Raw genomic sequence first — 142203 nt, forward strand, 5'->3', positions numbered from 1 at the left:
GGTTTGGGAATGTGCTGTGTGCCCTGATTCAAGTCCCAAAACAGGGAAATTTCAGCAAAGTCCACAGGCCAGACCGTCGGGCTCCGGTACCCAGAAAGGCTTCCCAATGACCTCGGTGGGAGGGGGCACGGCAGCAGCCCAGGGACCACTCAGCTGCAGGTGTCAGGTGTCGGGTGGTGGAGGTAGAGGATCTGGAGTATAACATAGACAAGAAGTGCGCCTTGTGGTCTAGTCCTAAAGGTTACAGCCAGGGAGCAAGGGGAATCAGGAAGTGAGGGGGCCTTCAGTAGGTAAGAATGATACGCGAGAAACGGGAACATTCCTGTGTCACATTCAGGTTTGTCTCTTACACCCCAGATTCACATCCATTTATATATGTGTACGTGTGTATATATGCATGAGGAAACGCTGGTCCTATAAATGGAATGCAGGTCACACAGTAAGACACGTGCCACATGTCAAGTGTCCTGTGGTGCTTTTAGAATAGATCCATGTTATTCTAAGGCAGTGGCTAAGGCAGTGGCTCCTGTGCTCCACCACCTAAGGCATCCACCCCAAGCTCCTGGGTGGGAAGCTGGCAGCTCTTCCCTCCTCCATATGGGATCAGTTATGGGGCCCGATGATGATTTTACGTCTGAAACATTTTGTGGCAGAGTCAGTAGTGTCTGTTGGCCAGACCCGTTTCCTTCCTGCTCTGGGCTCTCAGCTTGACGACACTTTGGAGGCTCTGCCATATGAGGTGGGGCCACAGGCCCGAGTTCTGTGTGGGGCCACCACAGGCCTGGCCCCTAGGCCTCCAGCAGGACCTCTGGCCCTGTATATTCCCTCTCAGGCCGGCACTCTTCAGGGGATGGCAGGGCCCAGGGGAACTGCAGAACTTCTGGATGGAGAAGGCTGGGTCCCTGAATGACTACATGGAGTGGAGCCTCCCTGTCATGGCCAGGCCCCATCACAGACCCACACTGGGCTGGGTGTGAATAAGAAAGGAACTGACTTGGCCATGTGCTGGGACTTTAGGTTGTTCCCTCCAAAAATGATGGCTACTTGCTGAATCTCTCCTCTCCTAGATATTTCTTCTGGAGCTGACGCTGTGCCCATTGCTGTCTGTGTGCCTCTCTCCAAGTCCTCCCCACCTCCACCTCACCTTCAGCCAAGATTTATTTCATTTCCATCACTGTTCCAGCTACCAAGGCAGAGTGAGCCTCTCAAAGCCCAAGTCAGTCCCATCTGCTCCTGGGTGTACACCTTTCTTCCAGGGGCTCCTTATGAGGCTCCAGGGGCACCTCCCAGTGCAGCCTTTGAGTGGTCTCACATGGCACACGGTCTTCCCATGCCTGCTTCGGTCCACACCGCCGGCCTCATGTTGGTTCTCTCGTAGCCACCGCAGGGCCTAGCCACAGGAGCAGCGGGGCCTTTCTGTCCTCAGGGCTGCTTCTCTCACCACCTCCTCCTGGAACCTCCTTCCATCTCTCTACCCTCTACCTCCCTCTGTTGGCTTAATTCTTCCTCATCTTGTAGGATCAGCCTGGCAACACCTCCTCTGTATCCTCCTCACCCCCCCCCCCCAAATAACCTGCCCACCATGCATGCCACTGTGTTTTTGTGTTTTCTGCACCAAGGACACTTGGCACAGAAACAGGGTTGGTTGTCTGTGTGCCTGACACCACAGGGCCTCAACAACTACACATGGGCCCTGACAATAAAAAAGATGTGTCTGGATATCGCCGGACATTCCCCAGGAAACAAAATGGGCCCCATTGAGTGAGAAGTCCTGCTCTAGGGTCATGAAGCAGGCGGAATCATCTGCTAAGCCTCACAAGAAGTCAGAGGGCACCTCACAAGAAGTCATCTTGATGAGGTCACCCTAGTCCGTGTTAACCTGAAACTAGATTTTGTCCAAAGTGGCTCTCAGAAGCAAAGTTGTAGGGACCAAGTTCAGACCAGATTCAGGGCCTACAGGATACCCACCCGCTGCTGCTCCTCTGTGAACAGACTCCACTCTTTTTCAACGTGGCATATGCCCGACACAAGCAGTATCTTGACATTGGCCTAGGCTGTTCTGGATCATTCTGTATCTTAACATCCCAGCCTTTCATGCAGGTAAGGGAAGCCTAATAACCAGTTCCAGTCAAGGAGATACAGGGGCAAGTCTAGTGTGGGAGTTTGACATTTTTGCTTTTCTGAGAGAAAGGGTCACAGGCAGCAGACACCACCCTCCTTCCTTGATGAGGGCATGAGGGTTAGAGCTGGGGCAGCCAGGGAACAAAGGCTGAGGGGCCGGTGGGGTCACAGCGGGGCCAGCGTGGGCCTCCTGGAGCACAAGCCCAGGCCCTCTACTTATTGCAGGAGGACAAGACCTCTTGGCTCTGGCTCTGGGTGGAATCAGCTCACCAGGAAGGGAACGGAGAGCCAGTTGGGAGCACAGCCTGGGGTTTTCATTTCCAGGTGCCCTGCCCTGATGAGAAGGAGAGCAGGGCAGGGGGAAGGTCACTCTGGGGAGAAACAAGGCCATTTCTCCTACTTCCAGGTGGAAACTTCTTTTTTTAATTAGGCTCCAAATATTTACCACTACTTTATTCCTTAATTTTCATCATTGAGACATGGAAAAGGTAGAAGATTTATTGATCTGAAGAGAAACCAGAGTTATCACTGAGACTTTTAAAGTGGAGAATATGCCTAATATTTCATTTATCTCACACTGTGGGGAAACAGGACTTTCTACACAAATTGGTATCACATTTGACAACTGAGACTTATCATTTTCTGTGTTCACAGACTTCCAATATTCTCTGCTTTATACCTATTTAATATTTAATATTAATTTGAAACACTGTCAAATATTTATTTTCTGCTTTTTCAAGTCAATGTTTTTAAATGTGCTGTAACTTATGTAAGAACTTTTTAAAAAATTCAATCTCATTTATATTAATAAAAATTGTATGTATTTAAGGTATACAACAAATATATACAAAATTCCATCTATTTAAGGTACACAACATGGTGATTTGATACACCTCTACACAGCAACACGATGATTACAGTGAATCTAATTAACATATCCACCTCCTCACCTAGTTTACCCCCTCCCTCCCTTTTTTAGGTGGAGCCTTTTGAGGTCCTCCCTGCCCCTCTCCCCCCCCCCCGCCCCCCCGCCGCCCCCCCCCAAGCCGCCCCCCCCCCCGCAATAGAGCTCACTTTCTGGTGAAAGACCATGTGTGCCTACCAGGATGAGGGCGTGCCTCCTTGGACAAAGAGAGTCAAAACATAAGTTGGGGGAACCTTCTTTCTACATTCCCTACAGACCACTCCCCCAATTCTCCCATGTTCCATTGTGTCATATTCCAGGTGACATAACAAAGCTAATTTTTTGTGGGGTCCCATTCGTAGGACTTGTTTTGCTGAGCTGAGCCCCCAGCTCTGGTTGTCCCTATTGGGCCTTGGTTGTGGGCCAGCCTCAGATTCCTCATCTGGAAAGCAAAGAGTCTGAGCTGACCATCTGCAGGGCATCTGCTTCTCAAATTCCGTGAGAGGGGCAGTCCTCGGATCCTGTGTGGTTTGAAGGGGATGTTTCCTACCACAGAAACACTGGAGCAGGGCTTGAGGCAATGCTCATCGAAGGAGCTCACACTCATGTCACCAAAGAGAGCACCAGATGCTGTGAGCCTCAGGAGGGACACAGCAGCACCTCTGCAGTGAGACCGAACACGGATTCAACGGTCAATTTACAAAAAATATAGATGACAGGGAACGTGTTAAATGATACCATAGGGAGACATAATTGGCAAAATCCAAACTGTAGGACAAATGAACCATGTTTTTGAACAACAGTTTACTCCCCCTTCCCCAACAAAAGATGACAGAGAACAGATTAAAAGCATTAGAAGGTACAAATCAATCAGTTGCAATATACAGATCTTTTATTTTGACAAAACCACCAATAAAAGTTTTATAAGGTAATCAAAGACATTTATCATGGATCAGATATTATGATATTAAGTAAGCCATTAGTTAATACTTTGATGTGGTAATGTAGTTATGTTTCAAAACAAATATGCTTACTTACGAAGCATACGGAGTTATTTATGGGTGAAAGGACATATAATCAGGGGTTTGCTTCAAAATCATCGGAGATGGAGAAAGCAGGTGAGGACAATGGTGAACAAATGTGACCTTGAATTGACAGTTCTTGAAGGGGTTCAACACATGTAGTCTCTCCAATGTTTTTGTTTGTTTTTTAGAGATTTTATTTATTTATTCATGAGAGAGAAAGAAAGGCAGAAACACAGGCAGAGGGAGAAGCAGGCTCCATGCTGGGAGCCCAACGTGGGACCCGATCCCAGGTCTCCAGGATCACTCCTGGGCTGAAGGCTGTGCTAAACCGTTGAGCCACCCGGGCTGCCCAGTCTCTCCAATGTTATGTAAGTTTGAAACTTTCCATAGGACCAAAGGAAGATTGTTTTGCAGGAAAACTCACTCCCAGGATTTCCTTTAATTAATTAATTAATTAATTAATTAATTAATTAAATTTATTTATGATAGTCACAGAGAGAGAGAGAGAGAGACAGAAAGAGGCAGAGGGAGAAGCAGGCTCCATGCACCGGGAGCCCGACGTGGGACTTGATCCCGGGTCTCCAGGATCGCGCCCTGGGCCAAAGGCAGGCGCCAAACCGCCGCACCACCCAGGGATCCCCCAGGATTTCTTTAATGAGTGGCACTGGTGCCTGAAACTTTCATAGAGCTCAGCATCCACCCTTGCAGGCAGGAACCTACCTCTCTGAAGAAAACCTTTCTTCATGGCTGAACACAGAACCACTAGGGCATGGTGCAGATGAACCACCACCTGCCCTACCCCATCATATTATTTGCCTTCTGGTGGCCAGAGATTACCCACAAGATAGACATGACTCACCAGGTCTTATAGGCTGCCCTCCACGATATGTTAGCATTTTCTGAATTGGTTGCTGTGTCAAGGTGCTTTCTGCAACAAATGACAGTGTGGCCTGCCCAGAACATGCAGCAACTCGTGAGAGTTTATCACTTTGAATGCTAGGGGCAGGGGGACGGGGTGACGGGGGGCTTGACAGGGGGCTGTGGTGTGGTCAATTCTGCTGCTTGCTGGGGCAGTCTGGGCCATCTTTCCCTCCTCTGGCCTGGTTGCCAGGGTGCTGTCACCTCTCTGGCCTCAAGGGGGCTGCAATGATGCCAGGCATCCTACGCAGATAGAACCATGTCCACTCATGAAGCAGGGAGTGTCCTCTGGCAGTCTCTTCTTCTTCATCTGGAAGATTTTCCCAAGAGTGTCCCAGCAGCCTTCTCCTCTAGAATGGAGGTGTACATTGAGCTTATGTTGGCATTGGCAGAAAGAATGACACCATTGGGAGCGCCAGAGACCCTTTCTGTACACCTGGCCTTGCAAATACTTGAGCAGAACCAGGGCTCTTGGGGCTCCTGGGTGGTGGGGCGAAAGGACTTGTGTGGGCAACCAGCAGCATCGCTTGGAGGTCGACATTTTGAACCAGCAGAATTCAGGCTCATGCCTGCTTGTCTGGGTTCTCATGAGAATGGACACTGCTGACACCTTGGGCAGGTCCTGCATTCCTGCCAGCTGTAGAAGAGTCGCTTTACACCTCTTCACATCAGGCAAGTGCTCTCTTCTCCTGGGTCCTGGCCCCTCCTCATTCAGGTCACACTGGGGTCTCCATTGTCTGCCCCTGGCATCCCACACCCCTTGCCATGTGACTGCAGCCTCTCTGGTTAGGAGGTGAGGGCTATTTCCCCACCTCTTGAATCTTGTCAAGGCCTGGTCACTTGCTTGGGCTCAAAGAATGGTGATGAGGTGCAGGCATGCCAGTCCTTCATACCTGTTGGCTGGCTTTCTTGAAACCCTTTTAGCCACCGTGAGAACAAGCTGGGGCTAGCCTGCTGGATAACGAGAGACACATGGGCCAATCAACCCTGGTCCTGGTGTCCCAGCTGCCAGCCAGCCAACTGCTCACCATGGGAGTGTGGCCATTCTAGACCAGCCAGTCTCAGCCCATCTGCCAACTGACTGCAGCCTCTAAGTGATCTGTAAGCCAAGGTCAGCTGTGTCTGACCCAGATCAGCAGAACCACACAGTTGGGAGTGCCCGGGTGGCTCAGTGGTTGAGTGTCTGCCTTTGGCTCAGGCGGTGATCCCTGTGTCCCAGGATTGAGTCCCCCATCAGGCTCTCCACAGGCAGCCTCCTTTCCTCTCCCTATGTCTCTGTCTCTCATGAATGAATAAATAAAAATTTTTTTGAAAAAAAGAACCATACAATCTGTTGATCTGTAGACTTGTGAGCAATACTAAACATTTACATGCAGCCACTGTGTTTGGAGTGTTTTATTATCCTGTAGTAGCTGACTAATGCACACACACCCGGATTTTTTTTTTTTTTTTCGGTTACTTACATAAACTATTCAGTTTCTGAGAGCTACTGAGTTTGGAAACCCTGAATTAGGCAGAGATTTTCAAACTTCACTGTGCTTAAGAATTGCCCAGGGAATTTACTTAAAATACAGATTCCTGGACCTCACTCTTAGAAAGTTGCAGATTAGGTGAGCCCTTGCTATCTGCATTTTAACCAGCATATCTGATTCTTGCACAGGAAGTCCACGGTAGTCTGTGCTTTGGAAACTATTTGTAAGAATGAATCACTAAAAGCATAGTATAATCTCTCATGCTCCTCCTCTAACATAAAGATAGAGAGAAAAGAGTTGGTTTTGGCCACAGAAGGAAAAAGCTGGGCTTATCTGTGAAAAGTGATAAGCAATGAGAAAGATTTCCCCTGGCCAGAGTCACAGGGATTGCATTTGACTTAGTATTATTTCTTGTTTTACAGAAAGAAACATATTGCTTCTAATTTGCATAAAAACTTATGATGAAATCATATATAAAGAAATCCTGGATCTAATTACAAGAAGCAGACTATGGCTGATGAGCCAAAGTTAGAGGCATTAGCTAGAGACAAACTGCAAACATAGAGCAGGAGGCTGTAGGGCAGAAACAAATTTAAAACGTTAAGAAGTAAACAGTAATCTGGGATAGATCCTGGAAGCCAGGCAAGGCTTTCATTCCCATTGAGTTGTTCAACCAGTCGGTCATTTCACCAATTTCCATCCAGGACCTACCGCATGGCAATCACAGTCCTCAAGCTCACAGATAGCAGGCAAAAGTACAGATAAAAAGCCATCTCCTTGTGGAACTTAGACTCTAATGGGGGGGGGGGGGGGGGGGCGGGGACACAGGATAAGCAAGGTAAATAAAATTCATAAGATGGCACAGGGGATAGAATTGTCCCCCCCCCCCCCCCCCGCCCCTCTCCCAGATGAGCCTCAACTCCTAACCTTGGATACCAGTAGAATGTCAGTCAGCCTTATTTGGAGTTCGGGTCTCTGCAGATAGAATCAAGGTAACACGAGGTTATTAGGGTGAACCCTAATGCAGTACAAATTCTCATAACAAGGAGACATAGACACAGGGAAAACTCTATTCAGTGATGGAGGCAGAGTACGGAGTGAGGCCCCTACAAGCCAAAGAAGGCCAAGGAAATCAGCAGAAGTTAAGAGAAAGCTATGGAGCAGATGGTCCCCTAGAGACCTCGGAGACAGCAAGGCCCTGCCAACACCTTGAGTTCCTGCATTTAGCCTCTAGAACTGTAAGAGAATACATTTGTGTTGTTATAAGCCCCCCAGTTTGTGGTATTTCATTGTTTGTGGCCCTAGGAAGCCAACGGAGATAAATGCTAAGAGAATAATAAAGCAGGGAATGGGAGTGGGAAGTGTTGAGGGTTAGGTTTGTAGTTTAGATAGAACTAAGGTGTGAGAGTGGATAAAGCGTGACCCATGTGGGTAGGTCGGGGAGGAGCATCCAGGGAGACGGAACCTCAAGTGCCTGCTCTGCTATGACTGGAACAGGCTGGGTTAGGGGCAGAGCTGTAAGGTGAATGGGAGAAAGCGGGAGAAGAGCCAGACAATGCAGGGGCTTGCAGGGCAGAGTAAGCAGGAGTTAGAGAAAGAAAGCCACTAGAGAGTTTTGGGCAGGAAAGTGACATAATTTGGCTTTAAATTTTTTTTTTTTTTAAGGATCACTCACAAGCTGCTCTGTGGAGAAACTGCCAAAGAGGGCAAGAAGGGAATGTGGGAAACTAGCAAGGAGACAGTTTCAAGATACCCTAGAAATAGTGGTGGCTTGAAAGGGCTGTAGGTAAGAGATGGAGGGAGGGCGGGGTAGTTGTTGGGTTTAGGATGATTCCTGCAGGTTAGACCCCAGAGAATCTGTGGGTTATGGGCCAGGTAGGCTGGGAAGACTCCAGGGATTTGGGCCCTGGGCCCCGGTGCCAGGGGATCCAGAATAATGGCTGTTTGGTTTGGGTGTGATTTTCTCCAATTTAATGCACATGTTCTAATCCTGGGTTTGTAATTTCCACACACACAATACACAACGCCTGAACCCAAACAGGCATTTATGTTTTTAATACCATTTGCCAAAAAGCCGTAGTGGGCCGTGCACGGATTTTCCCCGTTGTTGCGGCGTCGGGAGGCTCCCAGGGCCCGGTAACCGGGGCCCGGCGCGCACTGCGCAGGGGCCGAGCCGGCTCGGCCCGTCTCCGCGTCGGAGCATCCTCGGGGCCGGGCTCCGGGAGGCGCTCGGCGTCCGTCTCGGGCTGGGCTCGCGGGGCACAGGCTCTTACATAAGGACACCCCGGCGTCTGGGGCGCACTCCCGGAGCGTGCGGCCCCGCCCCGCCCCGCCCCGCCCCGCGCGGGCCCCGGGAGCCCAGCCCAGCCCGGCCCGGCCCCCGGCCCCCGGCCCCCGGCACCCAGGCGCGCGGGCCGCGGCAGCACTGCCAGGGCCGCCCGGGGAATCGCGCCCGTGAGCTAGCGGCAAACTTTGGGCTGCGTTTCCTGCACAAGAAACCGTTTTTAAAAGGGAACAGAAATGCCTGCACCGGGACCGGCCGAGGAGGGCCCGCTCCCCCGGGAGGACGCGGGCGAGCACGTGGGCGGGCGCGGGCACGAGTGACCGCAGGGCGACCGGCCGCACGCGGACCGCTGGCGGCCGGCGGCAGAGCCCGGGGCACGTCTGTCCTTTCTCTGGGACAGCGGCCGCAGCGCGACCCGGCCCGGCCCGGCCCCCCACGGATCGGCGGCGCCTTCTTCCACTTCGCCCGCGGCCGCACAGCCCGACCCCGCCCCGCGGCGCGGAAACTTCCACACGGCGGCGGCGGCGGCGGCGGCGGCGGCTCGTCTGTGCGCACGCGCAGCGCGACCGGGCGGCTGCCGGGGACCCCGGTCCCAGCGCGCATGTCTCCACGCCTCGGCCTGCGCGCCGCGGCGGGAGGTGGGGCCGGCGGAGGCAGCCGGGGCGCGGAAGGGCGGGCGGGCGGGCGGGCGGCGCAGCGGCCTCCTCACTTGTCCCTCGCCCCGCCGCAGCCCAGTCTGGTCTAGAAGGACCTGCGCCGCCGTCGCCGCCCCTCCCAGTCGCGTCTCCTTCCGACGCGGCGCCCTCCCCGCCGCACGGCGGCGCGCCCCAGTGCGCAGGCGCGGTAACCAAGGCGGCGGTGCCTAGTGAGGATTTGAAATCGGCCGCGCGTGCGCACTGACGCCCGGGCCCCGGCGAGGGAGGCCGCGCTTCCTCCCCGCCCCGCTCCCTCCCCGCCCCTCATTGGAGCGGAGGCGGCGGCGCCCCCTCCTTCCCCCGCGCCCTGTCGCCGCCGAGAGTGTCTTTTCGCCGCCGCCGCCGCCGCTGCAGGAGCACGGAGCGAGCGGCGCGAGCGTGACCGAGGGCCCGGCGCTCGGCGGCGGCCCTCCCGCGGGTCCCGGGCCGCGCGGCGCCTGGGCCCGCCCCCTCGGCCCGGCCGCCCGCCCCTCTCCGATGGCCTCTCCGCCCGGCCCGAGTGGAACGCCGCCGCCGCCGCCGCCGCCGCGGCCCCCGCGCCCGCCCCGCGCCGCCTGAAGGCCGCCCGCCAGGCCCGAGCGCGCGCCGCCGCGGCCTGCCCCGGGCCCGACCCCGGCCCCGGCCCGGCCCGGCCCGGCCCGGCCCGACGGGAGCCGCCGCCGCCGCCGCCGCCGCCGCCGCCAGCCGCGGGCACAGCCCCGAGTGCCCGTGCGTCCGTCCGTCCGTCCGTCCGTCGGTCCGTGCGCCGCGAGGCCGGGCTCGGGGCGCGGCGGGGGCGGGGCCGCGGCGGGGCGGGCGGGCGCGCGGGCCCGCGGGGCGGCGCGTGGATGGATCCGCGCGTGGCCTGGATCCAGCCCGAGCAGAAGGGGCCGGCCAATGCCCTGTGGATGCAGATCTGGGAGACGTCGCAGGGCGTGGGCCGCGGCGGCTCGGGCTTCGCGTCCTACTTCTGCCTCAACTCGCCCGCGCTGGACACGGCGGCCGCGGCGGGAGGGGGCGCGGGCGCGGGGGCGGCGGGGCCGGGCGGCGGCGGCGGCGGCGGCGGCGGCGGCCTGGCGGGGCCCGCGCTCCCCGCCGCGTCGCCCCCGCCGCCCGCGCCCGGCCCCGCCGCGCTGCCCCCCGCGCTGCTGACGGCGCTCGGGCCCGCGGCCGAGGGCGCCCGGCGCCTGCACAAGTCGCCGTCGCTGTCGTCGTCGTCGTCGTCGTCGTCCAACGCCGAGTCGGGCACCGAGAGCCCCGGCTGCTCGTCGTCGTCCTCCAGCAGCGCCTCGCTCGGCCGGGCGGGCGGCGGCGGCGGCGGGGGCGGGGGCGGGGGCGGCGGCCGCGGCGGCGCCTTCTTCCACTTCGCCGACGGCCCCCCGAGCGCCCCCGGCGCGGCCAACGGGCACCCCGGGCCGCGCGGCCCCGCGCCCGCCGGCTCCCCGCCGCAGCACCAGTTCCACCCGGGCCGCCGGAAACGCGAGAACAAGGCCAGCACCTACGGCCTCAACTACCTGCTGTCGGGCAGCCGCGCGGCCGCGCTGAGCGGAGGGGGCGGCCCCGGGCCCCAGGCGCCGCGGCCCGGGACGCCGTGGAAGAGCCGCGCCTACAGCCCGGGCATCCAGGGGTGAGTGCCCCGGGGGGGGGGGGGCGGCGGCTGGAGCGCGGCCGGAGTGTCGACTTTTTATCTTTCTGAGAAGAGCCTTTTGGAAAAGGATTCCTTGTGCTTTTTTTTTGTTTGTGTTTGTTTGTTTTCTTCCGGTAGTGATACAGTTTGACCAACAGGGAGTTTAGAAGTGATTTTTTTTTTTTTGGGGGGGGGGATGGCCTTGTGCGTTGGGATTTGATTTTATGCAGAAATTTACATAAAAAGCGTCTTTTGCAGTCTTTGGAAAAAGCGTTTAATAGCACCCAGAAGAAAATAAAAACGTTTGCAGCACGGATTCTTTGGAAGATGCCACCTATGTTTTAAATCTTTGCGTGTTAGTTTACAGGGGATTACAAATCAGATTTAGCTTTAGTGCAATCACAAATGACAAGGACGGTTTGAAAGAGAAAACCAAAAACCTGAAGCAGTTCCAGGTGAGGCTGCGCAGGTGGGAATGCCACTTACCCAGCCCTTTTGCTGCCCTTCTCTCAGCACCTGCACACAAAGCACTTGTCCATAGGTTTTATGTATTTCGAGACTGAAATCATGAACTTGCATCGCAAGTTGCATGCTCTTTGAAGAACTATGTAAGGATTTTCCAGGATTTTAGGGTTTTTACAAATACTAAGAGTTTTATGAATCTGGCAATTGCTACATATTGAAGTTACTTCTTAAAGTAACTTTGTTTTCTTCTAAAACGTTTGTTCAAGTTGGAAGACACTTAAGTTGGTACTATTTTAAAGCATGTGAGATATACCCTCAGAGCTCATGTCCTACAATTTGTTTCACCTGGTTTGAGTTAGAAGTGTTACTTTCTCTAAGTTCCCTGAAGCCCCCAGCTTGCATTTCAGTCCCAAGTGGGAGCCATTCTCCTCCCGCCTCTCTCTCTCTCTCTCTCCAGTACTTACTTGTCAAACTGTCCAAGAAGAGGTGTTGGGGGAACTGATTTCTTGATGTATAGCATTCATACCTGAGTTCCTTGGTTTTGGTGGTGGTTGGGGGGTGGTGGTGCAGGTTTCCAGCTGATCATGTCACCGGAACTGACTGTGTCTTGGCACTAGGAAAATAAGACATGTGGTCTTCACTTGAAGAAGAGCGTTTCGGGGGTCCAGACAGTCCCAAGTCTTGCTTCTTCCATTAGCTACTAGGCAGTGGCAGCATCATGCCCTTCCACAAAAAATTCAGGCCCTGGAAGAAGCTGTTTCCTTGCCTCTGGGCTTCTAGTAAGCTTCAATATATACGTGGCTGTTGCTTTTTTTTTTTTTTTTAAGTAGAGAAAACACGAGCGGCCGGGCTGGGGTAAGGCAGTGGGAGAGAGAGAGAAGCAGTCTCCTGGGGCTTGATCCCAGCACCCTAGGATCTTGACCTGAGCCCAAGGCAGAAGCTTAACTGAATGAACCACCCAGGAGCCCCTGTTGCTTTTATTAGTAAACAAGCCCACCATGTACCACTTCCTTTGCTAGGATCTGAGGCAGTGGTTGGCCTGGAAGAGGATCAAGAATTTCTTGATCCTGACTCTGAACCCTGCCCCTGTCCAGCACACACTAGCACGGTCTGTCCTGTGCAGGTGTGCCGACCTTCGCTCCTCCTGTCTGTCTTTCATCAGATCCTCCATACCTTCTCTTTATCCTCGTGCAGGTTTGTCCCCTCTGGTGGAGATTGCTCCAGTGGCCAGAGGTGGTCATCTTACACGCACTGTTGCTGGTCTCTGGGCCTCTCCCAGAACTGACTGCCAGTGGCATGTTATGGCATGAAAGAGGGCCAGTGAGATAATCTCTTCCATCAGGTTTGGTTAGGTCCTACCCATTTAGAACCCGATGGCACCCCGTGTCCTCTTGAGGTTAAAGACTAAAGCCTGAGACTCTTAGCCTACGTCTAGGGTGCAACTGCCTGGGGGTCTGCTGAGGGGTCCTACCCCGTCAACCCCTGCTGGCCTGTTAGAACTCTGCTCAGAGGCCACGAGGAGGGTTGCAGAGTAGGTTCTGAAGCAGTGGAGGTCCACATTTTAACTTACCTAAGTAGAGGCCCTGCAGTAATGATCTTGGTATTAATGTTCCTTTTTTCTCCCTCTTTTGCTGCCCACCCTTCTTTCCTGTGTCTTTGGGTGCTGTGTACCGCTCCGGGTCTAGCCACTTATTGCCATCTCCGCCTGGAGGAGGAGCCTGCTAGGATTGCCTGCCATGTGTCTAGGAGGGTGGGGTGCCTCCTATTGGTTTGCTACTCTGAATGCTACTAGCAGGCCACCCTTTCAGGAGGGACAGAGCAGAGGAATAGTAAGGCAGAGCAGAACTTGAGCAGTTGAGCTGTGTCTGTAGTCAGAGGTGGGAGATGTTTCTCATGATCTTTCCGTTGAGGTTCGCTGGGCTTATTATGGCAGCTCATTTTTTGGTATCAAGAAATAGCTTAGTCTAGAACTTGCTCCTGGCCACCAGCTTACTCGGAGTGATGGGAAGACCACCACCGAGTGTCTGTAGTTTAGAAGGGGAAAGAACTGTGATGAGAGAGCCCTTAGCCTGGGCAGGAGAAAGGAAGCTTGTTGATGAGCAGCTGCTCAGATTTACCGTGCAGTCTCGGGACAGGCCATTCTGGAAGGACCGTGTCTGCTGTCCTCAAGAAAGGATAAGCAGTTCCCTGACGCTGTGGGAGGTTGAGTAGCATCAGCCAAAGCCAGTTGGGCATTTGCGTGGTACCCCGTGTAGCAACCTGCAGTGTTTCTTCTTTTCTTGGGTGGAGGACTCTGCCCTTAGAAACGTGACCGGTGGTGTGGCTTCAGGAGGCTGCCAGCCGTTTCATCCTTGGCTGAGGTGAACGGAAAACAAGTGGAGGAGAGCAGGGATCAGGATGGGAACCCTCAAAGCAGTGAAGGTGAAGTCTTGCTTTGGAGCCGCTCTAGTGCTCGTTCTGTATTTTGGTTGGACACTCAAACTTTTGTTTTGGGAGCCGTGTGAAATGTGCTCTGTACCTGGGCTTAGAGACGTGGGCAGGTGCAGACTGGCTCCTGGGCCCTGTGCGTCCCAACCTCTGGCCCCTGCCGCTTTCACAGGCCCTCACCTCCACCACCCTGGCCCAGCAGAGTACTGTTACTCCGTCCTGGTCAGTCCTGGCAGCTTCAGAAACCTCAGCTTCAAGGCAGAAGTCCCAGGTGAGGAAGGGTGGGAGACTAGATCCAGCTACATTGCTGCATCCTTACTAGTGCCCCGTAGAGCCCTGGGAAGAGCATAGTGAGATAGAGGAGGCCCCCATGGCCCTGGCCAGGTATCCGAGTGGGCTTTGGCCTTCTGCAGGTTGTCCTCTGGAATGCTGATAGCGTGTAGCAGTCTTGCAGCATCCTTTCTGCAGGTGCCTCAACAGTGTTTTAATTTTTGACATCGTTGTACCCTCAAAGAAAATTCAGTTCTTCCTCTGGTGAGAAATGGACATGTGTCTTTCACAGGATGTGGTTAGCCACACCCCTCAGGACCCCAGGTAGTCTTACCCCATGTGGGTGTGTTCTCTTCACTCTGTTCCAAGAGTCGGAGCCTGGAGGAGGAGTGTCCAAGAACACCACCACTCCTCTCCCCCAACCCCCCCCCCCCCATGCTTCCAGCCTGACTTGGCCCTTCCTCAGGTACTGTGCCTATGCCTCCCTTCCCCAGCATGTCCTCGTGGGGACCCAGTGGGAGGGCGCAGGTGAAAGCCCGGCAGGGCTCGTGGCAGACTACAGCATAGTCACTCCTGTACAGGCCTTGCTCTGTCTCCCACCTCTGCCTGTAAACATCGTGGGACACACAGGAGAGGTTATTGCGAGACCTGCCTCGTGAGGTAGTGGTGGCACACACAGGGTGTTGATTTCTCAGTGTGCATCATTTGCGACCCCATGGGCGTGAGATTGTGGATGGAAACAGCAATGACCACACCGTGCACACGTTAGCTGCTGCACTGACCCCATGAAATTAGCTCCTATTCGGAGGTTCCTCCCGCCCCTTAATAATAGCATTGCTTGTTTCTGCCCAGTCTACCACGGCCTGTCACTGCCAGGTGAAATCGAAAATCTAGCGCAGGATGCTGGTCATGACGAAGTTGGGGAAGGTTGCGCCTAGTCACAGATAAACGTGACCAGGGGCACAGTTAGGACTGCTGACGGGTAAATATGACCAGGGGCACAGTTAGAGCTGCTGACACACTGAAAAGGGGTTGCTGCAGAAGAGGAGGGCAGGATAGATGCTCTGGAACAGGATTGGAATGTTAAACAGGATGGAGGGGATCCTTGGGGAAAATAGAGACCTCAAATTTTTTTTTTTTTTTTTCAGAAAATGGCCTTGTTAATGCTCATGCTGTGGAAGTCAGAGTAGGGTGGAGTGGACCACATCTTGTTGCTGGGGGCTTGTGATGGAGAAGCAGTAAGCAGGGCCGTTTGCTTCTTAGAAATTGTGATCAAGTGCCGTTGAAAATAATCTTTAAGTGAATGTTTTAAAGTATCAATTTTTTATAACTTTAAGATTTGTTTTTCAGGGTAAAGCCTCAGACCTTCTTTAGGTCACTATTTAATACAGAATTTTTGTCTCCCATTGTCAGTGGAGTCCTGTACCTGCGATGGGAGGAGGCATGATAGTTACCCCAGGAAAATGAGGACTTTTTGTGTGTTAGGGTAGGTCGGTATCGTTTAGGATCTGCTTTTTTAGTTATGGCATGAAAGAGGGCTGTAAACAAAACAGAACAAATAGCACACTGTGATGTTGAAGTTGAGAAACCTGCACAAGAACACAGCCTGACAGGTGAGGGGTCACGGTGTCGTGCTCACTGGATCCCGAGGAGATTACTGTTGGCCGTGGCTCTGGAGAGGCTGCTCGGGAGGCTCTGGTCTTGTAAGGCTGCCGAGGGGGTGTGGCACCAGAGTAAAGGCGTAAAGGCAGGTGGGTGATCTTGGTGATTAAGACGGTTGCCCAAGACACCTGCTCTCCACCCCAACCCCGTGCCAGTACGTGTCCCAGGTGAGGTGGTCAGGGGTGTATCTTTCTACAGTGTGGGACTTGCACTGCAAATTAAATGTCTTTCTCTGAGATTTCTGTCCTGCAATGGTAGTTTGTTGCTGTGTGACAAATGAGCACAAATTTAATGGTTTAAACCAGTACTCATTTACTCTTTTGTGGACTCTGCGTATCAGAAGCTGGGATGGCTGGGTTGGCTTCCTGCTCAGGCTCTCACCAGGCTGCAGGCAAGGTGTTGGCTGCTGTGTTCTGGGCTGGAGCTCAGGGTCCTCCTGCAAACTATTCCTGTTGGCAGAATTCAGTTCCTTGCTGTTGTGGGACTTAGGTCCCTGATTCTTTGCTAGCTGCCAGCTGGGGGCCTGTCTCAGTTCCCTAGAGCCATCTCTGCCTTCCTTGACTTATGGTTCCTCCATCTTCACACTAGTAATAGGGCTTTGAATCTCTCTGACCGTGTCCCTGCCAGCTGGAGGAAGCCCTCTGCTTTCAGGGCTTATGTATTTGCCTACCCAGGTCATTGTCTCTCTTAAGGGCATGCTGTAGTACAGCATGATGACAGGAGTGATGTTGATTTTGTCCTAGCCACAGGTTCTGGGGATTGGGGTGTGGAATATCTTCTGGAGGCTTCCTGCCTCGCATGGAGGTGTGCTCCTGTAGGTAATGAGGAGGATGTGGTTTTCTTTTCCAGCAGTTCTCTCCTTTGACTGGACTCCAGCCCATCATGATGACTCTGGTATTGCTGGTCCTGTCCTCTGGTTTTGTCTTCACAACTGAACTCTGGCAACCAGAGTGACTAGCTCCCAGTGCTTTTCTGTGCCTCTCTCATAGGTCATCTAAGAGTGGTTTAGTTGAAAGCCATGTGAATGAAAACATGAGAATGACAGCGATCGAAGAGTCCCATTTGTGAGACACCCTGCATTGGCCAGCTTAGGAAAGCTGTCATTCTTGTGTGTTGGGCAGGTAGGCGGGGATGCCAGGTGATTCATTCCAGTAGCCTCTGGAATTTAGGTGTAAGTACATAGTAGTCTGTCTTGGTTTGCACAAAACCCCACCAGTTGTATGGCAGCCCAAGTTAGTGGGAGAGCCCTGTGCCTCCTGCGGGCAGAGCAAGAACACTGCTCCGCTGCTCCTCCCTGGTCCCTTCCTGTGGAGTGACTGCTACTCTTACACAGGTGACAGCTGACCCTTGTTCTCTCACATCCCCTTAGGGTGAAGGGGCTGTGTCTTTTTGCCTGTACCCAGTGCCAAGCACGAGCTGCTGCTAGCTACCTCTGAGTAAGCGAGGAAGCTTCTGATGAACAGTGAATGAGCAAGCGAAAGGGTCTGCTAGCTTACATGAACACAGGAGGGGTGGCCAAGCTTCATGGTTTAAGTCAAATGCTAGAGGTAACTTTTGTTGTTTGTTTTGGAATTTTTGAAGACTTGATTGCCAACTCTGAAGTTAGTTAAAAGCAGAATGTTAAAATTGATTGCAGTTTATCTGCTTGTTTCTCCCAAGGAGTGCGGTTAAACCAGTTTTATACCTTGCAGTGCAGAACTCAAAAGCAGAAAGCTATCAAAAAATTCTGTATTTGAAAGACATCACCATTTAGATTTAGTTGGTTTCTCTGTTATTATAAAACTAATACCTATCCAGGCAAAGTTAGAAAACTCTGGAAAGTATGAAGATACGTTGCCTATCCTTCAGCCACCTGATGGGTGTCCTGTGATCGATCAATGGAGGCCTGAGCTCCATTTGCCAGAGAAAAGGAGGAGGCACCCAAGCTCCCTCCAGACACACCAGGTGTCTGCACAGAGGTTTGTCTGTTTCCACACGGACAGACGGGGCAGACTCGGTGGGAGCGTCTCTGAGGTTCCCGTTGTCAGAGAATGTCTTTCATTGTCAGCAACATGCCTTTTTATTGTGGGTTTGTGCTCTTTTTTAATTCCCAGATCAGCTGCTCTGCAGAACCATTTAGGCTCTCCTGTGGTTTAAGATTGGAGTTAATTTCCTAAGTGATAACATGTGGGTGTAGGTGGTTTCTGTCTTTCTATATTGGAGAGAGATTTCAGATGATCATCATGTTTCTGGAATTCTGTGGATCTGAAGCAGTGGCTAGGATGCAGGAGTCAAAGGGAAATGAAAAATCAAATCATTTCATTTTTGCTTAGAGCTCTTTGGCTGGCATGTGTCTCCCACCGTTTGGGAGGCATGCCTGTGGCCTTGGGCTTGCTCCGTTAGCCTGCATCCTGCACCCCTGGAGCCTCCTTCACAGGCCCGTTTTTCACTGGTTGCATCATGGGTTCTGGCTTCTGAGGCTCAGCTTCTCCACCCGTGAAGCTAAGTGTCCGTACGACATCCCCCCTGGTAGGACAAGCTACATAAAGGAGACTAGGAAGTGCCGTGTGAATTGTCACGTGGAGGTTTGAGAAGGCCACTCCTTTTCTTCCCCTTTCTCCTCTCTTCTCTGAGGAAATTGAAACCAAAAATTAGGTGGGGCTCATTGCCAACTGGACAGATAAAAGCTTTTTGCTCTGAGTTTGAAAATACAACTTTCCCTCTCAGGCTAGAGCTTTTCTCTGAGAAACTGTTAAAGCCTAAAGTTCCAAGTCTTCAGGGACCAATGCGATGTTGTGAGGATACTTCTCCCTTTGAGTCAAGGCATCCTTTTCTGATTTTGAAAATCTAACCAGTGCCCAAGTAATGTGTTCTGTAGGTTTTAAATACATATCTTTCCAGAGCTTCTTAGGCCCTGCTGTCATATTTCATCAGGTGTGTCATCATGTGTGACTTGTTGAAAGTTGTTGAGGATTTTTTTTTGTTGTTGTCGTTCTGTGCACTTAGTAGGAGTGGATGTTATTTCTCTGAGCCCTTTGCAGCTTCTAACTTCTGTGTACAGCAAAGAAAACAAAAGTAAGGGACAGGGCACTGCAGAGCTAGAGCACGCTGTCTAGCGGCTTGCTCTGTGAAGGTGGAAGAGCTCTGGTTTTGTGCGGTCCAGTACAGAGGCCACTAGGATATGTGGCCATTGAGCACCTGTCATGTGACTAATGCAACTGTGGAATTGAATTTTAATTGCATTTAATTTTAATGAAAACTTAAATAGCCTTATGTTTGGACAGCACCAACCTAGAGTAACTTTAGACTCTTTATTTGAAACACAGTGTTTGATTCAGTAAACTGCTGCCTAAATAAATCCAAATGGGAACAACAGCAAAAGCTGTAGTACTCAGCAAGCCACCACTGGAAAGCTCTAGAACTGGTGTTTCTGAGTTTCTGGCGTATATTCTTTTCAAAGGGCTGCTGTTTCAATAGCACAGGAAGCATAGTCCCGGTTCGGCAGAGGGCAACACGGAACAAGCTCGGTATGGCTCAGAGCATCTAGTCCAGCCTGGAGGTGGTGGCCTGGCGCTCCTGCCTACAGTCTCTTGCCGACCGCTCTTCTCAGGCACACAGTGGCTGCCACAGCTCCCAGGGCAGGGGGCTCTACAGGGCTCTGCTCTCTGCATCACTTTCCTCCCTGTGTTCTTAGAGCAGGCTCAGGAAATGGGTAGCACCACTCCCCTTCAGCAGATAGAAAACAGACGCCTAGCCAGGCTCACAGCCTTCCAGCGCTGATGATGTCTGGGAGCTCCAGCAGTGTTCAGTGAAGGAGACCTCTTCAAGACGTGCGGGAGGGGGGTTAGCAACTCCCAGCCTCAGTGAGTCTATAGAGGGCCCTTTGCTTTTTTGTTTTTCTGAAGAGAGGTCATATTAGGGGAGAGGGAGCACTGAGGTTCTCCTGTAAGGACTTGGACGGTCAAATGACGAAGATGCTGGAGGTGGGGTTGGAGGAGTTTTACGCCAGTCCTACTGCCATAGTATGCTGAAATTCCTGCTTTCTGCAGACACTCCAGGACTGGCCTGGGCGGTGAGGTGGTCCTGAAGGGAGCAGGACTCCTCCTATCTGGATTTTTTTCTTACAAGTTGTTATCTAGGAAAAATGGAGTATTTGATGAGTTGCTATTGTAACTGAAGACTACTGGGAGATGAAAGCAGGACTAGTAAGCGTTTGTTGACTGCCTCCTCCCATTTCTTCTTGTCAGTAGCTCGTTTTAAAGAGAGAGTAAGCTTTTGTAGATAGAACATCTTGCCCAAGGTGCAACCAGAAAATAGGAGAACTGTAGCTTCCCAGCAGGACCAGACAGCAGCTTCCCTGCTGGACCGGACAGCCTGTGCCACCGCTGCCTCCCCACGATGGGAACAGGTGTGCCCGAATCCAGAGCAAGAATCAGGAACATGGAGAACTGGCAGAGATGGGAGCCATGGTGCAACGCAGTAGAGTATTTAGACACCTCTGAATTTAAGCAAAGAAATTTTAAAAATTGAAGGACAACTCTGAAGAGATAGCCAGCATATGTAAAAGAGGATACCTTAGGTGGCCTGTGAAATGTGGAGATCCTAAAGTATTGTGATAAGTTATCTTGTGGAAGGAAATTGATGATGAATCAGTCTAGAGAGAATGTGGCTCCATCAGACACTGACTCACGGGAGACTGATGTACAGTCCTACGTGCAAGCATGATGTAAACAGAACATAGAACGGAGACCAAATTCCAAAGAATGGGAACCTGCAAGAATAGTCACAGGTTAAGGTTTGGAATGAACTGAAGCTTGCAAAATTGTTAAGAGTGAAAATGGCCTTATAGGAGTGCTTTTGGGGTAAGACTGTTGGAAGTAAGAAGTTTATGGTTGGGAAGATGGCACCTTGTTCTCGGCACCTTCCTTTGCAGGTGGGTGCTTCAGCCTTTCCTTTTTTCCTGTCAAGTGAGGGGTTTTCAGCACTTGTCACTGTCATCATCATCACTGGCCTGTTGAGCTCGCACCCCTGCATGCAGCATATTGGGCAGCCCTCCTGGTACGCGGGGGGTGGGGAGCATACTACAGAGCAGAGTGGGCCCACTGCCTCACCCAGCTGGTGGGTGCAGTGCCGGTGTTGGATCCCAGGCAGTCTGATTCCACAGCACAATTTTTTTTTTTTTTTTTTAAGATTTTGTTTTTTCATGAGAGACAGAGGCAGAGACACAAGCAGAGACAGAAGCAGGCTCCATGCAGGGAGCCTGACGTGGAACTCGATCGTGGGTCCTCAGGATCACGCCCTGGGCTGAAGGCGGTGCTAAACCACTGAGCCACCCAGACTGCCCCACAGCACATCTTTTTAACCACTAGACATGTGGAGTAAAGAAGGGATTGTTCAAAGAGGTGTGGTAATAGGGAGAAAATAATTATATGAGTTCTTATCAGGTTGCAGAGAGCATCGTGAAATCATTGGGCTCTAAACAGTGCAGGTACCCCAAAATGGACATCTTTGTCCTGATCTCCCCAAGAGGAGTCTGGACTAGTTTCTCACAAACCAGGCATGAGGCCTGGTGCTTCATCCTATGTTTCCAGAGTGACTTCTTTACGTGGTCAGTGATGCCACTACCCTGTGTGACACCGTGCATCTTATAGTTCTGTGTACTAATTGCTAAGAGTGCTTTCTGTGGATTTCTAAATCATTATTTTCATTAAATGGATTTGTGTGTGTGTGTGTGTGTGTGTGTGTGTTTGTTTGTTTAAAAAAAGAAAGCTTCAAAATCATGAGTCTACCACCCAGAGATCACCAAAGTGCTGTTAGGTGACTGCCGTTGTGGACCTCTCTCTAAGCCCACATGGATGAATCAGCAGGACTTCTTCTGTTACAATTCATGTTCTCTCTAAATACAGCTTGCTAAATTATTAATTTTGCTTGAAAGTGAAGGTAACATGGAACTTCCTAGATGGAAATACTAGTTTCTAGGAGGAATTGCTGAGACCAAGAATGGAAGAAAATGATGAAGGGCACCTGGGTGGGCCAGTCCATCAAGTGTCTGACTCTTGGTTTCAGCTCAGGTCATGATCTCAGGGTTGCGACATTGAGCATGGAGTCAGGCTGGGCTCTGGGGGGTGGAGTCAGCTTGAGACTCTCTCTCTCCCTCTTCCTCGGCCCCTCCCCCTCGGCTTGTGCTCTTGCTTGCTCTTTCTCTCTCTCAAGTGAATAAATTTTTAAAAAATTATTTAAAAAAAAAAAAAAGGCAGCCATCTGCAGGCCAGGAAAGGGGCTCTCGCCGGAACCTGACAGTGCCCAGGCCCTGATCTTGGACTTGCAGCGTCCAGAATTGTGAGAAATAAATGTCTGTTGTTTAAATTGCCTAGTCTGTGGTGTCCTGTTACAGCGGCCTGAGCGGACTAAAATAGCCTTTTACGTCCTGATTTGCGTTACATTATTTGTCACCATGAGTTAAGCGTTTATATTTTGTTCTGTAATTATAATTGCTGCCATTTATTGAGCCTTTCCGGAGTGCCAGGTCCTTTTCTGCATAATCTGTCGGGACTTATTAAATCTTGATGTCAGCACCCAATGGGGCACCATCCGTATATCCTGCTGGGTGTCTGACCCCGGGTGGCCTGGGCTCCTGGTGGCTCTGCAGTCCTGCCTGGACGCAGGAAACCAGTTTGCAGTTGATTAGTCTTGGTTTTGTCTTTACAGAGCCCTCATGCTCACCCCAGGCTCTTCTGGGATGCCATCAGATGTCTGGGTTCCCCGCATGGTCCCTGTTTCTGCTGGGCTTTGTTGAGGGGGCGTCTACCCCGCCAGAGCTCGCGGAGCCATCTCCTTGCCTTTGCGTGCTGCCGTGAGCCTTGCAGGGCGGCCTGTGTGCCGCTCTGGCTGTGACCCCGGCCTCACTCCCCATCCGCTGGCCAGGGCGCCCGGGGCCTGAACCTGGTGGAGCGCCTGGGGCCCCGAATTCCCAGCCCGGGGCTGAGTCACTGGCTCTGCCCCTGGAGGCCTGTGTCAGTGTCTTCCTGTTGTGTGTGTGCGGTCAGGGTTGTAAAGGGAGCTGATGGTGCTGCGCTCCCTGAGGCCCGCCCTGTGCCTAGTACCCGTCTCCCTGGCTGTGAATGTCGTCAGGAATCTGAGTCCCCCGTCGGTGAAGATGGTTCCCGGAGGTTAATTTCTCAGTTGCCTTTCCGAAGCCTTCCTCCTGTCCACGCTGGCCCTGGGAGCAGCGTCTGTCTGTCTCAGCGTGGGCCCCTGATGTCACTCCTGCTCGGAGTGGAGCTGCACCCACAGGGCGGGCTGTGCCTTGGCTTTAGGGAGGCCATCCCCCCGCCCCCAACCGCCCTGCCAACCCATTCTGAGTTGTCTCCCTGTTACTGGCAGCGTGTCTGTCCCTCCAGGGGGACCTCTACCCCTCAGATGACCTGAATCCTTTTCTGTTTCCTCTGCATTCATCTTGTTGAGCTCGGCTCTTGTTGCTCCAGCGCACGGGGCGTGTCCCTGTTCTGCTGCTTGTCATGGGGGGAACCCCGATGTTAGTGACGTGTCTTGACCGAGGTTGCTTTTCTGTTGAATGAGGCCCCATAGCAGGTTTTTCCCAGTTTCAGCTTTTGTGTTCCTTGCTGCTGGGTTTATTGTTTCTGTTGTGTACGGTTCCTTCTCTCTCTCTCTCTCTCTCTCTCTCTCTCTCTTTTTTTTTTTTTGCTGTGGTGTGTTCATGGGGTTGCTGCCAGGGCAGACCTCACAGGCTGCCTTTATGCTGATGTGGCATACGTGTGTTCCTGCTGTGCCCTTTCCACCTCGCTGGGAGATTTCAGCCTGGGCTGCGGGCTTGAAAGGCTGGCTGCATTCTGGGCTGGCCTCTCTGGGACCTGGCAGCCCTATGGGTGGAGAGTATGGTCTTGGGGCAGCTGGCAGGCACCTGTGTCAGGGCCCGAGTCTTTCTTAAGGGCCTTGGCTTTCTCAGGCCTCTTTGGTCCTCTTCTTCCTGGCCACTGGGTTTCTTCCTGGAGCCTGACAGCCTTGTTTGAAGTTGTCCCAGGGTTGCTGCACCCCAGACCCAGGCACCCCTGTTCCTTGGGCCATTGGGCTTCCTCCCAGTTACTGAAGCCTCCGGAGCTCATCTTTGCTGTGGGGGCCTTGGGCTGCTTACCCTTTTGCTGTCCCCCAACCATTGCATGTCTGGCTGCTGCTTGCTCTTCCGTCAAGGCTCCAGTACCAGCTCCTCACCACCCCAGCTGAAGTAACCATGTAGATGGCCGTGGGTCACCATTTGAAGGCTGCATAGTGCACTCTGCTTTTTTTGGTTATCATCTCCCCTCTCCATGCTGCCCTCGGCCCACTCCCAAACTCATAGCAAGGGCCTTACTTACTTTGTTGTGCTTGCTACTCCATAGCCAGTATCAGAATAGTGCTTGCTACATAGTAGGTCTACAGGAAATCACTGTAGAAAGATGAGTCACATTTGCTTTCTGCACTTTCATATTGACTTAAACCTTGGATCCGTTAAGTCCTTTCCCATTCTTATTCCAGTAGTGTTTTCCTTTCTCTTAAAACATTTCCTAGTCATCTTGGTGGGGCCTTGGGAGGTTGGTGAGTGCTGGCCCCCCTCCTGAGACTTTAAGAGGTTGCCATGTCTAGTTTGTGCCCAGGAGAATTGGTGCAGATGACTTGTTTCCTCCTTAAACTGGATGGAAACAATCCTGGCTGATTGAATGAAAAGTAAACACGTGATAGTTAAAAGTTATATTAGTTTTTTCTGACAGTGTAAATTGAATTTTACCTGTACAGATACTGGGTTCAGTGAAGTGAGGTCAGTTCATTGCAGTAGACTTCCCAGATGTTACTGCACTAGTGTGCGGGGCACTGGCTCCCGCTGTGTGCATGTCTGCGGGCCCCATGGAACTGGACATAGGCTCTTCCAGGTGCTCTTCGAGTTTTGGTGACATGGAAGGTGATTGTCATGTCTTCTATCGGGGCGCTGGGACGCCTTGTCCCCTTAGGACGGCATCATCAGTAGTGAGACTGCTCGTGTCTGGCACCTGATATCTCCTGAGTGGTCAAGGCCAGGGAGGGAGCCAGTGGGAACGGAGCAGCTTAGGGAGGTGGAGGCAGAGTGTGGAGATTCCAGAAGCCTGCAGGAGGCAGACAGGGAGTGCGGTTGGTGGGAAATGGAAGCTCCAGGGAGTGCTTTGAGCATCAGGAGCCCACAGTAGAGGTGCTGCCCTGCCTGAGCTCTCTATGCGAGACATGCATCTCTGGAGGTGCTTTAACTACTGAGCCTTCCATAAGGAGGGGTGATGATGGTGCTTCTCAGGACCATGCTCAATGAAGTGTGTTGTGCAGTGCCTGGACAGAGCCAGCAGGTGGTAAATGTCAGCTAATAAGAAGAATATTGATATGATATGATCACCAACAAATGACAGGCTTTTTCCTGTAGAGTCTAAACGTAGCCTCCGAATCTTACTCAGCACAGCTCTTTGGCATTGGTGCTGTGATGAGAGTGGGCCCCTAGGAAGGCCTTAACAGGGAGCTAATGCTCTCCCTGGTGGGATGTAGCCAGAGAGAGTTGGGGTCCTTGAGAGAACACCCCCTTCCTCAGAGAAGTCTTCTCAGGCTCATTCTTCTGCATCTGCAGAGGATTTTCTGGGATTGTGGGGGTGGTGTTTTCAGGAGCCCTGTCTGTTGTGGGGAGTGAATGCTGCAGTCTAGAGTAGCTTCCTGAACTGGTGGCTTGGGTGGCACTAGAACCAGAATTTTAGGGTTGAAGGGGCCTGTAGCTTGCTGGACCTCTATGCTGAGCCATCAGCGGGGTTCCCTGGCCTCCATGGTCCTGGCCTAGCTCACTCGTGGGCTGGGACGGAGCCAGGAGATGCCTCTGCTGGAGTGCCCCTAACATAGAAGCAGGAGACCAGAGACTTACTTAACACAAGCAGAAATGTCTGTCCTGTGACCTTTGGAAGGAAAGTAGTATCAATGAATGAAACCAAAGTGATGCTTTTTTTTTTTTTGGATGGGGGGTTATGATTATAAAAGCAATAATATACTTACTGAAGAAATATAGGAAATATGGAAGAGAAATTACCCATAATTTTCCTGCTAACACTTGAGCATATTTCTTTGTATGGTTTTTAATACTACTCTCAATACATTATACAGGTATCATTTTGTATTTATTTAAATCTAATTCAAGATAAAGTGGTTCCTTCAGTCATCAAATAGCTCTTTTAAACAATTAAATCTTTTTTTTTTTTTTTTTAATTTATTTATGATAGTCACAGAGAGAGAGAGAGGCAGAGACACAGGCAGAGGGAGAAGCAGGCCCCATGCACCGGGAGCCCGATGTGGGATTCGATCCCGGGTCTCCAGGATCGCGCCCTGGGCCAAAGGCAGGCGCTAAACCGCTGTGCCACCCAGGGATCTCTTTTTTAAACAATTAAAAAATATTATACAGATGTACATGATCCTCTAAATAAAGTTATTACATTTATGACTTTTTGCTCTTTATGAAGGGACCCACAGTGAATTTCTGCACATGTTTCTCTGCGCCAGGTCACCTGAGTGTGGCTTCCTAGCTTTGTGGCTAAACACTCAAGTTCCAGAGCTACGCAGCTCTGGATCTGAGTCTTGGCTGCATGATCTTGGGCTGGTTACCATCTGCCTAACGAATACTTGTTTTTTTCATCTGTAAAATGGAGACAGTAGTATTTGCATTGGAGACTATTTGGGGGGCTCTAATGAAAATGCTGGTAATGTGGCTGGTGCTGTGTAGTGTTCCAGAATACTAATGTTTTCAGACTCTTAAACACTAATCTTCCTTACAAGATTATCCCAGTTTGCCTTCCCATTGAGGGTAGGGATCTCTGGAAAGATGACAGATCATACAGCTATTTTCATTTCAAAAATGATGTAGCTACTTGAGCTAGCCAACAAGGCTCAGGCTCTGACTTTTCGACATGGCTGTGTGGTTCCCTCTGAACACCTACAGGTGGCTGCAGTGGTTGGTAATTGTGCTGTGGCTGCCATGCATGGCTTGATGGTAGGTGGCCTGAGCCAGCACAGAAGAAAGCCAGCACAGTGAAGAGCCTTCTGGGCCTCTCCTTGCACCCCAGCTGCTCTCCTGGCTGTGAGCTCCTCCATAGGCTTGAAGGTCCTGGATTGCACTGTGGTCTCTCTAGGGCACCAGTGTCAGGAGACTGAGTCCTTTGGTCATTTTTGCTGCATGATGGGTTGTGGACATGCTAAAAGCAGGTGGTTTTTCTCCAGCTGGTACCTGCGGCATGGGGTGGTTTTGGGGGTTATAATGCAAAAGTGTAGTACTACTAATTCTATCACTGGACTGTCTACTGACTCAGGTTGTGAAATGCCGGGTTAGCTTCATTCTGGTCTGTAGGAAGCTCTCAGGTGCCTCACTGGTTCTCTCTCTAGAAGCCATATCTGAATGTCCTTTCTTCTCTAGCAGTAGATTCATAAGAAATACATGAAGTATTTTTGTCATGGCTTAATGATAAGCTTTTGGTGTCTGAGTTCTTCCTGTTCTGAGGCGAAGAGAAGACTCCTGTGGTTCTCTGGTCCCTGGGCCTTTGCCTGGCACTTGCAGCATCCTTGGGTTTGCTTTGCTAAGGTAGAAGAGTATCATTTCCTTTGCTGGCCTTCAGTTTAGGTTCTGAAAGGCCCCAGACATCTATCTGAACCAGGGCTGAAAGTTACCCAGGAGGGGTTTTGGAGGGAAGGGGATGAAGAGCTCACTTTTACTGGGAGCTAAATGTGCATGGGCCAGAGTTATAGCATTGATGATTCCAAATGCAGAGCCTTACTGACCTGGCTGTTTCGTGAATGCTAGATGATTTTAGCTTTTTCGATCTGGGTTGGCCCTGGGTCATAGCAGCTGTGCCTTCCCAGTCCATCTTGCCTACTCCTACCCCAAAGAGGTACCCTCCTCTTCCTATCTGTTGCTTTCCATCCCCTCCCCTTGTGGCAGCTTCTCCCAAGGGCCTCACTCTTCCACTAACATTTTAAAAGCACTTGCAGGGGTAGCTTTGTTCAAAGCTTGCCTGGAGAAAGATGTGTACACAGGTAGGTCTCCGGAGTAGAGAGATGCTCAAGTGCAGGCCTTTACAAAGCAGCCTGATAGGGCAGCTGCCACATTAACAACATAAGTAGAGGAACGTTCTGGAAACAAACTGGGTTCTAATTGTAGTTTCAGGTGTTTTCATTCCATTTTTGAGCTTGTATTAAAAAAAAAAAAAAACTTTGAAGGCCTTCCTCAAGGTTTTCTGAGTAATTGGTGCAGATATTAATTGCCTTGTCACGTAATTAAAAATAAATAAAAATGATTTGTAATTAGTTCATTAACTGTATCAACACATGGGTAATTTAAAGAAGATCGTTCATGCCTGAAAATAGAAACAGCCATTCCCTCATGGATGTCTGCACTTGCCGCAGGCTCAGCAGTGGGTACTTCCTGATTAGGGTCTGTGCTGCGGGGTGGGCGTTCAGGTCCTCACAGCTCCCGTGGCTAACTCTACTTGGTTTCACTAAGGCATTGTTTGGGGCAACAATCTAGACCATGAGTGTTGTGGAGCTGAGGGGAAGGAGCTCCAGTTTCTGAGAAACCTGGCTTTTTAATGCCTTTGAAAGGCTTTAAGAAGAGTTGGGGGATCAGGGGAGATGGAATCGATTAACAGTTGAAGGTAGTTTCTGGTATTTTCTATTATATTTTGCATTGTGATGGAAAGCTTGATTTTTCCCTGAGCGTGTGAATTGACCAGGTTCGTGGGGGGCGTTAGGAGTTAGCTGACAGCATGGACAGGGACCATGGGGACAGGGGAGCCCCGGGAGCCAGTGGTCATGGTTTAAGGTCTCAGTGAGCTGGTAAAGGTCCAGCGTGGTGACCCTTCACAGCATGGCTTGTATTTAGAGGTTCAGGGACCAAAAGCTGGAGGCCTTGCTGGAGGCCATGCATGTGTTCATCTGCCTTCCCTGTTCCCCTAAAACAATGAAGACTAAAATCTGACCTCTGACCATGGTTTTCTGTAGAAGAAACGCTGGGATTTAAAATCGAGGGGAGCAGGCAAGCATCATTCACTTATAGGGAAAGGTGTGTTTCCTGTGCCCCCCCCCCTTCTTCCCACAGGGTTTTATTTTAAAATACAGTACTTTGTCTTCACTTCAGGCATCTTGTTTACCTGCTGTAGCGTATCTTCCTGTCCTTGGTGGGAACAGAGAAGTCACCTTTGGGCCACTTGCAGGTTGTGCCAGGGCTGGGGTTCGAGGGTTAGGGGGCTGAATGCCCGAGTGCCCCCAGTGAGGGTGCAGAACCAGCCAGCCCTCCCTGGCTCCAATTCAAAGTTAGACAAAATTGAGAGCCATGTAACCCCACCAGCTCAGCTTCTGAAATCAAAAATCCCCCTCTTGCAATGGGTTGTCTGTGTTCATCAATTGCTCTATTAGCTGTGAAGTCAGATAGTTTGGTTTGCTAACTGAATAACATATCTTTCACCTTTTAAATAGCCCATGGAGTTGGGTTTCATAAATATTTATGGCAACCATATACCAGGTGCTCATAAGAGAGACACTAAATCGTTGCTGACCTTCATCATTTGGTACTAAAAGCAGAAATTAATTTGGAAATGTACTAAAAATTGAGCAGTCATTACTCTTTGAATGGAGTTGGAGTCTTATAAGAGAGCAACTGTAGATAAGAAATGTTTTTTTCATTTTTCACAGCACTTTATTTTCTAGTACTTAGTTTAAAAGTGCATTGGAAAATCATGCTTCAGAAGTCTATGATTTTGTGATTAAAACTGAAATTTATGGGATCCCTGGGTGGCTTAGCAGTTTAGCGCCTGCCTTTGGCCCAGGGCAAGATCCTGGAGACTGGGGATCAAGTCCCATATCAGGCTCCTAGCTTGGAGCCTGCGTCTCCCTCTGCCTGTGTCTCTGCCTCTCTCTGTGTGTCTTTTATGAATGAATAAATAAATAAAAATCTTTAAAAAAAAAAAACCCTCCCCCCCCAAAAAAAACCCCTGAAATTTACTGAAAACTGTAATCTTACCATTGCCATATCTTAAAATACCCAGAAAATGAATCCTTTAGGGCTCTATTCACTGTGAGATGTCAATTGAGATTCTTCCAGACGGAGTCTCAGAGTTGCCCCTGATCTGTACAGGCCGTCCCCTCGCTGGAGTGTCGGCATTCTGCTTCTCAGAGAAAGCCACCAGAGGTGTGCTGTATCTGCGCAGCCAGGGCCTGCAGCCCTCGCGTACACAGGGCAGCCGGCCTCCTTTCCCACTGCGCCTGCCCACATTGGTGACCCACTTAGCATGAGGCTGAAGCGCCACCACAAAGCAGCAGAAGTGCCTTCTCTGCCCGGGCCCCAAGCAGCGTGTGCACTTGGCTCCATGGCTTAGTAGGAGGTTTGTGCAGTGCAGGGGTTCGAGAGTTTGTTTTCACAGCTCCCTCCAGCTGAGAGCAGCAGTGCAGGCCTCACATTGCCCTGGTTCTTGCTCTACTCTCGTTGCCTCTCCAAGATGCCCTGTGGTCAGCTTCTGAGGCCATATTTTGTTGAATCCAAGGTGCCATTGCATGCAAAGAGTTGAACCATTTGCAGTTGTTTTTGTGGGTCAGAAATACAAACTTCCTATAGACAACTTCCTGTAGAGATCAACTGACCTAAAAGGATGCACCATTGTGAAATGTGCACAAAGGAAGAAAAGCGTTTAATTTTGAGCTGATCTGATGCCCAGCCATTGATTGAAAATTGCATCCCAGTTTCAGACATGTTAGAGTGTTGAGGGAGAAAGAGTGCCTTCTAGTGAAGATGAAAGAACAGTCTTTGCTCAATTCCATAATTACATCAGTTCCTTTTGGAAAATGCCCTAATCAGGCACTATTGTTACTAACATCTCGTTACACTATTAAAGCATGGTTTTGTAAATGTAGCAGTGAGTATGTGTTTAAATTATATCAAGAACTAAAATGTTTAGCTTTGACAGACATGGCTCTTTTTTGTCCATATTTAGCTCCAAGGTTTTAAGATGTTTATTTTAGAGGATGTTTGGAAAAGAGAGTTCCAGGACCTATTAGAAGGTGTTTTGTTTCTTTTAATTGCGGTAGAGTTGGCCAGCAGGTTACATTACTTTCAGGTGTACTGCATGCTGCTGGAGGAATTCCCTGCATCACCCCCTGCTCCTGGCAGATAACGTGTGACCACCATCTGTCCCCCATACAGCATTGTACAGTATCACGGACCGCCTTCCCTGTGTTGTACTTTTCATTTCTGTCACTTATTTTATACTTGGAAGTTTGTATCTTTAATGCCCTCACTTACTTGCTCAGTCCCCCTACCCCTCTCACACTCATTTCTTCCCTGTGTTGATGAATCCACTTCTGTTTTTTTGTTTGTTTGCTGTGTTTTAGATTCTACATATAAGTGAAATCATATGCTATTTGTCTTTAACTGTCTTGACTTCACATAATACACTTTAGGTCCAGCCATGCAATTTCACATGGCAAGTGTTCATTCTGTTCTGTGGCTGAGCAATCTTCCACTGTATAAGTGTGCCACATCGTTACCCACTCCTCTGTCATTGGACACTTGAGTTGCTTCCATGTATTGTCTGTACAGATGGCCAACAGACACGTGAAAAGGTGCCCAGCATCAGGAAATGCAAACCAAAACCACGATGAGAACCTCACACCAGTCAGAATGGCTAGTATCAGAAAGACAGGAAATAACAGGTGTTGGCAGGGATGTGCAGAAAAAACCCTTGTGCACTATTGGCGGGAATGGGAATTGGTGTAGCCACTGGAAAACAGTATGGAGGTTCCTCAGAAAATTCAATACAGCGACGTCTGGGTAGGCTCAGCGGTTGGGTATCTGCCTTCCGCTCAGGGCGTGATCCTGGGTCCTGGGATGGAGTCATACATCGGGCTCTTTGTGGTGAGCCTGCTTCTTCCTCTGCCTGTGTCTCTGCCTCTCTGTCTCTCTGTCTCTCATGAATAAATGAATAAAATCTTTAAAAAAAAATTAAATACAGAACTATCATATGGTCCAGTAATTTTACTGAGTATGTACCCAAATCAAACAAAAACAATATTTTGAAAAGATATGTACACCCTCTGTTTATTGCAGCATTATTTGCAATAGTGTGTTTTTATCAAGTTTGTCTCCTATTGGAGGGTATGCAGGTGATAGAGCTCTGCAAGTGAGCCTTATCCTTGCGGGGGTGGGGTGGGGATGGGGGGTGCACTTCTGCTTTTGTGCACTGTTAGGCCTGCAGGGATGAGAAGAGGGAGGACCTGGGGAAGGAGACAGAACCCAGGTGGCCAGTTCTGGAAAAGCTCGAGAAGTGTGCTCTGATGGGGCTGCCCCATCTGCTTGCTGTTAACATTTTGCCTGTCTTAGGTGAGGTTAAGGAAGAAGCAGCCAGATGTACCGCTGGTCACATATGGCTCTTTGGATTTAAATTGAGTCAGATTAAAAATCCAGGTCCTCAGTTGCAGTAGCACATTTCAGGTGCTCAGTAGCCTCGTGGACAGAACATGTCCATCCCCTGGCAAGTTGTGTCAGCTGCACCCTGCTGCAGAGCACGTGGGTCTCCGCTCGTGTCCCCACAGTGGACTTGCTACCTGTGCTTGGGGCCTGCTGGTGAGCCCAGACCCACACAAGCCAGCTCTGCTCTGGGAGCTTACTGCCTTGGCTAGGGTGGATGGGAAGAGGCACCAGGGCTTTGGAAACCTCACTGACTTGATACTTTTTTTTTTTTTTAAAGAATCTATATTTATCATTAAAATTAGAAAATGTGTACAAGCAAAAGCAATATAAAGATCACAGTCTTGTCAAGTTGTCATCTAAAATGCAGTTGGCTTTTTCCTGTTTATTTTTTAAATTTATGTGATGAGCACATTCTTGTAAAAAACAAAAACACCTCAAGCAGTATAGAGGTTCTGAAGTAGAAAGTGGAGTGTTCTCGCGCCAGCCCATCCTGGTGTCCAGGGCATGAAATACTGTAGGTGTTGGCATGTGGCCTTTTAGATCTTCGCATGTATTTGGTGCATATATGGGCCAGACGTTCGTATGAAGTAGGCCCACATCTTTTGTCTCTGTACCAGCCGTCTGTCCTGGGCATCTTCTCTTATCAGCTCACCACATCTTCTTGTCCTTAATGAGTGGATGGTGTCTCACGGGGGACCATGTCTTATGGCCAGCACTCCTGTGGCGAGCATGCACTGCAGATTCTCCTGTGTGTTTCAGCGTCTCCTATCACAGTTTCCCAGAAGTGATAAATTGTCAACTTACCCCAGAGAATGCTGCTAGGGCCTGGGCCTTTCTGCAGAGTCCGATTTGTCCTTTTTCTGCCATGGGCAGTTGTCATTTGGTTTTTAATTTGTTTATCTTCAGGATGTGTTTTGGAAAGAAGTTCTGCATTCTTTGTGTTGTGATTGTCATTTTATATTGAAGTCTAGAAAAGCCTCTTCCGAGTCCAAAATAGCATTTGATTCCCTGTGGGTTTTTCTTCTCTTTGATTTTTTTTCACCTGAAAAATTCAACTCTGCATCTGAGTGATGTTTTCAACTATAGAACAAGGTAGGAGTCTCACATTGTTGTCTTTAGGTTCCTATGTCAGGATTTGGTTTAGCTACAGAGAACAGAAGTAATGGAGTGTTGGTGGTCCAGTCTAGATCATGGGGTTATTCCTCTGTTTGCCTTCCTTCCTTGCTCTACACCAGGGGCCTTTCCTGGATTCTGTGGGCCTCCCTTCCCTTAAGAAACCTGAGGAAGTCTCCTCAGCCTCTGCAGGGCTCCCTGGCCACTTGAGGCTGTGGGAGGGGCCCCTCAGTATCCTGGTGGACAGCCAGCCGTCTCTGCCATGTGAGGCTGTGTCCCAGGCCCTCCCATTAAATAATCAGTTTCCTGCCGGTTTTGAGATGCCACCTCTGTGATCTATCGTAGAGGAGAGTTTTCTGTGATGGTCACAGCGTGGAAATTGTCATGGGAGATTTGGAGACTGACTGCTGGTGGGCTGACATTGAGTTCTATAAGGTAGCAACTAATTTTGGATATAAGGAGACTTCAGTGTGATTTTATGTAGACTTCTTGTCTGCTGTGAAAAGCTGTTGAGGTTTTGTTTTGTTTTTTAAATTTTTATTTATTTATGATAGTCACAGAGAGAGAGAGAGAGAGAGAGAGGCAGAGACATAGGCAGAGGGAGAAGCAGGCTCCATGCACCAGGAGCCTGATGTGGGATTTGATCCCGGGTCTCCAGGATCGCGCCCTGGGCCAAAGGCAGGCGCCAAATCGCTGCACCACCCAGGGATCCCTGTTGAGGTTTTGATATGTGAGAAGAGTGCATGTTTGTTTCTGAGCAGTAATGATTATCTGGACATAAATGATCATGGACGTACCTATGAACTGCTTTGGAGCATTGAATATGTGGGTGTACTCAGGATGGGAAGTCACAGACTCATAGAATGACCTGTGTTGTAGCTGATGCCTGCGATTGGGCATGTGGTTAATAGCATTTGATTGTGAAAGTGCGTTGTCAAAAACATAAAATGCAGCTTCTTAAAGTGATGAGAACTATGTGTAATGTTAGTATCGAGTAAAGTAATGCAAACTAGCACTGCTTGGGATGTGAAGTTGGGATGTATTTTAGGGAGAGCGTAGATCTTAAATGACAAGGTCATAAGCGAAATATTTTTTTAACCGAAACATGCTTTGGTTCATCCCATTCACACTGGTCACACGAGCAAGCATTGTTTTGGTGCCAGGATCAGGTGGTGAGCCGTGAGCCCCTCACCGTGCTGTGGGAAGGGCACAAGGAAGAGTGTGGGAGTGGCGTGGGGGGCAGGGGTGCCTCCCCAATCCAGCATGGTCTCTCTCAATTCCACTGTTCTTCCTGGGGTGGTCCGCCGCCCCAGACCCCATCCTTGGTGCTTCCTCACTTGTTGGAGGGCTCCTTGAGGAGCCCACTGAGCAGGAGCAGGCAGCTGAGGGGCTCTTGGAGTTTGCCCAGATGTCATGCTGGTTAGACCTTGTGTCTTTCTGGGGCGATGGTGCCATCACACCATGGAGCCCCTGGTCTTGGGGCAGCTCCGGGACTCAGGCAGCATCTCGCCTCACCTTGCTCGCCTCACCTTGCTTGCCTCAAGGAAGAGCCAGCAGGGCTGCTTGTCCAGCCAGTGGTCTGGGAGTGCTCCTTCTAGTCCAGAAGGCAAAGCAAAAATACTCTTCCTGATACTCGTTACAGCAGGTCACTTTTAGGCCTGATTGAATATACCTTTCAGATAGGTGTGTCATTAGCGTATCTGATTGGCTGGACGGGACCCTTGAAATCAGGAGGCCAGTGTGTTCTACTTGGCATCACTTCTGCTCTGGGAACGTGGGCGTGCCTCGACCTCATTACTAATCTCTTCTGAAATATGGGCAGGGGTGAGGTGATGTGATGCCCCTTGGCTTTGTCACTTGACACCAATAGGTCCTGTTGAGACCTATTCCCTTCTGGTATGTGGGCTGTTTTGCTAACTATTGAGCTAACATTATTAGGTTATTATTGAGCAAATTTTATTTATCTTCTCTTTGTTTTACTAATCAAACTTAGAGTGGAAACAGGTGAATTTTATTTGTTTTATTCCCAGAATTAGATTACTTGCCCCCTAGAATTCATCCTCCAGACTGACTGGAGATGACCATCTTTCCTTCCATGGAAGGAGTCTTCTGTGTAGATCCTTGGCTGGCCCTGAACCTGAACTCCACAAGCCCTGGCCTGCCCCAGGATGGGCTTTTTCACCCTGGTGGTCAGGCAGACAGTGCGAGAGGTGGCTCCTGAGGCAACGGGACGAGGCAGCTCTCCGAGCTCCCCTTCTGCTGGAAAGGCTACAGTTAGATGTCTGTTAGGAAAAGAGGGCCACACACACTTGTGCCGCACCTGCATTGGCCCCTGGACCTCCTGGGGGGCTGGCGCCTTCAGGAGAGGACAGCTGCCTGGCGGCCTCGGGGCTTGGTGGCCTGCAAGCCCCGCCCCGCGCCCCTGGGATGCGCTTCCCTTGGTTTTCTGGCTCAGGCTCCCGGGTGACCCACTGGGACACGGCCTTCAGGGCACTGGCAGATGGGGCTGCGGGGCGCAGCGAGCCGGGATGGGGTGCGGTCTGCCCCGAGCCGCCCCTTTATCCTGCGCCTGCAGAGGAGATGAGCCGTCGTGGCTCGCTCGCGCAGCACAGCACGAGGGCTTGGCTCTTCCCGCTAACTTGGGTGTGTCTTTTCTTTTGTCCACCAGACTTCATGAGGAAATCATTGACTTTTATAACTTCATGTCCCCTTGTCCTGAAGAAGCAGCCATGAGACGGGAGGTGGTGAAGCGGATCGAAACCGTGGTTAAAGACCTCTGGCCAGCGGCTGATGTGGGTTCACTCTTTACTCTCGCCCGGGGCTGGGGTCATAGGGTGTCCCTGGCCCTAGGCCATCCCCCCCCCTCCCCACCCCTGCCTGGGCCTGGCCCTCATGGCAGGACTTCTGCTGGCGTGGCCCCCGGGAGGGTGGTGGGGCGCCACGCCCTGCGCCTTCCCAAGCAGCACCCCTGGGGTTGGGAGGGTGGGCCTAAGGGAATTTGTTTCTGGAATAGTGTGATTATTCTTTTAAACTCACCTTGAGATTAGAATTCTACCCATTGCCCTCATTCCACAACATAGTGTATGTTCAATTTTGTAGAACTGGAAAAGAATTTCCAAGAATTACCTGACATGAATGTGTGTTCCTTGAGATGGGGGCCGTGGGCACTTGGGTGCTTAGCACAGGCAGTGCGACACATGTCCTGTGACCACCAAGTTGGTGATGGCCCAGGGTGCCTATGCTGATCAATCACTCCTACTCATGATGGTGACAGGAGACTACCCAGTGATGGATGGATGAGCTGGGCTGGTGGATGGCTCCCATGCTCCCAGTGAGCAGGTTGTAGTACCTTGAGTCCCTCTGCCTTTTTTTTTTAATTTAAACTTTATTTATTTATGAGAGAGAGAGAGAGAGAGAGAGAGAGAGAGGCACAGAGACACAGGCTGAGGGAGAAGCAGGCTCCATGCTGGGAGCCCAATGTGGGACTCATCCTGGGATCCCAGAATCACGCCCTGGGCCAAAGGCAGATGCTCAGCCCGCTGAGCCACGCGGGTGTCCCAAGTCCCTCTGCTTTTACAACAACATTCATGACATTCCACGTTTTTGTACTTAAACTTTAGTGCCTGGGGGCAAAGCCCTGCCTTTGCACCTTAGCTACGAGTTTGAAAATTGTCAGCTTTGAGCAGTTGTGGGAAAGGCCAATAATTGTTTCATCTCTTCATTTGAGTTTTTAAAAATTCCCATTTCGGGTGGGTCTTTAACTTAAAGGGTAAGAGGATTTTGATGGTGTTTTGCCACCTTTCCCCCTTGCCCCGGCTTGCAGGGCAGTTCTAATTTTTCCCCAGAGTAGGGGTGTGGCCTTTCAGTGAGAAGTGGGAGAAGGCTGCCTGCTTGAATTGTCCTGTGTCATGAGACAACCACTGTTCTCTTTCAGGTACAGATATTTGGCAGCTTTAGTACAGGCCTCTATCTTCCAACCAGGTGAGTACTAGATCCGAACTGCTCGTGTTGTGGGGATGTGGGTCTAGTTGGGGTGGGGAGTGTCTGTGTGCCTGTGCCTATTAAGGGCTAAAAGTAGGTCCCTCAGCTTAGGAATGTAAGCTAAAGGAAAAGACTGGAGTATAGAGGAAAAATTGCAGGAAATAAAATCTAATTTAGTGTTACGATAACTGTTGTATTTTTCCTCTTGCACGTCATTTGTTGTGTTACAAAAATGCTAGACACCAGACACATAAAGAAAGACGAGTGGGAGGGTCATGGGAAGAAAATGCGGTGCAAAATATTCTGAAAGTTTTGGGTATGTTTTTGAAAATCGATCTTCTATTTTAATGAGGATTCAAGCAAAAAGTCTATTTAAACAGAATTTTGTATTTTTTAATTGAAAAATAGCTAACAAATTTGCATCCTAAAATTGTTCTTCAGTGTTTCCGCCTCAAGAACTATCTTGATCCCAGAACAGTGTTATGTGCACTGTTTCCTTAAAAGCCTACTCTCCTCTAACCCACTGTTAGCATTTGGACACTGAAGAGACTGTAATCTCAGGATTTGGGACTTTAATCTCAGGGCCAGTGGGGAAGTGACCAGATCCCAGGTGCCCAGGAAGCACAGGTTGACAAGAGTGATGCAGTGTATGTAGACAGCACAGGAGGAAGAGCCAGGAAACGTCAAAGGGGCAGGCATTTTCATTTCAACCTCCTTGATTACCTGGGGATGCTGGGAAACTCTTTCAACCTTTGAGTTCTCCATCCTTGTGTTAACCAATAATTCATAAACTGTCTTCCCTCCTTCAGAGGGATATGCTTAATGGGTGGTGTGTATGGCCTGGAAGGAGATGGGAGTATGCAGGCCCTAGCACTGGTCCACCCCAGAGGTGTGTGTTACTGGATGGTGATGTGAGCCAGGGGTTCATGGTCACTTCTTCTTCTGTCCAGTGACATCGACTTAGTGGTCTTTGGAAAATGGGAGCGTCCTCCTCTGCAGCTGTTGGAGCAAGCCCTGCGGAAGCACAACGTGGCTGAGCCGTGCTCCATCAAAGTCCTTGACAAAGCTACAGTAAGTGTAGGGGCCTTGGCCCGCAGCCCCAGCGGAGGCTTTCGCACACCTGCCAGCAGTTGCGATTCACCCATGTCTTTAGCTTATGTTTATAGGAGTTGCTGCTTAAACTTTTGAAGACTTCTCTCTTGGTATAAATGTATTTGTATTTCTTTTGAATAGTTAGGATTACCAGCTGAGAACGTATTTCATGACAGTCTGAGCTACTGCAGGGTGTGAGAGCATCACGCTGTACTTGGCACTAAAATACATGATTGGTCAACTTTTGTTAGGATGTCTTTATAAGAAAAGGATGCATCCAGGTGCTGCCTGTTTGGGTACAGGTAGTACAAAAAATGTTTACCATTTGCCAAGTTCTCTTTAAGAAACAAAACTTGCTTATGCCTTTCATTGTTTAAAAATGTATCTATATAAAAACCTTTTATCTTAGAAGTTGGAAGATGAGGGTGCTTTGATGTGTGCTTGTCGAGGTGTGTGCTTGTCGAGGTTCATCTAAGTCCCGGATTAGAGATGCCTCAGAAACTGTAAGTCACTTGCCTACCGGCAAGTGGCCCTTAGTAGAAAGCCCCCACCATGCCCTCTTAGGGCTCTGCCATTTGTCCCGTGGTGTTGGCTCTTTGATGAGAACAAGGGTGGTAGTTGTCTCTGACCAGGTATGCTGGTTTGGATGTAGAGGCCAGGCCAGGCTGGGGAGCAGGAATATCTTCATGAGGGAGTTAGCGTCTTGTGGAGGCATGGGCTCCTTCTGAAACACTTTGTGGTAAGTTCTTTGGGAAAGCATTTTGTTTTTCTGTCTTCTTGACCATCATGCCTGGTGGTCTTGGTGATCTCCAGGAGTTGCTGTCATCCCCTGCTGCCCATCCCTGTCACATGTGTATCATGGGCAGTTTGCCACCAGGTGTGTGTTTCAGGACCTAGATGAGGTGTGCACTCTGTATTCTACTAGGAGTTTTAAACCTTCGATTAGACATCACTTGTTTTTGGTAAGGGAACATCCTTTTACATTCCTTAGAGGCTGAAGGAAACAAAGTCTTGCCTTTTGTTCCTGGAAGAACATGGGTTTTGTGTGGGGGTAGGAGGGAGTGTGGTCTGTATGGCTGCTGGGGCAGCTTTAATGAGGCTGGTTTTGAGCACCTTGTGGTGATAAGTCTTTTTGATGAGAATCCTTTCAAAATAGCTGCTTCTCTGGTTTTATAGGGAAGTGGTTTTTTTGGCTCTGTTTTTATTTTTTAAATTGTCTTAGTGAAAACCCAAAGTAGAATTGTTCAAGAGAAACAACATCAGCACAACATAAAATTGAAAAACTGGCTTTGAAGTTACTCTGTTTTCAGAAATTCTTTCAAACGTAATTTGGGGACCTGGAGGCACCCCTGGGGGCACAGGGACTTAGCCAGCTTCTCCTCCTGGAGCCCAGGACTTCCTGTAATTAGTGGCTGATGCTGAGTCTGGCCAAGAGGGCTGGGCAGAGGTGAGCAGTAGCTCTTTTCGGGGGCGGGCAGGTGGAGCACGGGGCTTGGGTTCAAGGGACTGATGAAGTCGACATTGGCAAAAATCCCTTTTCTTCTCGTTTTTAAAGTCTGGGGTTCATGATCTCTCAGCCCTTTGGTGAGTTAGGAAAAAACCCCTCTGTACAGCATAGGAAACATTTTGAGCCAGACTGTGGTGAATGTTGGCCATTAAAGCATAGTTTTTTTTCAATTAAATCTTTGCAGGTACCAATAATAAAACTCACAGACCAGGAGACTGAAGTTAAAGTCGACATCAGCTTTAACATGGAGACTGGGGTCCGGGCAGCGGAGCTCATCAAGAATTACATGAAGGTGCAGTTGTCAGCGAGTTAGCACTCACTATAAAATTGGGGAACCTGTCGTGTCGGGTGTCTCATGAAACTAAACTGATAGTTTAGTCTTTAATGATAAAGACTATACAATTGAGTTGTTTATCATACAATATTATTTCTAGAGATGCTTTGAAATTCTTTAGCTGTTTCCTTGGCTAACCATAAAGCTGAGTGATTTTTAGAGAGCTTTCTCACTATTACAAAATGACTCTCCCTAGAGCTCAGTGTGCCTGATTTGTGAGTTTAGTTTATTGCAAGTGGAATGCATCACAATGTAGTTTTTGCTTGCTTTGGATCGTCTCCGTGCCCAAGGGTGGGGTAGTGGACTTATTTATTGAGCCAACCCAGGTGTGTGGTCCAGTTGAACAGCTGGTCTTGCCCTCCTATTTTAGGGAAAGTGGTAAAATCCCTATAGAGGTAACCCCAGTGTCATAATCTGGATAGTGCCTTTTCCCACAGGTTCAGGGACCTTGCTCCTTCAGTTTTTCCCTAACCCTGCAGTAGCAGGCTTGTCTGAAGGATCATTTCTGTGCCCAGCAGAACACAAGAGCCTCAGAAGCTTCCAGTGCCCTGCCCCTCCCCACTTTACCAGCCTCTCTCTGTTTCCTCATTACCTTCGCCCTGCTCTCCGTGTTCTTCTGGTGTTGTCCTCCTGCCCCACGAGCTGCTCACCTCCCCACCACCCTGATGTCTCCTCTCATGGGGGCCTCTGGGCATGGGGATCTTGTGCATTGCCTCCAGGACCTTCCTGGCTCACTGCCCCATCCCCTCCTCTGCTTCCTGCTTCCAACCTGCACCTGTCACAGAGCAAGCTAGGCCATGGGAAGTAATTTGAAGGAATACACTCATTCATTCTTCCTGAGCTCCTCTTTGTTCTTCACGTAAGCTTCCTCATTTCCTCCCTGCTTAATTGTGGCCTGGGGTGTGGCTCCCAGTGGGGTCTTAGCAAGCCCCTCACATAACTAACTCTCAGGCCCCTGAAAGTTGAGGATGATTGGCTTTAGAGCCTTCCAGGTGTCAAGAGGATGGAGTAAGCTTTTCTTTATACTATGGGAAATTTGCTATGTGAGAAATCTTTCAAGGTATATTAACAATTAACAGAAAAATTTTTCTTTTGGAATTTACAGAAATATTCATTGCTGCCTTACTTGATTTTAGTATTGAAACAGTTCCTCCTGCAGAGGGACCTGAATGAAGTTTTTACTGGTGGAATTAGCTCATACAGCCTAATTTTAATGGCCATTAGCTTTCTACAGGTGAGTGTGCGTTCTCTTTAGAGACCTTGACACTGAGACTTAAATTGAAACACATTCTTCCTTGACGTTGTGAAGCCGTTGCTTCATGGATTCCAGCAGTCCTTGCTCTCTCTCCACTCTTCTGTTTTGGTTTAGTGGAAACTGACTTCTGATTATCATAATAAAACTATTTTGGTCAATACTTACTCCTTTTTCTCCTTTATAGCTTGCTTTTTTGATTGATTGAACGGTTTGAGGAAGGGTGGGCTCTCCTGGTCCTGTCCATAAGGGGTATACCAGTCTGAACTGAGGACCCTGTACATGTAGAGACTTTCATGCCTTGATGGACAATTAAAAAATACCTGATTTTTTGTTTACTGACTGATTGATAAAAAATTTGTCTCAGAAGAAAATTTGGATACTATATATGACAAAAAATACAAATTGCTAAAGAGAGAGCCTTTCTTCTCAGATTGACAAGAAATAAATATTTTGTCTTAAATTTTATATTGCCCTTACTTTGTTGAGTAGCTTAGAACAGCTGTCAATAGAAAACCTGCCTGTATGTGTTAAATGCTGTGGTGTTGATGAACCATACTTGCATATTTTAATATATTAAGTAGTTCCTAAGTGAACGGAAACAGTAACTACCCCATTTATATTTTCTTGAATGAAGAAATTCAAGTTTTGTTTTTCACACAGTCTTCCCCGTATACTCTAGCTGTTCTTCCAGGTGTGTATCATTAATTTTGTATTTTGATTATGCTTAGGGTTTAGAATTTGGCCAATTTCCTCACCATTGATATGGCTGATGGAAGTAGTGGTTTCGCCATCTTTCATTATTTTGACTTCCATGGCCCGTCTTTGCCAGAGACTCTCGAAGAATAGTGAAAATGGAACCCCACACCTGTTTTCTTACAGTTTCTTATGGTTTAATCACGTTTCTTTGCCTTCCACGTTTTCCTCTGTGAAGTTATCTTGGTGCCATTCTCCCCTAGTTTTTGGACATTATTTTGAACTAAAATACAACCTGCTCTTTCCTCATGTTTTCCTGATTGGAACCGTTTTAGTAGCCTTGCTATCATGTCTGCTGCTTGTTCCTGTGGCTCCAGCCCCGGGCTCAGTGCCTCCTGGCCCCTCACCCCTGGGGTCCTGGCAGCAGTCCTCTGACCCCACGGAAGGCCACACGTAGCATGGCTGGGCTGGCCGCTGACCTCTCCATGCCCCTTGCCCATCCTGCCTCAGAGCTGTGCCTTTCTTGGCTAACTAAGGTAAGAGAGCCCAGCCTTGTGCTGGCAGCTCTCACGTGTTTGATTTTGGCTAGAAGGCTGGCAGGAAGGGAGTAAGGTAAGGCAAAACTCCGAATGCTGCCCTTGAGCCTCTGGCACATGCAGATCCTCAGAAGCTGAAGTTCTTGGGAACCCTAAAGTACTTATAGTAAGCGTCAGGAGATGCTTCTCCTCAGGGAGTTGTATGTTGTATGTTTTCACGCTTTGTGCTTCCGTCAGGAACTGTGCTTTCCCCTGGACATGACTGTCAGGATCCACACCTGCACTGTCCAGTAGAAGTTCTTGCGTGGCCAGCAGGGCGGCCACGATCCACATGTGCTTACTGAGCACTTGCCATGTGGCTAGTAAATGCAGTTTTTAAGTAATTTGCTTTAATTAATTAAAATATAAACACTCGCCTATGGCTGTTGTAATGGGCAGCGCAGGTCTGCTGGTGGGCCTCTTGGGTTAGAAACAGATCCATAGACAGCAGCTTAGGTTCAAAACAAGTCCGTTACCTGCTTAAAGAAACCGTGGCACCAAATGGGAGGCTGGCGCTAATCTATGTGACAAGCAGGGATGTAAATTTGGTGTAAATATTATGACACAATACTAATCACCTGTACACAGTTAAAATTAACCTTTCCACATGCTGTGTTTGTCACACTATGACACTGTTCAGTCTAACACTGCCCTCTATGGGTTGTCTTTTGCAATAATGGGATTAAGGTTAGACTCTTAGAATTTACCATCTAGATGACTTTACATTGCAGAGAACGTGGTCTGCTTATGGATCAATTTTTGGTAACTTGTGGTTAATCAGATGTCTGTGCTAGTAGGAAGACCCTCAAGGGATTAGTAATTTTGGAGAATTAAAGTATAATAAAAAATTCGGATTAGAAGGTTTTATTTTTTTTGAACACTACATCAACAAAGGCACTCCAGGCTGTTTTGCCTGTAGTATCCTCACAGAGCTGGTGACTAAGCAGGTGCCACAGATAGCCTGTCCTTGGAGAGACCACTAGGTAGCAGATTGCATGCGGTCTTCTTTAGAAAATGATTTGAATCCAAATTGTGGATCTGTCGCTTTTACAGTTGCATCCAAGAATTGATGCCCGGAGAGCTGATGAAAACCTTGGAATGCTTCTTGTAGAATTTTTTGAACTCTACGGAAGAAATTTTAATTACTTGAAAACTGGTATTAGAATAAAAGAAGGAGGTGCCTATATCGCCAAAGAAGAGATCATGAAAGCCATGACCAGTGGATACAGACCATCGATGCTGTGCATTGAGGACCCTCTGCTGCCTGGTAAGGGCGCCTTGCTCCTCACTTGCTGTGAGCCAGGGGACGTGGCGCAAGGAAGGGGGTGGGTACCTACTATCCCTGCAGCCAAGGGTGGCCCATCTCTCATGATGTGGGGTCCCACAGTCCTTACAGTTAACAGGGACACCTTCAGAAATCTTTCTTTAATGCTCCTAATTGATTTCTTATAAAGTTGGAATTTTGTTTACATCTCATAATTAACCAGAAAAATGTAGAAAATGAAAATTAAGGAAAAGAGCTTATTTTTTTTTTTCTGATTGGGAAAGTATTTGTCACATATTCATCATAAACCATTCACTTCTGAGAAGTATGTCACATAGAAAAGCGAAGTGTGTCATAATCCCCTTGCATTCCCTGGATGTGTATTTCTCCAGTTCTTCTCTACAAGGATATTAATATTTTTATTGGTGGATAAAATCTTTATTAAGTGGATCACGTAATACAGTTTTTCGGCTTGTGTTTTCAATTAACCACAAATCCTAGCCCCCTTCCCTGTGTGTAAGGCATGTTCCATTGTGAGGATTGCTGCATTGACTGTCTCAAGGTGGTCTGTGGTCTCCCTGGTGTTAGTCCCATCAGCTTAGTGAGGGGTGCTTGTTCCCCTTCCTTTAGGGACAGTCTTTTTAGTCTTTGCCAATCTGATAGAGCCGTGCAACATACATGTTCGTTTAGTTTACATTTCTTAAATGATGAGTGAGGTGAAGCAAATTTTTATTTATCCATTCCACAAATGTTTATTGAGCATCTATTAGGTGAGACACTGTTCTTACTGTTGGTGATAAAGTCAGTGACGGACAGGTGACAGAAAAGGTGGTGGAGAATGTCCGCTCCAGGTACACTGCCCTTGTATTTCTGTTGTGCGAGTTCACATGCTCTGTCCATCTGTCTGCCGACTGTTTCCTGGTGACTTGTGAGATCCTGCGTGTGTTAGGGAAGCCTCCTTGTTGTCATGCTGTACATTTTCTTCCCAGTTTGTCCCTTGCATCTGTATTTGCTATTTTTCACTGTTCAGTTCCTATATGTATATTTTAATGTCCTCAAATTTAGTGATTTGTTTCATGGCTGCTGGAATGTGAAATTCACTTCTTAAAAATCTTGTGACAGGAAACCTCCTGACTGTTCTGTTGTTGATAAATGACAGGACTTCGGCCATGCTTCTTCAGAAGGGCTTTTCTTGGCAGCAGAGGAACATGTTTTCACATCTGTTTGTCTGTGTTCGATCAGTGAAGTTGGAGGGATTTCCAGTGTCTTCAGTGTCTGTTTAAATGTACTTGAAAGATGAAAGCCCACATTATTGCTGGATTGTACTATCAAATCTAGAAAAGATAAAATTCCAGAGCTTAGAATGGCTCCTAAAAATCCTGCTCACTTGAATTGTGAGGAATGTATATGTGAGTTAAAATTCCAAACTGTTATAAAAAGTTAAGTTCCTCGACTGGGGCTCACTTGGTGACTTCAGTGATGGCTTCATCTGATTTGCCACCTGTCTGGTCCTTAAAACGGGAGCGGTCAGCCCTGGAATGTCCTACCCTAAAGGACTTGCTTCCCGCAGGTCCCAGTGCTAACTGAGCTGCGAGGTGCCCTGGCCAGGTGCCCACTGCAGTGCACACGCTCGGTCAGCGCGGCTGGGTCTCACAGAGGCCGCCGCCCTGGCTCTCTGGTGTGTTCACCACCTCGGGAGTCACCAGACTTCAAGAACTATCACTCTGTCTCTGTGAATGACATCTCATGGAGGTGGACCCGGATCTGAGGCTGCAGGTCAGGCCCCGTGGCCGTCGGGAGATTTCCCAGGTGCCTGCTGCAGCCCTGCTGATGTGGTCTGGGAGCCTGTCAGCAGTGAGGGCCCGCTTCAGGATAGCTTACGTGAGCAGATCAGAAACATCTGGATAAAGGGCCTGGCATCTGCAGAGTCATACAGCCGCCTTTCTGTTTCAGGAAATGATGTTGGCCGCAGTTCCTATGGGGCCATGCAGGTGAAGCAGGTGTTTGACTACGCTTACATTGTTCTCAGTCACGCAGTGTCGCCCCTCGCGAGGTCCTACCCCAACAGAGACTCTGAAAGGTAACTCACACCCCGGGTCGCTGTGCTGGGCTCCTAGCCCCCGTGGCATGGCAGTTCCAGGCCTCAGCCTCTACGCAGCTGGCACCACTTACCTGTCACGGGCTTCAGGAAGTGTGTTAGAGGATGTGCCGGCACGTGCTAGCTGGACGTGGAGCTACTGATAAGGAGGCCTTGCGGGCATATGAGGTGGCCATGTTTGGTTCATCCGTGGCTGAGCACTGAAAATTTCTACTTTGGGGAGTTGACCGTTTCTTCAGGGTATTTTATTGGGGAAGTGATTTCTGGCCTTTTAACGCTTTGGAATGTGCTGCTTTCTCTTCAGGCCGTCCTCACGGTGCACATGTCGCGTTCTAAGTGAGTGCTCGTGGGTCCACAGGCCCCACCCCGCCTCTCCTGCAAACTCATCCCTCACTCTGCATTGCAGCACACTTTTGCAGTGTACCCTTCTGTTGGTAGTGAGAAATACTTGCAGAGTGGTTGGGAGGTGGTGGGATTGGGGGGCGGAGGGGAGGGAGTGAAGGGGGCGGGCAGTGGAAAGGAAGAATAATCAGAAGGTGGGAAGTGGTCGTCTACACAGTGCAGCACGGTGCTTCTGAGGCCTGGCACCCCTCTGCTTGCTCGCAGTGCTTCCCAGCAGGGTGGTAGGCCCTGTGCTGGGTGCTTGGAGTCTTGGCACCCACCACGTGCCTGTGCCAGACCTTCGAGAGTGTTGGACAGGGGCGGGGGATGCTCCCCTGCTCAGGCCCTGGGTTGAAACAGTCTTTCGAAGTAGCTAGCTGTAGGTTCAAGGATGTGTGTGGGAGGGAACCCACTTCTACATGGTGAGCTCAGAGCACATTTGGGCTCAAGCATCAGAAATTATATGTATTTTATAGAATTATTTTAGCTTTTTTCTTCTTTCACTTGGCAAAGTGATATGTTGTTAAAAATACAAAGAACTGGTCAGAAGGGTTTGTGGGCTCCGTAGTAGCTCTGCGGCACGTTGATTCCCCGCTGTGTCCCTTTGCAGTACTCTAGGAAGGATCATCAAAGTGACTCAGGAAGTGATTGACTACCGGCGGTGGATCAAGGAAAAGTGGGGCGGCAAGGCCCCCCCGGCGCCCGAGCTTGGTGAGTGCCCATCTGGTCATTACTCCTGACCTTCTGACACCTTGACGTGGTAGCGTCTCTTTGTCCCTCAATGCTAATCCTTCACACTAAGGAAACACTGCATTTTCTCTAAGAGTTTACAGCTGGGAGATTTAGGCCAGTGGGAGTACAACGCATGCCACACATGGACTTTAATGTTTCTTCTAGTAATTACATGAAAAATGCGAAGAGAAACTCAGGCGAAATTCATTTTAATGTATTTTATTCAATTTAGTTCAAAATAGTAACATTTCACCATGTAATCAGCATAAACAAGTTTGGAGAGATTTTGCCCCCATTCTGGCGCTGGGCCTTTGAGACCACAGGTCCTTGCAGCACATCCTGCCCTAGTTTCCCCAGAAACGTGCACTGGGTTTGCATTTTGTTAAGATTTACAGTTGAAAACTGTTGACGTATCCAGGTTGTTCTAGGCACATTTGAAGGTTTTCCAATAACTGAAACAAATATAATTTTAAAAATTAAGTAAAATTAGAAGTTCAGTTTGTCAGTCTGGCTAGCAGCATGTCTAGTCAGTGGCAGCTGTGGCTGGAGGCTGTCCGGTGGGGTGTGCACATCCGTCCTACGGTAAGGGACTCAGCCAGGCTGTTTTCCCCACAGATAACAGGATCAAGATAAAAGAGCGAATCAGTGCATGTGATGGGGATCAGCCGCAGCGCCGAGACCCAGAGTCCCCCTACAGCCAGCGCCTGACCCTGTCTCTGCCCAGCCCCCAGCTGCTCTCGTCCGGCTCCTCTGCCTCCTCTGTGTCTTCGCTTTCTGGAAGTGACATTGTGAGTGTGCGTGCTGGGGAAACATCCATGGTGGGTGTTGAACCTCTACTGATGTGCTCATTTTTCTCCCTTCCGTGTGTGTGGGGGGCACCCCAAGACTGCACCGAGGGGTCCCTGCTGTGCCTCGCGTGTCAGCTGGCAGTCAGGGACTCCGTCCCTGGGGCCTGGGAGCAGCTGTGCCGCTCACGGTACAGCCGTGGGAGACTTCCTTGGATAGTTGTTGTAAACGCTTGTTTGGGGCTGAAACATTGAAGTGAGGGGTCTGTCCTGTGTCACTTGAACGTTCTTGGGTTTTGGGAGGACTTGAAGCAGCAGATATGGCCGCGTGCTCGTGACCACACTGCAGACACTGCTTTCCTAACTGAGAAGCAGTGCGCCTCTGTGCAGCTCTCCCTCTTATTGTTTCCACTCACAGGATTCTGACACACCGCCCTGCACAACGCCCAACGTTTACCAGTTCAGTCTACAGGCGCCAACTCCTCTGCTGGCCAGCTTACCCACCGCCTTGCCCATGCCGAGTGGCAAACCTCAGTCCGCTACTTCCAGAACGTTGGTCATGACAACTAACACTCAGGTACATGGCTGGCTGCCCCCCCCCCCCTGGAGATGGGCCCCTGGGAGCCACGTCTGAGCTGTGACAGCTGCTCCAGGAGTAGCCGATACTTTGGATTAGAAATAGATCTTTGGAAATCTTTTGAAGGTACATTTCTGTCTTGCAGGACATGCTTGTCCTTTTTTGGGCCTGTAGCATGTAATTCCTGTCATTCTGTAAAAGACCGTGTCCCCGAGGTCCTCCCTGCCCAGTGAGGGTCTCTGAGCTCACGAGCTTTAGACAAAGTCCAGGATGAGCATCTGACCCCAGTGTGACATGTCCAGGACAGGTTGAAGATCAAATGCTGGTGCCCTGGTCTCATAGGTCACTTTGCTAACAGCCAGTGAGATTAAAGCTAAGATTGCTCATATTTTAAGCCAAGGCTCAAGGCCCACTTTCTCATTTTATTTCTAAACTGCAAACTTGACTTTCTAGTGTAGTAACTAAGGAAACGCCCACCATACAGCATCATGGGCGCTCTCTCCCATGAAGCTCACCAAGAGATGAAATGCCTTGCTCGGGATGAAATGGGCACTGAGAGCTGGGGACACCAGGGGGCTCTTTCTGGTGCTGCGGTGCCTGGGGGGAGCCAAGCCCCCACCGAGGAGAGGTCCTGTGTGCTACAGCCCCAGCGGGGTCTTAGGTAAAGCGTAAGGAAGGCTCCCTGCATGTGCTCTATAGCCCCTGTTGCCCTGCAGCTGCTTGGTCAGCCCCCCTGGAGCACCATCTGGGAGACCCCAGCTCCTGTGGTATCACTGCTCTCAGAACGGGGGCCACAGTTAGTCTCCTAGATGTGAGCAGTGCGGTTCTTGGGGGCCTGAGAGGGATTTACACCGGCGCCCGTGTGCCAGTGGGCACCGTGATGCAGAGATAGACGTCGTCCAGGACCGGAGAGGCAGAGGAAGCAGGGTTACCAGCCTTATCCCGCATCTCTCCACGGGCCTGTGTTGTGGTGTGGGGGTGGGGGGTGGGAGGGGGGTGGTGGCCACGCTTCTGTTCTTTCCAGAGATCGAGGGATGAGTGTTAGTCTCAGGACTGATTTATTGAGTTGTTGCTTGGTCTTCAATGAATAATGACACTTTATGACTTGGTTACTTTCTATTGTAATTGCTGTTTGAGAACGTAGAATGTTTCTGATGCAAAACAGAATCCTGTGGGGTTGTAGTAAAATGCAAACTAACTGAAAGCAGTGCCCTCCGTTGGCGGGCTTGGCCTGGGGACTGTTGACCTCTGTCCACTCGATGTCTCACTGACGTCTCTGGTCGTTCTGTTCCTAGACCAGGTTTACAATACCTCCGCCGACCCTAGGAGTGGCCCCCGTCCCTTGCAGACAAGTCAGCGTTGAAGGGACTCCAGCGTTGAAAGCCGTTCACCACATGTCTTCCCCGGCCATTCCGTCCGCCTCCCCCAATCCTCTTTCCAGCCCTCACCTGTACCACAAGGTAGGCCTCCCCCCGCCTGGGCTCCCCACACTCTCCGCCAGGCACAGGGCTCCGCAGAGATGTGTTTTGAAATGGAATTTGTTTTCTCATCATTTAGCTTCATTTTTGCTTTTCTTTGTGGTGCATCGTGTTTAAAAGTGTTATTTTAAATGTCATACGGTTTAGTATCACTCTTCATTTTTCCATTGAACTTGTTAGCATAAAACTAAAGTTCAAAATAAGGTTCAAAGTGAAGAATATTTTGTTTTCCCATTTATCTATTGAATTAATTTATATGCCAGCTACCTTGGTTTTCAAGAAGCAAATGATACCATCAGGAACAAATGCTGGTGTGACCCGGTGCGCAGTGTCACCGGGCCTGTGGGGTTTCATCCCCCTCCCCCTTCTCTGGGGCGCTGTGGGGCAGAGGGGGGCGAGGCCTGCTGCCGGGGCCTGCACCTGGGGTCCCCACGAATGCACTTGCCTGCTCCCTTGTGGCTTCTCTAAGTCCAGATTCTGCATAGGAGAAGCTGTTCTGTAGGAGGAAAACAGGTTGTTACTCATTTCCTGTGCTCTCGAAGGGTCCAAGTATTTCCGAGAACTGTGATGGACCATGCAGGTTCTGAGGGCACATGTTTTCCCTCAGGTGCTGATGGTATCGGGGACTCTGACCTCCAGTACTTCAGACGGTTCCTATGCTATTTATCTGATCGTTTTTTGCCAGTAAATTTTTAATGCTTAAGGGTTGGCTCTTTGAAGCTATGTCATTACGTCCTACTGTTACTCTTATTTGGAGCTAAGTAATAGAACGTTCCTCCTCGGATCTACCCCTCCTGTCACCATGGGGTTTTCAGTGCCCTGCCAGGCATATCACGCCGGCCTGCTGGAAACACTCAGGGGGAGGTGATGACTTTGCAAACAGGAGCTCGAGCACCAGCCTGCTGGACGTTGGAATTCCTGCAGGTGTTTCCAGAACATCAGAGCTGAGGTGGGGGAAAGAAAACAAGGGCCCGTCTTAGTTCTGTGGACTCATAGGACCAGTTAGAAGTATGATGCTCACGTCTGCGGATGTGTGCATGTGTGCTTTGATCCAGGTGTACGGCCTCTACCTCGGTGGGTCACTGAGTGGGCAGGGTACTTGCCATGTCACGCGTGGTGGCCGCCGTGACCTGTAAGCATGGCTTGCTCTGAGCTCCTTCACATTAAATGTCATGTGGATGCTGCACTTGCATTGGGGATGGGACCACTTTGTGTGAGCCCTGGGCAGCCTCTGTACACAGTTCCTGTCCACAGGCCGGGCCTTGTCTCCAGGGAGGAGGGCAGGGACGTAACTCAGGGACACCGAGGCTCGCTGCCCAGCGGTGGGGGCGGGGTGGGGGGGGGGGCCCACCAGCGTCTCCAGTGCCACCTCCAGCATCGCTGTCCCTCTCTGTCTCTCTAGCAGCACAGCGGCATGAAGTTGTCCATGAAAGGCTCGCACAACCACAGCCAGGGGGGCACGTACGGCTCTGTTGGCAGCGGAGGCGTGCGGCCCCCGGTGGGCAACCGTGGACACCACCAGTACAACCGCACCGGCTGGAGGAGGAAAAAACACACACACACGAGGGACAGCCTGCCCGTCAGTCTGAGCAGATAATGGCCCCTGAGGGCGCCGCCCGGCCCCCCGCTCTTCCACAGACTAGCGCCCCGCCGGGACCTGAGACCAGCATCCAGCACGTGGGCCCGGGCCCCGGGGGCCGCCCACCGCTGATCACTCTGCATGTTCCTTGTGTGGTGGTCACGTCCATCTTAAAGAACAGCTCCTTGTGCTCATCTGTGAAGCCTTATTAAACATGGACGCAGTTTTCTGCCTTCCCGGATCCTTCCTCCGTGCCCGGTCAGGTCTGGACCGGGAACCGCAGGGATGGGACGCAGGCCTCGGCGCTTCTCAGCAGCCAGTCTGGTTCCTTCGCGGTTTGGGTGTTTTCGTGTCACGTCCGCCAGAGCAACAGAGATCAGCCCCCGTTCTCGTTCCTTCCCCAGCGGGTAGGGTTGGGAGGTCGCCATTGTGTCACTGCCCTCACGTTTTGTTTCAGATTTCAGAACTGTTTTTCTATGTAAATATTGAAAACTTATGGTTTGTGCAATATCAGATATTTTTATTTAATTCATATTTTCACATAAGTTATATTTAAGGGAGGAGGTTTTTTAAACAAGCTTAGATCCTTTCCCGAGTCGCATTTTCTAAGTTGGGTTCATCGTGTCGGCTGGTTGAGGAGCACCGCTACCAACACCGTGAGTGACGGGCTCGGGGTTTATTTTTGTGTTTTTCCTGTGGTCAGACACAAGGCCTCCGAGTTCGTGGCGGGGGGGGGCGGGGGGCGCTTCCTTGCAGGGGGCTCGGCTCCCCGGCCTTCTGGCCAGCTGCCCGCGGCCCTGCCGGCCGGCCTGTCTGCTGTCTCGCTCTGACCGCAGAGCTTTCACGTTTTGGTTTTCGGTTCTTTTAAAGTAGACAACAAATCCAGCGTTTAAAGTGCCAGAAGTATAACTTTCTAAGGGGACGAAGGGTTGTCGCATTATAAAATCTTAAAAAAAACAAAAAACAAAAAACAAAAATGTGAAGTTGAAGTGCTCAGTCCGTGTCAGTCACAGAGCCTGTTGTAAGGACGAGGCCGGTGAGTACCCGTCCGGACAAGGGCGCCCAGATTTAGGAATGTGGAGAAAGGAATTATGTTGATTCCGTTGAGGAATCTGTATAGCAGTGTGTGTTCGTTCTGTTAAGAGCAAATCTACGAGAAGTACTTCAGCTGCTCATTGCACCGGGGGGAGTATTTTTACCGTATGGCAGGAGAGCACAGCCCAGGGATGGGCCGGGGCAGCTGGCGCCCGACCGCAGAGGCGTACAGGAATACTATGCAAGTGTAGTCCGCCATGACAACCACTGTCTTTGTTACCTTTTTTTGAACAAGAATATATCCATCCTGCCTAACCCTGAGTTTTTGGAGCACCACAGTTGTCCTGGGTGTGAGTTGCATCTCATAGGTCATCTGACTCCCCATTTTTGAAATGGGGGGTTCTGGCCCTGCTGAACACTACAGGTAGGTCGGTCTTTGAAGTCCACCAGTGGAGAGTGTCGCGTTGAGAGACTGAACTACCATGACGCCTGGTTGATGTGCAGAGTGGGGAGCTCTGGAGTGCGGACTGAGGGCCAGGTCCAGCCAGGACGCCTCTGACGTGCCCGTGGCTGGCCTCCGCCCCGGGACCGGTCCCCCGGCGCCGTTGGGAGCTGCGAGCTGTGGCTGCGGGTTCTCCAGGGGCATTCCAGAATAGAGTAGCACATGTTGTCTGCAGTTCTTGATTGAAAGTTATCAAAAATATTTAAAGATATTTAAATTGTGAATCTATTGATAAAGAAATATTTATAAAAACTGATACGTAGGCCTGTACTAATCTCCACACATTAGCAATATTGACTCACCCTACATTAAGGAACCCCCTGCGGGGCGAGTGTCCCGTGGGGTGTGCATTTTAAAGCTTGATTCACAGACACAGGCGCCATGCTCCATCCCCGTCATGGTGAACCGAATGAATTGGCCTGGCTACCACTGTGGTCACGCACTACAGGTTGAACAAAACGATATCATGTTTCGATTTTTTTTGTGTGTGTAGACAACAATGTGGAAGCTAAAATTGACATATTTTTATGTAAAGTTTTTCTATTCTTTGATTTTTAATAAACTTTGGAAACCAGGTGGTGTTTGGAGTGTGTGCTTTCCTTTCAAGGGGAAGGGCAGCTTCTACCATTTAATGTTCTTGAACCTTCTAAATAGAGCCGTGAAAAGTAATGTTACGGTCGGCTTAGGAAATTCAGGATCTAGCTGAGGTTGCGGACTTTGTACAGAAGAATTACAGCTGACACCCCTTGTTTGCCCTCACGTTCTGTGCCCCGGGGGGTCACTCACATCACTGACGTGACAATATTGATGTGCCGTTCCTGAGAAGCCAGCTGCGGGATACTGTGCACCAGTGAGACTCTCCAGGGAAACCGTGCCTCTACATCTGGCTTACATCAAATTAGATCACTTAAAAATAACAAAAACTTTTTTTTTTTTGTTTGAGAGACGGAGAGCGTGGGCGGGGGAGACACGGACACCCTGCTGAGCAGGGAGCCTGATCGGGGGCTTGATCCGAGGACCCTGAGTTGATGACCTGAGCTGAAGGCAGACACTTCACGACAGCCACCCAGGCGCCCCTGAGAGTAACCCATTGTAAACAGCCAAGCAATCAAAAGTAGCTTAGAATGTAACATATTTAGAATTTGTGAGGAAGTATCTAAAAACTCACAGAGCAGTGAGTGATGGGAGGACATGCCGGCTGCCCAGAGTGTGTGCTGGAATGCTCCACCACGGAGCCTGGGACAACCCTTGTTCATCTGCTTCTGCAAGGGTGTTGGGGGTGCTCCTAGCAGGTGCTGCCCTGAGGACACAAGGCCCTTTCCACAAAGACAGGGCTGCCGAAGACCCCACAGAGCAGGAAACAAATGTGCCAGGTGTCAGTGCTGTGAACAGTGTTGGAGGCAGAGTGACAGAGTGTCTACGGGTAGGACACTGGAAAGGCCTTGAGCTGGAGCTGAGTGGCCCACGGGAGCTGGCACGGTGGTGGCACAGCAACGAGGCCCGGTGGCCGGGAGCAGGTGCAGAAGCAGAGGCTGGAGGGAGGTGAGCCGGGATGGGAAAGCAGGGGGCTTCTATGTCCCCATGGCCACTTATGGGAGGATGGCCTGTTGGCGGGTGGTCCTGGGGAGCAGCGACTGCCACGAGAGGGCCCTGGTGGGCTGGGGCTGCCAAGGCCCTCTGATGGGCTGGCCAGGTGGGAGGGCAGTGGCCCGGGCCCCGGTGGCTGGCGGCCCACAGCCCTCTGAATGGCACCACGTGCAGGAGCCCCAGGCCTCCAGAAGGAGTCCATTGAGTAGGTAAGTCACACCTGTGAGCTGGAGCCCCAGGGAGGGGGAGACCGCATTACCTGCAGTGTCACCCCATCTGCTCAGGGGAGGTGAGAGGGGCGGCAGTGTCCCTGTGTTCCCGCTGGACTGTCGGGAGGGGCCCAGCATGGCCGCTCGCCGCTCACGCCGCCCATGCTCAGCTTCAGGTTGGTCACCTGCAGATCGCAGCGATCCCCAGCCACGGGGGATCCGAGGGTTTGGCCGCGGCCCGGGGACGTCCTAGCAGCTTGATCCTGGGCCTGGGCGCCAAGCTGCAGGGGCACGCGGGAAGTGGTGACGTCCCAGCGTGGACAGGCCAGTGCACGTGTGCACATTTATGCTTCAGTCGCCCTGTGATGGCCTCACTGGAGCCTCGACGAGTGTGTAGTGCGTCCTTGGAGCGTCCAACCTGCGAAGCCCGGGCCAGTCCTCAGGTAACTTGGATGAGCGCGGGGAGCTGATGGAGGCAGGGACGCGGCTGCTGAATATCCCGCGCTCGGGCTCGTTCTCTATCACCAACGGCTCGGAAACAGGCTTCGGGTTGTTTCTGCAGCTCCCGGGGCTGGGCAGTTTGTGAGCGACTGGCCACGGGGGCCCTTGGACTGAGCTCGTCCCGCCAGTCTCCCAGCGTCACTGGGCCCTGCAGCTGGGCCCGCCGGGACTTCCCAGGCCCCGGGGCGCAGTCCAGGCCACATCAGTAAGGCCGGCCGGGATTCTCCCACACGCCGTGCTCAGCATCCGCACCCTCTGAACAGCGGAAGCACCAGCAGTGCTGAAGGCCATACAGAGGCCCTCTGGCGGGTCACTTACAGTTTGGAAACCAGTGTGTGACCCGAGGCAGATTTGGGTCCTGCCTGCCTGTGTTTGCAGAGTATCTTCGTGGTGATGACTGAGTGGCTATGGCAGGTGGCAGGTGTGAGAGACCCTGAAAGGTGGCCGGGCTCCAGAGCCTGGGGGGCAGCCCTGCCTGGGCGAGGACACCCCAGCCCCCCGACGGGAGCGGTGCCCCAGGGCCAGGCGTGCGGCACCCCTGGAGCCCCCAAGCCGGGACCAGAGTGAGAGCGGGCATCCTGACTGCGGAGGGTGGGGGGCCTGGAGCCTGACACCCCCTCTGGTTCTCTGATGATGTGAGAACAGCTGCTCATTTTGGGTGGAAAATCTTCACTTTACATTACTATTGAGCCTGTTCACTGCTCCCCACAGAGCAGCCCACTGGGCAGCAGAAATTGCTCGGCCCAGCATGCAGGGTAAGGAATCCAGGGGCCACGCTGGGCCTGGGCCATCGCATGGGATGTGAGCTAATGACGTCAGGGCCCGGCAGACGGGTAGCGCTGTGGTTTGCACACCACCACCACTACCACCAGGGCGCGGGTGTCCTTCCCAGCTCCAGAGGGATGCACCAAGGCCCAGAGCGGAGCATCCTCTGCTAGCAGCTCTGTGAGAGAAACTCAGGTGGGCAGAGCCCACAGAGCCTGGCCCTTGGAGAAGCATCTGCGTGGTCAGGGTATCATGAACGGTGCTGAATTCTTTCTTGAGTTTGTAGAACAAAGAGCGGTTGGGGTGTTTTGGGCTGGCCTCCCTCCCTCTCCGTGTCCTCAGTTTTCAGCTCAATGCAGTTTTATTTTATTTTTTTTTTTGTTATTTTTTAAAAAAATGCTGTAGCCACTTTTTTTTTTTTTTTAAGATTTATTTATTTATTCATGAGAGACACACAGAGAGAGACAGACACAGGCAGAGGGAGAAGCAGGCTCCCATGAGGAGCCTGACATGGGACTTGATCCCAGGACCCCAGGGTCATGCTCTGAGCCGCAGGCAGATGCTCAACCGCTGAGCCACCCAGGGATGCAGAGTATAGAGGACCCCAGGGATAGGTCTGGTGCAGGGAGGGGGTCCTGCCCGAGTTTGATCTGCACCTGTGCGTGCCGTGCCAGGTGGAGCAGAGTGATGCTGGCCGTCCTTGGGGGTGACTCCATCCTCCTCGATTTCCACCCTCCCTTTTGGGACTGGCCCCTTCGTCCATGTCAGGTGGGGCCCTTCTCCCCCCAGAGCCACCTGGAGGGGGCCAGAGGATCGTTTTCCTCTCTTCTAATGTCAGGTCCTGGAATCCTCACTGGTCAGTAGTTAATCAGCTATTTCTGACATCTGCTCTGTCATGGTCAGAAACATGTGGATCGTCTTTCCTCCGTACAGATCGTGAGCCCTCTGGAGTGTGTACGTGTGCCTGTGCGTGGTGTTCCTCCCGGGTCAGCTCCGTGCTGGACCCCTTCCCCTGTCCTGCTACCACGTGTCACAGAAAATCTGCAACAAACAGCAGAACTTGAGTGAAGGAAAAACATGTTTTCACGTTAAGAAGAACAGCCGCAAATCGGTTAAGACTCAAGGTATCTTTTTTTCTGTAGGAAACTTGGGACCTGGATACGTACCAGACTTTTTAAATATCAAGTCCTCCTTGCAGGCTGTGGCTGGAGGGTTGTGTGTGGTGCTGTGATCGTGAGCCTGCCAGCTGTCAGCCCAGGAAGGGGGAAGGCTGAAGCCACAGCAAAGCCCCATCATTGCCAACATTTTGTTTTGTTGTTTGGCGTTATCCTGGCTCCCTGGTGTCCTGTGTCCTGCCTGGATGGGGCGCATCTACTGACGAGTCCGTCCCCTACCCCGCAGCGGGCCCACCTCCCTCCCTGCTGCTGCCTGCCCGGGGAGGGACAGTGCCATCCCACTGGGGTCCTACAGCCGGTGCCCCTGGGCCCTTCCAGAGGGAAGTTCTGACTGTGGGAGCGGCTCAGCGCAGGGAAGAGAGGGGGCGCTCCTGCCTCACCACTGGGTTCCTCAGCCCTGCGAACCTCTTCCCCGTCCCCACCGCCCCTTCCCTTCCTCCGCAGAGCTCACACACCTGCACATCAGCCCGGGGCTGGAGGGTCCCCGGAGGGGGTGGGTGGCCCCCCAGGTAGCCTGTGATTAAGTTAATAGTTGAAACCGTGTGCTCTGGTTAAAAAGAAGGACCGGGAAATAAGGCTGCCACTTGTTTCTCCTGCTGGACAAAGGAAATATCTGTGGAATCCTAACAGTGGCAACGGGGTGGAGTTGGAGACCTTGGATGTGGGAGCCGTGGGGGCTGGGCCACTCTTCCCACCGCTGCAGGGGGTGCCAGGCTCCCGCTCGCTGGCTCGGTGCAGCACCTGTAGTTGCTCTCAGCCCAGGGCAGGGGATTGTCCTTCTTGTCACCCTTGTCCCCAGTCCCCAGCGTGCTGAGAGGGGACCTGCACACCAACCACCAAGCCGTGGCTTCTGGGGGACTCTGGGGGTGTTGGAGGGTGGGAAGCAGAGCAGGAGCTGCGTACAGGGCTGAGGACGTTCCTGATCCGTCGCCCTCCCTCAGTAGCCCTGTGAGTCCCCCCGGGGCCAGGGAGGGACTCTGTGTCTCAGCCCCTCCACCTGGGGATGCCTGGGGACAGGGCATTGCAGCCTGCATGGGGGCCAGGGCAGGGAGCCCGCATGGGAACCTCTGCACCAAAGCACTTGGCACAGCGCCAGCTGCCCCGCACACCTCTCCTGCCCGGGCGTCTGGATCCTGGGTCACAGCTGCTGCCCCCCCAGCCCCCCCCCGGCTCTCTGTCCAGCTGCCTTGGGCCCAAGTCCAGGGCAAGCCTCGTGGCAGCGACCCCCAGGAGCTGCACGGACACAGCCAGGTGCCGCGCGGGCCTCAGGGAGAGGTTGGCCGGTGACCAGGGCACTGAGGCCGGGCCCACCCCTCCCGCAGCGAGGCCGCACGGGCCTGGGGAGGGGTGGAGTGGCTGCCACACCCTGGGGACAGGACGGGCCACCCCCTCCCAGTCTGTGGCCGCAGGCGTGCGCTGGCCAGCCGTGGGTCCCGAGGGCCGGGAACCTGACCGTTAGGTTTAGGGCCCCCTACGAGAACGCTCTACACGTAGACACTGGGAACCTGCGTAGATGCGGAAGAAATATTCCTCCTTGTGTGAGGACAAACACCACAACTGGCTTCATAGCCTGACTCTGCTCTTCCTTCCGGTCACGGCCACCTCCCTCCGCCTGCGTCGGCCCTGAGGGGTGGGGTGCCCCGTGGGGTGAGCTCCCTGGTCCCCACCCCCCGCCGGTGGATGCCCCTGGACCTCCCGACCTGCCCTCCCCTCCGGCGGGAGGGGACAGGCCAAGACGCCACGGGGATGGAAGGCCACGCACAGCTCAGCAGGTGGACGTGCCCGGAGGTCCCTGAGGTTCCCGAGGCATCTGGGAAATTCCTGCTTTTTCTCAGAAACCCACCTTGTCCCCAGAATCCAGTTTTTTGTGTATCTGACAGTTTGAACTGAATGATCATGAAAGCTGTTTCAGCTCAGGAATGGGCAGCTCTCCCAGCTTTTGGTGATCCAATCCGCGTCACCACTCACAGGGGGCTCCTGGTTCCCCCACCGGCCCCCCTGCCGGCCTCGTTCACCCCTCCTTCACCTCACGACAAAGGTGGGGGTGGCACCCAGGCCCCCCGGGGGCTGCATAACAGTTGGGAGGGTGACCCAGGAGGGCAGGCATGAGGAAGTTCTGTGTAGACAGGAGAGTGGGCTTTCCTGAATATCGCCTATTAGGGAACAGGTGACGAGATTTCAGAAGCGGACACCAGGATCTAAGTCTTTGGAAGGTGTTGGGGGGAACAAGCATGGCCTGACCCCTTGCCTGAGCCAGGAAGACTTCCTACCGTGGCTAACATGCCACCCTGAGTGATCGAGGGTGCCGGGGCCCTTGGAGGTTCAGCTGGCAGGGGCTCCCAGGCTGGGCCCTGACTGGGTGCCCTGCACTCCGCATGGGTGGTAGGTGTGGGTGACCGCGGAGTCCACCTCAGCCTCACCTGTCCCAAACTAAGAGTGCGTTTCAGATCTGTTGCCCGGCCCAAGGGGCTTCTGGTTGGCAGAGGGGTGGGCTGGGGGGTTCCTGGCTGTCTCAGATCCAAACAGCTCCCAGCCCCCACCAACACCTCCCATGAGGCCCCAAAAGCCAGCCTCAGGGAGAGGGGCCTGACCAGGCAGGAGCCGAAAGCTCTGGCCATCCTGCAGTCCTCACTCGGAGAAGCTTCCACTGGGCTCGAGGGTCCCCGACACCAGGGCGGCAGCTGACGTCCAGCGTAGATGGAGGTGTGGTGTTCTCACCTGCCTCGTCACCTAAGTCCCCTCATCAGGCCAAGGTCTTTAAAACGCTGCCAGGTGGGTGGCGGTGCGTGTGCTGCCAGCTTCGTGATGTCAGCGTTTCCCAGCCTGTGCAAGTCCCCCTCCGCATCCCTCTGCCTCTGGCAGCTTGTCCTGCTGCTACCCTCGGCTGCTCCGTAGGTGCTTGGGCAGGTGGCTCTGGCTGGGTGGGGTCAGGGGCTGCCTGCCTTCGGGACGGCAGCAGGAGGTTCAGCCCGTCTCCTTAGTATCACAGCACAACATCCTGTGTGGGGCTCAAGCCCACGGGCACGTCCTGATCACCAACCGCTCCGCTGGTGTGGGTCCCCCAATACTTGGTGATCATGTGGGGTTCGTGGTGAGGTCCGCAAGCCCATCCCGTGTCACAGTGATCTGCTGAGAGGGCCCCAGGCTGCAGCAGGGAGCCCTACTGACGGCTAAGATCAATTCCAGCAGAAGGATTCAGAGCAGAACTAGCAAAGGGAAAAGGTGTGTGAAGTCCAGGGGAGACCAGATGTGAGCTGCCAAGAGCCCCCTCTCCTGGAATCCCACAGGACGGGCTTCATTCCTTCAGCGAGGAGTTGAGGACACGGGTGAGATGCCGTCTACCGGGGAAGTCATTAGAGTTCAGGGGGTTTTCACGGAGATCTGGCCGCGTAGGCTCCTTCGGCCCAGCAGGGACCAGCGTGCTAGACCCAAGGGAGGAAGCAGGTGTTGGTCTAGCCTGGGCACAACCAGTCCCTCCAGTCAGTCGGGGGCTGGGGGGACCAGGGAGACACAGGCGCCGAACCTCATCCTCGACCAGGAGAGAGGCTTGTCTAGGGCACTATCTGCAGGAGCAGAGTGGGGCGGGGAGCTTTTTGAGGCCCCTCTGACCTGATTTCACCAGGTGTGGAGGTGGCCCTGAATGTTGAGTCTGAATTTTAGGCTTTAGCCCAACGCACAGCAGATGCTCAGCAGCTGTTTGTCGAAGGAGGGCAGGAATGTGTGGTGTGGCTTCCAGAACTCTCCCTGGGGACTGCTCCCCTGCCGTAGCAGCTTGGCAGGAATCACACACCCCCAAAGCCCAGCTCGGGCGGGGCCTGACCTCAGCTGGATGGGGAATCTCGGACCACGCTTGACTCACTGGTCCCCTTGACCTGACAGGGGCGCCGCGGGGGCTGCCTTGCCTCCCATGAGAGCAGGACTTAAATCCCGTGACTTTGCGTTTTCCGCTGCCGTGTTCGTGTTCCCGGAGTCCTGAGCGGTGCCTGGTGCACAGATGCTCCTTAAGCATCTGCTTGTTAGGAAGGCCCAGCCCCTAAACCAACCTCTGATTAGGGGAGAGCATGGCCCAGTGGGCTCAGCTTGGCCTTCAGCTGCCCCCACCGCTGGAGGTTGGGGGAGCAGGGTCCCTTCAAGCACCAGAGATTCCCAGGGGGAGGGAGAGGGGAGGAAGGGGAAGGGGGAGGGGGGAGGAGGTGGGGGCCGTCCCTGGGAACGCTCCGCCCCCGAAGGCACAGCCATCTGCACTTCCTCTGTGGTCAGGGCCTCTGGGCCAATTTCTGCGCGCTTTCATGGGGGGGGAGGGGGGAGCAGGGGCTGCTGGGGGCAGGAATGGGGGAATGACCGAGGCGTCATTGCCTCTGCGCGCAGGCCACTTGAAATCCCATCGCCCTTGTCCCTGGGCCAAGAGCCATGCCATGCTGGCGCTGGGGTCTGTCCTCGCTGGACCAGACACAGCTTCTGTCCTGTGAGCTCAGAGGCGGGGCCAGACTCAGTCTCCCCACCTGCCCTTCTGTTTCTCCGAGGCTCTACTAGGTGGACCTTGACCCCAGAGGGCTTCTCTGACGCCTCTGAGGACCGCCCTGATCTGCTAGGATGACACTGACCCCCCACTGGGGCAGGGCTCCAACTTGCCTGCCCCAAGAGCCTCAGATACCTGGGAGTTTTCTGGGCTCCTCGGGGCCACTTTTGGGCCGTGCGGGTGGTTCCTTGCACCCGGGGCTGGCACTGTACCTGCCTGGAGGAAGGAGCACCTCCTCCTAATTGTCACAAAGGCCCTGCGTAGACTAGCTGGGTGGGGGGACCCAGGCACAGCCACAATGTGACGGCCTCCAGGACCAGGACTGGGTCCTCGGGGCTCCCGGGGCTCTCAGAGCTTTTCCTCAGCGCTTGCCAGCCGCGGGGAGGCACAGTGCCTGATGTTGCCAAGGGTGGTGACTGGAGGGACCCCAAAGGGATGAGGAGGTCGGGCATGGCGGTTTGCAGTGGCCGAGAGGCTTGGCGGTGTACGGGCCTCTAGCTACGCTGTCTGGGCAGGGCTGCAGGGAGGGCTCGCGTCCACTCCGCCCCAGGGTCTTTCCAGGGTCCAGGGTCTTTCTCCAGGACACACGGGACCTCTTTTGTCCATCTGGAAGCTCTACCGAATCTCCAAGACCCTCCCGATGTCACCGCCTTCATGAAGCCCACCTGCTCCCAGCCTCACTCTTACCCACAGGACTGATGACTCGTGGAAGAAATGCCTGCTTGTTCCCAGTGCCTGGGACAGCGTCTTGCTGCCATGTGAGTCTGGGAAAGGCTGGAGTGATCCGTCTGACCGGAGAGGTGGTGGGATCGCTGGTGTGCGTGTGGCGCGCAAACACAGTTAAACTCCTCAAACCGCACCAGGCGGCCTGCGACGGGGCCTGCGACGGGGCCTGCGACGGGGCCTGCGGCCTCTGCCTTCCTGGAATTGCATTTTCTCCCTGAAACCATGTCAGTTAAATTTCCATTTGACACGGTGCCGAGTGGACCCCACCTGCCCTAGAAAATGGCAGGAACGCTTTGAATCTCTCCGACTTAACCTTTTCATCCTGACTGAACCTTTCCCTCCTTAGCGTCAATGAAGAAATTAGGGCTCCTGACAGTGCTGATTTAGGGAGACTCCACAGGCCCCGCTCAGGATGGGCTCCTTGGCGGTTGGAAGGACGTGCTCTGTACGTGGGGGTGCCTCTATGTGGGGGCCTGTATGTGGGGGTGCCCTGTATGTGGGTGCCCCATCTGTGGAGGTACCCTGTCTGCGGGGGTGCCCCATGTGTGGGGCTCAGGCCTCTGAGAAGAGTGTTCACCCACTCTGGGGCCAAGGACCCAGCCGTCCTTGGCCCCACAGCACCCTAGGGGTCTGGCCCTGGGCACCCCAGGAGACAGCTGGTGGTGTCAGCACTTTGGGGGGTGGTTGGGGGTATCCCAGCTGCTCTGGGCCGCACTCCGCCTCTGCCCCTGGGCTCACCTCCCGTGTCCTCTAGCACAGCAGTGCCAGGGCAGGGAGGGTGCAGCGGCCCTGGCAGGTGCCCCGTCCCCGCTTGACACCCAGGCCCACGCGGCTATCCTGGGGGGAATGCCTGGGGCCCGGGTTAGCGTCCCCAGGCTGCCGGGACAGCGCCACAGAGGCAGGGCCAGCACGACCTGATTCTCCCACACTTGCGAGGCTGGAAGTCTGAGGTCCCGGCGTGGCAGGCCCATGCTGTTTCCCGAGGTCCCCGGGGAGCAACCTTCCTGCCCTTCGGCTCCTTGCGGCGGCTTGGTGGGTACTGGTGGTCCCCGGCCTGTGACATGTCCCTGAAACCGCCACCTTCGTCTCCCCGTGGCCGCCCTCCGTCTGTGTCCGTGGCCAGATGTCCCTCCCTCCATCAGGTTTGGGGTGAGGGCCCACCCTCATCCAGGGGACCTCATTCTAACCTCATTACCTCTGCAAGACCCTGTTTCTAATCAGCGTCATATTCTGAGGTTCGGGGACAGGAGTGTGTGGAGGCCACTGCTCCACCCTGTACCCCAACCCACGACTCACTCTGCCCTGTCCAGGCCAGCTCGGCCCTGTGACAGGTGCCATGGCAGATGTTTCTCTCTCACAGCTCTGGAGGTTGGAGGCCCAAGGTGGGGTGCCGGTGGCTTTGGGTCCTGGCGGGTGCATGGCTGCCTCTCCCTCGTCCTCGGGCGGCCTTTCCCTGGTGCAGGCCTGTGAGGACAGGTGGGCCTCCCTCTTCCTACAGGAAGTGCACCGATCCTGTCCTGAGGGCTCCCGCTCATCCAGCTGCCTCCAGAGGCCCCGGATGCCATCCCAATGGGGGTCGGGCTTCCACACAGGGACCTGGGGACACACACACACAGCCACCGTGCCCTCCTGCCCCAGGAGGCCAGCTGCCCAAAGAGGCCTCCTCATGCTGGTGAAGAAGGGACTGCCCAGTGGGGAGGGCTGATGGTGGGGAAGACCTGGGGCACAGAGGGGGAGCGAAGGGGAGCCAGGTCACCTCTTCAGCTGCTCATTACTTGGGGTGCCAGCAATGCTAAGGCCATGACATGTCACCAGCCTCCTGGGGAGCAGGACAATGGGGACCAATCCAGCTCAGGGACCATGCCCCTGCCCCTGTGGGTTTTCCAAGAGAGAGCTTGGGGGTTGGGGGGGGTGGTGTCAGGTGGGCCTTGCCACTGGCCTGGAGGGTGATTGCAGACCTGGGGGCGGCTATGGAGGGCTCTTTCCCTATCCCCTCAGGAGCACGTTGCTCTGGGCTTGAGTTCTGCAGCCGGCCAGCTTGGTTGGGGGCCATCCAGCATCCCCTAGACCAGGTCTTGGCCTGGGATTGTTTTTGTCTCTAAAATGGGGATGGAATACTCTCTGCTTCAGGGTTGTGGTGAGGACCGAGAGGCAGCACCTGTGCAGAGCGAGGCTTCGCTGAGGCCGTTGCTGTTACTCCTACCTACCCCCGCTCTTTCCACTCACAGCCACCTGCTAGCATGTTATTCCTGTGAATGGGATCCTGCAGGACATCCCCTCTGGTGTCTGCCCTCTTTCACTGAGCAGAAGTTTATCCCTTTTTACGGCCGACTGACCCTGGATTGTATGGGCATGCATTTCATTGATCCCTGCATTGGCTAATGGATATCGGGGTGGTTCCCCCACCCCTTTAAGCCGTTTTGGACAGTGCTGCTCTGAACATTCATGTACAAGTCTCTGTGGACATCTGTTCTCATCTCTTGGGCACACCTATGGGTGGAAGTGCTGGGTCATAAGATCATTCTATGTGCAACCCATTGAGGAACAACCCTGTGTTTTCCACACTAGCTTTGCCATTTTACATTCCCAGCAGCAGTGGAGGAGGGTTCTGGTTTCTCCGCATCCTCGCTCACACTGGTTACCGTCAGACTGTTTGATCGTAGCCATCCTAGGGGGTATGAAGAGGTATCTCGCGGTTTTGAGTTGCACTTCCCTTATAGGCAAACCCACGGACGTAGAGCAGGGTCGTGTTTGCAAGTGCAGGAGGGGGAATGTTCTGGAGTTAGATGGTTATCATGTTTGCATGACACAGCCAAGATGCCAAAAACCACCCAGTTGTGCAGCATGTTAAGATGGTAAACTTCATTTTGTTGGACAAACAACTTATTCCTCCCATGCTACAGCCTCCAAGAGCCTCAGAGGGTCTCTCTCTTCCTTGTTTGTATCACTTGTGCTGTGACCCTCCTGTCACTGTGCTGTGGTGTGGACAACGGATCCCTCTCACCTATAGATTCAATGCCCGTGACTTAGCTCTTCACTGCCGTCCCCACACGGCAAGTGGGAAGTTTCTGGAAGCATGACCCTGGGGGCAGGAGTGTGGGAGTAGTGGCTAGCGTAGGGGGCTGGCCACACTCTGCCCAGCATGTCCTTGCCACGACTCCCCGCAGAGGGACCGAGTACCTAGAAGTAATGGAACTTGGGTTTCTTTGTAAGAAAGTTGCTGATGGAAACCAGCCACTCGTGGCCGAGTTGGACGCCACATAAGAGCATGAAGGTTGTGGGCCAGAACATAGAACTTTTGGAAAAGTGAGGCTGACATGCCACATTCACAGGTGGCTTTGATCTCGGGTTGCCCCGCACAGTGTCTGCAAAAGCAGCAGGACTTGTGAAACCCTTTGTTGACTTGAGAGGTACAGCTTTCCACAAACTAAAATGTTGGCAAGTGCTGAGCGGAGCGTGTGCACAGGAAGCATCAGCTGGGTGGCACAGGACCCAGGGGAAAGCCTGGGCGGAAGCCCCGGGGAGGCCGCAGGGCTGGGGCTGGGTGCGGCTTGAACCCCCGACTCTGGGGCGAGGGCACCGGGCCAGGTGTCGCCACCGGCCGGTGGTGCTCAGGAGACCTGGGGCCCCAGGGCGCCTGCATACACCTGGGCTGGGATGGGGCGGGCGGGGCCGGAGAGCCTGTGCAGCGGCTGAGGGCTTGCCCGTCCTGAGGCCAGGGAGCAAGGGGCTGCCCCAGCGGCCAGGGGGTTCCACAGCCGCATCCCTCTGCGTTTAGAACCGAAAACCTTGGAAACAACCTAGAGGGGCCTCCAGGGGGCAGTGGTGAGGCAAGCCCTGGCGCACCCAACCCTGGAAACGCTTCCTGGCCTTTAGGGACAAGGAAAAAGGCCCAGGACTTTTCTTCTTTTAAGTCATAAAATGACATATTGGAACATGCAGTGGACATGGGTGGATGCTTTACTTTTTTTGATAATGTGAATGTGTTCTTTTTTATTCCTGTAATAAAACTATAGTTAAGGACCTATGTACTTAGGAACTTCCCCGCCCCGCCCCCCAAAGGTCTTACTGCATGTGGCTACCAGTTTCATGTGTGTAGGGGGAGTGGGCAGCCTGGCCTTGCCCTCAGGGCAGCCACCGAAGCACCTTCTTCCTGTCTGTTGTTAAGCACGGGTGCGGCCCAGAGAGGTCCCTGCCTTCCTCCAAGGACACACAGCGAGGCAGGGAGAGGGCTGCAGGAAGGGGCCAGGTGGGCAGGCAGGCCGGGCACCCAGCCCTGCAGGCAGGAGCAGGGGTCAGGCGCCAAAGACCAGCAGGTTGGGTGCAGCGGCGGCCTCAGTGATGCTGTTCCCATTTACAGGCATCCAGTGTTTGCCCCCAGACTCGGGGTCGGCAACAGGCTGGTGGCCCCCAGGGACCCGGCTTCCAGTGCGCACGCACACCCCACAGCTGGGAGGGGATACCCTTGTGGGTGCCCTGAAGCCCAGGTGGGCGGAGCCAAGTGGGGGCGGGGGCGGGGCCTGGGCAGAGGTGGGATGGGGTGGGGGCGCACCCACCTGGTAACTGGAACCCCATCCTGTAATAGGGAGGGAACACACCGAAGCGCTCTTTGCCTGACTTTTCGAGTCTTTAGTGAGCATGTAACATGCAGCATGAAATGTTCTGTGATTGTGCCGAACCGACCCTGCAAACCCAAAGTCATGTCAAATGTTAAGTCACCGTCATTGACATTTGAAGAATGCTAGTGGCAAAGAGCACAGGCCCCAGAGGAAGCTGCCCTGATTTGTATCCTGTGTGACTTCGGCCAGGTTACTAAGCTACTCTGTGCCACCTCCATGCCTTGTCCGTAAAATGAGCGTAGTACCTACCTCTGTGGATTTGTGTGAGGAGCTGAATCATTCTATACAAAGCTGTCGGACGCTCCCTGGCTCACAGGAGAGGCCCAGGAACACAGCAGAGGGAGCTCAGGGGACAAGCCTGGAATCTCTCTCTTCTCTGAGGGCAGAGCTGACTGTGACACGTCCCTGTCCCTGGACTTGCAGACAAAGTGCCAGAGCCAGTTCCTTCCAAGTGCGATGCTGGTGACCTAGGTTTGCCAGGCGATGAAGTGGAGGAAGGCACCCAGGGTGGCTGCTGCCTGGCTGTGTGCGGCAGAGATGCTGGCTTCTGTGGGCAGCATGGGGCACATCCCAGCGTCCCCGTTGTTGGTGCTGGGGATCCTCCTGCAGAAGTTCTCCTTGTGGCTGAGTGTTAGTCCTGACTTAGCTCTCTGGCCCTCCTGGGAATTCTGAAAGCGACCTAGCACCTTCTAATAAATCCTAGATGCTAGACTGGAGCATCAGCCATGTGCGTGCAGGTGACACAACAAGCAGGCATCACGTGGCCCTTGGAGCATAGAGCCGGGGGGGGGGGACTGCAGTTCCACTTCTCATCTCACAGGACAGCTTCATGGGTGATACTGGCAGCATAACACCAGCCTGATAATATCTGCCTTTTAAAATGTGAAGATCAGGGATCCCTGGGTGGCGCAGCGGTTTGGCGCCTGCCTTTGGCCCAGGGCGCGATCCTGGAGACCCGGGATCGAATCCCATGTCGGGCTCCCGGTGCATGGAGCCTGCTTCTCCCTCTGCCTGTGTCTCTGCCTCTCTCTCTCTCTCTGTGACTATCATTAAAAAAAAAAAAAAAAAAGTTAAAATGTGAAGATCAGGCGGCTCCCGCCTGCGCCGGCCCCCGTGCCTCGCCGTCCTCCCCGCTGGGCCGGGCCCCCGGCAGGCAGCCATGGAGACCTCGCAGCACAGCGCAGGAGGGAGGCGGGCTGCCAGGGGACAGCGTTTCCCGCGAAGGCTCCGGCGTGCAGGGCGGTGGCCAGCCCCAGGGCGAGGCGCTTGTGCTCCGCGAGGAGGACGGCGTTTATGGCACCAGCACAGCGGAGCTGGAGCCGAAATAAAGCAGAATGAGTTATGCAGAAAGACCCGATGAAATCACGAAAGATGAGTGGATGGAGAAACTCAATAACTTGCATGTCCAGCGGGCAGACATGAACCGCCTCATCATGAACTACTTGGTCACAGAGGGCTTTAAGGAAGCAGCAGAGAAATTTCAAATGGAATCTGGGATTGAACCCAGTGTGGACCTAGAAACACTTGATGAGCGGATCAAAACCCGTGAGATGATCCTGAAAGGCCAGATCCAGGAGGCTATTGCATTGATCAACAGTCTCCATCCAGAGCTCCTGGACACAAACCGGTACCTTTACTTCCACCTGCAACAACAGCACCTCATGGAGCTGATCCGCCAGCGTGAGACTGAGGTGGCCCTGGAGTTCGCACAGACCCAGCTGGCCGAGCAAGGTGAGGAGAGCAGGGAATGCCTGACGGAGACGGAGCGCACCCTGGCCCTGCTGGCCCTTGACAACCCAGAAGAGCTGCCGTTTGGGGACCTGCTTCACATGATGCAGAGGTAGAAGGTGTGGAGTGAAGTTAACCAAGCTGTCCTAGATTATGAAAATCATGAGTCAATACCCAAGCTGGCAAAATTACTGAAACTACTCCTTTGGGCTCAGAATGAGCTGGACCAGAAGAAAGTAAAATATCCCAAAATGACAGACCTCAGCAAAGGTGTGATCGAGGAGCCTAAGTAGAGTCCGTGCCGGCGGCCCTGTGCTTCCCCAGCAGGAACTCCTCAGAGCAGCCATCTGTGACTCAGATTTTTACTGCAGTAGACAACTCTTTTTTCCCCTTTTTATATTTATTTATTTATTTATTTATTTTTTATTTATTATTTATTTGACTCAGCATCTTTTTTAAAGGGAAATGTGGCCCTTTTAAGTGCTGGAAAACGTGCAGTGAATGGCACTGTCTCTTTGGCAGTGTGGTGCAGACTCTGCACCCCGGGCACGCTTTGAAGGCGAGGACAGGACGCAGGGCGCTCCTGCTGTTTGGCTCCTGAAGGATCGCACCCCCATGGAGTGCTTGGTTAGGAGGGGATATTGTTGAACTGAGGCTTCCCACTCAAACCTATGAAAAGCACTGGTCATTATTTTGTTTTGTTAGCTTGTAGGCAGAACATATGTTTTCTTAGATCTCCCAAGACTCGTCAGGCCTTTGTGGAGAAGTTTTCTCTTACCCCTTGGTTTTTTGTTTTTGTTCTTTCGTAGGAAAGACTATATAAATTTGTAAATCCTAATTCAAAGACTTCTTTTGTGTGAGGGCATTGAGTTTGATTTGTTTTCCCTTTTGGTCTGGGTTGTGTGGCTTTTGGGGTAATGTGTGTGTGAGGGGTGGGGCTGTGTGTTTTTTAATTTCTTAAATATGTATTTTGGTGCTGGTTGTGGTGAGCGAATTTCCTAGTGGATCAATGAACCTTCTCTTCTAGGCAGTTTTGTTGAAAATAAAGGTTTCTCTTTGATCTCAAGAATGACAAATAAATAAATGAATAAAATAAAATAAAATAAAATAAAATAAAATAAAATATGAAGATCATTATTTTTGGAACAAGGGTCAGATGTATATACTTTCAGATAGCTTGTGATAAAAAAGTCTGATAAATATTACTCTACACCCACAAAGCAAAGGAAAAAAAACAGAGACAATCCCAGAAAGCATACAAGAAGATAATAGAAGACCATCAGTTATAACAGTAAATGTGAATTAATGAGCTCTCCATGTTAAGAAAGATTAAGATATAGTTTTACAAAAGATAATAGAGAACTTTATATTATTAGTGAGAGACATATATAAAGTTAAATGATTTATGTTAAATATTTTCTGGAAAAATATCAACAAAAGGAAAGTAGCGACATGATGATGAAAGAATTCAAAGGAAACACTTGAAATAGAAGAAAAAGAGCTAAAATGGGAAGGAGATATGACAGAGAAACCACAACGGATATATTTTTTTTTTTCCACAACGGATATGTAAAGGGCCGGTCAATGTATGAAAGTTGAAATAGCTCTAGAAATCCAACGAAAATTAATCCTATCCTGAGACCACATTTCCACCATCAATGCGGCAAAGATAAATAATGCCCAATGTTTCCACACGTTTCCCGAAACGGACCCTCAGAGCTCCTGCCCTGTGTCAGAGTGTGAGTTGGGGCAACCTACCTTCTGGGGAGGTGTTGTTTTAGGACATTCTGAGGGAAAGGTTCACTCAATCTTCAACACAAAAGTGTCTCTTGGAAGTGATCTTAAGAAAATTCTCATCCATTTTATAGCCACATTTCAGAGATTAGTTACAAATTTGACTTGTGTTTGTGAATGGCTGGCTGTAATGTAACTTAGCCTAAACATAGGAATCTCGGTTAGAGTCTGGTCAGGAGACAAGACCCACATTTGCCCCCTGGATCGGGGAAGCTCCGTGGTAAGAAGCACTAACTAGTGGGCGGGGAGTAGCTACCTAGAGGGACAGGAGGCCTTGGAAGCGCTCCTGAAGCAGCAGACGCAGCAGCAGCCACTGCCTCTAGACCGCGGGCCCTCCCTCCATCAGGGCACTGTCGCCCGACAGAGACTGGCATTGGCCGGACACATTTTTGGTTGTCACAGATGGGAGGGTTCAGTACTGCTCTCTGGGAGGCAGAGGCCACGGATGGAGCCAACATCTTGCAGCGCACAGGAAAACCGGAATTTCATCCCCTTCCATGAGAAAATCACTGTGTGTGTGTGCATGTGTGTGTGTGCATGACTGCATGTGCGCATGCATGTGTGTGTGCATGTGTGTGCAAGTGTGCGTGTGCATGCATGCGTGCATGTGTGTGTATGCATGCATATGTGTGTGTGCGTGTGTGGTGCCAACACACATGCAAGTGTCTGCACAGATTAAGGACAACAAGTGAAATAAATAAAAATTAAAGGAGCCAAGTATTAATTGACTAATTCCAGGCTACTTGTACACAGTATTTGGTTTATACCAAAAACGATCTCTGATCGGGGCTGTTAACCTTAGTCAATACAGTGGATCAACACATCAGCCACTAATTACTGGTATTAACTTAAAGCCCTTTTCAGATTATAACTATGATGTGCATGTTCATAATAACATACTTGGAAAATATAGAACGATACAAGGAGTGTTGAAATCACCGAGAATTCCAACATCCGGAGATCCACCATTAACCGTTGGTGTATTTTTAGGGCCTGGCTCGGGGAACTCTGGCCCATCGGCCACATCCAGGCTGCTTGTAAATACAGCTTTATGGGAACACAGGTGTATTGTTCACTTACCATCCAGGGCTCTCTTCATGGCACAATGGTGAAGTCAAGTAGCTGTGACAGAGGCTGTGTGGCCTGCGAAGTTTGCAAAGTTACTATCTGGCCCTTGACAGAGCAAAGTCTGCAAGTCCTGTTCAGGGCAGCCTTTACCTGCGTGTGCGTGTTGGGTGCACAGCTGACAGACTCATCAAACTGACACTTAGTGGGTCCCAGTGAGGAGATATCTTTTCAAGATTTCCTTTTTTTTTTTTAAGATTTTATTTATTTATTTATTCATGAGAGACACAGAGAGAGGCAGAGACACAGGCAGAGGGAAAAGCAGGCTCCATGCAGGGAGCCCAATGTGGGACTCGATCCCAGGATCACAACCTGAGTCAAAGGCAGACGCTTAACCCCTGAGCCACCCAGGCGTCCCTAGTTTCAAGATTTCTGAGCACATCATGGGCTCAGCTTGGCCATGCTGAGTGTGAGGTAGGCACAGAGGAGAGAGCCCGGGACATCCTAGGGGGAGGTGAGGATTGTTGTCAGGGATGGGAGGGTCTTGATTACCATGGAAGCCGTGGGCACAAATGAGGACAAATGTCCAGAGTGAAGGGAAAGACCAGTGATGGGCTGGGGAGGAGGGGATGCTGTGGTGAGCTGTCCTTGTGGGGGCAGGGGCTCAGAAAGGAAGGAAACAGGGGATACATATGCCTGGGGAGGGGACTGTCACCAGGAGGGACAGTTGCTGCAAGCATGGTATGGTGGCTGAGCTGAGTGCACAGGGGCCATCAGGCTGGGAAACGGGCAAGTGGTAGTGACATGTGTGTGCACACGTGCTACACAGAAAGGGGTGGGGGACAAGGGTGCCCAGATGGGGAGATGGGAGCGAGGTACCTGAGTGCTCTGGAAGATACGAAGTTTGTGGATTAAAAAAGTGCAGTAACAATTTTGTGCACATATACGTAAAGATCTGCCTGTAAAAGATTTCTTCCACTGGGCTAAAGTTAATTCTATAATTATATAAGACCCCAAGTTGGTGGCACTAGTGACTGGAAAGTTCTTTTTTTCCCATTATTTTAATATAGACCTGAGAATAATCTTACACAGGATTTATAGATTTTTTAAAAGATTTATTTATTTATTTATTCATGATAGACATAGAGAGAGAGAGAGAGGCAGAGACACAGGAGGAGGGAGAAGCAGGCTCCATGCTGGGAGCCCGATGCGGGACTTGATCCCGGGACTCCAGGATCGTGCCCTGGGCTAAAGGTAGGCGCTAAACTGCTGAGCCACCCAGGGATTCCCGATTTTTTTTTGAATATAGATGCTGCTTCATGTATGTAAGAAATTTTAAAATAGCATTATTCATCAATTTATGTATAGGGTATGTTGCCTTGATGTGTATATAAATTTAATCTATCTGTCTCTATATATATATATTTAAAGATTTTATTTATTCGTGAGAGACACACAGAGAGACAGAGACACAGGCAGAGGGAGAAGCAGGCTCCTTGTCGGGAGCTCGATGTGGGACTCGATCCCAGGACCCCGGGGTCACGACCTGAGCTGAAGACAGACGCTCAACCACTGAGCCATCCAGGCATTCTCCCTTAACGTATATACTTAATAGCCAAAAGGAATAGCAAGCCCTAGGGAGAGAAATTTAGTTGGAATCATTCTACAAAGTCAGTAACTGCCACCTAACGTTGTGTGAATCTGTATCTTCAAGAGATGCGTATATTAAACATCTTTAAGTAGAGATAGTAAGTGCTTACCTCCAAGAAAGCTTAGCAAAAAGTTTAGAATTTCATGAAAAATTATCCTCCATTTTCAATAAACTAGAACCGAAGGCCAATATTTTGGCTGTCTTATCGTTTAGGGTCATTTGGTCAGGTAGTTGTGTGGTTTTTAGCTGGGGGAGGGAAATGGTGGAGTGAGAGATGGGGGGTGGGGGAGGGGGGGAGGGAGAGGGAGGACTGGGGGAGGAGGAGGGAGGTCAGGGGGGAGACGGGTGAAAGGCCTCTGAGCCTCTGGACTAGGGTGGTATCAGGACAAAGGCCATCTCAGGAGCCTGACGTGGCCAGCACAGGGACACAGGACAGGCGGTCACACTGATCGGGGCCGTGCTGGTTCTACAGGCCCCCGATGTCACTGTCCCCGACGTGTTCCCAAGGGAGGGACAGTGAGGGGCAGGGGAGGCCCTGTGTGGTAGCAGGAGCCCCACAGCCAGGCTGAGTGGGGACCTAGGGGGAGTGGGGCACAAGGAGGCACTTGCAGGCAGAGGCGGGAGGTTGGAGGTGGCCCCGAATCCTGACCTCGTCCCTCCTGCTTCCACCGCTGCTCTGGGCCAGGCAGTGCCCCTCTGCTGCCCAGGCTCACGGGGAGCAGGTGCCTCGTGCTGCGCTCCTTCGGTCCAGGATGATGGTCGTCCTTGGGGCTGCATGACCACCAAGCCCCGACACGCCGGAACAGTGTTTAATTAATCTCAAGTCTCATGAAGTTCTAATGAAAGCCTGGAGAAAGCAGCAGAACATTCAAGAAAATACAGTCCATAACCGAAAAGATCTGAATCCAAGCCCGGATGCTGCCACTAATCTCTGGGTAATTTCTCAGTGGGGTCTAGACTTTGGTAAAATATTAGCAAATGGCTTGGGAGAGTCTCAGTTGCAGACCTGCCAGCTGCCTCCCCGCTTGCTTGAGGACGTGCCTGCCGGGGGGCAGGGGGTTCGCACCCATGAGCGCAAGTACATTTGTTGGTGGCATCTTTGTACAGGTAGAGAAACCCCAGAGATGCTGTCTGAGGACATCTCCTTCCCAGACGCTGCCTAACTTGTGTTTGGCTGAAGTCCTGTATTTGGGTGTGAACCTCCCGCTCGGGAATTGTGTGTGTAGTTTTCGGAGCGCAGCTGAGTTGGAGTCATGCCTCTGCCGAGAGAGTTGCAGATCTTCACTAAATTTAAACTGAATTTCCTGCTGTGCCAGATCCATTTAGACTTTGAACTTTAAGAAAGCAGCTCCTTGGGTTATGTAACTGGCACCCCACTGGATGTGTCGGAAGGAAGTGATGGGAACCTCGCACCCAGGAGGGAAGAGCTCTGCTCCTGTTCCAGGGCAGCTGGTGCTGGAGGGGTGCAGGCCAGGTGCTGAGCGGGTGGTGCCTTCCCCCTGGAGCCTCTCTTTGGCGCCAGGACTCCCCGTGCTGGGCTCTTCCTCTTTCCCATCTCCTCCAAGACCAACAGAACTTAACCCTCTGGGACCTGTGGCTTCGGGGACCTGCAAGGGGCCTGGCAGGTTGATCCAAAACATAAGGTGCAAGCACTGTGAGAACGTGACGTGGTCATTCACCACCCTGGCTGCTCCTCACACTGGCCTGGGAGCTTGTAAAACTCTTAAGGCTGGGACCTCATTCCCAGAGGTCAGGATATAATTGGGTTGGGGTTGAGCCTGGATATCCATGTTTTAAAGTTCTTGGCATTCTTGGTGTGTACCGGGGCTGGGCCCCACTGAGGGAAGGTGTTACTTTCCCAGATAACACCTGTTGACTCACAGAAGCTTCAGAGCCGTGGCTTCCGAAGCTGTAAATGGACAGGCTTGACTTACGTGATCTCCTCGATCTGCTGGTCCCAGTGTTGTTTGATCCTCTGGGACCCCTAACAGTGCTCGAGGCCACACCACACTTCCCCATATGGCATTGGAATTTTGGCTGCGTTATACCCGCGTCCAGGAGGGGTGCCTGCATGGAGTTTCAAAATTCCTGATGAGCTCATTTATTCACTGTTGGCTTCCCTGGCCACTGGGCGTGCAGACCATGAATTTTCACACACCGAGCGGGTCCTTGTGCGTGACCAGCAGCCAGAGCAAGCCGCAGAGTTGGTCAGCCCCCTGCAATTCCTCCTCGTGCTCCTTTGCAGTCACTACCCTCTGCCACCCAGGTGTGATGTCTACCTTGACCTCTATGACGGCAGATTGGCTTTGCCTGCTCCTGGACTTGGGGTCAGTGGCATCACACAGTAACTTTTTTATTTGGCTTCTCTCACTTCACTCTGGCTTTGAAACTCATCCACGTTGTTGTGACTCGAGTGTGACTCGGAGTCGGCCATCCACAAAGCAGGATGCAGGGCGCTGCGGGACACCAACTCTGCTGGCACCTTGGTCGAGGACTTCCAGCTTCTAGAACTGTGAGAAATTCAGGCTTGCGGTTTAAGGCCTCCGGTCCTTGCTATTCTGTAACCACCCTGAACTGACAAAGGCACCGTCATCTTCCATTGTCTGAACTTACCAGTACAGAGTCATCTTTCTCTCCATGTACACTTGGGTTGTTTCCAGTTTGGGGCTATTCTAAAGCTACCAGAACACTTCTGCATTCATCTCTGATTTTCATCAAATAGCATTAACTTGGATCTGTGTCACCAGACCTTTGAAATGCTGGTGAGGACATTTAGGAGGAAGGGGATACAGGAAATATGCCCACAAGCAATCTGTTTGCTTTCGATGCAATGTGCAGAATGACGTGGTCATGGCATTCAGATCTAACTGAGCTGTTTGATTTTAAAGATGCACTTGGCCACTGTTGTTTTACCCAGAAAATGGACAAATGGTATCTCTGCTGGGCAAGTAGTAAATGTAGCATTGCAATGGCTTGTCCCCAACCCTCCTGTCCCCGGGGGTGACTGGGAGGAGCCAGAGGTGCCATGTAAGATGGATAGGAACCAGGAGATAATCACCCTTGTGGAGCCCACCTGGCTACAGATGTGTATCCCGGGGTACATCAGGGCAGCCCCACACACTCTGAATTGCGTTTGCTGCTCAGGATGAAACCTTACCTTTTGGAAAAATAACACTCGGTATTCACAGATGATTTTTGAAAACTATATAGTCACAGCTAATGACTGTGTTTTCCAAAGTTTCTCTAGATTTATGGCTGCTTTGGGAAAAGCAGAAAGGCCCTGGACTCTGAAATCTTGTCAAGGTTTCAAGCTTGTCACCCATTTAACGCAGGCTGAGGTAGAAAACTTGTTAGATGTAAGAGAGGCGCTGACCTTTACTGGCTCCCCGACTTCTCACCGCCAGCCACAGGCTACACTGCTGGGCATGGATGCCATAATCAGTGATGCTTCCGTATCATTTCCCTTGTAATCTGCAGGTTGGCTGGGTTGATCCTGGCGGTGGCTTCCCCGGCCAGAGGGTTTTCTGTGGGGACTCCCTCTATGGTGGTTCACCCCCGGCCACCCCGGAGCAGCTGCCAGGTCTCCCCGCCGGCCTTCCAGGGGGTCGGTTCTGGAGCTGCCCAAACAGCTGTATCCACCGCGGGCTCTCTCTGTCTTTTGGAATCGTCTGTGTCGGGTTTTGCTGTCATGTAGGCCTCGGAAGATGGATTGAAGGGATGTCTACTTTTTGCCCGTGGTCTGCAATAGTTAAATAACATTGGAGTTCCTTGTTGCTTTAGTTGAAGTGCTCCCTCTCGCACTTCAACTGGGGGCGGTTAGATGTTCCTGCGCAAAGGGTCCCAGAAGGGCCCAGAGCCCCCGTGATGAGAACTCCCTCCAGCACCTGTGCCCCCACGATGATTGTTTTCCCGCCAGCACTTACAGGCACCTGCCATAAAGTATGTGTCGTGTCTTTATGGCCGATCCTCCCGAGTCTATCACAAGTGATGAGGACCGGGGCTTTTATTTGTCTTGCTTACTACTATATTCCTAGTGTCTAGAACAGAGGTGGCATATGGCAGGGGTTTGGTAAATATTTGAGTGAATACACTCAGCTGTAAAACTGTCAAGCTTTAGTCTCCACCCCCCCCCCTTTTTTTTAAGTCAGAGCACTTTTGTGGACTATGTAAGTATTCTAATTCTTCCTGGGTAAATTTTCATTTTTGTATTTGGCCAGAAAAGCATCACTGTCCTCTAGTGTCCAAATTTGTTTGTCCAAAATTGTTTGTGTGAGGCCCTCTCTTATGTTTCTTTCTCTATGGGGGTGACTTCTTTTTTATGGTGAATCTTCTATTTTTTATTTAGGGAGCCAGTCCTTGTACATCCAGATCCTTTTCAGATCTTTACAAGTAAATCCTTACAAAATTCTCCTAGTTTTTGTCAATCCAGGGTCCTCTGTAAATCTGTACAAGTAGACAACTTCTGTCTCTCAAGTGATTTCACCTGAGTTTTCTTTCTTAGCGTAAGATCCAAATCCTCCTTGATTTGGGCTCCTGGTTTAATCGATGCTCCTCCTTTTCACGACCAAATCTGTCAGTCTATGCATCATGACTTACCTCTTTAGAACCATTCCTAACCTCTCCAGGCCAGTTAAACTTTTATTGATCTTCCTTATCTGTAATATCCCAGACAACCCTAGGACAGATATGTCAATCAGCCCACTGGGTGTAGTTTATTACCCACCCTCCCTAACACATAGAACATGGGTGAGTTCCAACACAACAGGTACAAACCTCGTTTCCCATTAGATTCCTTCTGTCAAGACTTGACCTAGATGTGCAGAAACCATAAGTCAGCTCAAGCAATCCCTAATGCTGGCAGGACATTCAGGCAACTTGGAAGAGAAACGGGCTTCCTGTACCAGGAGAGGCAGGAGGGGAACTGAAGAATCAGGTCTGCAGTTTGTGTCTCTGCCCTAAGGGGAGGAAGCTCCAGGCCCCAGAGAGGTTTTTCCAGTTCTAGGGCTGGAGCAGGACCTGAGGCCAAGAGCAAGCACGGTAGGTCCGACACCCCGTTCTTATATATCATGCTTGTTCTGCTTGATACCCAGAAGGCTTTTTCAGTAGCTACCAGCCAGTGCTGACTCACATTAGTACTGTCTGCATATCACCCCGCTTTCAGCCTTGGCACCCCGTATTCATAAAGTGGCGTTGATAACATCTCTCATTCAATAGGATTGTGCCTGTGGTTTATTAACTACAAGCGGCTCTGCAAAAGCAAGTTCTTGATGTTTAAGCAAGAAATCCATCAGCACACCCTTCATTCTTGCCCTGGTCGCCCTCCCATCTCTTTGTACACATGTGGTCATGTGATGCTGTCAGAAGAGCAACCTGACAAGGTGATTGAGTCTTCCAAGTGCTCGTAACCTCTGACCTACTTGGGAAGCCCACCTTTCACAATCTAACAGCAGGGAATCAACTGAAATATGGGGAAAAAAAACCTTCCATGAAGCAGATCACTAGTATTATTTTTAATGATGAAAGGGAAAAATAATCCAAATGCTCTCCTGAAAAAAGAATAAACCTGCTAACCTATATTCAGATATAACATTAAACCTTTATAATCAGTTTTTACTTACAGTTTTAGATACTTCAGAAATTCTTGCTTTCAAAGTTTATATGAAAATATCAGAATCGGGGTGCCTGGGTGGCTCAGTGGTTGAGCGTCAGACTTTGGTTCAGGTCGTGATCCTGGGTTCCTGGGATCAAGTCCTTCATCAGGCTCCCTGCAGGGAGCCTGCTTCTCTCTCCTGTGTCTCTCCTCTCTCTGTGTGTTTCTCATGGATAAATACATTTTTTTTTAAAAAAAGAAAATATCAGAATCAACAGTGTCATATGAAGTACGATGACAAATATGTTAAAACACATACACACACACCACACACACCAAAAAATTAAATAAAAAAGATTGGCTGTTCTGAGGTTATGCAATTAATAATTTTCTTCTTTCTACTTCTTCATATTTTCTTTGTTCATATCAACACATTTATAATTGAAAAAAAAGTGAACTTCATTACCCAGTGAAATTAGCAACATATGTAGGGAAGGGCCAACTGCTGTGTTCTGGTTCCAGCTCGCTGTATGGTGGTCTGTGTTTTGTCCATACACCTTGCTTCCTTCAAAAAGGGGCTATACATAGGTCCTATTTGCCAGACAAAAATACTACTTATCAAGTGTTTTGGGGTTTTGATTTCTTAAGACATTCACAACAAAATTCACATGGTTCACCCAGATTGTGCTATGACTGGTTTTTCTACAATAGCTGATCTTTTGTAAATTCTACATCTAAATGGACAGGTGGTGTTTGCTCACTGGTTGTTCCAAACGATCGGGTCTCCTCATCTGTGGACTGGTGGTTTCATAAGCGTGGGGCACTTTTCTGAGGAGATGTCTAAAAGTCATGGTGGCTTATAGAACCATAGTAATATCTACACCCACACACCATATACACTACGCATTAGATATACTCCACACACAATCCAACAGAGATACCACACACACTGCATTTTACGCCAATCCACATATAACACACACAAACATAGACATGACACAGACATTCCTTATATGTTGCACAATATATACATACTACGCATAAAACACAACATAAGCACACACCACAAAAATGCATACACCATATACACACTCACCACACAACACACAAGCACCACTATACAATGCAACACAGACATGCAGTGTAACACCACACATACCCAGGACACACATACCACACAGACACACACTGCACAATACACATGCAACACACACACACACACACACCCTCGCATACATATTACACACACACTCATACATATCCTAACAGAGATCTATCAACAAATTACGACATCAAGTGGGGACATTAAGGATAATATAGGACTACATTGTGATCAGACACGTAAATTTATGCTGTTAGTATTTAGTTCATATGAATAGGAGCTGAAGTTTAAAAGATGGTTCTCTGAAGAAACCAAAAAACAAAAAAGAACTGTTCTCTGCATAAGAAGTCATTTCTTTGCCTGGAAACCAGCATAACCTTGGCAGAGTTTAGTATTCATTTTTTATATTCCTCTTATGTGAAAGTGTTCTGGAAAGTGTTCTTTATCTCCATGGATGATATTATTACAGAGGCCTTGCTGTTGGTTACCATGACGTCCTGGCATACTGGAAATAAGAATTTTCAGGTGCCAAAGGTGTTGCTATCCGTGTCCTACTTTCATGATGGAGAGAGGTGAGTTGAGTTTGAGAAAAGCTTGGATAAATAAAAGTTTCAAGCAAGCAGTTTCTCCAAGACTTAAAATGAACATTATATTCCATCATCTTCCTGGAGGTGACGAGATTTTCTTTCTCATCTGGAAAATACCAAATTACATTAAAGTCTTATTTGTTCTGCAATCAGCCACACAACTGAAGGATATAACACTCCCTCCCTCCCCCCAAATCAACTAATCATTTAGATGGTCATTTTTGCAAATAAGATTTCATGAGTGTTTTTTCACTTAAATTTAAAGGTAACATAGGGCATATGGATGAACTTCCAGTTCTGAACACAGGAAGAAACACTCATCAGAGTTTGGAAAAAGTTCTTAATGGGATTCATGATATTCAGGTTATCTTGCTAACTTCTTACTTTTTAAAAATACATTTTTAGATTAGTGAGTTATTTGAAGTTAAGAATCCTTGCAATAATCACCCACATTAAGAAGTAGGATTTTGTCAGCCTCCCAGAAGAATCTCATATATCTTGTCCTTATTGCTGGTTTGAGATATTAAAAAGCATAAATCAGTTTGAATTGTGTCAGCTGTTGTCATTGTTTGCATCCACTGAATTAAAAATATGATTTTTCCCTCCCTAGTTTCATTTATGATAAGATTGTGAATTGGATTGATTGCTTTTTGAGTACATAACTGCCCTTCTATTCCTGGAATAAACCCCACTTTTTCATGGTATCATATCTTTTGTATATATCACTGAATTTAAGTTGATCATATTTATTTAGGATTTTTGAATATTATCTTCATGAGAGAGATTTACTCACAAATGTTGGGAAGTATTCCCTCTCCTCATTTTTTTTTTTCCGATGGGGGTATTGCAACACTTCTTCCTATGAAATGAAAAAATTGGGCAGCCCGGGTGGCCCAGCAGTTTAGCGCCGCCTTCAGCCCAGGGCATGACCCTGGAGACCCAGGATGGAGTCCCACATCAGGCTTCCTGCATGGAGCCTGCTTCTCTCTCTGCCTGTGTCTCTGCCTCTCTCTCTCTCTCTCTCTGTGTGTGTGTCTCTCATGAATAAATAAAGTCTTAAAAAAATAAGAAATGAAAAAATTTACTTATCTTCCTGGGTCTGGGGTTTTCTTTGCGAGATGATGATTAAGAATAAATTCGCGTTCTTTAATAGACATCAGACTGCATTTTCTATGTATTCTCCTGTTAGAATTGGTATGTTATATATTTTGGGAAATTTTTTGATGTCGCCCAGACTGGCAATCTTTGGGAGTAAACTTGTTCATAATATCCTTTTACCTTCCAGTCCCTAAGATCTGTAGTTATAGCTTACTTTGTCTTATTTGGCAGTTTGTGTTTTATTCTTGTTCTATTTTACTGAGACTTATTTTGAGGAAGTACTTTTTTTGCATTGTCTTTTTATTGTATTTAAATACTTTCATTGAAATCTGGCTTTTATGTTTTTTTTTTAATTTTATTTTACTTTTTTTTTTTTTAATATTGTCTACACCCAACATGGGGTTGGAACCCACAACCCTGAGATGAAGAGTTGCATGACTCTTATCTTTTTTCTTCTCTCCTTCTTAGGTGCAATTTGATCTTTTCTCCCCCTGCCCGCAACTTCTTACAACGGAAACTTAAATGATCAGTTTTTCAGCATTTATTGTTCTCTTAATACATGCATTTAAAATCATAAATTTCCAGTTTTCTGTTTCTACCATTTCTCTTGAGAAGGCAGATATGAGTCTTATTTTTACTTATTTCAGGATAAAGTGTTATTTCTTTGGCTGCTTTTAAGATTTTCTTTTTTCCCTTGATTTAATTTGGCAGTCTGATATTGATGAGGTGCCTATGCATGATATTCTGTATATTTACTTATTTGACATTTGCTGGATTTCTTGAGTGTGTGGGTTGATGTCATTCGTCATTCTGGATGGTTCTCAGTCATTATCTCTCTGGATACTGTTTCTGCCTTCATCCTCTCCCCTGTCTTTCTGATAATGCAATTCTGTTAATTTAGACCTTTTGAGTATCTCCCACGTCTCTTAATTTTTAAAATAATCTTTCTTCCTTTTTAATCTCTATCTTTCAGTTCAGGTATCTTTCTAGCATACTACCTTCCAGTTCATTCATTCTGGGTGTTTTCTATATCCCAGCTGCTGTTAAAACTATTCACTGAATTCTTAATTTTGGATTTTGTAGTTTTAAATTCTGCAATACTGATTGTTTGTTTGTTTGTTTGTTTGTTTGTGTTTGTTTGTTTGTTTTTTCAGATTATTTTTTAAAACTAAATTCCAGGGACACCTGGGTGGCTCAGTTGGTGGCCTCCCTGATCTCAGGGTCCTGGGATTGAGCCCCGCGTGGCACTCCCTACTCAGCAGGGAGTCTGCTTCTGCCTCCCTGCTTGTGCTCTCTCTGTCTCTCAAATGGATAAATAAAGTCTTAAAAAAAAAAACGCACCTAAATTCCAGGGACACCTGGGTGGCTCAGTTGGTTAAGTTGGGTTGTGATCCCAGAGTTGTGGGATGGAGCCCCACGTTAGGCTCCCTGTTCAGTGGGGAGTCTGCTTCTCCCTCTCCCTCTCCCCACCTCATTGCTCGCTCTCTCTCTCCTTTCTCTGAAATGGATAAATAAAATCTTTAAAAAAAAAATTCCAATTCTCAACTACAATTTGCCATCATTTCATTCATACTGTCTCTTACGTCCTCTGTTCTCTTGTGCATATTGACCATGGCTATTTTAAAGTAATTGCTACCTCTACTATCTGGTCATCTGCAAATTTAATTCGTTGTTTTCTTTTAATTATTTAACATTTTTGTCTTCTCTTTTCACATGGTTATTAATTTTTGTGTGTGTTGGCTGAATTGTATAGAAAAGTCTGTAGAGACTCCTACCATGTTATGTTCCAGTAAAGAAAGCTCCCTGTATCTTCTGAGAGAAGGATGATTGAGAGAGGGGGATGATTACTGAAATCCAATCAAAGACTGAGCATCAGGGCTGACAGTGGGGGCATTGGGGGTTTGGAGAGCTGGACTGCATCACTCCCAGACCCTCTGCCTGAGGAAGCCAAGGCTTCCCATGTTCTCAGTTGAAGCCCTGGGAGCAAACGTAGGTTGAATCTGATCAGTCAGAATTTGGCAAATGCCCTGATGGGGGGAATGGTTGTTTGGTGCTTTCCAGTCTCTGGTTTGGTCCCTCCTGAACGCCAAAATCTTGGCTGATTATTCTGCTTTCCAACAGTGGTTTGCCAATGGCCAAGCCTGATTCCCAGCCTTGGGCTATGGGTCTGGGTGGCTATGGGTCTGGGTGGCTATGGGTCTGGGTGGCTATGGGTCTGGGTGGCTATGGGTCTGGGTGGCTATGCATCCCCGTGGCTATGGGTCCCAGTGGCTATGGGTCAAGAGTGGCTTGCATCTTTTGAGCCTGTTCTCTCCTCAAGCTCCTTCCCTTAGAGGGTCTTTGTCTCCTAATTTCCTAGAGATTGGTGGAATTTGACTCTCACTTCTAGGAACTGTTAGCCTGATCCTATAAACCCTCACTGCTCTGACTGGCATAATTCTTCAACTTTTGGACCAATATGGCTAGCACTGGGACTGAATTTCTTAAAGATTCTCTGCTTCATTATTATTTAATTACACCATAAGCTATGAGGTGGCCAGAGTATTCTGTGAGGGTCGTGCCCTTTGATGACTGCTACTCTGAGTTGTTCCCTTTTAAAGTTTTCCTTTTTAAGGCATGAAGGTGGAGGAGGGATTTTACTGGGATTTGGAGGTTTCCATGTGTGTAATTTATTGAGGTTGGAGGAGTAAGTATCAGCCTAAGGAATATACAGATAGAGTTAGATCTGAGTCTGACCAAACTCTTTGTATTGATTCAATTAGAGTTTTTTTTCCCCTTTCATTTTTCCTTCTTTGGGCTGGCTGGTCACTGGACCAATGCATATACCACTCCTGAGTGTCAGATTAATTGGATATCTTTTCAATGGTGCTTCAAGAAGAACTGCTTTCACCACCTGAGTTATAGACATAAGCCACTGAAAGCCTTATTTGATTGTTTCTGTAATCCAGGAGCATGGGTAGACTCACTTTTTTCTGTAATGTTGTTGGTGAAGAGGGTAGAAACTTTGGGGAAGAGTTCTTTAGCATGGTGGAGAAGGAGCCAGTTGGAATGGGACCATATTTGATGGTGTGTGGTGGCTCCAGCAAGGTAGGGGAAGTGGCTTCCATTTGAAAATGAGAGGTGTACCAGTTCCTCTGAGGGAGGGGAGAGAGGCAGGGATTGGGGCTGGTGGGATGCTGTGCTGCCTGAAGGCAGGAGTGGGACGTTGAATACCAAGCCCATGTGTGAGCTTGCTGTGCCGTCTCTTTGCACATGCTGTCCAGTTCCATGGAAATGATTTCTCTACTTCTTTCACGTTGGGCTTGGTAAAACTGACCACGCATCATCAGGTCTCCTGATTCTTGCAGTTGGAAGTGATTGCTCCCACTTTTGCACTCCTAAAATCACATGGCAACATTTATCTATCACACTCATTGTTACTATACTCTCATAAGTCAAAATCTTATCCATCTACCTGGTGGCATAGCTTCAGGAGGGCGATATGTCCTAATTGTTCTGAGAATGAGCTCTGGACTCAGATTTCCTGAGTACAAATCCCTGCAGCTGCTCTCACTAGCTGTATCTACCATTTTCCCATTTGTGAAATGGGCCAGAACTTGGCAAAAACCTCAGTGAATTTTGTGAGTAGTAAACACATCATTATATTTAATTAATATGTACAAAGCACACAGAATATATGTATTCTGTATTCAATAGTGCTCGCAGGCTACTTTTCTTACTAGTTATTGAAGGAATACACATTTAGAAGCATTTAGAATACATAACCTTTAAATAAGTGTACTACTTAAATAAGTCAACTATTTTTCTTAGTTGACGGTGCTTTGGTGGTAGACCTTGTGTCTTACCTGCAGTAAAAGACACTACAGTGGCTCTTCCACTGGGGTTTTAGGAGGGTCACTAAGCATTTTTAGTGGAAGGGCCTTGTGGTCTCCAGGGAAAGATATCAGAGGGACTGTGATGGTTAAGCTTCCAGACACACATGTATCTTACCCCGATCCATGAGTGCCAAGGTCTGAAAGTCTAAAAAGGGTATATGTGCTCACTCGCAGGCTCCCTGTTTAGAGTTTCCTGAAAGATTTGCAAGACTTGTTACACCTAAGGAGAGGAACCAGAGGAAGGAAGGAGAGGCAGGGAGATAGCAGTCATGGTGGGAAATGGTGTGGGAATTGGAAATTCAGTGCACGGCCATGATACCCGTACTCACACTGGCCTCTGAGGCTGTTCACGGAAGCATTGCGGCTTCTTGACTCACCTTCTGGAGGACAAGAAGCTATGCTGATGCTCAAAATACATTTGCTGAATAAATGAGTTCCAAGCCCCAGGTGAGGATAAAAGTACAAATTGTCATCTCAGGTCCTCAGGAGTCCGCCTTTCCCCGATCCACCTGCAGATGCAAACAAGGATCACGTGATGCTTGCACTCCTCTGAGGGTTGTCTTGGGCAGAAACTGGGGATGCTGGGAATGCCAGGTCAGGTGGGAGGGCCCTGGGCCCTCATCCCTCTGCCCAATGTCTGACAGCCGCAGGACAGCTGTCCCCAGGCCAAGGAATTGAGTTACATGGTGGGGTAAATCAAGTTGCAGAGAACAATGTGATTAGAGAAGAACATTCCTTCATCTTACAGTTCCAAGATATGATAGATTCCTTGTTCAGGACTTTTTAAACAAAAAAAGAATAATAAAAAAACCCTTTAGAAAAACAAATAAACTGGCAAATGTTCATAAAATATTTATAAGATGCAGAGCCTTTTGATACGCAAGAATTTATTAACTAATATTTTATCCCAAAAAGGGCTATTTTTGGAACCCAATGCAATTATTCTGGAAAAATGCCTAAATCAGCAAGGCATAAAAACAACACAAGAACACCAAGATTTTAATTATTGTGATTTAATTATTATTATTTTGTTTGATGGGGAGAGACTTATGCAAAGCCCATTTGCACTTTTAATCTTTCCACATTTGAAAAAATGGTATTTTTATTTCTTTCGTAATGAGACTAGAACTCTTGTACTCTTCATATTCACTGGTCTCACATTCCCTACAAACACTGCATTGTATCGATGTTCTGTATTTCAGGGCTGGCTTCCAGAACTTTCTGCCTGATAGAGCAGCACACAGCCAAATAGGGCTGTTAATCATAGAAATTGGGGCTAGTGTGATAGAGGAACAGATCTTAAAATTTCATTTAATTAACCCAAATTTAACTTAAGTAGCCATGTGAGGGGAGAGTGGCTTTTACATTAGACACTGAGGATCTATATTATTAATTCTGTATTATTATGGGGCATATTTTACCTTTTTATTTTGTTGCTAACGATTTAATAAAGGTAATAGCAAACTTTAGTGAAATGTTTGATTGCATTTATTTCTCATATCATCATACATCACTGGCTGCATCTGTTGGTCATCTCTTCCCTTACTGAAGTGCTTGGTCTAAAGCTTTCATTGACTTGGGCCTCTGGGTGGCAACGTCTCTGAGACCTTGTGAATTCTTACCCTGATGTAATGATCTAGACTAATTAGTATTTTTAAGACAAGACCCCGTTATTTTTTCTCGCATCTACTATTGCTATTGAAAGATGGGACGTTGATCCAATTCTTGATCCTTTGTAGATAACGTGTCCTTTCTCGCAGGAGGCTTTAAAATTTGTCTTTTTGTCTGATATTTTGATATTTCACTAATGTGTCTTTATTTTCTTCTTTGGCACTCCAGGTTAACTGTCAATATGAGCCATTGCCTTACTTATATTTTTTAATTCTGGGGAATTTTTGGTAAACATTTCTTCAAATATTCACTAGCCTCATTTTAATTACCAACCCCCCCCATCCCAGGGTTCCTTTGTGTTTGGATTTCTGTGTATTGTTTCATTTTCTCCATATCAGTTTCTGCCCGCCCCCCTCCCCCCCCTCCCGCATTTTCTAACTCTTTGTTTCCTCTCTTTGGGGTTTGTATTCCTGCAACACTGTGTCTCCTGATTGCTATTTTATTTCTCCGCTTGTCCATCCTGTTATTCTACCTAGACATTATGTTCTCTTTTTCAATGATTGTATTTTTCATACAAAATGTTTGTTCATTTTCTGATTTTTTTCTTCTTTGCTTCAGATTGCTAATATAGTCCCTATTTCTTTTCAAGTGTTTATTCATTGAATTGTAAATGCTTGGTCTATTATTTCTGCTTCTGGCAAAGTCTGTCATCCAGTTAGCTTTCCTTAGGATGATGGCATGCCCATCACCAGAGTTGTCCTTCGGAAATTCCTTTCCCCTATGCACTGGCTACCCTATGGGCCAGCTGAGTGAGAGTATGAGGAAGGCCTTGACTCCATTGCCCTGGCCTCCCTGGAGAGGAGGGGAGATTGGAACTCACTGGCCCTCGGGAAGATGGGAGGCTGGTACCTGCAGTTGGTCAGTGTCCACACCTATGATCAACTCCCTGTAAGCACAGAGCATCTAGCCCTGAAGTTCCTCCTGTGGCCTTGGGACTGGGGATCAGAGTCGCCCCAGGTTGAGTGACAGGTGCTGCCTCAACAGGATGGTCAGAAGATGCAAGCAGAACTCTCTAGAATCCCCATCGGTGTCAATCCTCCCACAGCACCCAGGCTGCCCCAGCCCCCATCCACACTCCTTGGAGTTCAAAACAGCCTTAACCCACCTCTATTGCTTGGTGTTTTATTTCTAGAGCTCTCCAACTTAACTTTGACCAAGGGAGCCTGGTGGTCACACCAATTCACATTTGGTGGGAAATTTCCAAATTTTCCTCTCTACAAAGAAAAGATGTAAAAAAAAAAAAAAAAAAAAACCCTTTAATTAGAGTCTCACTTGTTTGTACAGGATGAAGGGCCACAAAGACCATGTTCCCAAACAAGTAAACACAGCTGGCCTCCACCCAGAACCAGGCCTGCTTCAAAGTTTGCAATAATTGGGAAAGAGTTTGAGATGTTTTATGAGGTGTCTTTGAATGTTTATTATCAATAAAATCAAAGTGGCATTTGGCTTGTGTCCATTCTCAAGATGGTTTAGATAGAATAACTGAAGTATGCCTTCCTTTCAGCTAAAGTTGGTGGGAAAAGAGTCCTAGAAAGGACTCTGACAGTTAGCTTATGGAATTAATTTTGAAATTCGATCACATAGCTTGGGAATGGCTGTTAACCTCTGGCTGCCATCAGTTTGGGCCTTAACTAAATAATGCTTTCGTCTATGAGATAACTGCCCAAACCTGAACTTTGCAGGGCAAGAAACAAGATTGTATTTCTGTTAGTAAATTTAAGCCTTGAGACAGCTCAAGGATGTGATGAAGAGAGAGATAAGATGATTTCTCTGAAGTCACCATGAACAGAAATTGATCACTCACTGAAGATTGTAATTTTTACATTTTGGAAGATTTAAAAACAGAGAGAGAAATACAAAGGCATAGTCATTCATGATTTAACCGATGTTAACGTTTGGGTGCTTTTCCTTCATGTTATGTTTTTTTATTTGTTGAAGTATAATGGACATGCCACGTTATGTTAGTTTCGGGCATACAACATAGTAACTTGATGTTTGTACATATTGTGAAATGTCACCACAAGTCCAGTTACCTCTGTCACCTTGCAAAATTAATACAATGTTATTGACTATATTCCCCAGGCTCTATATCACACTTTCATGACTTATTTATCTTATATTGCATTTTGCATTTCTCTGTATTTAATGTGTTTTTAGAAAAATGGACACATAGAAAAATCACAAAAGGATCGTGATGATGCATTTGGTGAAATTCTCCAGCAAAGGATGGACAAAATAATGGGAAAGTAAGGAGACAAAGACCTAGGGGTTTGTCCGTTGTGGTTGGATGTGTGTCTATCCACTTATATGGATACTGGACTAGTCTCAGGAATCACCTAAGAACATAACACATGTAACCTGGAAAGATTTTTTTTTAACCTGGAAAGATTTTTAACATAGAATCAGATAAAGGGCTCTCAGATGACCTCGTCTAACACTGTGGTCTACAGATGAGAAACTGAGACTCAGGAGTGAAATGAAGCTACTAACAAGGTCATATTAATCTAGTAACACAAACTGGTTCCCTGAAAGGCATCTGCTGAATAAGTTGAAAATTATAAGCATAGGTCAGGAAAAGGTTTCAAGAAATGGGATTGTTTAAGAATGTGTTATAAGTGGGAGCTTTGAAATGATTTGTTTTCTAAACAACAACCTAGAAATCACTCTGCTGCAGCCTTGCAAATGTATGAACCAGTCTCAAATCAGTCTTGGCTGGTGCCTCTCAATTCTCTCCATGGAACTTTTGGGGACTTAGGGACACTGGTTATGAGGTGACAGCACTGCCTCCAACAAAAAGGGAGTGGCATGGGGAAGTCAAGTTTTGTACACACTTGGTTGAGAAAGTTAATTTTTTTTTTCTAACTGTGGGACTTTTCAGATTCTTTAGTATGCCAATGCGCAGTGCTTCTCAAACGCATTTAATCAGAGTTTGTTTGTTTGAAGTAAATTTACTTCTATTAAATTTACTTGGAGCATGTTACAAAGCAGTGCCCCACAGAACAGAGGCTAAGACATAGTGGCCTAATGGTAAGAAGATGTCAGGAGGGGGACAGTGAAAGCTTTAAATAAAAATGATCAAATTGCCTATAAAGTGCTTTATATGCAACAGAACACTGAATCTTTGCAACAACTTTGTAAGGCAGGAACCAGATTACAGGTGAGGAGACTGGGACACAGAGATCCCTTAGGGACTTGTCCGTGGTGGCTGCTACCAGGTAGCAGTTGAGCTCAGCTCCCGAGACCAACCTGCTGAGCCCAGGCCTCTGTGAGCTGTCATGGGCTTCCAGGTTGCTCAGAGCTTTCTTCACCTTTGTCCCTGCTCCTTTATCACTGAGCTCTGGACCTTTGGTCACTTTTTAATTCCTGCAGTGAATCATACAGCCACCACCACAGGGCCTTTGAAGATGTTGTTCCCCCCTTCTCCTTTGTTCCCTCTTAGCACCTACTCAGCTTTTCTATTTCAGCTCAATGTCACTCTCAGAATGCCTCCCTTGTTCCATCAGATTAAATTCGGTTCTTCTGTTGCCCACCACCATGTCACTTATCATAGATCTCATAAATATGTAAATAGGATGTAAATGGAATTACTGCTCCCTTGGGAGGGAGCAGGCCAGGTTTGCCATCCATGTACAAGCGTGATGCCAAAGGCAGGGGGGCTCAATTAATATAGCAGTGAGGAGTCTCTTTCCACTGGTTAGTCTTTCAATTTTCCAATGGTGCAGAAGACTGGGAAATTTGCTTGTTGGCTGATAATGTGTTGGCTTGCTCTGTATCTTGCAATAGTTCAAACATCTCTCATGTTTCTCATGTATTGTGGTCTTAAAGTCTGTCTCTCCAAGAAATGGAGAACAGGCACACACAAATTCATATTTCTCTGTTTTTTTTTTTTTTTAATTTCCCTGTTTTTAAATAGCAAAGGCTGTGTCCCAAAGTGTTAATTGAAACAATGGTTCTTTTTGACCTTTGCTGTTGGCGGCACTTTTAGATATGAATTTTGATTATCTGGCTCTTATATGATAAGAAGAAAAACACCATCACTCTGCTACTGGCACAGAGGACAAAATTTACTTCTATTAACTACTTTTAAAAGTAGCAATCTAATGAAAGGGTTGTCATGTATTTCGAGCTTCATATGCTATTATGCTGTCTTAGTCTAAGGATCAAGTCACTGTCCCATTTACTTCTCTAAGAAGCTAAGAATGACCACCACTGACCCCCACCTGCTGTCACTATGAGTAGAGATAAGAAAAGCTGATAACAAAGCACTTTGCAGATGTCAGATGTTACATGAATGCTGAATTATTGACTACCACCGCTCCCCACCCCTGCTGTGAACTCTGGCAGGGGTAATTTTAAGATGGGAGTATTTCTTCATATGGTTTAGGGAAAGGTCACGATCAAAATCTCTTTTACAAATGTCTTTTATATTTGAAAGTATCTTTACAGGATAATATGACTGGTTTTTCTGCTCCCTCAGCTAAGCCAGAACAATAAGATTCTTAAGTGTCCTCATTCTGCATGAGCTTTGAAATTTTTGTTGATTGGTTCAGCAAAGATGTGTCTCTCATTGCTAGCCATGGACCTCAGAGCCTAAAGGGAAAGCGCATGGTTGTCTGATGTCTGGCCCCACCACCACTCATGTGCAGAGACCAAGATTTCTCCCTGGGGGCCTCTAAGACAAGCGGGAACCATCACTGACCCAGGAGAATGGAGGTGGACGTCTTGTGAAACTCACCCCTTGTGTGAGAGGTTATCTTTACGTGCTGATTCCCCCCTCAAGTCTTGGAGCTTGGAAGCCTTGAGGTATCAAAAAGCAGGTGTGCAGTGTGTGCATCACTGACCCTGGGTATCCGCAATAGTTACATGTGATCCCTACCTCTTTTCTTTTGCCCTTGGCTGCATGCCAACCTTTTGCCATTTGTTCTTGGCTCAAAGAGAGAAAACGTGGTCTTCCTTAGCCATTTTCAGATGGTTGCTCCTGAGGACATGGAACTCAGCACCATGCTTGGAAAAATGCTGACTCCCTGGTGAGTGGATCTATCATAACTGAGCAAGGCCTTCTAACAACTGAATTTCTATCTAGTAGCAAGACTAACTCAATAGCCTTGGAATTACAAGAACCTCAGAACTGGAAGTATCTTCAGTTAGGCCTCACGACTTTGATCTGAACATTGGGGTCACTCACGGTACAGTCTGCGGAGGGTATTGGAGAGTTGTGAAATCCTAGCTGGCCTGGCTGCCTTAGGTCTCAGGTTTCCAGCTGTAAAATGCAGAGCTACTTCCACCAATGGGCATTGATTGAAATGAAGTGCACGAGGTATTCGAATACTCTTCACATAGGATAAATGCCCAATGGATTGTTGTGATGTCTAGATGTCTTCTGTTGGACTTCTCTTGGCCAGGCTTTGTGCCCGATGACTGCACACCTGAAATCTTACCAGCTACCTGCCCGGATGCCAGCCAAGTGTGGAGTATTTTACTGCACAGAAAGATCTGTGGATTGAGACAGTCGTGAGCTGGCATCCTGTTCTTCCAGTTAGGATGACTCTGAACATTCACATCATCAAAGAAGGTAAACCTACCTGACAGGTTGTTGTCAGGGTTCACAGCAATGCCTGCAGAAAGCCTGGCATGGTAGACACATAATAAATGAGAGCTATCGCTGCTATTCTACTACTCTACAACTTGAATCAAAATCAGCTACAGTACCCAAATCCGTGCTCTGGTTTGGTCTGACGTTACCCATATAGGATGGGACCTGAGCTCATCTTAGACCAGCTGCCTAATATGAGAGGGTCTTTGTCTTCCTTTGAAGTGGAAGGCATGACACACAAAGTTAGATTTTATTGTTTTCCTAAGAAGGGCTGTCTACTGATGGTCCAGCTACCCTGGAGGTGAATGGGATGTGAGGCTGGGGGACAGGATGAGACTATCCATTTTGGCGTCTAAGCCTCTGTCTTGCTAAGACTCTGTCTTGGTTTCAGTTTTACCAGGGCCCACACTGTAACTTTGGTCCCTTTCAGACTCTTGGGCAGGTTTCTCAGGCCAGAACCTGTGAGATCAGGGTATAATTAACCAGCACACTCAGATGGCAGCATTTCCTAGCCATTTCAAGCAAACCTGAAATGTGGTTCTTTAGGGTGGTTAACTTTATTGAAAGGAGCTATATTTTCAATTGTTTAAGATCCGCAATGAGCCATTTTTTTGTTAATCACTAGCAGGTTGTGAACTCCAACATGTACATGCATGTCTGCACACATAGGAGTGTAAGCATGTGATGTGTGTGGGTATATGTTTATAAGACACATCTCTGTCAATGACTATGGAATATTTGTACCTAGAACACCCAAATACAGAGAAACAGTATACATAAATCAGTAATTTTTTTAAAAAAATATTTTATTTATTCATGAGAGACACACAGAGAGAGGCAGAGACACAGGCAGAGGGACAAGCAAGATCCCTGCGGGGAGCCCAAGGCAGGACTGGGTCCCAGGACCCCGGGGATCATGGCTTGAGCCAAAGGCTGACGCTCAACCATGGAGCCACCCATACACCCATAATTAGTAAGCTATTTAATGTGAAAGACCTTTAAATTTATTTGAATGGCTTAAGTAAAGAAAAAAAGACTTAATTAATCTAGGTCTTGATTAAAGTCTGGAGCAAGACAATCTTGGTCTTGATTAAAGTCTGGAGCAAAAATTGTAATTTGTGTGCCTGTGCCCCCAGGCATAGGGGTAGGTGTGCTGGAGCCCCTTCCCCCCTGGTTCACCAGCCACTGTGAACGTCTCTTCCCAACTCTACATTCAGTGACATTGAGTCGGTAGCTTAACATCAGCTGCGGTGGCAGGTATATACCACGGCCATAAGCAGACGCTACAAACGAGGTCCTTTTCATCCTCGGGGGAGCCTGTCATTAGCCATGTAGGAGCACACCACTGCATCTACCTTCCAGTATTTGGAAGAGCCCGATTTCAGGATGGTGACTATAATCTGCACGTGAAACCTTAAAATCTCTTCAAGGAGGTGGTGGTGATCGTTGGTGTTATTAGGAGCACATGCAGTGGGGAGCACTGTTCTAACAGATGGGACGTCCTGTCTGAGGGTCACCGGAGGCTGCTGTTACGGGCTCTTCTATCTTCACAGCTCTCGCACTATCGTGCCCATCCATTTGGACATTTGGAACATTTGGAATAAATACTCTTCATTTTGTGTTGCATGGTGCCCAAATGACAATGTCAAAGTAAATATGTTTTAGTTCCGGGATGCCTGGTGGTTCAGTGGTTGAGCATCTGCCTTTGGCTCAGGTCATGACCCCAGGGTGCTGGGACCGAGTCCCGCATCGGGTTCCCTGCAGGGAGCCTGCTTCTCCCTCTGCCTGTGTCTCTGCCTGTCTCTCATGAATAAATAAATAAAATCTTAAAAAAACAGAACAAACCAAAATAACCAAAAAAAATAACAACCATGTTTCAGTGCCTGATGAAAAGAGGGTTTGGCAAATAAGACTTGCTGAGAGCTCTAGATGCCACCGTGACCATCACAGGAGCTGGGAAATGTAAGCTCCCCGTCTGCCTCTATGAGTGAGTGGCTGGTGCTCGCACAGGCTGTGGGAAAAAAGGCACCAGAACAGACACCTCCTCTAGAGGCTCACATCTGGGATGTAGGCGTGTCTTGCCCATGAATTTACTGATAGTTATAGACACTTCTGCTTTCCTTGACACAAGCTTAGTAGTAAAAATGAATAAATTTAAATTTTTTTTTAAAGAGGGGACCATCCAGGGAGTCCTAAAGCCTTTTTTGAATGCACCCTTGACTGTATAACCATTGTTTGCAGGTTTTTTCCCCCAACTTATTAAATTACAATGTTCATAATGCACAATCCATTGGCTGTAAGTGTGTAGTTCAACTTTCGCCACAGTCCAGTTTTAGATCATTTCCATCTCCCTCAAGAGTTCCCTCCTGCACATTGCAGGGAGTCCCACTCCCACTCCTGGCCACAGCCAGCTAGAGCTCTTCTTACTCTTTCCGTGTTTTTGTCTCTTGTAGGAACATTTACATAAATGCAAGCTCTTTGCGTCCAGCTTATTTCACTTAACATAATGCTGGGAACTTCCTCCTTGTTGTTATATGTCTCAACAGTGTTTCTTTAGCAGCCGAGTGGAATCGCACTATATGGATGCTCCACAGGTGCTCATCACCTACAGGTGGGCATTTGGTGGTTCTAGCTTGGGGCTGTTAAAGACGCTGCCACTGCGCACACATGTGTCCATGTCTTTACATGGACAGGAGTTTTCATCTCTCTTGGGTACGTAGATAGCTAGGAGTAGAATGGCTGGGTTGTGTCTTAAGTATAACTTTTAAGGAAGCTACCAAACTGCTTTCCTTGCATTCCCCCTGGAGAGGGGTGAGGGCTCCACGTTCTCATGTCCTTGCCTACATTTGCTACTTTTAAATCTTTCTGATTGGGACACCTGGGTGGCTCAGTTGTTGAGCATCTGCCCTCAGCTCAGGTCGTGATCCTGGAGCCCCGGGATCAAGTCCCACACTGGGCTCCCTGCATGGAGCCTGCTTCTCCCTCTGCCTGTGTCTCTGCCTCTCTCTGTTGTCTCTCATGAATAAATAAGTGAAATCTAAAAAAAAAGAAAAAAAAAGAAAAAAGAAAAAAGAAAAAATCTTTTTGATTACAGTCTTTCTGATGGGAATCCAGGAATGTCTCATTGTGGGGTTGACTTCCCTGAGGCAGTCCTATGGCGTACAGTATCTTTGGTGAAATGTATATTTAAGTCTTTGGCCCATCTAAAAAAATTGGACTTCTTCTCTTATTACTTGGTTGTAATAGTTCTTTATATATTCTGGATAAAAGTCCTGCATCAGATATGTGATTTGCAAATATTTTCTCCCAGTTTGTGGCTTGCATCTTTATTATCTTACTGATAGGTTTTGAAGGGTAAAGTTTTTTAATTTTGATAAAATCCCATTTATCCTTTTATTCTTTCATAGATCATGCTTTGGTGTCATATCCAAGAAGAGTTTGCCCAACTTAAGGTCACCAAGATTTTCTCGTATGTCTTCTACTAGTTCTAAAAAATATTCTGCTGGATCTTTATAGGGGTTTCTTTTCATTTAGAAAGTATTTTGGGGAGTGTTGCCATATTACCACTATGAAGCCTTTAAATCTACAAATATGATCTAACTCTACATTTACTTAGGTCTTTACTTTCCTTGGACAATGTTTTGTAGTTTCCAGGTCTTCCACTCTTTCTGTTGAATTTATTACAATTTCCCTGTTTGATGCTATTGTGAAAATGATTGTTTTCTTAATTTCATTCTGGATTGTTTGAAACTAGTATACAGAAACACAACAGATTTTTAGAGTTTGGTCTTGTATCCTGTGATCTCATTAAACTCACTCATTCTAGTTGTTGCTACAATTTCCTTGGAATTGCCCTACCTAAAAGATGAACTAGTCTGAGAATAAAGACAGTTTTACTCCTTCCTTTCCAAGAAGGCTGCATTTAGTTTCCATTTCTTGCCTTATGAGGCTGGCCCCAATCTCTAGCACAGTGTTGACTACAAGTGCTGAGAGCAGACATCCGTAGCCCGTTCTCGATCTCGAGGGAAGAGCATGCCGTCTTTTATTAGCAGCTGTCACGCTAGCTATAGGCTTTGGTATTTTCTCCTCATCAAATTGGGGAAGTTCACTTACATGTCTTGTCTTTGGAGGGTTTGCATCATGGATGACGGGTGATGTTTCAGTATCTATGGGATGATCATGTGAGTTTTGTTCCTCATTCTCTTCCATATTCTTCTCGTTCTCAAACCATATTAGGTTTGTCAACAATAATGATTTCAGATGCGCACTGTCCTTGCACTCCTGGATAACCCCACCTGGTCGTGGGATCCAGCCCTTCTCATCTAGTGCCTAATTTGGTTTGTTACTATTTTCTTAAGGAGTTTTTGCACATTTTCTTCAGTTCAAGATATTTCCCCATGATTGTTTCTTTGGCTTATTGGAGACCTGGTGTGGTGTAATTTCCAAAAATCTGGGGACTTCCCATATCTTTTTCTAATTTCTAATTTGATTGTGGTCAGAGAAGATGCTTTATAGAGCTTTGACCTTTTTAAATTACTGAAATGTGTTCATGCTCTAGAATATGATACATCCTGGAAATGAATTCATGTGTGATTCCCAAGAATATGTGTTGTGGTGTTAGATATACCAGAAAATTCTATATGTGTCAGTGAGGTCAATCTGGTTGATGGTGCTCTTCTATTGTATAATTCACTGAATTTTTGTGCAGATGTATTATCAGTTAGGGAGAGAAGTATTGAAGTCTCCAATTTTATTGTTGTATTCGTTATTTGTCCTTTCCATCTGATGGTTTTTCTTTTGTGTATTTTTGGGCTTTGTTATTAAGTGAAAAGGTACTTAAGGTTGTTTTATCTTCCTGATGAATTGACCTTTGTATCTCTACAAAATGCCCCTCTTTGGCTCTTTTATCATACCTTGCTTGAAATGTCTGTTTTGTCTGATATTCCCATGGCCTCTCCAGCTCCCTTTTGGTTACTCTTTTCATGATATATATATATATATATATATATCCTTTTACTTTATATATCCTTTTACTTTAATCTACTTGCATCTTTAAATCTAACATGTGTCTCTTGGGGGCAGTGGAGGGCTGGCTCTTGCTGTCTTTCTGACAACCTCTGCCCTTTGGTTGGAGAGTTTGATCCAGTGAAGTGGTGGCAATTATGTCCAATATTTTTCTTCTGTACGTGTCATGTTGTTTCTGCTCGGATCCTTCTTTGCCGTCTTCCTTTATGTGAGGCAAACATGGCTGGTGTGCCATTTTCATTTCTCTGTTGTGTTTTCGGGTGTTTCTGTTGCTGCGGAGTTGGAGATATTCTAGTCATTTCTACTATGATCATGAGCCTTTTCTGGGCACTCTGTAGGTTAAATCCCACTGCTCTGTCCGTGCCACCTGCCATCTCAGAACGTCTCCTCTCCCATCTCCCTCCTTTAAAGCCACAAGGCTGGAAAGTGTCCTTTGCCATTGGGCCAGGGTGGGAGAGGGTGTGAGCCCAAGGATGGCCTGAGCACCAGGCATGGACAGACAGACAAGACCCATGGTCACTACAGGGGTCCCAGCAGGCTCGGGCTGGGTTCACACGGTTCTGGGTTCTGACGCTGGCTCTGCCACTGTTGTTTTCTTGGCTTCAGCAGCACCAGATGCCAATCCTGTTCCTTAGAAATCCAGGCAGTTCTCACAGCTCCCTGGTCAGGGCGAGCTTCATGGGCCTTTCTGCTCTTCCAGCAGGAAGCAGCCACTGAGGAGAGGGCTCTCACGTCATTCTGCTGCCTCGTGGGGGTTGGAAACTGGCTCATTTCTCCCAGCTCTCTGATGTGCTCTCCCCAGGACGTGGAGAGAAAACAGGTTTCTTGAAAACAGATTCCACGCTGTGACATTCATTCATATTTGCCTCCCTACCTACGCCAAGCTAATCTGACCTCCTTGCCGTCTCCTCCCTGCCTGGCACAACTCGATACGTTTGTAGGGCCCATGCTCAGGAACCGCAGACAAGAAGTGGGAATCAGCTCTGTATTTCCAAGTCCACTCCCATCCTCCTGAGTTGTGTGTCCGTATGTGTGCATGTGCACACCTGTGGATGCGTGTGTACTTACGGAGTAATGGACAAGTGCAGAGAACCGGTCGTGGAGAGCATAAAGTCCTATCTCCTTATCTTCTTCCCTCCAGGGTCCTTCCTCCTCTTTCCCTGACTGCTTTCACCTGTCGTCTTCCTGCAGGATGGCAGGGGTGCCAAGTAGAGTTCCTCACCTGGCTCCTGGCTCCTCTCATTCCTGTGCAGGTGCTCTCGGGCCACTGCCACCAAGAGGGCACCTGTGGACCAACAGGCTGGGCTTACCACCCACGAAGCGAAGGGGACACACTCCATGAGGACCAATGGGTGTCTCAGAAACATGTGTTAGAAAGAGCTCGCATCGGATTTGGCCTTGGGTACGGGATTTGGGAGAGTTCTGAAAAAGTGGGTGTTTGCCCTGGTAGGGGATGCCGTCAGAGTGCAGGGAAGGTGCATGTTTGGGCGTCTTGCTACATCGTGTCAACAGGGAGGCTGGACTGCAGCAAGGGTAAGGAAGCAGCTGGTGTAGACGTGTGGTCCTGTGCTGTGACCCAGGGAGGGGTGTTGGGTATCTGGGGTGGGCGTGGCACGGGGACCTTGTTTTTGTCTGCGCTTAGACAAAACCTTGAAGGGATGTGCCTTGTCTCATTGTGTTGCCGTCTCAGAGGAGTCGGTCTGGGGCGGGTGCTGTGTCACATCCTGTCTAACGGGAGAGCAACATGCCTGGCAGTGAGCTCCAGGCCCCCTTCCTGACGTCAGAGGGGGCTTTAGTGTTTCCTGTCTTACCCGGCTATCTCCTCTTTGAATCTAATGGTTAGTTGCAGCAGCTGTTCATCTATGACACTCATGTGTGCACATTCATGTGTGTGCTTGCAGACATACACACGTGTTCATGGGGATGACAGGCAGGAAGGAAAGTCGCACTTATCTCACGTCTCCTGCAAACTGCCAGAGATCGTGCTTTCCGTCTCCCCATCACACTCGTGTTTGGTCGTGTTCAAAGCTAGTCAGCTCCACACATGAGCAGTTTCCTCCCCACCACCCACCCTCACAAATGCTGCTATTCGTTCATCACCCCCCTTTCCACATCTGCCCTATTTTTCTGGCTCCCCCGGAGAGTCTCCTGACCCTGTGGATTATTGTGCAGTTTCACTGATTAGCTCCAAACATTCCTCGAGAAATCATCTGCGGTGGCCTGTTACGTAAGATCATGGTTCACCAGGTCTTCTGGAAGCTGTTTAAAATGCCCAGAAACGCATTAGAGTTTAACCACTGCAGTCCTGCCGAGATCAGATCTCCCGTGCCCACGAGGACCTGCAGGATGTGCGAGGAAGCATCACTGGGAGGTGCTCTTTCTCCACTGAGGCTGAAAGTGGCTCAGCAGCCAGACTTGTAGCTTTATTTAATTTTTTCTCCTCTGGGTTCATAACTGTGTTACACTGTTCATAGTCTATGAAGAATTGTTGCCACCTCTTGCCTGCTGGCTTGTTACTGTCTGTTACTTTTCTGCTCAATCACACCTTCTCCAAGTCTCTGGGCTGATCTGCCCATCCTGGCACCTAGCTAACATTCCTCCTCTAGGATTCTACTTTGAAGGAAGCTTCTTATTCCCTTCCCGTTGTATTTACTAAAGAAATACAGCAGCTTACAATGGATCAAGACTGCATTTTCTCCTGGATAGTATATAAGTGAGATTGAGATTCTGGGTTAGGTTTATGTCTCCCTCAAAACATTAAACTTAAAATATTTTTTAAGTTCAAAATATTGGATTTAATATTTAAAGTTTAATTTTTTGAACTATGTCATGTGGCAGAGACAGTCACTGCTCAGGAACTATCCATATCATACTCACATTTTCTGGCCTCCTGGAGTTGGGTGGGGACATGTGGCAAGTTCTAGCCAGTGGTCCCAGATCATAAGGATCACATCCGAACTTTTAAAGCACTTAAGAGCAGGTGCATGACCCTCCAGTTCCTCGCCACGTGTGCAGGGAGCTGGAGGCCAAGGGATACAGATGGTGGCTGTAAGAATCAATTAGCTGGGATCTCTGAGTCACTGAAGTCAGAGTCCCTAGAAAAAGTGACAGAAATCACAGATTTTGTGAGGAAGACAATTGATTCTTTTTTTTTTTTAAGATTTATTTTTATTTTAGAGAGAGAGAGAGAGAGAGAACAAGCAGGAGAGTCAGAGGGAGAGGGAGAGAGAGAATCTCAACAGACTCCCTGCTGAGTGCAGAGCCCAACACAGGGCTCCAACTCATGACCCTGAGATAGTGACCTGAGCCTAAACCAAGAGTCAGATGCTTAACTGACTGAGCCACCCAGGAGCCCTGGCAAATGAATCTTTATTAACAAAGCCACTGAGATTTCCAGAGGAGGTTGCGACTGCAGCACACACACACAAAACGATCCCGTGCTAGCCAATGACTGTATCTGCAATAACAAATAAATGAAGTAATGCATAAAAAAGAGGTAACCAATGATTTAATGGCCTTTTAGAAAGTTGGAATCCTGGTGCTTAGGAAATGGAGTTTGTGATGTTTCTAGGAAGGGGCTTTTCAGGGAGAATCAGAGGCTAGTATTAGTGATGCTGTTTGGTTTAATTTCAAATGGCTTCATGTTTGTTACCTTGATACAGGCTCCAAGCGTAATTAGAGCCATTTATATATTTCTGCTCACAAAGTATAAAGGAAAAGAAAATGTATTCTCCTTAGACAAGAATAGTAAAACAGAAAAAGGACGCATTTTTCATGGAGGTGTGAGCAAGTGATTTCTTTAGGTAGAAAAGTCACGGGTGTGAGCAGTGGCAGAAAAGAAAGGAGAGGCTTTGTCTCGTCCTAACTTCTGACTTCCAAGAGCCTGGAGATGTTGAAGGGACTTAAAATTTGGCGGTTCCATTCCTAGCCTCTAGAGGGCACCACCATCCCAGCGCAGCATGGTTGTTGAGTCCATGACCCCATGGGCTACAAAGACCTGCTGTTTGCACAGAGAATAAAAAAAAAATAGGTTGTTTTTACCTTCTGGAAGTAAATTTTCCATGTAGCACTTTAAAAAATTAAAGTTAGAGGATGCATCCTAAATTCTCCTCTAAATTTAGATATTTTTTGGGACGCCAGGGTGGCTCAGTGGTTGAGCATCTCTCTTTGGCTCAGGGCATGATCCCCGGGTCCTGGGGTCAAGTTCCACATCGGGCTCCCCGTGAGGAGCCTGCTTCCCCCTTTGCCTGTGTCTCTGCCTCTCTTTGTGTCTCTCATTAATAAATAAATAAAATCTTTAAAAAATAAAAGAAAAGAAAAAAATACTTGGGTATTTCTTTTCCTAAGGACACCCAAGGTGTTTGAAAAAGTCCATATCAAACAAAATACAAACCAAAAGTGACCCTTAGGCCTTATAAAATAATTTACATAAGAATTTATTCAGATGTTAACCTTCTTACTTTATTGAATGAATTTGTAATAATTTCTTTACGGCAACATTTTAGAAGTAGATTTATTTCATAAAGCCAAGTTTAGGAGCACAGTAAAAATCTGATTTGACTTGGTATTGAGGTTCCTGGCCTCCGTGGACTTTCCACTGTCATAACATAACAGGAACCATGCCTCGGGTGACTTCCCAAAGGCACATTTTGTTAACACAAATTTGGAATGTGTCCTTGCTCATCACAAAGCCATAGTAGATGCTAAAAACTTTCTAGTTAATGATTGCTGGTCAATCATGTTCTATACATTTTTTTTTCAAAATTTTCTTGAAAAAATGTTGAGATTACATGGCATATACACACATACATAAGATCTGTGTGTGTGTGTGTGTGTGTGTGTGTGTGTGTGTATCCAAAGCAAGTTTGCTTCTTTCATGCAGTGTGAAACATTAAAAATGTGGTTTGGGGTAAAAGCAATCCTTTAGAAAAATTTTAAGAACCTGTAAAGTAAGGAAATGATGTGTTCACATTTATTCACTTTGTCTCTTGAGGACCAGGATTATTACTTAGAGCTGCTTGTTTTCATCTTTTTGGGACATCTCGTTATGATTCAGACTGTTTCGTGCACAGAACTCAGCCCGAGGAAAACACGAAGCAGGATGTGTTGGAAAGCTTCACATAATAGCAAGCATAAAGGGGGTTGAGAAGAAACACACAGGTCGGGACTGTTCCCTGTGCTGACCCCCACTCCCCACCTCAACCCTGTCGTCAGGATGGGGAACCTGATTTCTTTATGCACATTTATGCTTGTTTTAGTACGTAAAACATGGACAGCCCAGCCTGGTGCAGAGGTGCTACATGGCTGGCCCTGTGGGGCTCCACGCAGGGGAGGTTGGGGGTCTGCTGCTGGGCTGCACACACCCCGTGCTACACGGCAGGGTGCAGACGGTCACCACCGTGTGTTAGGTGGGATCCGAGCTAAGAGGTCGCGTGTTGCAGGCAGGTGTGTCATGTTCAGGGGCAAGGGTCTGGACACATGCCTGTCTGGCATAACAGAGGAAGCCTGTGCTTCCTAAACATGCAAGGCCATGTGGGAGCATGTGGTCCAGCCCCGACAGCATGCATGTCCCACGGCTGCCCCTGCTGGCAACACAGCCAAAGAGGACGGGATGAGTGGTGATGACAAATGCACCTTAACATTTGAAAATACGGTGCTGAGAAGATGAGCATGATGCAGGGTTCTTGTGAAGAGTGAAAGGCTGAAAATAACTGCGCTTGGGCACGCTACCCTGATTGCCCCAGCTCGGCGTCCAGGATATGATAAGCTAGTGATGTCTACCAGGGAAGATGAAAGCACGATTTTAGGAAATCCAGCTACTTTTTCATTTGTAATTGCCCAACAATGGCCTTACTCCTAGTTTTTGGAGGGCTTCTTTTTAGACCACGATCTGGGGGCTCCCATACATAACACAGCCGTCCGTGGCTTGGGGCCCAGACGGTGGTCTTCGTGGTTTTAGGTGGTCGCAGCTCACTTGGCGGGTTTGCTTCTTGGGTGGATCATTTCCAGCCTCTCTGCAGATCCGCAGCCCTTGCCTCCCGGCCTTCTCGGTCACCACTGAGGACACTACTGCTCAGCAGCCTCTTCCCCTGCCCTCCCCCCAGACTGACTTCCCTGGGAAATCCAATCAAACCAGACCTGGATCTCGGCGGGGTTTCTCAAAGTCCGGGAAGCCTTGGTGAGGGCTTGCGTCAAGGAGTGCAGCCTTCTGGTCTCTGCTGCCCCTCAGGGGCAGGTGGCAGTTCCTTTCCTGCCCCCCCCCCCCGGCCCCTCACTGTGTAGGGGAAGGTGCCCAGGCAGCTGGCTTCTAGTTGGTTAGACCCACGGCCCACAGAGGAGAGGCTGGAAGAAGAGGCCTCGCTCAGGCGGCATCTCCAGCAGGAGCTAGAACCCTCTGTGGCTCCCACCTCCGTCAGAGGGACCTGCTGAGGTTCCAGTTTCCCATCCCTCGGGCCTCACCCATGGACCACTTCCATCCACTTCTGTCGCTGCTGTTGTCTGGGATCTAGCCCATCCCCGTTTGGCTTCTCAGCTCCTCCATCACCGGTAACCGGTGCCCCCTGTCGACTCCCTCCCTACGGATCCTGCAGTGAGCCAGCTGTCCCCTGGCAGGACCCACGAACCCTTCGATTTTCTTCATCTTCATTTTGTGCTATTTATATTCCTCTGCCTTCCAGAAGTACACACTTCTAACACGTACCGTCCCCCATCACTTTTATCCCTTGGGGAAATTGAATCCTGACAGTCTTGTCCCTGGGAGGGAGCCTGGTAGACATACTCGTTACAAATGATTTGGCAACATTTTGTTTCACATAATCAAATGTCCCCAAGACAGTCCCTGGTGGCTAATTATGTTTTAAAAAATTAATACATTTTTACACTTGGGTTTGCAGTCTGGAGGTCAATTCTAGGTGCAGAAGATTAGAAGTCTGTCTTTTTAGGACATGACAAACAATGAAGTTTACCACTACCGTTTAAGAGAATAGCTTGGATATACCTTGGTGTTGGTCAAGCTCATTTCATCTGCATTCATTCGGTTTCTTTTTGCAGGCATGCCGAAGTTTCCATTTACAAGATAGCCTTCGCTCCTTTGTTTATTTTCTGTATCTATCTTTTTTTAAAGATTTTACTTATTTTATTTTTTTTTTATGATAGTCACACACACACACACACACAGAGGCAGAGACACAGGCAGAGGGAGAAGCAGGCTCCATGCATCGAGAGCCCGACGTGGGATTCGATCCTGGGTCTCCAGGATCGCGCCCTGGGCCAAAGGCAGGCACCAAACCGCTGCGCCACCCAGGGATCCCAAGATTTTACTTATTTACCCATGAAAGACACACAGAGAGAGAGGCAGAGACACAGGCAGAGGGAGAAGCAGGCTCCCTGAGGAGAACCCGATGAGAGACTCGATCCCTGGACCCCGGGATCATGACCTGAACCAAAGGCAGACGCTCAACCACTGAGCCACCCAGGTGCCCCTGTATCTATCTTTTTAATCTAATCTTTTATCATCTTATAGGACATTTTCCCTGCATTCAGAGATTTTATGAAGCTTAGTTTATTACTGATTCCATCTCCTCCCCAGTTAATTCTACACTTCAAAATTTGGGGGCGTATTTTTTATATTTTATGTAGTGTAATGTGGAATTACGTTCTGTGCAGTCTGTGTTGTAACTTCCTCCCAGCACGGGCAAATCTTTCCCTTCTTGCCTTGGGGCCTCATCAGCTTGGGGAGGTGCCGTCTCGTCTTTCCTGGTGTCCCCCTGACCTTCTCCGGCCTCACCAGCTTTCACCCCTGCTTCCGATTGCCTGCTTCTACGTTCAGACACAGCTCCAGCATGTGTATTTTTGAAGATTTTAAAACAGGCATTTATGCTACATCCTGTATGATTCCAACCATATGACGCCCTGGAAAAGAAAGAACTGGGGACATAGCAAAAAGATCAGGGGTCACAAGAGATTGGGGCAGAGCAGAGGGCATTTTAGGGAAGTGAAAATAAATACTTTGCATGATGTTATAGTGATGGATACACGTCATTAACGTTTGTCCAAACCCGCAGAATGCACACCACAAGAGTGACCCTAATGAAACCATGGATGTTGGGTGATGATGACGTGTGGATGCCGGTTCTTCGACTGTTACACAGGTACCCCTCTGCTAGGGGATGTTGACGGTGAGGGGGCTGTGCATTTGTGGCGATGGGGGTGTTAGGAACTCACTGTACTTCCATTCATTTTGCTGTGAACCTAAAACTGTTCTAAAAACCAAAGTCTATTAAAAACATATACATATATAACACTTCTCCGTGTAACTAAAAAAATAATATGGAGGCTTTTGAATAAAGCACAAACATTGCCAGTTTCTTCTCTAAATGACTCTGGAGAGAGTGTTCTCCCTAGAAGTTGCCAGGACTACCAATCCTCTCTGTATCCTTCTAGGTCCTTCCTATGCCTTCTCAGATATAGATGCAGGAACCTGTGCACGCACAATGATAGCGTGCAAACAAGATTATGCTGACCTACTATTCTGCAACCCTTTGCTGATTTTTTCCACCAACTCTCTATCTCCAGGACCCTTTCACTGTCAGAACACACTTCTAGAACTTTCTTTTCCACTGGTTCATCATTTTACTCATTTTTCTCTGGGGTCCTTTTTAATCTTTTTGAGTGGTGGGTGGTTTCCAACAGATATTCCAGATATTAATCTCCAGCCTGTTGCATATATAGCAAACATTTTCTCTTATTTTTCTAATTTCCTGCTTGTTTTTTCATGTACGTTTTAAGTTTTCATGTGGCCATTCTGTCAGTGTTTCCTTTACGACCTCTGAGTTTTGTGACTAGCTCAGAAAATCCTTCCCCATCATAGGATTATAAAATTATTCTGATATTTTCTTTTCATTCTTTCACTTAGAATGTATGGTTGGGTCATGGTATATGGATTTAATCTTATTTTTCTTCTACAGAGATGGACAGTTATTTTAGTACCACATCAAAGAGAGCATTTTCTCTGCACTGATTTGAAATGCCACAATAGTGATACTCCCAGGATTTCTGTTCAGTTCTATTGAGGTATTTTTTATTCTTCCCCAAATATATTATTTTAATTTCTTTAACAAAACAGTATGTTTTGATATTTGGCCTGACTATTCCCCTTAATAGTATATTTTAAATTAGAACTTCATTAGTTTATTATATTTATTAATTAGTTGTTCTGGTACATTCATTTACTCTGATAAATGAATAGGAGAATTAGCATTTTTAATGCTAACCTAATTAACATTAGGTTTTAAAAAAACTACTGTTGCAACTTTGATCAGAATTGCATTGAATTTGTAAAGCAATTTTGGGGAGAACTGACATTATTCCATTGTCTATTCTGGTGTTGTATCTATTTATTCAGTTTAAAAATATTCTGCAAAAGATATTTTACTGGTTGGTTCTTTAAATATTCTATAACCTTTATAGGTATTTATGTAATTCTTGCATGTTTCTTGCTGGATGCATCCTGGGTTATTTTTTCTCTTTTTATTGTGATCCAGATCTTTATCCCCATTATACTTTCTAATTGCTTGAGACTAGTACTAGAAAGCCATCCAGGGTAATGCATGCTAGCTGCTATAACAAGGAGCCCCCGTGTTTTAACACCAGGATATTTTATGTCTTGATGAACAATTTGATGTAAGTTGGATCATCTTCATCTGAGCAGTGATTTAGTTCTTGTCATTCCAGCCGTGCCAGGCTGAGCGGCCCTGGAGCCCAGTCCCTGCGGTTCAATGCTTGCACGGTCGTTCAGATTCTGAACTCATCTCCTTCTCCTAATTGCCTTGTGAGAGAAGCTACAGCCAGGACGCGCCACTAACCTCTGCTCATCTTCTCTGTGACTACGACATGCACTGGCGTGTGACCTGCCTTCCAAGCAATAAAAGACAAGGGCTTTATGAAATGTCTTGCCACAGGATAACATTGGTATGTTTTTTTTGCGGTCTTTAATATCCATTTTCTCACCATCCACCTGCTAAAATAATGCTATATATTTTAGGTTCATTATTTTAAATATTATGGAGGATGTTCTTTCAAGTCACTATGCTTTGTGACTTAAAGTAATTAAGTGAGCTGATGTAACAATCTAGAAATCTCAGTGGCTTCATGGGGGAAGCTGGGATTCTTTTTCATGTCACAAGCCTGGTGGATGTGTTCTGTTTTTAAATGTGTGTGTGTGTGTGTGTGTGTGTGTGTGTGTGTGTGTATGTTTAAACATTTCTAGGAACTTAGGGCAGGGGTGAGGGGAGAGAGTTGAATCTTGATCTGTCACCTTAATCCAATACTATCCTGCAGATTGATTTTTACCGCGTTTAAAGTGTAATGCCCAGAAATGACCCCCATGCCCCGCCCCAGCTTTGAGTGCTGGGGCAGGATCCATCAGGTGGGAAGTACATCAGCAGCTCCAACCTCACGTACCAGGTGTGAGCCTATGGTGGCTGTACCAGAATTCCCGGACTCTCGGCGTCTGGGGTCTCTGGCGTGAATCGGAAGCCCGGGAAGACTTGAAGTCCTAAGCTTCCTCTCCCTCCTCTATTCTGCATCCTCACAAGCAGCATTGCTCCAGATGGAAGCACGGCCTGTTCTTAGTCGCTTTGCTTCCCAATCCAGTTTTGCGGTGTGAGAGGAGCCGGACACTGACCCCAGCCCACATAGCTTCTTCTAGCCTTTCTCACCGGGGGCTTGGCCGTGGCCTGGCCTCTCTGATCGAAGCAGTCCCTGCCCCTGGGCACCTGCCGAGCCTGTCCCCGGGGTGTCCTGCACTGTCGCCTGCAGCCTTTCACTGCCCCACGGTCCTCCTCTTCCAGGCAGGCCACCCACGCCTGAGCTGCTCCTGTCCTGTGGAAAGGGGGCTCAGCGTGGCTGTCTGGGGGCTTCTTTGCCTGTGGCTCCTTTTTTCTCACAGGACAGTGTCTCTTTTAGAGGATCCGGCTGCTTCCTGGGCTCAGCATGCTCAGCATGCTCCGGCATTGCTCTTCCTCTTTGGGTACACTCCTCCACCTGTCCCCCCCGGCCCCTCCCACAGGTGTGGGGCTCTGTCCCCTCTGTCCTCTCTGGGCTGATAATCATCCAGGACACTGAAGCTCTTGTTCAATGGGAAATGTTCCCCGGGAAGCGGGGGAGGGGGGGACGGGGACCTCGTTCTTTTCCATGAACACTTCAGCTTAAATTACTTTTCTCATATGAATGACGCAGAGTCATAAATTGGTGCTAATCAACCCTGGGCACATAGCGAAGCCTCCTTTATGCACTGAGAGGGTTCACATAATTGAATTTTGCATATAACCAAAGATTATTCCTTCCAGTGGCCAACTTATGAGGGATTTTGGTGTTAGATTTTCCGGAAACCGAGGGGACGGGCAGTGTCAGAAGGCCAGCGCCCTAAGACGCCAGGTCACCCCGGGAAGGGGAGGGACTCCAGGGTGAACCGAGGGGCCTCTGCTGGCTTCTGAGTTTCATTTCCAAGGGCCATGAGGCCGAGGAGGAGTTGCTTTCTGAGAAGACCTCTGTTGGGTAGGTGCTTTTCATGAGAGGACTGCCCACGGTTGGCTCTATGGCATGTCAACGCCTTAAAACATAGTCAAACACAATTGCATTGGCTAGAGTCTTTCTGGGGCTACCTGAGAGTCTTGTCCCTAACGGGGAACAACATCACAACTACTACTCATGAAACGATTATTCCATCTGATGTTTGTGGCCTTAATGAAAACGTGAGGCTAGAGTTGCTAAGTTCTCTCTCCCTGGTGTACCCGGAGGAGTTCTTATCTTTGGGCCCCATGAGAATGGCAAGCCCCTGCATCCTTAATTGCAAGATAAACCAACATGCATGCCAGCTCTTGGAAGATTATGGTAAGCATTGATTCCCCTCCCTCTTTCCAGACCCCTGAAAGCTTACAGTAATGAAAACAACATAACTCCATGGAAAAAACAGTATGTAAAACATGCGTGCACATTATGTATTTACATATAAATGAACAGAAGATAAAGAGCTCGCTTTCATTATATGTGCTTCCTCTGGGGGATGTTTTGAAAAAAGAAAAGCAAAAGTTCGTTTTTTTGTTTTTTGTTTTTTAAAGATGAGTAATGTCTATAAATAAAATTGAAAAGAAAAACGAAAAACAACCCGCTAAACACTGGGCTTGAAAAAAAATGTAACAAATCCGAGGAACGTTTTTATGATTTTTTTCCCCTAGGCAAAGAACTTTATTAACCTTGTTTCTTTTCTTTTTTTTTTCTTTTTTTATTAACCTTGTTTCAAACTTTATTCCCAGGCTTCTTCAGCTTAATTAGATGCAAAGAATGAATTGTGTATAAGCAAAAACTGAAAACAGCTGCAGTGTCCAAGGGACTTGGGCTTAGAAATATTAGAGATTTTATCAGATCCATGAACAAAATTTTAAAAAGCAGTCATGATATAAAATAGCAGCTCCCAGTAACTTCTTCAAGTTTTATCTTCTTCAGAAGTTGACTCAATTCAGTTTGCTTCCTTCTTGGAAGCTTCATCAAAATTCTCCACAAGATCTGGAACTTCATCATCATCATCCTCTCGGGTAGCGAGTGGTGCTTTTCCATCCACGGATTGTTTGGGCAGAGCCTCACCCAGTCTTAAACTAGTCAGACTGTCTGCACCAAGCTGGTTTAAGCTGCTTTGTCTCAGCATGGCCTGTAATGGTGAAAGTGTTCGCTGCCAGTGATGCCTGAACTTTAGGGTTGTTAAAAGGATCACTGTTCCTTGGTTTGTGAACATATTCACTTCTTCAATACCAGAGATATTGTTTACCCCTAACTTCTTTAAGGAGAACTGAAGATTTTTTATCATCTGCCGTAGCTGTTCTAGGAACCACCTTCTTCTTTCGGCGAGCAGTTCCTTTCCCACCAATGCGCACCTGTGCTTGCAATTTGGCGAGTTTCTCCTGGTTCATGATAGTTTCTTTCATCTTGTTGGAGCGCAAATGGGACCACGGGGTGGGGGGTACTAGGGTTGGCGCTGGGGGGGATCTCGGGCGGACCAGCTGAGGTTAGCGGACCAGCTGAGGTTAGGCGCACACACGCGGGGACGCGAGATGGCAGCTAAAGCCGTTTTTATGATTTTTAAAGAAAGTTTACATCTGATCATATTTCTTCCTGAGAGTTCATGAATATATACATCAGATAGAAGAGATTAAAAACCCAAAATATTTGTCCAATGGACGAGGACATAGGAAAGAAGGCCCTTTTTTACTATGTTTTTTTTTCTTTTCAGAAAAATTTATGGTTTAGTATTTCCCTCCTGTTTTCCACTGGAAATCAGTTTTCCCTAGAAATTAAATGAGTGAGGATCATGAGTTCGCCCGACTGTCTTTTTTTGAAACTAGCATTTTGTAGTGTTCTCACTTTCAAACCTGTGTCTCTCGAGTATACCCTTCAGCTTTTCAGTCTGCGGAATTTTGTCAGCTGGCAAAAATGGATAGAGGGGAAAACGAACTGAATCAGGGGTCGGCAGACGTTTCTGGATGGGGCTGGAAGTTACTGTTTTCTGTTTTGTGGGAGAGAGGATCTCGACTGGGGGAGCTTCCACAATGTATGTGACTATCTAATCAGTATCAAATCAGCACGTCCTACACTTCAGACATCTCGCAATTTTGTCAATTATGCCTCAATGAAGCTGAAAAAATAAAGTTAAAAGGAAAGAAAGCAGCCATAGACAGATGTCAGCGAATGGGTGTGGCCGTGTTGCAATAAAACTTGACGTCCGGGTACCAAGATTTCAATTTCATGTGATTTTTACTTGTCACAAAGAGTAAAACATCACTTGACTTTTTAAAGCCATTGAACAGTGTAAGCTACGCTTGGCTTACGGGTCACATTAAAACAGACGCCGGGCTGGATTGGAGCCTCGGGAGTTGTTCGCTGACTTCTGCTCTCAGATTCTTGACTTGATGTACCTTCAAAGCTGTTGTAACAAAGGCGTGGGAATACTCACAACTGGGACGTGAATTCATCTGTTCTGTTGAATACTTTTATCTTCGATCTCTGACCCGTGTCTCAGGGGAAGATATCGAGAACCTGAGCGTGAGGCCTGGGCCCCTGGGCCCTCCCCTTCCCATCCCCGGGGAGCAGGGACCGCGTACTAGAGGGTCACAGGGTGGTAGCCCTTGCAAGCAGCCCATAATGAAGTGGGACTCAGTGTGCTTCGGGGACTATTGGGGTGTTTTCCAACATCAGCCCAGATGGACGAACCACAGCGTACCCATGGGAAGGGTCCTAACCTCGCGGCCGTGGAGATGGGGTGGCTCACTCTGCACCAGGCGTGGTGGCACCTGCTTCCCCTCAGGGCGGGGGCTAGATCCAGGCCACTGTGCTGAGCCAGGGCTTTCCGGAGGAGAGGGACACGTACCTGCAATAGATCATCCTGGGGAAGGACAGCCAGGTGATGAAGAGAAGAGCAGAGCACTTGCACGTGGCTGTTTCACTGAAGAATAACCCCTGATTGATTTTTAGAACTGTATATTTTATAAAATTATCGATCAATGCTCCAAATGGGACTGTGCAATGTTCTGCTCCTCACCTAAGCAGACAACTAACAAAGCTCGAAGGAACAGGCAGCCCGTGGTGCTTAAGAAATTCTACTCACTGCTGAATAGCCAGGTCCTCTTCTCTCAGAGTTCTCTTCGTGTGACATAAGTGCCACTGATTGGTGACCCTTTCTTCTACTTCTATTTCTTCTTTTTCCTTTTTGACCAGCATTCATTCTGCACCATAATATGTCGAAGTCGGTGTGGGGCTTTAGGGCTCACCTAGTCAAAATCCTCATATTGAGCTGGGGTGCTGGGGGCCGCCAGCCCTCCCGACGTGGCAGCGGGGTTGCCCCTGCTAGGAGAGAACAGGGGGAGTCCTCCTCATCCAGAGGGTGGCCCCGTGTAGGAGGACGGCAGAAGCACACCTGGCTGGTCTCTAGATCTTCCTGCATAGGTTTGTTTTATTTTACACGGACTGAAGAGCGGCCCTGCCACCTGCTTCTTTTGAGATAGAGACAAGAAATATAAGTCACCATCTGGAAACAAAGAAAGCGAATCACAATACTTGCAAGTTCCTTCCTCGATGCCGTGCAAACAGGAACATGCACGTGAGCCCTTCCACATTTTATGGATTCTCTCTTCTCTCTTCTCAGACAGGACATGCTGAGGCCAGATCCATGACGTTTGGGTGCCATCAGTGCATCTTCTGGGTTCCTGAGTCGCGATTATTTCGACTTGTATACTTGACCGCAGCAGCTCCGTGCTTGCACAGGGCTGACTCTGCGCCAGCAAGTCCTCTAGGCCCCTCACCTGAGGAGGTGTGCTTTCCCTTCATGTTGTCTAGGTGAGGACCCTGAGGCACAGAGAGGGTGAGCACGGTTCCCGAGCTCACACAGCTGGGAACTGGCAGCTGTGTGACCTTCTGCAGCTGGGGGAGTGGGACCTAGTGCCCCGGGGCCTCAGACTAAGAAGGGGACCGGCGGAGCTCGGCACGTTTGCAGGGCAGCTGGTTTGTCGGGCCAGAGCTCCCATCGGGCAACAGAACTGCGTGCGGCTGGGACACAGGAGGCAAGCTTTCACAGCAAGAAGCAGAATGGGAAAAAAAAAAAAAAAAGAAGAAGAAGAAGAAGAAGCAGAATGGATTTCCTCTGCCTGTCTAAAGTGGGCCCTGGTGTCAAAAGGCGGGACTAGCCTGCACCCCAGTGCCCCGCTCAGGCCTGGGTGGAGGCAGGGGCACCGCCCGAGGCCTGTCCTCTCTGGGCCAGCACAAGGCCAGGGTGACCCCCACCCTGGGAGGCAGCACGGAGCAGGGCGCCCCGGCTCAGCCCCTCTCAGACCAGCCCGGCTGCCAGCAGACCAGCTGCGGCCGGCACCTTGAGGCCACCGGGATGCTTCTCACTGCAGCTCCTGGACAGATGCTCTGCGATCTGTTCACTTTCAATACGAATGAATCAAGCCCTCACTCGACTTCTAGACATATGCACATGCTTTAAGCAGTTTCAGAATCACCTACCTGGACTGAGAACCCACCGAAGATACTTTAGGGGCAGTTGCATCCTCCCCTCACCCCGGGCTTCCTCTGGCTGGAGCCAGGCTTCCCTTTCAAGGGTGGGCCCTGTGCTAATCCGTGACATTGGGGCTGCAAACCCCGGGAGGCGGTCTCCTAATCCTAGCCAAATGGACTGTGTTTTCACTAAAACACAGTAATTAAAAATAACAGGAAAGCCTTTCTATTTATAGATGGTTTTATAGGCATTCTTTAAAAAAAAAAGAAAAAAACCCCTGTTTGGTTCCAGTGATTTGGCAATGATTCTCTTCAGTCCCATGAGAGTTTTATTTTTAGTGGTGCAGAACGATGTCTAAAGGCATTACCCCGTAACAACAGACGAGGACCACCGGCAGGCTTTGCGGAACGGCAGGCTCCCTATTTTGAAGCGAGTGGCTGCAGGTAGAAAGAAGGATGGCACTAATTCTCTTGGAGGTCACCTTTGTTCATCAATTTCGTATTATGTGATTGAAGACACTTTCCACGTATGGAATGTTTTGTCAGTGCCTACGCTGGTCCTGGCAAGAAATGGGAGCAAGTTTTGTCTTCTAATTTCTGTGTCATGGTTGGGGAAACTGAGTCATGGCAGGCCAGCTTAGAGATCAACATGACTCTGAGGGTTGGTGTCAGTATCCGTCCAGCATGGGCGGCTCCAGCGTCACAAACGACTGATTGAGATAGTAAACGCTGGGCCTTGTTGGCATTGACTGCAGTGTTCTCCTTATAGCCTAGAACTTTCTGGATTTGAGAGGATACTTGGCTATTTCATTAATCAGATAAAACTGAGGTTAGTTTGGGTTTGGTTTTTGGTGGTGAACGCTGCCAGATCAGAGCAGGAGCTTGTTTTCCTTTCTTAGTGTTGTATTAGTGCATACGGTAAATAAAGGGATCGTCCCCATCTGAGGGACCTCACTGGGGTCAGCCACTCATATTCCTGGCAACGGGAATAGGGGAACAGCGTGTGGGGAGAGGGCTAAAAGGAGAGGCATTTTTTTTATTACAATTTTTTTTTTCTGGAAAACCACAGGATAAGACAATAGTCAGAGTCATTTTGTGTGGAGTGTTAAAAAATAAATAAATGACCCCAATGGGAAAATGGTACACAGAGAACCACCTGGGGTAACACACTGGATTCCCCCAGGAGGCCCATGGGCTCATTCAGCTTGCCAAGGAGACACGGCTGTGAGAGAGGAAAAGAACGGTGTTCGTTGTCAGGGCCCTAAATAGGAGAAAGCAGCTAACCAGAGCCCCAGCAAGAATTTCGAGGAAACATGTTCCTACTCCCTCTTTTTCTGAGAAAGGCTTTTAGCAAATACACTTCCCAAATGCACCTCTTTGTCCCTCTTTACAGCATCCCCGTTGTAGCAGTCAGGGTCCTCCAGAGAACAGAACCAACAGTGTCTGTGTGTGTGTGTGTGTGTGTGTGTGTGTGTGTGTGTGTGTGTAGAGCGAAGGAAGGCCGTTCACTTATTTCAAGGAATTAGATTGCGTGGTTTTGGGTTCCCTGGAACTTAAGGAAAAGCTGCAGCTGAGGACACCAAGTCCTTGGGCTGTTTGCTAGCAGAGTTCCTTTCTTGCTGGGGTTGTGGGGATGGAAGCCCCTGTTTCGCTTATGCCTTCAACTGATTAGGCAAGGCCCGCCCACATTATAGAGAGCAATCTGCTTTACTCAAAGCCCACTGATTCATTCATTCATTCATTCATTCATTCATTCATTTACTTTATGATTTTATTTATTTATTAATGAGAGACGCACAGAGAGAGGCAGAGACACAGGCAGAGGAAGAAGCAGGCTCCATGCAGGGAGCCCGACATGGGACTCGATCCTGGGACTCCAGGATCATGCCCTGGGCTGAAGGCAGACGCTCAACTGCTGAGCCATCCAGGTGTCCCAAAGTCCACTTATTTAAACATTAATCTTATCCTAAAAACATTCTCATAAAAACATTGAGAATAATGGTTGGCCAAATATCTGGGCATCTTAACCCAACCAAGTTAACACATAAAATCAGTCATCATTGGGGGTGGGGGGATGGGTGGCTCAGTCAGTTAAGTGTCTGATTCTTGATTTCGACTCAGGTTGTGATCTCAGGGTTGGGAGATGGAGTCCCGTGTCTGGCTCCATGTTGAGTGTGGAGCCTGCCTGAGAGGCTCTCTCTCCCTCTGCCCTTCCCCACCCTCCAAAAATTAATCCTCACATCCTTACTTGGGAACACAGGCAAATTCAAGGACACTGTTGCAGAGACACACTGCTCACCCATGTGTCCTGTGGGAGTGGCAGTCATACCCCCTCCCCACAGGTATTGTGTCCGGTACATGATAGGCTGGAAAAATAAAATCACAGCAGTCAAATCTTTCACTCTGATAGACATTTTACTAAAGCCAGGCTGCTTAGAGCTCCACTCTGGACTTTTTCCTGGAATTGGATGGGAAGTGGCAGCTCTTAATCTAGTCATGTTGTCTGCAAGCACGTGGGCTGGGGTGTCGGAAGTGTCCTTACCAACACTTATATGTTGTTTAATTGTCGTGGGAGCCATTGCGACCAACACACAGAGTGGAGGAAAGACAAGAGAGCTTGGAGGGAGGGAGAGAGGATGTCCTGACTGCAGCGTTTGTCTCTTAGGTTCAGCCCCACTGAAGATTTACCATAGACTCTGCAGGTGGGTAAGGCAATGTGTTCCTTTTGTGGCTTTGGCATGTTGGTGTGGGCCTCTGTCACTTGCCAGGAGCCCTGACACATGTGGGCATTGCAGAGATGTTGGCTCATAGCTCTTCTATCGTCGGCTGAGGTCCAGACGGGGTGCCAGGGGTCAGGAGAAGATGAAATTCTAAGCAAAAGCAGCTTCAAACGTTGGGAAGAGGAAACAAATCGTTTGCGTTTCTTCCTGATGGGCTGCTCCTGATGGACCAGGGTGGGGACCAGGTGGCAGCAGTGCAGATGAGTCAAGTTCGTCTGTCACCACCCCTTAATTTTCTTTATCTTGCAGGGAGTGGGGTTTAATCAGCACATCTTGGCTTGTGCACCTGTCAGGTCCTGAGTGCCACTGATACAGCTTCCCCGGACCTGTCATAAATCACTTAAAACATCATATTTCTGTTTGGATCTGATCCCCCAAATTAGTTCAAAACATCGCCTTCTGAGGCTTTCTTTTGTCCAGACTATCTCAGGACCCATCGAGATAGGCAGAGGTGTCTCGCCGTGATCATATGATGAGGACACGGCAGGATGTGGCTTTGAGTGGTGAGTGTGCTCCCAGAACTCTCTGAACTTCTCACCTGCTGCTTTTCCAGTAACCTGCCCTTGGGCTGCTCCAGTGCTAGAAAATTTTCTTTGGAAGGATATTGCAGAATCTTGTTTACAAATTGCTGAAGCCCCGGAGGCACTGCTTTCTCTGAGCACTCCCATCTGTAGCTAACATTTTACTTGTGATAGGGATACTAGGGCTAAAATTCAATTTCCTGGACTTGGACGTAAGAGCATGATGACGCAGGTACCGTTAGGTGAGACCTAAGAATCTTCCGGCCAAGAGCAAATCTTTGTATGATGGGCTGAAAAGAACCACCCAAACAAGATGTCACGCAGAGAAAGTACAAGCACGTGGAGCTACTGAGTGAGCCCTCCTAAGAAATGGTGCCGTCGAACTCAAGTTTTTTGAAGAATTTTAAGACACCATGTGCCTTAGATTTCTAAATGCTTGGTCTGGTTGCATTTGTTTGTAATTGGAAGAGAGATTTGGCTCCCTTACTTACAGACGACAAAGTGGACACTCAGAGAAGGGAAGCCACTTGTCTGAGGTCTCAGTGTTTCACGGGGCAGAGTTTCAGGGAGCAAAAGATGCTAAGGAAAAGGGAGATACTGATTCTGGGAGGAGAGGCTGAGTGTGTTTAAGGTGGGTTGGGGGCAGCGTGGCCCGCTGCAGAGCTGTGAGGTGGCAGGACCAGGCTTCTTCCGGTCATCTGGTTAGTGGGCCCTGAGGAGTAAGCATCGAGCTGGCTGCCACCAGGGTGGGCTGGGGATTGCTCCTGGAAGTTCAAGGCAGCCATGCTCACAGACCTTCCCCTGCCCCAGCTCTGTAGCTGCTGATGGAGGTGGGTGGGTGGGATGCTGTACTAACCCAAGCTGGCATCGGACACTGGAGTATAAAAGAAAACTGTCCAATTTCATGGCTGCAGGCAGAAATGGCACAGCTGCTCGTGGCAAGCCATTAAAGAAATATGGATGTATTCCAGTAAAAATAAAGACGCCCTCTCCCTACCTTCAGTGCCCTTCCCCAGTACTAACCAGTATTAGTGGGTACACCTAGGTTTGTAGGACAGTTACTTTCTTTGGGGTGATCTTCCCCCTGGGGCACGGACAGCGAGCGTATGCTGCATTCCTGCAGGTCTGGGAAGGGTTGGCTTTATTTGAGTCCCCCCTGACTATCCCACACCCGAGTCACCGAGTGAGACCACCGTGTGGGATATTGAAACATGTTGGAAATCAGCTGAATCATCCAGAGATATGGAACCTTAGGGAATGTGTTCGGCTGTCTGAGCCCAAACTTCCTCAATGTAAAATGAAAACAAAAATCCCCAACCCCACCTCTGTGCCCTCACGTTCACAGCAGCATTGTGCACAACGGCCAGAAGGTAGAAGCCAGCCAAGTGTCCGTCAGCAGATGGATGATGAAAATAGGAGGTCTGTCTGTACAACCTGGACATGGAAGGGGATTTCGGCATCTGCTACAACTTGGAGGAATCTTGAGAACAGCGTGTCAGGTGAAATGCACCAGTCACAAAAAGACAAATACTGTATGAGCCTGTTTATATGAGGTCCCGAGGTAGTCACACGGGTAGAGTCAGAGGTAGTAGGGAGGCCACCAGGCCTGTGGGGAGGGGCTGGGGTGTTCATCTTTCACGGGCACAGAGTCTCATGGGGAAGAAGATGTTCTGGAGACAGGCTACACAGCAAATCCACTTAAAACTACTGAGCTCAAAAGTTAAAAATGATTAAGACAGTGAATTTCACGTTCTACATGTTTCACCACAATTAAAAATAAATCCTCTGCCCAAAAGGCATGCCCGGTGTGTGGGGTTAGGTCATGATGGGTCCTGCATGCCACCATCAGGCCAAGAAGGGCCCCCCAGAATCAGGAAGCCCCCAGTCAAAGCCCACCAGATTCAGGAAGAGCCCCTCCTTCCCGCAGTGGCCCTCCAGCACTCTCTGCTGACAAAGGTGCTCAAGAAGAGGTGTCCACAGGGTCCAGGTGAGGAGTCCCAAGCAGGCACAGATGGAGACATGACTTTGGGGCCACGAGGCAACATATTGACCAATGGCACAGCTGGCCTAGTACAGGAGTGAATGATCCGAGTGTTCAGGCCAGAGGCTGGCCCACGAGGGGCTTGCACACTTGCCAGAGGAGACACATTAGTGTAACACACGTATGTGGGAGGAGCTGAGTGCTGAGGAGAAAGAAGAGCGTATGGTACATGTATATATCACGTGCACATGTGTATAAGCCTGAGTGCATGTGTGTGCACCTGTGTTGTGGATGGGATTTAAGACCATCAGAGGGATGTTCACTTTGACCTGTTGACGGGGAGGGTGGGAGAATGGGAATGAGGAAGGAGGAGGCTAGTGGGCCCACAGTGGTGGTGGAGACCAGGATGGGGACCAGGGTAGTGGGGACCAGGGTAGGGACCAGGGTGGGAACCAGGGTGGGGACCGGGGGGGGGAACCAGACCAGGGTGGTGGGGACCAGGGTGGAGACAGGGTGGTGGGGACCAGGGTAGGGACTAGGGTGGGGACCAGACCAGGATGGTGGGGACCAGGATGGTGGGGACCAGGGTGGGGACCAGGGTGGCAGCAGTGCAGATACTGAGGAGGGCTGTCTCTGGCTGACCTGGATTTGCTGAGGGTAGGAATGGAGGTGACGCCGGGTCTGAGAGTTTGTCACCAAGAGGTTGCTCGAGAGGGCTCTCTGCCAGGGCGTAGCAAGTGGCAGCTCCGGTGTCTGCAGGTTAGGGAAGAAGGAAGCCGCGAACCACCTTTCGGAGCCGCAGGCTCCTCTGCTCTCTGCCGGCAGGTGCCCTGATCTCTGGGAGGATAAGAGGCAGAGCATCCTGGCCCTGCTCCCGAACTCGGCCGCGTGACAGTGGGACGGAGGGCTCCCGCCGGGGCGGGCCACGGACCTTTGATTCTGGCGCCCATCACCTCAAAGCAAACCCGCTCGCTGGTGGGACAAGAGCATCAGCAAACCGACATCTCTGTGCTCCCAGGAAATAGTTCCTGTCCTCCCCAGGTCCACGAGGAACGTGCACAAGGCCCGAGAATGATGTCTGCAGGAGCACCTGTGCTGTCCGGGTGCGAGGGCCTGCCCCGGGCGCAGGCCTGGGCGTGGGGTCTGTATGTCACGCGTGGACGGGAGCGAGTACTCTGAGCAGGTGTTTTGGCAAAAATGAAGGTGGGAAGGAAGAGGATTTCCTGGGGGGTCCGGCTTCGAGGGCCCGCTCGAATCACGGCGTGTGTGTGCCGTGTACCTCTTCTGTGGCAACAAACCCGTTTCCTCCCGTGGGCTGCTGTGGCCTCGCCTCCTCCGGGCTCAGCCCCGAGTGGCCACGCGAGTGCTCAGGACCTACGCGTCACTCCGGGCCCAGCTGTCTGGCCGAAGAGGTCACTATGAGCAATGCGGGCTGTCCTCCCGGGGCCCTCGCCGCTGCTGCACGGGAGCCTCGAACATTCTCAGCCTGTGGGGCTGGCTCTCATTCAAAGGTAAATGCAAATTGCTTTTCCAGGTCAGGGACAAACAACCTTTCAGCGCCTACTATTTTGCGTGTGCGCCTCTCCTCCTCAGCATTGGCAGAGATCCTGGAAAATTGGCGGCACTTAAATTTATGTTTTTAAAAATGGCTCAGGAGCTGGTTGGTGTCTTAAGACCAATCAGATGCCATTTATTCCCACCCAGAGGAGGATCTCAAAGTTCCTGCCTCCTCTGGCCTCCCAGGGGACCCAGGTGACTTTCCTTGTCTTGTTCTGGCTGTGTCCGGGAGTGGTTCTGGTCCCTTCTGCGGTAATGAGAAGTCTTGTTCGGGTGAGGGCCTCTGAGGCTTATTGGGACGACGAATAGGATGATCTCAGCCACAGAGGTTGTGGCGCTCGGCATGTGTCCAGAGGATGCCGTGTGCTCCTGGCGTTGTAGGGAAGGGTCTCCCCTAAGTGTCCTGGGTCCCTCTCTGACGTCAGCTCAGTTCAGCTCCGTACAGAGTCAGGCTGCCTTTGAGGGTACGTGAGAGAGGAGCTTCGTGACCCTCCTGCCTAATGGAGCCATGTGTTAAGACTCTAGATCATCGCAGCCAAGAACTACTATTAATTAGAGCCGATAAAAGCATTAAAGAAATATTTAATCTTGTTCTGGGAGCTGGAGATTTTCACAGCTTGACATTTGTGCACTGAAACAAGGAGTCTTCATTGGTTTTATCACAGCTGCAGTGGGTCATTATTAAAAGCTGCGTCCTGGTCACCCACTGAGCTGAGCCTCCCCACCCTGGAAGATCTTTGCCAGTGTTGTTTTATGACTGTCTCCGGCTGCTTTCGTTCTTTTTTTTTTTTTTTTTTTAATTTATTTATGATAGTCACACACACACAGAGAGAGAAAGAGAGGCAGAGACACAGGCAGAGGGAGAAGCAGGCTCCATGCACCGGGAGCCCGACGTGGGACTCGATCCCGTGTCTCCAGGATCGTGCCCTGGGCCAAAGGCAGGCGCCAAACCGCTGCGCCACCCAGGGATCCCCCTGCTTTCATTCTTAAAATGAACCCGAACACTCCTGCAAAATTACTGGGCAGAAAGACCTTACCAGAAATTTGACCTTACAAAGGGTCAAAATTAGCAGCCAGCTGAGGAGCACGTTCTTAGATACTTCTCCTATCAAATCTGTTCTTTATTAGCAGATTTTTTATTCCCTCCCCCCTTTAAAACAATTGCCTTAAAAAATGTGATATTGTGATCAGCTTCTGAGAGTTAAATCGTCATTATCAAATAACTTGTCTAATGTGGTTTTGGAAATCAGATTTTTTCATCAAGATGTTTTGATAAACTTGTCCATGAGTCCGAGCTATGGTTATTAGGTGAATTTGTAGCGAAGCCTGTATCTTTAATTCACACGTGAGCATTTGTATGGCTTGCATTTCGTGCGTGTTCTTTAAGCCAGGAAAAATCAGTGGAGCTGGTGGCCGGCAGAGGAATTCAGCGTTTGTTTGTACCCGTGGGGACTTGGGCAAGGCAGTGAGTAGAGGTGGAGATGAATTTTAATAAAGGTGCCTGGAAGTACACTCTTCCTTGACATTGGCTGTGACTTTGGGCTCTTGCTCACAGATGCAGGGACATGTTTGCCTGGATGGTTCCCAAGACCCACCCTTCCAACATGATTGGACTAAGAGTCTGGGTCTCTCACCCCCACCCCCTTCCCTCAAGCTAGCCCTCTGCCTCCCTCCTAGGAAGAGAAATTCTTCCCTTCTTCCACACCGTTTAGTTGATAACTTTGGATACTGAGACTGTTGTATTAAAGCGTCTTTTGCCTGTCTGTGGTGTTTATGTCACTGAAATTCAAGTGCTGTAATGTCTCATGGAACCATTATAAATGATTTCATGTGTTATTTTATGCCCTTCACCTAATGGCTTGAGCAGAATGGGAAGACCCACCCACCTACTACCCCACACGCCTCTCCACACATACTGACTTTCCTTTAACTTTTCCCTTCGGAGGTTCCCAGGTCAGTAATAGTAAAACACAGTGTATCCATTTCCAACAACGGAGACATTCTATGAAGGTGGGATCATGTTTTACTAAGCTGGATGAGATCCCAAAATTATGTCATTGACTTGGAGTAAGTATGTTTCCATGGTGCACTGAAGAGAAAGGCTGCTGAGAAAGCACAGTTCCACTTATTATCCTAGTTCGGAAGCTCCTAGGATTTTTTTGCTTGTTTGGCTTAAGTTTATCTTCCTCCTGAATTTGTTGCATATATTTATTATTTTTTTGTGTTTTTTTGCATATATTTATTTTTATTCCTTTTCTGTTTATTGAGCAAATTTATAGCCAAACCTGTATCTTTAACCCTTACAAAAGCATCTGTGTGTGTCAGATTCCAAGCTTTTGTTCATCAAAAGCCATTCCTCCCTCACCTCCTCCACTTCTTCCCTGCTAATCAAATCTCAATCTATAGCGTGTGAAGATCCTTGATCCCGGAGAAGGCTGGTCCCAGAAGAAGGATCACAATTGGCCTAAGCCAGCCATTCTGACCTCTTTCTCCTTTTTGCCAGGAGACCCTGGGCCTAGTTCTGGCCCACGGACTTGTTTGAGTTATCTATCTTTTGTAACAAATTACTCCAACCATGGTGACTTAAAGGATGACAAATATTCATTTTCTTAGAGTTTCTTTGGGTGAGGAATTTGAAAGTGGCTTACTTGGGTGGTTCCAGATTGGGATCTCTTTTGAGATTTCAGTCAAAATGTCTCCAGGGCTGTGGTCATCTGAAGACTTGACTGGGGCTGGCAGGTCCACTTCTAAGGTGATCAGTACTCACACCTGGCAGGCTGCCCACTGTTCCTTGCTAGGTGGGCTTCTCCAACATGGCCACTGTATGAAAGCCAGCCAAGGAGAGTCAGTAAGAGAGTCGTCTAGCAAGATGGAAGTCAAAATTTTAATGCAATTTCTGTGATGCAAGCACAGAAGTGACATTTGCTCACCTTGGTTGTGTTCTGCTGGTTAGGGGCAAGTCAAAGGTCCTGCCCACACTTGGTGGGAAAGGGGGGTTATACTCAGGCATGACTAGCAAGCGGCAGGATCACCCGGGCAGTTCCGAGTCTGTCTCCACAGCTACTTGGCCACACCATATGGTCCCTATGCATATGAAGTGAGTGCTAAGTCTCATCACAGTCAAGAGGGGTGGAATAAGGCTCCACACTTTAAAGGCAGGAGTGTCAGCTTATGGGCATGTTTTTAAAACTTTGCTTTCTCAGTAGGGGCAGCATCTGTGGTTCCTCTCCTCACCCTTCTCTTTGGCTGCTGCATTGACGTGAGGCCTAAAGCCACAGCCACCATGAAGCGTCCATGAGATCCTAGGGAGCAGGGTGCAAGGCCAATGAACTGAGGGTGGAGACAGAGAGGGGTGAGAGCCGCCTGGGTCACTGGCAGCACTGTGGGATCTCCAGGTGCACATTGGGAACTGGTAACCTCTGGATTTCTAATTGTGAGTACTGATAAACTCCTGGCCTTTTACAAAAAAAAAAACAAACAAACTTTTTTTTAAAAAAGATTTTATTTATTTATTCATGAGACACACACACACACATACACACACACACACACACACACACACAGAGGCAGAGGGAGAAGCAGGCTCCATTCAGGGAGCCACAGGTGGGACTCGATTCCAGGATCCCAGGACTCAGCTCAACTGCTGAGCCACCCAGGTGCCCCCAAAATTCTTTTATTTTGAAAAGGTTTAAGAATTTCAAGAAGTGGCAAAAATAGTACAGCAAGTTCCCGTGTATTATTTGCATCACTTTACATAGCCACGGTACAGCGTCAAACCCAGGAATGGCCATGGACACACCACCAGTGGCTCCTCCAGAGCCTGAGTCAGACCTCCCCAGAAGCTTCTATGTTTCAAGAGCACAGTTGGTGAAATTGGCCTCTTACTTGCAGCCTAAGAAACTCATAACTGAAATATCACAAAACTGTAAATATATAAACTCACAGGCCCACTGTCTGTGATTTTCTGATTGGATTGTCGGGACACAGACATGCGGGAATGCGTGCTTTGAGAGGTATTTCCTAGGAGTTTCCATCTGACTGGCAGAACAGAGAAGTGGGTTAGTTTTGAGAAACTGTGTTATGATCGTCGGCGCAGGACTTACTGAGAACTGTAAGTTTTAGGACTGTCTCCCATGACTTCACTAGGATTCACCCTCACTGCCACCTCTTTTCGTTCAATGTAAGTAATTACCTCCAAATATTCAGGTTTGAGTTTTGGCCCTGGGGGAGCCTGCAGCTCACTAGGTCCCACACCCAGGGTTCAGGGTGTGGATCCTGCTCAACCCATCTTTCCATTCCCGGTGTGTAGCAGGGTCTGGCACGCTGTCGGTGCTCAGCAAGAGTGCGTTAGGGGAACGAGTGAGTAAGCAGACTTAGATGACACGTGGTGTTGTGTTCAGCTTGCGATGTGGTTGGGTGGTGGGGGATGAAATGGGCACCTCTCTGATGTCACTGCTATGATGTCACTTGACTAAACCCACTTTTAGATTCTGGAGTTTCCCTTTGGGTAGTGAATCCAGGATTTTATTTCCCACAGGGAAGATGTTGTGCTGGCACAGGGCTGGCCAATTGTATTCATGTGCCCAGCTGGCCAGGCATGGGCTGCCTGTTCAGTGGCCTGTTCTGAGAGTCGCAGGAGGACTCGTAGGAGGACTCGCACGCCTCCATTCAGGGTCCTGCCATATACCAAACACTTATGGCAGGTGTTTCTAAATTGGTTCATTTTCAGGTCATTTGGAAGCAGCAATAGGAAACCGAAAGCCACTCTTCTCGACATTGACATGGAAATAAATCTTGTGGAGATGTGGCTGTCTCTGTGTGGAGCCAGCCGGGAGCTGGTCTGATGGGGCGGACCCTGCAGTGGGCAGCAGGAGAGCTCAGAGAGGCTGTTGGCAGGTGAGGGGGGGCAGGAGGGACAGGGAGGAAGATGGTGCAGATGCAGGCGGCCCCTGAAGACGTTACCTACCTCTCACTGGCCACGGCGAGCCTGAATGGCTCCTGCAATTTGCTCCATGTTTTGGGGCTTTCCTTGTAAGCACCCCACTCTTGGCACCAGTTAGGGATGATTCAGCTGCTAGTAACAGAAAAGCCACGATGCCAGGAGCTTGAACAAGGTTGATTTCTATTTCATGTAAGTCCAGGCCGGGTCTGACTCTGCATCGGGCACCTAGACTCCTGCCTTTTCATGCTGCCAAGCGCGCCTTCGAGCTCACAGGCCAGGAGGTAGTGTCCACTGTGACGGCCGTAGTCCAGGCAGAGGGATGGAGAAAGAGGTTGTAGAATGGGCACGATGTGCACACCAGCCCTCGGAGCAGCTGCCCTCACCACCGTGCTTGCATTCCATCAGCCAGAGCGTAGTCAGGCGAGCACACTCATCGACAAGAGATGCTGGACAAATGTCATGTTTATTCTGGATTGCCACATGCCCGGTTCTATTTCTATAGAAAGAAGGAGAAAGCAGATTCTAAGGAGGGTGCCAGGAGCCTCTGCCTGAAGTACCATTTATCTCAGTACCATTTACACACCTGAGAATATATTCCTCAAAACTGTCAGCCACGGTTATCCAAAGTCAGTGGCGAGAACAGTGGGTGGTCCAAGGTTTCATCCTACTTGCAAGCTACGATGTGGGCTTGTTGCAATGTCATGGATGCTGGTGGAAAATATGAAACTCCTGGATCAGTAAAAAAGCAGTTTGTTTCTTATGGTGATAGCAATCGCCAGAGCATGAGTGCCTGTGTGCCTGTCCCTGTCCCAGTTCCACAGAGAACTGCAGGGGGCCTGGGACACCTGCCCACACAGTGGGTTGTGTTATGGGGGCGGGGGTAGTGCTGAGTTCAGGGACACAATCTTTCTCCAGAGGGCAGGAAGGGTGCCTGTCCTTTGCTCTGGAGGAGACCTGTCTCGATCGCCAAGGCCGTTCATTCCCCTTGAGCACACCGCCCAGAAGGAAGGCATCTGCAGAAATGCCAAAGGCCTGTGGAGGATTGTCCTGCCCCATTCCCTAAATATATTGCTCAGCTAACATTCCTTAACATTGCATTGCTTGTTTCTCTTATGGATCTGCCAGCAGATCCTACAGCACATGATATTCAAGTGTCTAAAATATCTTGAGAAAGACTTAGCAAGAGGGTCAGGCTGGAAATGTCCCCCCCGCCCCCCAGATCTTATTTCCCTCTGTTTCTTGCTTCCGTCTCTCTTGCTGCAGTGAAGATGCTAAATGGCTGGGGCCAGAAGCTTCCTCCCCCCAGGAGAAAGCCTTCACACAGCCTGAAGGAGGAAGCCTGGCCTTTGTCCGGTGCCGTAAAATGCCCATTAAAGGTGCTCTGTGGACAACTGCTAATGTGGGGGTTCATCTCTGGGGGACAATAGTTTTCATTATTTTCAGCACTAGCAATGCCATCTATTTATATTTTTTAAGTAGCGTCAGATCATTCTTTTAAAGCATCTTGAAGGCCTACTTTCTCATCATATTGTGCTTCTTGCCAGTTTTCTTCCAGGAAGTTTGGTTTCCTGGCCCTTCCCTTGCTCCCTGTGCAGGGTCCCCTCTGTTGATACCCTGAGTATCGACACATGGTGTCCCTCCAATATACACATTTCCTTTCCTTGATCACCTGGGGACAAAGGTAGTGGAGGCGGTGGCATTCTTCAATCGCACTGCCCCATCCTCGTCGACTGGTGACCTCCTGGAACAAGGAGACGAGTGACCAGGGGCCCAGGCCTGAGGATTGGCCGTCTCTGTGAACGTGTGACAGCTGTTGATGGGGGCCAAGCCACACTGAGCTTCCCCTTTGCATTTTCCCTTCCATTCAGAGAGCCAGCTCCCAGCACCAAGACAGAGCAGGACTCCAAAATTAGATGCTGCTGTTCTCATTTGTTAGTTAAAAATAGCTGTTCTGCATCCTTCATGCAATTGCCCAGGGGCTGTTTTCAGCAAATGTTTATGATAGAGGAAGACATTTGCTAATTCACTGCTTATTCAAGGAGAATAGCCCGTATTTGCCGTTCTGGAGCAAATAGACAACCCAGGCTGCTGGGGGCAATTCACTTGCGTTTTCTTTGGCCTTGCAGGGTGGTTTTGTTCTCGGAGGATGGTGATGAGGAGAGAGGGAGTGAGGGGCACACATTTCACATGATTCTATGAAAAAGACAATTACGCGGGGCTCAACTGGGGAGGTGGCAAGCACGGTGCCAGGTCATTCTGATGTGCAGAAACGACCCCAACTGTCATTTAGCTGGTGGGGGATTTGCAGTCCTTGCCTGAATCCCTGTGCTCCCAGCTCCAATGATGGGGAAGAAGAGGAGGAGGAGGAGGTGGCAGAGGAGGAGGAGGTGGCGTCTGCCTTCAGATTCAGGGCTTCCCCTCCTTCTGGTTCTGAGTCAGCGCTGCCTGTCCCAAGAGATAGATGCTGCTGGAATCACTGTCTCCCTTTGCTCCTGTCTCATCCCCTTCCTCTGATGCTCTGCTGTCTTTGTTCCCCCTGTGAGCCTGAGTGATGGGGGCCAGGCCAGCAGCCACCTGCCCAGGGGCGGGGTGCAGGGAACCGGGCCTGGTGACCTTACCTGGGGGTCTGGGCTCTTTCCTTCTCTGGCAACAGTAGCGTGAAGCTGTTTTGGGGGAAGTACCAGTCTCAGGAATTTTAAAGTTCAGTTTGCCAGGAACGGAGAGACTCAAGACATTTATCTTCAAGGCAGTGTTAACCCTGAACTTTAAAGGCCCCGCATGGAGAGAAGCCTCCGTAAAAAAAGACTTTTAGATCTCAGGGTAGGCCGGGAAGGGAGCCAGCCAGGGACTAAGATGCAACCTGTCCTGAGACTGGGTATGAAAAACAGGGAGGAAGAGTTTGGCCAAGCATCTTGCATGATTTCGTTTTACTGAAATAGGACAGAGCTGGGTATTGGAACAGGAACGTATGTCCGAGAGCATGATGAGTCATGGACACGAACAGTCTTGTCATCCTTGAGACTGTGTCGCAGGGAACCCCGTGTTCTCCTCTGAGGAGTGGCTGTGCTCGTTCTGGGCCCTTGGGGACCTGGCTGGAAGCAAGGGTAGGGAAGAGAATCATGACCTGCTGATAACTGTGTTTCTGGTCCATACCTGCCAAGGTCTGCTGAGCGGCAGGTAGCGAGAGAGATGGGACAGCAGGCAGGTGAAGTGGGGTGCAGCGGATGGGGCCCAGGCGCCGCATGGGGAAGGGGGAAGGCCTGTTGGCCCGGTCCTAACGTGAAATAAACCGGAGTGTGCTTGCATGGCCCACTCTCTTTATTTTCAGAAGCTGATTTTCTGCAAATGGTTTTCTGCAAACGTGACCAGCACATTGGTTTTCCCTTTCGAAAGGGTTGGCTCCTGAATGAATTGGGCCCAGAGGGCCTGGCCACTTCTTCATTCTGCCTTCATCCCAAGCTTTGCATTTGCCAGGGCTTTCTGCAAAAGAGTTTTAATTGCATTTCCTTTTATACCCCAAAGGGAGTTTTCCAGTTCTCTGATTTACGCCAAGGTTGGGAGAAGGTCTGCAAGCTGCTGCAGACGTTACAGAGCCCCTGACGTAATTGCGGGGCCAGAGGAATAACGTGGAATAGATTAATATGTCTTTAAGTGCTAATTTATTTCTCAGATGTGCAGCTTGAAGTCTCTCTCTCTTACTGCTCATTAGGCCTGAGGCTGAGCTTTTCCATATTCATCACCGAGCTGCGCAGCAAATCCAGTGCGGGAGGGGACGCTAGGCCCAGCGAGGGGTGACTCACTCGGGTCGAGTTCCGCAGCACACAGGCGTGGAGCAAGTGGTGCAGGGATCAAGGATACCCAGGATAAGTACGAAGCCCGCTCACCAGGCCTTCCTGGGTATGTTTTGTGCTAAACGGAGTGCACACACCTTCAGGGTTTCCCATTCTGCTGGGACAGGAGGCTAGGACATCAGTCAGGAGGCAGTCAGGCTATGGCTAACAGCCTGCAGGGGGAGAAAGGCCCTGGGTGTCAGATTGTTTTAGAAGGTGGGTATCAAGCCAGACCCAGAGAGACGAAGCCCATGCAAGTGGTTGGCAGGATGGGGAGATTGGGAGAAGGAAAGCCGGAACAAAGGGCAGCTGATGGCATGGGAGGTGTTTGGGGTAGAGTGAGTTCCATGAGACATGGTGGGCGCTGGGAGTGGTGGGCAGCACGGGGACAGACTGTGGGTGGGGCCAGGGTCCCTTCTCCCTGAGGGCCTGGGTCCTCACTGCAGGTCTTCACTCTGCCTTCTGGTTTAGCACTGCTCCCGCGGGCTTAGAATCTGAAAACAGCATGCAGGGATGTCACTCCTTTCTAGAGTCGTGATGGGCACAGCACGAGACCCCAGGGAGGGAGGGCAATGTGGCAACATTGTTATCTTACTTCAGCTTTTCTGGGCCCATTGAACTGAGCTATCGAGATTCAGAGCCATGAAGCCCAGTCAGACTCCTGAACTTGCCATCTAATTGGAAAGAGAACCACATGCAAGAGTTTGGGCTACAGGTCAAAGAGCTTCAGAGGAGGGAGGGGTAAGGACATGGAGCCAGACGGCCAGGGGGATGGAGCAGTCAAGGCCTATCCGGCTCACCGAGTACCTGGGCACCGGGGCTTCTTTGTTCATCTACGCAACAGACTGAGCCAGCAATGAGCTCTGCTGGATGCTGGGTGTATGGCGGTGAGGTGCACAGACAAGAAGCCAGTCTCAGGAAATCCCAAGTGTTCCTGGGGGATGGACCATGAGTGTATTAACAATGACTGTGAGGCAATGAGCACTGGGTGTTACCTGCAACTGATGAATTATTGAAAACTACATCTGAAATGAATTATGTACTACATGCTGACTAACTGAATTTAAATAAAAAATAAAAATAAAAAATAAAGAACATGATTTCAGATGGTAATGAAGAAAATAGCTCAGTATAGTGGGATAAGGAGTGGTGGGAGAGGGGGAGAACCAGAGCCAGAACCAGGGCATCCAAGAAGCTGTGTCAGAGGCATAGCCTTTGAGAGGAGACCCACGGGGTGAGATGGGGTCGGGCTGTGTGAGATTTCTCCAAAGGTGATGGGTACATTAGTAGGCATGCATACGGTGTATGGAGTTGGCCAGAGCAATTAGCTGGGCAGCTAGTGTCATTCTAAGACTTCCACATGCATTAATAACCCTCTGGGTGGGAGCAGGAATGTATTACAGAGTGAGAAACTGAGGCTCAGAGAGACCACACCACCACTCCCAGATCACAGCCAGAAGCTAGTGGGGCTGGAACATGAGCATCCGCCCCCTGATTCCAGGGCTGATTTGCTGTCTGCTTTCTCAACAGGAACCTCAAAACACCCTCAGTGAGCCAGCTGTGCCTGGAGAGGTGAGCTCCATGGCCACACTGAATCCCAACACAGATAACAAAGGAAAGAGCCAAGAAGTGAAGCAAGGGTGTCATGAGGACCAAGCCCGTGGACTTTCTGCAGTATCCAGTCTTCCTGGAGCAGCTAGCAAGGTCACCAAGGGAACTTTAGATGCCAGGGTTGAGGGCATTGGCTTATTCTTAATGTTTTGAGAACCATCCAAGGTTTCTGATGGGGAATCACGTGTGCAAAGTGGAATCAGAAAGGAACAGTGCTGAAGGTGTGAGGTGATGGCACGCAAAGGGCCAGTCTCAAGGTTGTGGTGATCTAGGTTGATTTGTGTCCCCAAAAACTCATATGTTGAAGTCCTAATCCCTAGTACTTCACAATGTGATCTTATGTGGAAGTAGAGCCTTTGCAGATGATCATGTTACAATGAGGTCATTGGGAAGGGCCCTAAACCAATGTGGCCAGTGTCCATATGAGAAGAAATTTGGATACAGACACAGAGGGAGCACGTCGTGTGACTCTGAGGGCAGAGATCGCAGTGTGCCTACACAGGGAAGGCCCAAGACTACCAGTCAATATGGGCTGGATGGTGTTTTCTCCAAAGTCCTGTGTTGAAACTCTAACTCCTAAGATGACTGTATTTGGAGATAAAGCCTAGCAGGAGGTAGTCCAGCGCAATGAGGTCATAAGGGTGGGCTTCTTCTGAGAGCATGAGTGTCCTCCTGAGAAGAGGAAGAGACACCAGAGCTCTCTGCCACCCGAGCACACAATGAGAAGGCCACGCTCCACACTCTGGGGAGAGGGTTCTTGCTGGAAATTGCTTTTGCAGGCACCTCGATGTAAATGTCAGGCCTCCAGAACTGTGAGGAATTGCGTCTGTTAGGTAAGCACCCCCACCCCAAGTCTGGGGTATTTGTTAAGGCAGCCTGAGCCAGTGAAGTCACCCACAGACTACCAGAAAGGAGGGCAGAGTGGCTGGAGCAGAAGGAACCCGCCCAGCCCACACCTTGGGCTTGGGCTTCAGCCTCTAGGTCTGGGGATGGCCAAGTTCTGTCGTGACCTCCAGGGTGTGGGTCTTTGCTTGGTGAACCCATGTAGACAGAAATCCGGGAAGCAAGTTCCCTTCTAGGTGGGAATATGCCAAGCCATTTCAGGAACAACACACTGAACACCCATTATTTTTATTCGTCGGAACTTACTGGAAATGCCAGTTGTGGGAACTAACATGGTAAATACAGAAGACTTGAATTTCTACCAATAGTGACGACGCGGAGCAAGATTATCGATAGTTCAGTGCTAACCCCGCTTCTTTGGGATTTCCTGAAGAGCACGACCACAAGGAAGTTTTAGTTTGTACAGTCACACATATTTTAGAAATTAAATTCCAAAAGTTATGAAACAGATCTCTGAATATTTGTTAAAACATAGCACAGCTTGTTTAAAATGGGCCATGGGACCTATATTTACACGTCTTTGAATAAATTAGTTCGCTTAAGAAAGAGAATAGTTTTCATTTCCATCTAGTGTCACAATGTCCATTTGGGGTCTAAAAATGATTCTTTCTCTAAATCTTATGTGATTTTTTCTTTTGTATCATCCTGGACATTTCCAGCCTTCGGGGAGCCCTGCCCCGCTTCACCCGTGAGCTCCCAGACACTGACACTTTTCTTCCTCTCCTTGTTCTTGCTCCTGGCCTCTGTTGATGACAAAGATCACTCTGCTGGGGTCGGCGGCCTTGGGGCCTCAGGTCTAGAAGGAACTCCCTATTATACCTGAAGGAACGCCTGTGGTGCATTTAGAATTTCAGGAGCACCGTTTGTTTTATTCCTTCAAGCTCTTTTTTAGCAGCTGGGGCTTAGTTAGGAAATAAAATATATTTTAAAGTCAGGGATGCGACAGAGATGGCTACTTCTCTTTTATCTCTACCCAAATGCAAACACTAAAATCGTGCCGTAGCGGTGGTCGTATGCATTCCCCATTGCTGGGTTGCTTTGCAGTAGCAGCCAGCCCCAGACAAGCAGTTTCTTTCTTCTTTCTTTCTTTCTTTCTTTCTTTCTTTCTTTCTTTCTTTCTTTCTTTCTTTCTTTCTTTCTTTTTCTTTTCTTTCTTTTTCTTTCTTTCTTTCTTCTTTCTTCCTTTCTTTCTTTCTTTCTTTCTTTCTTTCTTTCTTTCTTTCTTTCTTTCTTCTTTCTTTTTTCTTTCTTTTTAGATTTTATTTATTTACTTATAAGAGACACAGAGAGGCAGAGACACAGGCAGAGGGAGAAGCAGGCTCCCAGCGGGAGCTGGATGTGGGACTTGATCCCGGCACCCTGGCATCCTGAGCTGAGCTGAAGGCAGACGCTCAGCCCCTGAACCACCCAGGTGTCCCCAGATTATCCCCTGTGTAGAGCTGCTGATGGACCCCATGTCCCCTGGGGCCCATCGCACACACAAGTGAACAGTGGCTCAGGGTGTGCTCTGGGGGAAAAAAAGTAGATGCGGGAGCAGTCAGGCCTGGAGGTTATAGGCGGAAGCCCTGGGGGCTTTGCTTCTTTGGTGGTGTTGCTCCCCTACAGTGGATTCCCAGGGATTCATTCATTCGTTCAGCGGGTCATTATTTCCACAAAGCCAGGTGCCCTGTGATTTTAGCCAGCTCCCCAGGCGGCTCTCCGTCGCCACAGTCTGGGGATGGCTGGTTTGCGGGCTGCAGGAATCCTCCCTGGTTGCTGCTTGTGGCGATCTTACTGTCACCCAGCTCGGCTGGGCTCCTGCTGGCCACTGTAAGACAGGTGCTGACCCAGCAGTGGGAGGGTCCTGGGGTGCTTGCCTCCCCTGCTCTCTAGCTCCTGCCCGGTGCTGAGGCTGGGAAGCTAACCATGGCCCCCTCACGTCTAGGGACACGTGGGAAGGATCTCCATGCTGCTGGTGTGGCCCAAGGCAGCTGCCATGGAAGCTTCCGGAGTCAGCAGGTGACTCCCCGGTCCTGCGGCTTGTGGTCATAGCACGGTGGGACTCTCCTGGGGACTGGCGTCCTCATGGCTCTAGGAGTTTTTCTTGCAATTGCATCCTGGAATCTGATTCTTGACTCTTCCTAATGATTCAGTGAGCATTTATTAATTCATAAAAATCCCCTTTGGGCTTACTTAATAAGTGTGGTGGGTTGAATGTCCCTCTCCCCAGAAGATGTCACCTGTGGCTGTGACTATTTGGTAAGAGGTCTTTGCAGATGTGATTAAGGATTTTGGGATGAGGAGGTCATCCTGGATTATCTGGCAGGCACTACCGCTGTACGAGAAGAAAGCATTCTCCTCAATAACCCGACTTCCAGAAGGAAACTCCCAATGGTCTTTATGTTGTTAATGCTGGACTGTAGGGAAAAACAGCTTTAACCTGACCATGGCAAGGCCTCCGGCATCTTGTAGGTCCTCTTTAGCCTACAAAGATCCTTTTGCAAACTTCCTTGTCCTACCTGCCGCAGCTCCCAGGTGTATAATGAGCCACCCCTCACAGCCCCCGGGCAGCAGCTCTCCCTGCCCTCGGGTCCCATTCCTGGGCTTTTATAAAACCACCACCTGCACCAAAGAAGTCTCCAGAATCCTTTCTTGACATGAGAGACTCCCAACTCTGGGAAACGAACTAAGGGTGGTGGAATGGGAGGTGGGCGGGGGGTAGGGGTGACTGGGTGACGGGCACTGGGGGGGCACTTGATGAGATGAGCACTGGATGTTATTCTATATGTTGGCAAATTGAACACCAATAAAAAATAATTAAAAAAAAAAAAAGAATCCTTTCTTGGGCACAGGATCCCTACCTCGATCTCACGCCACCAAACCTCACTGTACCCAAAACCACATCAACAGCCTCCTCTCGGCCTGGCCCAGACCACAGAAGCAGGGAGAACTGAAGTCTTCGCCATCCAACAACGTCCTCAGCGATGTGTGTCCCTCTTTAGACACACTGACTCACTGTCTCCCGGAGTCAGATCTGAGGTTGACCTTTACGGCCCTAGGAGGGCTGCTGTAACAGAACACCCCAGCCTGGGCACCCCCATGGCACACACTGTGTCTCTCGGTCCTGGGGGCCAAGTCTGTCCGTGGGCCCGGTGTCTGGGGGCCCTTCCTCTTCTCCTGGGCCTGGCGTGGCCCAGACTGTGCTCATCTCTCTCCCATCTCTTCTCCTAAGGGCGCTAATCCCGTCCCAGGAGCTCTACCCTCGTGACCTAATCACCTCTGAGCACCAGCACACTCGATGTTAGGCTTCAACACTGAATTTGGGGAAGACACAAAGAAACAGCCTGTAGCATTTACATGAGCAAAAGGGTCCCTAGAGCTTTCCTCACCTCAGCAAAGTGGACAGCAGCCCCCACTGCACCCGAATCGATGCCCAGCATCTCTCCCAGATACAGTACATCACCTCCTTAAAGCCACAGGCAATATGCAGGCAACTTGAAAACATAGTACTCCCCTGCCCTTTTTTTTTTTTAAGATTTCATTTATTTATTTGAGAGACAGCATGAGCAGGGGAAGGGGCAGAGGGAGAGGGGGAAACAGGCCACCCAGGTGCCCCAAAATAGTAATTTTCCCCATCGTGTGCATTCTTGTTCTTCGAGGGTTCTTCCGGGGATGCTGGCTCTCCTTTCTGCTCCCTCATCCCTGCTCTGGCCTGAGCCATCCCACCACATAGGCCCCCCCATCCCACCCCATGAGCCCCCACCCCACCCCATGGGCCTCCACCCCACTCCTTGCTCTAGCTCGGTGGACCATCTCTGGCTCCTTCCCCTGATACCTTGTCTGTGCTCTCAAGCCTTTTTCCTGAAGTCTTTTTGTACAGCGAGCAAACGAATGCCCCAGATTTGATAATGTTTAGAAAAAGACATTTCCAGAAGATCCTCAAGTGTCTCAAAACGTGTGATGTTTTGCTCAGATCTGTGGGAGTATCGGCCATGAAGCCCTTCACCTTTCCTCGCAAATTCCATCTTTAACAACAGATACTTAATTTTGCGCGGTTTCTCTCTTTTTCTGAGCAGGGTCTGTGCACGGCCCCATCACACTACGTCAGCCTAAATCATGGAAGGCAGTGCCAGCTCTTTCCGCGTGCATGGTCTGTTTTATTAGTTTGCCAATATGCCATCTGGTAGGAGCTGCTGCTGACGGTGGTGCAAAGCATCCCCAGGCAAGCAGCAACTGCTCGTAGGACAGCGGCCGTGGCCCAGGGTGCCGGGTGAGGCCTGGCCCCAGCATTTTGTCCTTCTGGGCTTGTGTTCTGTTTGTACCAAGAAACAGAGAAGACCCCCCACCTGATTACGGCTCAAAGGGCCACAGGAGGTGTGGTCACTCCTAGAGATGGATGAGAGGAACAGATCACCTTTCTGACAGGCAGATGTGAGAAAGCAACAGTCCCAGCCAGTGTCCTGGGCTGGATCTGGGCGGGGGTGCTGGGGAGACAAGCAGCCTCCCCTTTTTGGACTTTATCCTCTGCTTGTCCTCAAACCCACATGGGCCATCAAGACAGAAATTCTGGAAGGCAGAGGCTCAGTCCTTGTTGGGGTGAGCCATGTCCAGGAGGGCCCCCAAACTGCATCCTTCCCCAGGGGTGATGTGCAGCATTGGGGGAAGGTCGCAAAAAAGGTCTGGTGTGGGGTTTTGGGTGGCAGCTCGCAGCGGGTTCTCAGAGCCTGTCCCAAGCTGCCTGCCCTGAGAGTGACCCTGAGATGATCGCCTTGGCAATTCATCGAGCGTTCGCACATGGGCCAGCCCCGTACTCAATGAACACTCTTCTGAGCACTTTGTACATTGTGACCCACTCAGTGCTTGACGGTCCCAAGAGGTATGTATGCTTATCACTCCATTTTGCAGGTGGGACAACTGAGGCACAGAAAGGTTAGGTACCTGTTTCAGGTGCAGGCTCATGAGCAGCAGAGCCAGTACAGACCCAGGCAGTCTGTCCCCAGCGTCCGAGTCTCCACCGCGATGCTCAGCGGCCCAGGATTGTGCTCTGCTGCTCCAGAGCATGTTTGTGGTGCTTGCTCAAGTTCAGCCTGAGGACTGTTTGGGAAGCTGCATTCACAAGTGATGCAAGAAAACCCTCTGCGTGCTTCATTAACCTTGGTCTGAGAGCTCTGAGGCTGAACTGGCTCTCTTCTTCTGATCCAGCTCCCGGTGAAGAAAGAGGAGACACGTTCAGGCAGGACATGAGGGTCTCCCTCCCTGGAGAAAGCCCCCCAGGAATGCTCCACAAGCACAAAGTTCACGATCAGCAGAGAGGCAGCCTAGGGAAGGGGGCAGATGCTGGGCTTCACGGTCGGGGTGGAGCTGTGCGGGTATGTCACTCAGCCTGGGGTGCCTCCATCTTCCCCTCGGTGAAATGGGTATAACCAGTCTCCACCCCATAAGGTTGTTAGGAACGTTGTTAAATGAGCCCATATTTGTAACGCTCATGGGAGAGAGTCAGGCCCATAGTTAATGCTATATAATATTGGCTAAATAAGTAAAAATCATTGCCCTGTCCTGTCGGTAGACTTTGAGACAGTTTGGGCTTGATTCTCTAATGGTTAGATCTGTTTGTGTTAGAAATCTATTGGCCAAGCTAATTCATAATCAAGTCGCCCACGGACCCACAGAGATTTTGAAATGTTACAGGTGCCAGCCCCATATTATGGTGGGTCGGTCTCTGCTTTGCTCTCCACCCGCCCCCAGATGGGCGTGGCCTCCCTGTGTCCTGGGCCCAGATCCTTGTTCATGGAGCACCCTCATGACTCATGGGCCGCGGTCACCCCCATGGCTACCACCAAGGACCCCAGCCCTCCTGGATGCCCTGCCCCTCTCTGGCCCCCGCTGGGTGAGCAGGGCTCCATGCGTCACCTCCTGACTTTGAGGAGGCCCCGCACCCTAATAAAGGCTCTGATGTCTGATATGGTGTCTGCACAGCTGCCTGGAGGGAGTCAGGGAGTCACATCCTCTGGGCACACCTGACCCGTGAGAGGGCGGAGAGAGGCAGGAGCCCGCAGACAACCTCCGCTCCCATCGGGTCCCTGGGGTCTGCCCCAAGGGGTCTGTCTCTCCTGGCCCCTCCTCTCTTTTCTGCACTCTAACCACCCTGGGTTTCGACTCCCCAGAGCCAGCTGTGCTTTGGGATGGCCTTGGTTCTGTTTCTCAGGAAACCTGGCCTCAGACCTCGCTAACAGCGATAGTCTCCTTTCCCAGTTTTGCCAAACTTCATCTAGGCTTCCAGACTCTGTGATAGGCCATGGACACATCCGCCCTCTTCCCTCCACCATCCAGCCTGGTCCTGCGCTCGTTCTCTTTGCAGAGGCTGCCACTGCCCTGGCTCGAGGTTCCTCACTGCCATCCCAGGCTCGTGCCCGAGGTCCCAGCCCATGCCCGAGGTCCCATGCCCATGCCCCAAGCTCCTACCTCTCCCACTTGCCGCTGCTGCTGTGGAAGCTCCCCCTTCCTGCCCCTCTGAGGCTTGCAGGACAAACCCCAAGAATATCATTAGGATCCCTCCCAATCTGCAGGATCCCTCCCAATCTGCAGACCTGTGCTGTGTGCACTCCGACCCATCACAGTCATCCGCTCGGCCAGGATTTCCTGGGCACCTTCTCAGTGAGCCCTCGGGTGGTACCCAGGGTAGGCGGTCAGCAGAGAGGGCGTCTGACGCCTGCGTCTGCCCTCACAAACTTCCATGAGCTTAGTGGCTGCTCAGTGTGTGCTCTCACCCTTCTGGAGGGCAGAAGTTCAAAATCAAGGTATGGGCAGCATCCGTGCTTCTGGAGGTGGTGAGGGAGAGCCTGCTGCGGTGTCTCCCCTGCCCCGGGTGGCTGCCGGCTGTCCCCAGGGTTCTCTGGCGGGGCTGCATCCCTGTGTCCTGCCTCCCTCTCGGCGTGGCCTCCTCCTGGGACTCGGTGGGCATGCTCTCCCTCTGCTTCCCCTCATCAGGACCCAGGTCATTGGATTTGGGGCTCACACTGAATCCAGGAGAAGCTCATCCCAAGATGATCCTTCATGAAATTACATTTGCAGAGACCCTGTTTCCAAAGCAGGTCATACTCACAAGCTGTCAGGTTTAGGACTTGGACTCAGCTTCCCGGAGGGGTTGCAGTCCAGCCCTCTGTAGGAAGAATATGACTTTCAACTCTCATGCAGGTTCCTGGAGGTTCGGCTGTGGGTTGTACTGCACCCCATCCTGCTCCATGGCTGGAAGGCCACTTCCCCTCTGATCCCCTGAGTCCCTCAAGGCACAGGTCACATCCTGCCCCCTCCACAAAGGCCTGCCCCCCTGCGTGGACACTTCTCCCCTGGGGGACACTGGGAGTGCCTAGGGATTTCCCTCCCTAGCCCGCCTGAGATTTCCCTCCCGGGACCTGCTGCAGGCCAGCGTCTTTTAGCTGGTGTGCACTCACTACCTGCTGAATGGACTGGCGTCTCTGTGCTTGAGGATGGCTCTCTTTGAAGTTCTTCTATGTGGATTTTTCCCCCTAAAAATGAAGTTTAGATGTTGGTTAAAAATAGTTGCATGAATGAGACTCACTTTCTTAACCCTAAAGCTTTTGGAGAAAGATAAAGATACACTACAGTTTGTTACTAAGTAACATGTCATGATTCCATTTTAAAGCTAGTCTATCTTTGCTCTTAAACATAGTTATTCAACTTCATCAATTAAAAAAAGTCTTGAATGCAATGCATTTGAAGTGTTTCTTCTTCATTCAGCTTAATAATGTTGATGAAGAAAAGCCCCAAAGGGAATATAAGTGAAAATATATACCAGAATATATTTTCATCTGTATTTTCTCTGCCTGGTTTTCTATTTATTTAAAGTAACCATCTGCAGGTGTAATGACCCACATGTTATCATGAAGTGGAAACATAAGCATCAGTTTATCCATAATATTTTATATTGAGAAAGTTTCCTGCCATCTTGTCAGCTACATCTGTTGCTACAAATTTTACTGAAGCATTTATTGCTTATTTCATGGGTTACTAAGTCCTTGGCTTGGTTAGCATGGCTGTGCACATTTATGGATCATCCCGTCTGTGCCTGTGCCTGGAGAAACAGCCAAAGACCTCCCTGCCTCTCTCGGGTCCACGAGGCCTTGATGCTGTGCTCAGTGGATGTCACCTGTCCAGCCCTGAGACAAGAAGAAGGGATGCAAGAGGTCATGTGATTGCTCTTTGTAGAAGAGATTGAAGGAAAGTATTTCAAGCTTATTATCTTTGTTTTAAAGAATAGATGCATATTGTCTTTCAGTGGTTCCTGAATGCACGGAGTACAACATACTGTTCCTGGATTCTCTTCTGTCCTTCTGGAGATGTTCTACCTCACAGCTAAGGTGGTGGCACACAACATCGTATTTAGACTCTGCTGTGTTCTCTGATGCTACATCTTGTGGCTTTTCTAGGTTCTATCCAAGTGTGGAACTGGATACCTTATCCTTTACCCCTGCCTGGGTCTCTTAGCAGGAATATCCTCACCTTTATTTAACAGTGGCGTACTGAAGGACATCTGGTTTTGAATCTTTTGTTCATACAGAGAAGTGCTCCTGTGAATATCTGTACAGAGACTCACCATCTCACGTATGTATGAACATTTCTGTAGGATATGTTCCAAAGAATGGAGTTGCTGGGTCAACATTGATGTGCACCTTACATTTTAGATCTCATTGCCGATCATTCCCTGAAGAATTTGTACCAGTTTATACTCCTGCCAGCAAATGACTGTGCCTGTTTCCCCACGTGCTGGTGAGCAAATGGTTGGATTTTTGTCAATCTGATCAAGAAAAAAAAAAACCAAATGTCACTGAAATTTTTTTTTAAGATTTTATTTATTCATTCATGAGAGAAACACACAGAGAGGCAGAGACACAGGCAGAGGGAGAAGCATCCCCTGCAGGGAGCCTGATGTGAGATTCAATCCCAGGACACTGGGATCATGCCTGAGCCAAAGGCAGATGCTCCACTGCTGAGCCACCCAGGAGCCTCTATCACTGAAGTTAATTGGCAGACCTCTTTGGGTGAGATTTGTTCATTCCTTCGTTTATCCATTTGTTAATATTAGTTGAGCACCTACTGTTTGTGGGCACCATTCTAGATGCTAATGATGCAGCAGGGAACAGAGCAAACCCCGCATCCCCTATGCGCACTGTGTGGATGTTGTAGTCAGAGGAGGCAGGCAGAGGAAAAGTAAGCAAGGAAACGACACGCCTCGAAGATGGTGGTAAGTTCTATGAAGACACAGAAAGCAAGGAGGGAGCTAAACCGAGCAGGGGGAAGGCTGTACTTTTAGTGGGAGGTGAGGGCAGGCCCCTGAGTAGTTGGCACCTGTGCAAAGACCTGCTAGGGGGAAGGAGAGGGCCATGCAGGTGTCCAGGAGGGCCCTCCAGGATGATGCCTTGTGCATAAAGGCTCAGAGATGTGGTTGGCATTTGTGCTGCTTATCAGCTGCTATGCAACTAACCCAGACAGGGTGTAAGAAAGCGCCAATCACTCTATGTGCTTGTGGATTGTGTGAGTTGGGAATTCAGACACACAGGGAATGCTCCTATCGCTCCTTGGTGTTTGGGGCCTCGATTGTGAAGATTTGAATAGTTGGGGTGACTTGAGGTCAGGTGCAAAGATCACCTGGAGGCTTTGCTCACATGCCAGGACCTGGGCTGAGATGACCTGACAGTGGGGCTCTGCTGGGATGCCCCAGCGCGGTGCCTACATATGGCCCTGGCATGACCCTTGGGCTTCTTTCAGCCTAGTGGGCAGTTTCTCAGGGACAGCATTCCCAGAACAAACGTTCCTAGAGCATCATGTGGAAACTGTAGGCTTTTTATGA

At 49.4% G+C, this 142203-nt stretch overlaps 2 protein-coding genes and 1 pseudogene across 5 annotated transcripts; 2 read left to right on the forward strand and 1 right to left on the reverse strand.

The window, feature by feature from the left end:
* Positions 1 to 10123: 10123 nt before the first annotated feature.
* On the forward strand, positions 10124 to 52462 carry TENT4A (terminal nucleotidyltransferase 4A). Of its 4 annotated transcripts, none has more exons than XM_041731748.1 (13): positions 10124 to 11025; positions 36108 to 36231; positions 37374 to 37420; positions 38371 to 38491; positions 40204 to 40311; positions 41459 to 41587; positions 43930 to 44143; positions 46094 to 46220; positions 47230 to 47330; positions 47967 to 48145; positions 48555 to 48713; positions 50009 to 50173; positions 51594 to 52462. In XM_041731748.1, the coding sequence occupies exons 1-13, from the start codon at positions 10247 to 10249 to the stop codon at positions 51786 to 51788; spliced, it is 2448 nt and encodes an 815-aa protein (XP_041587682.1). In that variant the 5' UTR covers positions 10124 to 10246; the 3' UTR covers positions 51789 to 52462. The 4 variants fall into 4 exon arrangements, with proteins under 4 accessions (XP_041587682.1, XP_041587683.1, XP_041587685.1 ...); XM_041731749.1 differs by having other exon boundaries at positions 51597 to 52462; XM_041731751.1 differs by having other exon boundaries at positions 10126 to 11025; positions 47967 to 48139; positions 51597 to 52462.
* Positions 52463 to 68722: 16260 nt separating this feature from the next.
* On the forward strand, positions 68723 to 69429 carry LOC121477603 (glucose-induced degradation protein 8 homolog). The gene is given in 1 exon segment (XM_041732059.1): positions 68723 to 69429. A coding segment is annotated over 1 exon segment (687 nt). The 5' UTR covers positions 68723 to 68742.
* A 40989-nt stretch (positions 69430 to 110418) lies between these two features.
* LOC121477245 lies at positions 110419 to 111188 on the reverse strand (annotated as a pseudogene).
* Positions 111189 to 142203: the final 31015 nt, after the last annotated feature.

Source organism: Vulpes lagopus, chromosome 17, assembly GCF_018345385.1.
Source record: "Vulpes lagopus strain Blue_001 chromosome 17, ASM1834538v1, whole genome shotgun sequence".
NCBI classification, from domain to species: Eukaryota; Metazoa; Chordata; class Mammalia; order Carnivora; family Canidae; genus Vulpes; species Vulpes lagopus.

What these genes read in the sequence shown, in the direction of transcription:
- TENT4A (XM_041731748.1), top strand. Translation starts at nt 10,247, where the DNA reads ATGGATCCGCGCGTGGCCTGGATCCAGCCCGAGCAGAAGGGGCCGGCC. An exon ending in CCCAACAGAGACTCTGAAAG is followed by an intron (nt 46,221 to 47,229) that starts GTAACTCACACC and finishes GTCCCTTTGCAG; the next exon opens with TACTCTAGGAAGGATCATCA. An exon ending in GCCCTCACCTGTACCACAAG is followed by an intron (nt 50,174 to 51,593) that starts GTAGGCCTCCCC and finishes CTGTCTCTCTAG; the next exon opens with CAGCACAGCGGCATGAAGTT.